Below are 144,179 nucleotides of genomic sequence, written 5' to 3'. Positions count from 1 at the left end.
TTTTGTCATTGAACACATTCAGCTAACGACTGTGTATGCTTTAGTTTTAATAGATGTGTTAAATTAGTTAGATGTGTTTTTACAAAAAAATACCTAAAACATTTGATGTCAATTTCACAGTAACACCAAATTTCAATGACATAAAATCAAATTGGTAGTCCAAAAATAAGTTTCATTAGCACAGCATTGTAGACTTTTTGGAATAATACCATTTTAACTAAAGGTGATATTAATTTGAAAGAATTACTCATAGACCGCAACAATTATGAGAACAAACCTTTTTATTTAATAGTAAACATTGTATGGATAGTTTAAAGATGGAGCTGCCTCTGGACTCACGAAGAGTCATTCTTCAGCACGGAGGAAAGAAAAAACCTTGTTTTATTGAAGGAAATCTCTGGGAAGCCATGGCTCGAAGAACTGCCCCTCCCTCTGGGCACTAAGAGGCTAACTCTGACTAGTACCAAAATGTAAAGAATTTAGCAACAAGAAATACATAGAAACGTTGACAGTCTTCAAATCTGTTGATGGAAACCTGACGCTCTGCGGATCTCTTTGCCGGGGAGCCGACACTCCGCAGATCATTTTGCCAGGTAGCCAGCTGTCTTGAGATGGTCCTTCAAAAGTGTTTGCGCTCTGTGTGTGTGTGGAGAGCCAGCGTAACATATGAGACTTCTAGTATGATGACACAATGATAGCTGGCAGGAGAGGTTCCATTGGTCACAAAGCACGTTGAAGCATATAACTAAATACTACAGCTTTATTTAAAAGAACAAAATGTGCAAGTGTAAATCACAAAGATGCTAATCCATAAATTTTATTGAAAAGATTACATTTTACATTTCCTTTTAAGTGACATTTTAATGTGATATTTGAAACTATGTGGATTTACCTTTTTACTTTTAATTTGAGGCCCCCTGGTGTTGGAGATGTGAGAGGAGACCAAGTGAAATGTGGGAAGGGAGATCTAAACAGATATGCTTGGTGGTTTGGATATGTCTTTCCATGCATATATGTTTCTTTTTAGTAAACCCCATGGAATAACTTTATGAAGTGTACTAAACAGCATTCAATGGAGGGTGGACCCTAAAGGTCAGTTTTGCTTTTTTTTCAAGAGTTATAGAGCATCCCATTCCTTTAGTTTGCTCCTTGTTGGTGTCCCTTCCTGAGCATAATCGCTTGACACAATGCAGTCTATTGAAGGTCAGATTGCACACTGTTCCTGCAACATTTCTACAGGTGGAGCGCTATGATACAATTGTAACAGAATATAACAAAATAGTATTATCACAAAAGTAAAACATGATACTTAAGTAAACTGTTAGATGGTCCTGAAGAGCTTCATTTGAGAATACAATTTATCTTCCTCTTCTTTTTCCTCAAATATCAGGCAATTATAAAATAGAAAAAATCAAACATCGTACACACTGTGTGATACGATTTTAAATACACAATCTCCCCCTCTGTAGTTCCACTCACAGATTAAAATACTGCTCAGTATATCGGCTTGTCTTTTTTTCTTTTCTTTTTTTCAGATCCCAACCTCCAACATATAGCAGATGGCGCAGGCTCATACCGTAGAAAGCACAAGGGAAATACAATATATAGTGTAACACGTTTTTAATCATATATAAATTGAAAAAGATTAAAAAAGGCCTACTCTTAGCTGTGGTGACTACTCTCACGAGAGTCACCACAGCTAAAAAATGACTTTTTCTCACTTTTGCTAAAAATAATGAAAAAAACCTGCTAAATAGATTATACTGTTTGTCTTGAGTTTTGTTTAGAAATACCCAATGTTTTTTTTGTTGTTGCTTTTTTCTGCACATTATTTTTCCCCCATGGTATGAGGGCATAAATTGCATTGGCCTGCTTCAAAGATACCCGAAATAGCACATGGGGCAGAATGAACAGCTTTGGGGAAAAAAATGGTTTCAAAACAGCAAAACGCTTCTTGTTCTTATTGCCCGATAATCCATAAAAACATTGGCTATTTCTAAACTCAGGACAAATAGTAGAATCTATTTAGCAGATTTTTTCATTAGCTTTTTTGGATGAATAAGTGAGAAAAAGTTTTGTTTTTTTTCAATTTTTCATTATATATATATATGTATATATATATATATATTTATATATATATATATATATGTATATATATATTAGGAAATTAGATAATGTGATCAAAAAATGGTATCTGAACAAAGCCTATATAACGTGTGTGGGTACACTAAATGAGTGACATCTAAGCACAAGAACCGAAAAAGTGTTAAAACATCCTCGGTCCCAAAGGGTACAAAAAAGTAAAAGACTGGTCCTTAAGGGGTTAAAAAAATCTCCTCCTTTATCATGCTGATTCCCTTTATGTATTTACATGTTTTTATTCACATACCTTCCCCCCCCAAACCCCTTTCCTTTCGTACAGTCCTAACCTCAACATCACATGTTCTATGCGCTGCCCTTGGGTTTTTATGACCGAAGGGCATTAACTTGCCCTTTGCCACATTAAACACAAGTTGCCACGGCTCTGAGTATTTGTATAGTTTACCTAAATCATTTGGCATTTGACTTATCCCTCCAAGAACATCAATATAGCAAAATAATACACATATAATTAACTTTTTCTGCCTATGTGTTTGATTTCATACACTTGTTAGCAATGGGTGCAGCCGAAACACCTAAACTCAATAGTTAGGAGGGGTGCCCCAATACTTTTGGTCATATAGTGTATCTATATCTATCCATTCATACAAACGCTGCAGCCTGGATTGTGAATGTGTCCCTGCGATGTCCTGTCATCCCCTCTAGATGGCAGTGAAGCCACACTTAACCCGTAGAAGACCATAAAAGAAACTGACATAATATTTTGGAGGGCTTAATGGCATTATTGGGATTTTAAAAGGCAAATGGCAGCGGTGGGAATCGAACCCACGCTCTCATTGAGACTGGAGCCCGCCTCCTCCAGTGCCTTCTACCAGTAGGCCACGCTGCCTTACATCAACTGTCACTTGTGGTTGTCATTTAGTACCTTCCTGTGTCTTGTGTACGATCAGTGCAGACGTGTATATATATATATATATATATATATATATATATATATATATGCACAATGTCTATCCCTCGCATGCTTAAACTCCTTCACTCTATTAACCTCTACCACTTCTGTTGCAAGGCTATTCCATGCATCCACAACCTTTGTAAAGTAATATTTCCTGATTTGCCCCTCTAATTTAAATCTATGTCCTTTTGGTTTTGGTAGTTTCTCTTCTTTTAAATATACTCTCCTCCTTTATCTGGCTGATTCCCTTTATGTATTTACATGTTTTTATTCACATACTGTTACCTCCTCCGTCGGGCTGCCGGCAGGGACGCCGAGACGCAGCCCGCGCAGTCGGCTCCCTGCTGGTGCCGTCACGGTGAGCTGCCGCCAGGTCCGTTCTCCTGCGAGACGCGCGTCCCCGGCGATTTCGAGGGATAATTCCGGGGCGCGCGCCTCTACGTCGTGAGAGCCGTTCGTGCATGCGCGAACGGCTAATCTTATGAATATTCATGTCGCTCTTAAAGCGACATTTATTCTTTTTCCTCCTCCCCCTAATTAGGAGGGTAGGAGGATCCATATTGTTGGAGGGATATTTAAACCCTCATTTGGCACTACACCATTGCCTGTGTTAGTGCCTTTTTGCCTTTCACTAGCGTTTGAATCCTGATTAAGCTTTCTGGAATTGACTCCTGCTTGAACCTGACCTCCGTTATATTGCTGCCTGCCCTGACCTTTGCTTGTGACCCCGACTACTCTTTTGCCTGACCCCTGACTGGTGGCAGTACGTCCTCTCTCCTCCAGAGGGCGCTGATTCTGCAGCGCGGATCCAGAACCTGTACCCCGGTCGTGACACATACCGCCCAAACCCCTTTCCTTTCATACAGTCCCAACCTCAACATCAAATATTTTATGCATTCCCCTTGGTTTTTTATGCCCCAGGGGCTTTATCTTGCACTTATCCACACAAAACACCAGTTGCCACAGCTCCTGAGTGTTTTTATAGTTTACCTAAATCATTTGGCATTTGGCTTAGCCCTCCAGGAACATTAATATAGCAAAAATACACATATAATTAGCTTTATATGCCTGTGTTTTTGATTCCATACACGTGTTAGCAAAGGTGTGCGGCTGAAACACCTAAACTCAATAATTAGGAGGGGTGTCCCAATACCTAGAAGAAGGTAGAAGGTAAGCAGGCATTGCAAGAGTGAGAATCTGACTATACACACCTAGAACCCTGGAGCTCAGACCCTGAATGTTCCAGGTATCGGCGGGATAGGCAGTGGTATTAAGCTATGGGGTTTGCATATAACGACCAATACTAGTACAAAGGGTGATATCCATAATCATTAGTATTAAAAACCATAAGTGTACCTACAGCATTAATATGTTCAGTGAAGCAAGCATGTAGGATCTGAAGACAATTTAGTTTCAAAGATGTATTTTGTTCTGAAACAACTTCAAAGGAACAGTGTGTCTTACAGCACTTTCTTTCTTTGCTTGGCGTTTAAAAAGAGGGTGTGGGTAACTGGGTGATATATTATTTGGGCAAGAGTGAGATCAAGGTTCTTTTTATGAGCTACGAAATCCTAGTACAATAAAGTATGAAGAAAATGGAACTAATCGTCAAAAGAACCAAAGTAAGCAGATGTCTTGTCAAGTTTGTACATAACCATAGTTTATGAACCTCCTAAGAGACTGTAAGCTCACAAGACCAGGGATCTCTTTTCCTTCTTTACCAGATTCCTGAAATACATACATCGCCTACATAGCCGTGGTGACTACTCTCACGAGAGTCACTAACAATGCATAGAGTCCGTCTCTAGCAAAGGTTTGCTCTTTAAAGACAAAATCTTTTTGTTTTGTTTTTTTAAAATCCTCATGAAATGTTGACAACGCTTTATAGAATGTTACTTACATAAAAATACCGTATTTGCTCGATTATAAGAGAAGGTTTTTTTTCAGAGCAAATGCTAGTCTGATGCAGACCTTCCCCGGCTGTCAAAAGATCAGAGTTCCCCGCACCGGTGTGGCACGCAGACAACCCCCGCTGCTAGCCACGCCTCCTTCCGGCTGCAGCGTGAGTCTACACGCTGCCCCAGCTACATGACAGGAGACTCAGAAGTACCGGTAAGTGGGGCGGGGGGGAGTGTTAAATGGGGGGCATAAGGCATTTCTGGAGGCAGGGTGCTTTGTGAAATGCCTTTTAACCCCCTTAATGCCACTCTGCCTCCAGAAATGGCTTTTTAACCCTCTATACGCCACTCTGCCTCCTGAAATGCCTTAAACCTCCCTATATGCCACTCTTCCCCATAATATGCCTTTTAACCCTCTAAGTGCCAGAGTGGCATATAGGGTTAAAAGGCATATCATGGGGCAAAGTGGCATATAGGGTTAAAAGGCATATCATGGGGCACAGTGGCATTTAGAGGGTTAAAAGGCATATCATGGGGCACAGTGGTATATAGGGGGTATAAGGCATTTCTGGGGCAGATGTGCGTTACTGGGGGGCAGGTTGGAAAATAGAAGGAAATAAAACCAAAATATTTTTCTCAGTCATAGCTTTTATTAAAAAAATAGTTTAAATGAATTAACATTTACTGGTAAAACTTTTTTCCTATAGGGTCGTCTTATATTCAGGCTTTTTCTTTTTTTCCTAAATTAATATTAAGATTTGGGGGGTCGTCTTATAATCAGGGTCGTTTTATAATCTAGCAAATACGGTATATGGTTTTTAGTAATTAGCTAAAAGCTTCCAATGTTAAGCTTACCTCTGCTGCCCACTTCTGTAATGTCCTTTGTTTCTCTTGTGGTTGGTCAAACTGGTGACCAGGGGAGGGCTGGCAGCCTAAGGCCTGGGGGGCAAGTCTAGTCAAGTGGCCCATTGCGCCACCAAAGCGGTTGCGAGCGACATTGATAGCAGTCACTCCACCGGCGCCTAATGAAATTAAAGCGGCCGGCGTGCACGCACCGCGCCGCCCAATAGCCGTGCCTCAGCTCTTTATCCCACCTCTTTTAAGACGTGGGACAAAGAGCTGAGGAATGGCCATTGGGTCTGACTGCTGCATGATGCAGGGGCGTACCTAGAGTATTTGGCACCTGTGGCAGATCCTGTATGTGCCCCCCCCCCACACACACACACACACACACTTTAAAACTGCATAGTTTCTATGGTTAGGCAAACATTGACAGGGGTACAGCATAACTGTTATCATTATATACTTAGGGATTACGCTGTACCACTGTCAATGTGTGCCTATACATTGAGCCAGACACTGACAATACTGCAGTACAACCCCTATCACTGTATACTAAGCCAAACATTGATGTGGTGTAGGCCTACCACTTCAGTGACTGGCTTAGTATATAGTAGGGATGCACCGAAATTAAAATTCTGGACCTAAACTGAAAATTCAGCATTCATTTGGCCAAAACCGAAAATAAAAACGTTTCAAATACTTTATTTGTAAGTAACACACCAAAATTAGACAAAAAAAAAATCGATAACAATATTAATATATATATATATATATATATATATATACATATATATATATATAAATATACACATATAATTAACAGCAATCACAATCCTATCATGCCCAAGTTCTAGCATGTACTGGCTGACTTAGCATAAGGATAGGCGTGTGATTGCTGTTTGCAACCATATATATCTATTAATACTGTTATTGAATTATTGGACGAAAAAAAATAAAAAATTGACAACAGCAATTACACTCCTATCATGCCTAGGCAGCCTCCCTATGCCATGCTATCCCCCCACACTTCCATGCAATCTGAAACCCTCATTCACAAACATTCATCATAAACTACAGCATAACACCCATCCCTCTCACACACTTACTAATATTTTCCTACCTTTCCTCTGGCACTGTCACTTTTCCTACTCCTCTTCATTCTTCCTCTTCTTCTCCCTCTTCTGTGTCCTGTCCTTCCGGTGTGCGGAAGACGGTGGGCGTGGCTTCAGTGTTGTGCGCCGGGATTTGACATCAAGTCCTGACGCACAGCCACAGTTGCCGCGCGCTTCGTTTTCGGAGGCGTGCCGGCACCCCTCAGTGAGCGGCACGCCAGGCGGACCACCCCCCACCAGGTACACTACCGGCACGGCGGCCAGTCCCGGTGGCAGCCGCTTAGTTTTTAACTTTGCGGCTGCCATGAATGGTCGTCTGCCGGCCGGCCGCCCGGCCAGCCGTCCGGCCCGGATTCAGGGCGGCCTGGGGGGCAATTGCACGGCGGCCAGTCCCGGTGGCAGCAGCTTAGTTTTTAACAGTGCAGGCACCGGCAGTGCATATACCTGTTTGGATTAACACAGAAAGTGGGTGACAAAGACGGTTTCCTTAGCTTTTGCAGAACTAATCCAGGAGTCCTGGTCAACGGAGCTGATACCAAGGAGAAATATAAGAAGAAGAGAAGAAGTGGAGCTGGCTGAAAGAAGACGCGTTGGGGCCAGCGGACAAGGTAGAGCAACTTTTTTATTATTTAGAAAGAAATATTCATTAACAATGATTATGAGAATAGTCAAAGCTTTTTTTTCTTTATCATTTTAAATATTGGATGAATGGGTGAGGTGGTGGCCACGATGGGGTCCTGCTTGGTGCATAATGTCCTTCTTGTGTAGCAGATTTAGTCGTTTACAAGATAGAAATTATCAGGAAAGACTAAAGTATCTTAATATATATATAGCTTGGAGTAAAGAAGATGATCGGAGATGCAATAGAAGCATTTAAATACTTAAACGGGAATTAACATAGTAGAAAAGGTCATAGTCTAAACAGGTCATAGTCTAAACCTAGAGGGTCTGAGGCTTAGGGGCAATTTAAGTGTCAAGTTAACCCTTTAAGGCTGAAGACTCGTGGGGTTATGTTTGAGTGTGGGAGTAGGGCACTTTTGGATTTCGGGGGAGACTGCTTACCTGCTTGCCCAGTCCCTTGTCTGGGGAGCACAGGGTGTTGGAACCAGACTCCCATGCACTAGCCGGCCATGGGGGGTCTGCAAGCCAGGAAACACTCGATGCGCCTGACCGGGACCTAGCCACAAATTCATGGAACTGTGCGGCAGCTAGGGACCGTGGCGATGCCTGACGACAATTGGAACAGCGTCGTTACGGATGCTCTTTTGAGGGTACATTAAGCTTGTGGTGGGCAATACTTGGTGATGGTTACAGAGAGCGAGCTCGTTTGGGAACCGTGGTTTAATTACCGATTTCTAGGACTGGGGTCTACCCAGCAGCGGCTGTGGTACTCTGCCCGGCTACCGCATGGACTATTCCCGGGGATGTTTCCAATGCTGTCGCTCAGGGTACCAACGTCGGATCACGTCGCTTTTTGGATCATAGAATCTTTGGACGCTGAGCTCTCTAATGGTACCCCGGGATTGACACGGCTCTACCGGGATCACCCTGAAATAGTGACTCTTTGTCGGGTGGGCATAGCTGGCCATAGACCTGTATGGCGGTTCTGGGCTGCCTGGTGGGTGATGGGATTATACCTTTAATCCAATCATGTTTGCTGTAAATATATATATATATATATATATATATGTGTGTGTGTGTGCTTTCCTTAGTAAAGAAAATTCTGTTTTACCCCTACACTAAGTCTCGGCTAGTGCTTGGGGGAATATACAGGTTTAATCACTATAGCAATTAAGCGTTCAGTGGCAAGGATGATCTCTACAGTTCTCATCTGTGGTCAAATTCTGTGTTTCTATCAAGTCATAAAAATGAAATGCATAAAGATTTTGGGTTTAAACGGTCGTTTATTACAGACGCTTGGTTATATTTGGACATTGCGTTAGCTGTTGTAAAAGAAAGCTCTTTATATAAAAAGGCAAAGAAGCTCAGCCGCCCACTTCATGTCTTGGCTCTGTTATGGGGGCTGGAACAGGTACAGAACTGTCACCCGCTCCCGGATTCCTGCTAGACATACCTTGCGTCGGGGTAAGGGGAGAGTGGCAGGCAAGGGATCCTCTCTCACGAGAGCTTCCCCTGCTGGAGGAGCGTGGCTTCAGCCGGTGCAGGATTAAAAAATCCGGAGGTACCAGTCTCTTTACCCTGGCGTGGTCCTTGCTTTGGTATCAAGTTGGTTGCATTTTTGTTCGGCGTGTTCCCGACCCTTGGCGTTCCTGACCTTCCTTTTGCTCAGCGATTCGAATTTGTTTCCGTCCTGTGTATGACCCGGTCCGCCTGACTACGCGCTCTGGAATTTAACCCCTGTTCATCTGACTAGCCATGTAGTGTATGACCTTTGGACGCCTGACGTCCCGCTCTGCTTGTGATTCTGAGCTTGACTACATTTGTTTTTTTGTGGTTTCACTAATTTAGCGAATCGTGCCCCAGACACGATTTTCCCATTCTCTGTGGTATTCAGTTTCAGAAACTTCACCTGGCATACTCAAGAACTATCATTTTAACATATTTATCTACTTATTCTGGAGCCTCCTCACTGTTAGGATCATCGGTACCCTGGTGGACGTTACTTGGGGTTTTTCCACTTGTACTGTTTTGCTGGGAGAAGAACTTTTGCGGCGAGTTCTCCGGCAAACGGTAGACGAGACAAGAACAATAGTACCGGTGCCGGCATTGTCAATACCCGTCTGGATCTGTGTCACACAGAAAGTTGGCGACAAAGGTGTTCTTTTTGCTTTTGTCATTGAACACATTCAGCTAACGACTGTGTATGCTTTAGTTTTAATAGATGTGTTAAATTAGTTAGATGTGTTTTTACAATAAATAACTAAAACATTTGATGTCAATTTCACAGTAACACCAAATTTCAATGACATAAAATCAAATTGGTAGTCCAAAAATAAGTTTCATTAGCACAGCATTGTAGACTTTTTGGAATAATACCATTTTAACTAAAGGTGATATTAATTTGAAAGAATTACTCATAGACCGCAACAATTATGAGAACAAACCTTTTTATTTAATAGTAAACATTGTATGGATAGTTTAAAAATGGAGCTGCCTCTGGACTCACGAAGAGTCATTCTTCAGCACGGAGGAAAGAAAAAACCTTGTTTTATTGAAGGAAATCTCTGGGAAGCCATGGCTCGAAGAACTGCCCCTCCCTCTGGGCACTAAGAGGCTAACTCTGACTAGTACTAAAATGTAAAGAATTTTTTTCTTAAAATGTCATAGCAACAAGAAATACATAGAAACGTTGACAGTCTTCAAATCTGTTGATGGAAACCTGACGCTCTGCGGATCTCTTTGCCGGGGAGCCGACACTCCGCAGATCATTTTGCCAGGTAGCCAGCTGTCTTGAGATGGTCCTTCAAAAGTGTTTGCGCTCTGTGTGTGTGTGTGTGTATGTGTGGAGAGCCAGCGTAACATATGAGACTTCTAGTATGATGACACAATGATAGCTGGCAGGAGAGGTTCCATTGGTCACAAAGCACGTTGAAGCATATAACTAAATACTACAGCTTTATTTAAAAGAACAAAATGTGCAAGTGTAAATCACAAAGATGCTAATCCATACATTTTATTGAAAAGATTACATTTTACATTTCCTTTTAAGTGACATTTTAATGTGATATTTGAAACTATGTGGATTTACCTTTTTACTTTTAATTTGAGGCCCCCTGGTGTTGGAGATGTGAGAGGAGACCAAGTGAAATGTGGGAAGGGAGATCTAAACAGATATGCTTGGTGGTTTGGATATGTCTTTCCATGCATATATGTTTCTTTTTAGTAAACCCCATGGAATAACTTTATGAAGTGTACTAAACAGCATTCAATGGAGGGTGGACCCTAAAGGTCAGAAAGGAGTTGTTTTGCTTTTTTTTTCCAGAGTTATAGAGCATCCCATTCCTTTAGTTTGCTCCTTGTTGGTGTCCCTTCCTGAGCATAATCGCTTGACACAATGCAGTCTATTGAAGGTCAGATTGCACACTGTTCCTGCAACATTTCTACAGGTGGAGCGCTATGATACAATTGTAACAGAATATAACAAAATAGTATTATCACAAAAGTAAAACATGATACTTAAGTAAACTGTTAGATGGTCCTGAAGAGCTTCATTTGAGAATACAATTTATCTTCCTCTTCTTTTTCCTCAAATATCAGGCAATTATAAAATAGAAAAAATCAAACATCGTACACACTGTGTGATACGATTTTAAATACACAATCTCCCCCTCTGTAGTTCCACTCACAGATTAAAATACTGCTCAGTATATCGGCTTGTCTTTTTTTCTTTTCTTTTTTTCAGATCCCAACCTCCAACATATAGCAGATGGCGCAGGCTCATACCGTAGAAAGCACAAGGGAAATACAATATATAGTGTAACACGTTTTTAATCATATATAAATTGAAAAAGATTAAAAAAGGCCTACTCTTAGCTGTGGTGACTACTCTCACGAGAGTCACCACAGCTAAAAAATGACTTTTTCTCACTTTTGCTAAAAATAATGAAAAAAACCTGCTAAATAGATTATACTGTTTGTCTTGAGTTTTGTTTAGAAATACCCAATGTTTTTTTTGTTGTTGCTTTTTTCTGCACATTATTTTTCCCCCATGGTATGAGGGCATAAATTGCATTGGCCTGCTTCAAAGATACCCGAAATAGCACATGGGGCAGAATGAACAGTTTTGGGGAAAAAAATGGTTTCAAAACAGCAAAACGCTTCTTGTTCTTATTGCCCGATAATCCATAAAAACATTGGCTATTTCTAAACTCAGGACAAATAGTAGAATCTATTTAGCAGATTTTTTCATTAGCTTTTTTGGATGAATAAGTGAGAAAAAGTTTTGGTTTTTTTCAATTTTTCATTATATATATATATGTATATATATATATATATTTATATATATATATATATATATCTTAGGAAATTAGATAATGTGATCAAAAAATGGTATCTGAACAAAGCCTATATAACGTGTGTGGGTACACTAAATGAGTGACATCTAAGCACAAGAACCGAAAAAGTGTTAAAACATCCTCGGTCCCAAAGGGTACAAAAAAGTAAAAGACTGGTCCTTAAGGGGTTAAAAAAAATCTCCTCCTTTATCATGCTGATTCCCTTTATGTATTTACATGTTTTTATTCACATACCTTCCCCCCCCCAAACCCCTTTCCTTTCCTACAGTCCTAACCTCAACATCACATGTTCTATGCGCTGCCCTTGGGTTTTTATGACCGAAGGGCATTAACTTGCCCTTTGCCACATTAAACACAAGTTGCCACGGCTCTGAGTATTTGTATAGTTTACCTAAATCATTTGGCATTTGACTTATCCCTCCAAGAACATCAATATAGCAAAATAATACACATATAATTAACTTTTTCTGCCTATGTGTTTGATTTCATACACTTGTTAGCAATGGGTGCAGCCGAAACACCTAAACTCAATAGTTAGGAGGGGTGCCCCAATACTTTTGGTCATATAGTGTATCTATATCTATCCATTCATACAAACGCTGCAGCCTGGATTGTGAATGTGTCCCTGCGATGTCCTGTCATCCCCTCTAGATGGCAGTGAAGCCACACTTAACCCGTAGAAGACCATAAAAGTAACTGACATAATATTTTGGAGGGCTTAATGGCATTATTGGGATTTTAAAAAGCGAATGGCAGCGGTGGGAATCGAACCCACGCTCTCATTGAGACTGGAGCCCGCCTCCTCCAGTGCCTTCTACCAGTAGGCCACGCTGCCTTACATCAACTGTAACTTGTGGTTGTCATTTAGTACCTTCCTTTGTCTTGTGTACGATCAGTGCAGACATGTGTGTATATATATATATATATATATATATATGCACAATGTCTATCCCTCGCATGCTTAAACTCCTTCACTCTATTAACCTCTACCACTTCTGTTGCAAGGCTATTCCATGCATCCACAACCTTTGTAAAGTAATATTTCCTGATTTGCCCCTCTAATTTAAATCTATGTCCTTTTGGTTTTGGTAGTTTCTCTTCTTTTAAATATACTCTCCTCCTTTATCTGGCTGATTCCCTTTATGTATTTACATGTTTTTATTCACATACTGTTACCTCCTCCGTCGGGCTGCCGGCAGGGACGCCGAGACGCAGCCCGCACAGTCGGCTCCCTGCTGGTGCCATCACGGTGAGCTGCCGCCAGGTCCGTTCTCCTGCGAGACGCGCGTCCCCGGCGATTTCGAGGGATAATTCCGGGGCGCGCGCCTCTACGTCGTGAGAGCCGTTCGTGCATGCGCGAACGGCTAATCTTATGAATATTCATGTCGCTCTTAAAGCGACATTTATTCTTTTTCCTCCTCCCCCTAATTAGGAGGGTAGGAGGATCCATATTGTTGGAGGGATATTTAAACCCTCATTTGGCACTACACCATTGCCTGTGTTAGTGCCTTTTTGCCTTTCACTAGCGTTTGAATCCTGATTAAGCTTTCTGGTATTGACTCCTGCTTGAACCTGACCTCCGTTATATTGCTGCCTGCCCTGACCTTTGCTTGTGACCCCGACTACTCTTTTGCCTGACCCCTGACTGGTGGCAGTACGTCCTCTCTCCTCCAGAGGGCGCTGATTCTGCAGCGCGGATCCAGAACCTGTACCCCGGTCGTGACACATACCGCCCAAACCCCTTTCCTTTCATACAGTCCCAACCTCAACATCAAATATTTTATGCATTCCCCTTGGTTTTTTATGCCCCAGGGGCTTTATCTTGCACTTATCCACACAAAACACCAGTTGCCACAGCTCCTGAGTGTTTTTATAGTTTACCTAAATCATTTGGCATTTGGCTTAGCCCTCCAGGAACATTAATATAGCAAAAATACACATATAATTAACTTTATATGCCTGTGTTTTTGATTCCATACACGTGTTAGCAAAGGTGTGCGGCTGAAACACCTAAACTCAATAATTAGGAGGGGTGTCCCAATACCTAGAAGAAGGTAGAAGGTAAGCAGGCATTGCAAGAGTGAGAATCTGACTATACACACCTAGAACCCTGGAGCTCAGACCCTGAATGTTCCAGGTATCGGCGGGATAGGCAGTGGTATTAAGCTATGGGGTTTGCATATAACGACCAATACTAGTACAAAGGGTGATATCCATAATCATTAGTATTAAAAACCATAAGTGTACCTACAGCATTAATATGTTCAGTGAAGCAAGCATGTAGGATCTGAAGACAATTTAGTTTCAAAGATGTATTTTGTTCTGAAACAACTTCAAAGGAACAGTGTGTCTTACAGCACTTTCTTTCTTTGCTTGGCGTTTAAAAAGAGGGTGTGGGTAACTGGGTGATATATTATTTGGGCAAGAGTGAGATCAAGGTTCTTTTTATGAGCTACGAAATCCTAGTACAATAAAGTATGAAGAAAATGGAACTAATCGTCAAAAGAACCAAAGTAAGCAGATGTCTTGTCAAGTTTGTACATAACCATAGTTTATGAACCTCCTAAGAGACTGTAAGCTCACAAGACCAGGGATCTCTTTTCCTTCTTTACCAGATTCCTGAAATACATACATCGCCTACATAGCCGTGGTGACTACTCTCACGAGAGTCACTAACAATGCATAGAGTCCGTCTCTAGCAAAGGTTTGCTCTTTAAAGACAAAATCTTTTTGTTTTGTTTTTTTAAAATCCTCATGAAATGTTGACAACGCTTTATAGAATGTTACTTACATAAAAATACCGTATTTGCTCGATTATAAGAGAAGGTTTTTTTTCAGAGCAAATGCTAGTCTGATGCAGACCTTCCCCGGCTGTCAAAAGATCAGAGTTCCCCGCACCGGTGTGGCACGCAGACAACCCCCGCTGCTAGCCACGCCTCCTTCCGGCTGCAGCGTGAGTCTACACGCTGCCCCAGCTACATGACAGGAGACTCAGAAGTACCGGTAAGTGGGGCGGGGGGGAGTGTTAAATGGGGGGCATAAGGCATTTCTGGAGGCAGGGTGCTTTGTGAAATGCCTTTTAACCCCCTTAATGCCACTCTGCCTCCAGAAATGGCTTTTTAACCCTCTATACGCCACTCTGCCTCCTGAAATGCCTTAAACCTCCCTATATGCCACTCTTCCCCATAATATGCCTTTTAACCCTCTAAGTGCCAGAGTGGCATATAGGGTTAAAAGGCATATCATGGGGCAAAGTGGCATATAGGGTTAAAAGGCATATCAAGGGGCACAGTGGCATTTAGAGGGTTAAAAGGCATATCATGGGGCACAGTGGTATATAGGGGGTATAAGGCATTTCTGGGGCAGATGTGCGTTACTGGGGGGCAGGTTGGAAAATAGAAGGAAATAAAACCAAAATATTTTTCTCAGTCATAGCTTTTATTAAAAAAATAGTTTAAATGAATTAACATTTACTGGTAAAACTTTTTTCCTATAGGGTCGTCTTATATTCAGGCTTTTTCTTTTTTTCCTAAATTAATATTAAGATTTGGGGGGTCGTCTTATAATCAGGGTCGTTTTATAATCTAGCAAATACGGTATATGGTTTTTAGTAATTAGCTAAAAGCTTCCAATGTTAAGCTTACCTCTGCTGCCCACTTCTGTAATGTCCTTTGTTTCTCTTGTGGTTGGTCAAACTGGTGACCAGGGGAGGGCTGGCAGCCTAAGGCCTGGGGAGCAAGTCTAGTCAAGTGGCCCATTGCGCCACCAAAGCGGTTGCGAGCGACATTGATAGCAGTCACTCCACCGGCGCCTAATGAAATTAAAGCGGCCGGCGTGCACGCACCGCGCCGCCCAATAGCCGTGCCTCAGCTCTTTATCCCACCTCTTTTAAGACGTGGGACAAAGAGCTGAGGAATGGCCATTGGGTCTGACTGCTGCATGATGCAGGGGCGTACCTAGAGTATTTGGCACCTGTGGCAGATCCTGTATGTGCCCCCCCCCACACACACACACACACACACACTTTAAAACTGCATAGTTTCTATGGTTAGGCAAACATTGACAGGGGTACAGCATAACTGTTATCATTATATACTTAGGGATTACGCTGTACCACTGTCAATGTGTGCCTATACATTGAGCCAGACACTGACAATACTGCAGTACAACCCCTATCACTGTATACTAAGCCAAACATTGATGTGGTGTAGGCCTACCACTTCAGTGACTGGCTTAGTATATAGTAGGGATGCACCGAAATTAAAATTCTGGACCTAAACTGAAAATTCAGCATTCATTTGGCCAAAACCGAAAATAAAAACGTTTCAAATACTTTATTTGTAAGTAACACACCAAAATTAGACAAAAAAAAAATCGATAACAATATTAATATATATATATATATATATATATATACATATATATATATATAAATATACACATATAATTAACAGCAATCACAATCCTATCATGCCCAAGTTCTAGCATGTACTGGCTGACTTAGCATAAGGATAGGCGTGTGATTGCTGTTTGCAACCATATATATCTATTAATACTGTTATTGAATTATTGGACGAAAAAAAATAAAAAATTGACAACAGCAATTACACTCCTATCATGCCTAGGCAGCCTCCCTATGCCATGCTATCCCCCCACACTTCCATGCAATCTGAAACCCTCATTCACAAACATTCATCATAAACTACAGCATAACACCCATCCCTCTCACACACTTACTAATATTTTCCTACCTTTCCTCTGGCACTGTCACTTTTCCTACTCCTCTTCATTCTTCCTCTTCTTCTCCCTCTTCTGTGTCCTGTCCTTCCGGTGTGCGGAAGACGGTGGGCGTGGCTTCAGTGTTGTGCGCCGGGATTTGACATCAAGTCCTGACGCACAGCCACAGTTGCCGCGCGCTTCGTTTTCGGAGGCGTGCCGGCACCCCTCAGTGAGCGGCACGCCAGGCGGACCACCCCCCACCAGGTACACTACCGGCACGGCGGCCAGTCCCGGTGGCAGCCGCTTAGTTTTTAACTTTGCGGCTGCCATGAATGGTCGTCTGCCGGCCGGCCGCCCGGCCAGCCGTCCGGCCCGGATTCAGGGCGGCCTGGGGGGCAATTGCACGGCGGCCAGTCCCGGTGGCAGCAGCTTAGTTTTTAACAGTGCAGGCACCGGCAGTGCATATACCTGTTTGGATTAACACAGAAAGTGGGTGACAAAGACGGTTTCCTTAGCTTTTGCAGAACTAATCCAGGAGTCCTGGTCAACGGAGCTGATACCAAGGAGAAATATAAGAAGAAGAGAAGAAGTGGAGCTGGCTGAAAGAAGACGCGTTGGGGCCAGCGGACAAGGTAGAGCAACTTTTTTTTTATTTAGAAAGAAATATTCATTAACAATGATTATGAGAATAGTCAAAGCTTTTTTTTCTTTATCATTTTAAATATTGGATGAATGGGTGAGGTGGTGGCCACGATGGGGTCCTGCTTGGTGCATAATGTCCTTCTTGTGTAGCAGATTTAGTCGTTTACAAGATAGAAATTATCAGGAAAGACTAAAGTATCTTAATATATATATAGCTTGGAGTAAAGAAGATGATCGGAGATGCAATAGAAGCATTTAAATACTTAAACGGGAATTAACATAGTAGAAAAGGTCATAGTCTAAACAGGTCATAGTCTAAACCTAGAGGGTCTGAGGCTTAGGGGCAATTTAAGTGTCAAGTTAACCCTTTAAGGCTGAAGACTCGTGGGGTTATGTTTGAGTGTGGGAGTAGGGCACTTTTGGATTTCGGGGGAGACTGCTTACCTGCTTGCCCAGTCCCTTGTCTGGGGAGCACAGGGTGTTGGAACCAGACTCCCATGCACTAGCCGGCCATGGGGGGTCTGCAAGCCAGGAAACACTCGATGCGCCTGACCGGGACCTAGCCACAAATTCATGGAACTGTGCGGCAGCTAGGGACCGTGGCGATGCCTGACGACAATTGGAACAGCGTCGTTACGGATGCTCTTTTGAGGGTACATTAAGCTTGTGGTGGGCAATACTTGGTGATGGTTACAGAGAGCGAGCTCGTTTGGGAACCGTGGTTTAATTACCGATTTCTAGGACTGGGGTCTACCCAGCAGCGGCTGTGGTACTCTGCCCGGCTACCGCATGGACTATTCCCGGGGATGTTTCCAATGCTGTCGCTCAGGGTACCAACGTCGGATCACGTCGCTTTTTGGATCATAGAATCTTTGGACGCTGAGCTCTCTAATGGTACCCCGGGATTGACACGGCTCTACCGGGATCACCCTGAAATAGTGACTCTTTGTCGGGTGGGCATAGCTGGCCATAGACCTGTATGGCGGTTCTGGGCTGCCTGGTGGGTGATGGGATTATACCTTTAATCCAATCATGTTTGCTGTAAATATATATATATATATATATATATATGTGTGTGTGTGTGCTTTCCTTAGTAAAGAAAATTCTGTTTTACCCCTACACTAAGTCTCGGCTAGTGCTTGGGGGAATATACAGGTTTAATCACTATAGCAATTAAGCGTTCAGTGGCAAGGATGATCTCTACAGTTCTCATCTGTGGTCAAATTCTGTGTTTCTATCAAGTCATAAAAATGAAATGCATAAAGATTTTGGGTTTAAACGGTCGTTTATTACAGACGCTTGGTTATATTTGGACATTGCGTTAGCTGTTGTAAAAGAAAGCTCTTTATATAAAAAGGCAAAGAAGCTCAGCCGCCCACTTCATGTCTTGGCTCTGTTATGGGGGCTGGAACAGGTACAGAACTGTCACCCGCTCCCGGATTCCTGCTAGACATACCTTGCGTCGGGGTAAGGGGAGAGTGGCAGGCAAGGGATCCTCTCTCACGAGAGCTTCCCCTGCTGGAGGAGCGTGGCTTCAGCCGGTGCAGGATTAAAAAATCCGGAGGTACCAGTCTCTTTACCCTGGCGTGGTCCTTGCTTTGGTATCAAGTTGGTTGCATTTTTGTTCGGCGTGTTCCCGACCCTTGGCGTTCCTGACCTTCCTTTTGCTCAGCGATTCGAATTTGTTTCCGTCCTGTGTATGACCCGGTCCGCCTGACTACGCGCTCTGGAATTTAACCCCTGTTCATCTGACTAGCCATGTAGTGTATGACCTTTGGACGCCTGACGTCCCGCTCTGCTTGTGATTCTGAGCTTGACTACATTTGTTTTTTTGTGGTTTCACTAATTTAGCGAATCGTGCCCCAGACACGATTTTCCCATTCTCTGTGGTATTCAGTTTCAGAAACTTCACCTGGCATACTCAAGAACTATCATTTTAACATATTTATCTACTTATTCTGGAGCCTCCTCACTGTTAGGATCATCGGTACCCTGGTGGACGTTACTTGGGGTTTTTCCACTTGTACTGTTTTGCTGGGAGAAGAACTTTTGCGGCGAGTTCTCCGGCAAACGGTAGACGAGACAAGAACAATAGTACCGGTGCCGGCATTGTCAATACCCGTCTGGATCTGTGTCACACAGAAAGTTGGCGACAAAGGTGTTCTTTTTGCTTTTGTCATTGAACACATTCAGCTAACGACTGTGTATGCTTTAGTTTTAATAGATGTGTTAAATTAGTTAGATGTGTTTTTACAATAAATAACTAAAACATTTGATGTCAATTTCACAGTAACACCAAATTTCAATGACATAAAATCAAATTGGTAGTCCAAAAATAAGTTTCATTAGCACAGCATTGTAGACTTTTTGGAATAATACCATTTTAACTAAAGGTGATATTAATTTGAAAGAATTACTCATAGACCGCAACAATTATGAGAACAAACCTTTTTATTTAATAGTAAACATTGTATGGATAGTTTAAAGATGGAGCTGCCTCTGGACTCACGAAGAGTCATTCTTCAGCACGGAGGAAAGAAAAAACCTTGTTTTATTGAAGGAAATCTCTGGGAAGCCATGGCTCGAAGACCTGCCCCTCCCTCTGGGCACTAAGAGGCTAACTCTGACTAGTACTAAAATGTAAAGAATTTTTTTCTTAAAATGTCATAGCAACAAGAAATACATAGAAACGTTGACAGTCTTCAAATCTGTTGATGGAAACCTGACGCTCTGTGGATCTCTTTGCCGGGGAGCCGACACTCCGCAGATCATTTTGCCAGGTAGCCAGCTGTCTTGAGATGGTCCTTCAAAAGTGTTTGCGCTCTGTGTGTGTGTGTGTGTATGTGTGGAGAGCCAGCGTAACATATGAGACTTCTAGTATGATGACACAATGATAGCTGGCAGGAGAGGTTCCATTGGTCACAAAGCACGTTGAAGCATATAACTAAATACTACAGCTTTATTTAAAAGAACAAAATGTGCAAGTGTAAATCACAAAGATGCTAATCCATAAATTTTATTGAAAAGATTACATTTTACATTTCCTTTTAAGTGACATTTTAATGTGATATTTGAAACTATGTGGATTTACCTTTTTACTTTTAATTTGAGGCCCCCTGGTGTTGGAGATGTGAGAGGAGACCAAGTGAAATGTGGGAAGGGAGATCTAAACAGATATGCTTGGTGGTTTGGATATGTCTTTCCATGCATATATGTTTCTTTTTAGTAAACCCCATGGAATAACTTTATGAAGTGTACTAAACAGCATTCAATGGAGGGTGGACCCTAAAGGTCAGAAAGGAGTTGTTTTGCTTTTTTTTCAAGAGTTATAGAGCATCCCATTCCTTTAGTTTGCTCCTTGTTGGTGTCCCTTCCTGAGCATAATCGCTTGACACAATGCAGTCTATTGAAGGTCAGATTGCACACTGTTCCTGCAACATTTCTACAGGTGGAGCGCTATGATACAATTGTAACAGAATATAACAAAATAGTATTATCACAAAAGTAAAACATGATACTTAAGTAAACTGTTAGATGGTCCTGAAGAGCTTCATTTGAGAATACAATTTATCTTCCTCTTCTTTTTCCTCAAATATCAGGCAATTTTATTTCAAGACACGGAGGCTCATATTGTGCATTAACCCTTTCTTTACTCCCAACAGCAGCAAAGAAAAAAATACATTTGGTAGAAAAAATAATGAACAATAAAGTACATCATAGCTCCTCCCACAACATCCCCATAGCCATATAAAAGGGATAGCACTGCCCACAAACTTCCTCTTTCTTTGCTGCTCCCATACAGCAGATAAGTACCTTTTTCATTATTCATTAAATACTCATTGATCTTTTGGTTTTTCCTTTTGCTTTATTTGCCGGACCGCGGGGTTACCCCCCCCATCCCCCCCTCCCGCGGTCTGTTCCTCCTGTGTATCTATATTTGTATTTGTTTGTCTTCTTTATGTCATTTTATCCGTATATTTTCTTTTAGGTTCCCCTGGTCTTTCCCGTTTTCTCGCGGCGTTTGCCCTTGTTCTTGTGTCTCTTACCTTACGTGTCCGACGTTCGGTCTTTCCTTGGTGTACCCTTCGTTTTTTCCTCATCGGCGTTCTTCGTCTTTGCTTCTCTCGCGTGTCGCAGGCGTCATTGCCTGCTCGCGCAGCTGCTCGTCTGCCGCGGCTCCTCCCATTCTCGTTCGCGGGCATTCTATTCTTGTCCCGCGTGTGAGATAGGAGCCTCGGAGCGAGCGTGCTTGTTTCTTTGCCGGTGCAGGCGGTTGATCTCTTCGTTTTCAGGTTTTTTCTTCTGCTTTTTGGATATAGTTCGTTTATCTCTCTCCTTAAAGGGGCATATCCCTATATATCTTTAGGTTATTTGCATTATGGCTGGCCATCAATCTCCCTCCAGGGATTTAGCTGCTCAGGATCCCTCTGAGGATCTTAATTCTGATAGCCCTGTTTTCGATCCCATACAGGAATTAAATAATTCAGTCTCCATGGCTATAGCCTCTGCTATGTCTTCAATGACATCAGCTTTATCTGCCTCCTTGACCCAGGCAATTCAGAGGTCATTACCAGGGCCTTCCCAGGCTTCAGATCCCCCCTCTGATTCTGTCTCTAAGACACCTGTGGGTAAGAAGGTCTCTTTTAAACCACACCATACAGGTGTTTCAGCCTCCAGAACCTCTATGAAGGATGATGCTAATTCCATCACTGAGTGCGTTCCTCCTAAACGCAAGCGAGCCCTTACCCGCCGGGCAGAACAGGCGAGGAAGTGGAAATGTGCCAGAGCACACTCGTCCAGTTCGTCCAATTTGGACGCTGATTCCCTTGAGGAGGCTTGGGATTCATCTGTCTCTACCTCTGATATAGAGGAACAGGTGTTTACTGATTCGGGTCACCCCTCTGAGGTTGCCGCGCAGGCTGGGACTTCTCAGACTAACCAGACACCTAAGCCCTCAGACACTGCGGTCCTAGACCAATTTGGTGAGCCCTTTTTCGATCCTGAGGAGCTCCACCACCCCAGGTCGGCTGAGTGGTTACCTTCCGATCATGTGGCCCGTTACTTGCAGGCCAGGGTTCGTAAACCCTTGAGTAAGAACTCGCGCAGCAAGCTCCGCGCAGAATGCCCCCGGCCTATCGTTCCGGGTAAGGTTTGCGAGACCCCGGTGGTTGATCCCAAGATGGTTCAGTTTCTGGCCAAAACAGGCTGGAATCCCCGTAAAGGCCTAGAGTCAGCCCTCAAAGCCACGCAGGATAAGCTGCTCGACATTTTCGGTCCTCTGACCAAAATGTTCCAGATTGTTGAGGACTGGGTGGCATCGGGTTCCCCGCCTGATCCCATTGTCCTGAGGGGATGGATGCAGCGCGCCATCTGTATCGCTGGCAATACCAATACAGCTCTGTCTATAGAACGGCGTAAGGCCATTTTATTCAAAATCGAACCTAAACTGGCCAACCTGGCTCTCACCGAAATGGGTAGTGAAGCCCAGGGATTACTTTTTGGAGATTCCTTTATTAAGGATCTCGGACGCTTCGTGGGGGCCTTTACTGCCTTGGACAAGGCGCAATCCTCTATGAGGAAGGTTTTTAACCCTCGGGTCTCTCCCAGGGTCGGCAGAGGCAGGGGCCGTCTGTCCGGCCGTGCTTTCCAGGGTTCCTCTCGCTCAACCCGAGGCTCCTACTCTCAGTTCCATTTCCAGCGTTCTCCACTCCAGGATGCCTACCCCTCCAGACAGCCTTTCTTCCCTCAACGAGGTCGACCGTGGCGGGCTAGAGGACAGCGGGGTCCCCAGCTTTCTCGCCGGCTTACCGGTAAGTCTTCGTACACCTTACCTTTCTTCCCAGTATCCTGTAGGGGGCAGACTCACCCGTTTTTTACAGGCCTGGCAGTCGATAACATCCGACGCATGGATTCTTCAAACGGTAAGCGGTTATGTCATAGAGCTGGTCTGTTCTCCTCCTCCATCCGTCCTTCCCCCGCCCTTCCATTTTTCACAGCACGACGCAGCTCTGGTGGATGCCGAACTTTCCTCGCTGGCGGAGAAACAGGCGATAGAGCGGGTTCCTCCGGACACTCCGGGTTTCTTCAGCAATATCTTCCTGGTTCGCAAGAAGGGGGGTGGTCTTCGCCCAGTCATCAACCTTCGTCATCTCAACGGCTACATCCGTTACCGCCACTTCAAGATGGAGGGGATTTATCTTTTGCGGGACCTCCTCTTGACCGGCGATTGGATGGTAAAGATCGATTTCAAGGACGCTTACCTCACTGTTCCAGTGGCGTTGGAGTCCAGGAACCTTCTTCATTTCCGATGGCGCAACGTATCCTGGCGCTTCACTTGCCTGCCTTTCGGGCTCTCTTCAGCGCCCTGGTGTTTCACCAAGCTGCTCAAGCCAGTAGTTGCTCTCCTGCGAGCCCGGGGCGTCCGCATGATCATTTATTTAGACGATATGCTTCTCATGGCTCAAGACAAGGACGTATTGCTCCTTCATGCCCAGTGGACGCTGGATCTGGTTCAGCACCTCGGTTTCCTTGTCAACACGGAGAAGTCCCACCTGATTCCATCCAGACGTCTGGAGTTCCTGGGGTTCGTTGTCGACTCCGCAGCGAGTGTCCTTCGCCTTCCGTCTTCCAAGATTCATTCTATCAGGAAGGAGCTACGGAGGGTTCTTCGTCTACGAGTGATCTCGTTGCGTCACCTGGCTCGTATTATCGGCCTTTTGGCTGCCTCCATCCAGGCGATCTTCCCGGCCCCACTTCATTACAGGGCCCTCCAACGCCTCAAGATCCATCATCTTCGCCAGGGAGCCTCCTATGCGGATCTTGTCTCTCTGGACGATCATACCCTGGCGGAGCTCCGTTGGTGGCTGGACAACATGTCAGCATGGAATGGCAGGGCGATCTTCGGTTTGACGCCGGACCTCTGCATAGATTCCGATGCCAGTCTTCACGGTTGGGGTGCGAGGTGTGGCGACGTGTCCACGGGGGGTCCTTGGTCCTTAGCAGAGTCGGGACTTCACATCAATTGCTTAGAGCTTCTGGCGGGGTCCTTTGCCATCAGGAGTTTTTCCAAGGATTGCATCAATTCTTGCATCAGGCTCCGTATGGACAATGTATCTGCGGTGCGTTATGTCAACTGCTTGGGAGGCACTCAGTCGGCGGTGCTGGCGAATCTGGCCAAGGACCTCTGGTCTTTCTGTCTGGAGAACAACATCATGGTGCAGGCAGAATACATTCCCGGTCTCTCCAACACGGTGGCGGACTGGAATTCGCGCTACCTTTCGGATGCCAGCGATTGGACCCTAGCGAGCTGTGTCTTTTCATCTATTATGGATCTGTGGGGTCCGCTCCACATAGATCTATTCGCTTCGCGTTTGAATTCTCGTCTCCCTTTGTTTTACAGCTGGCGTCCGGACCCAGATGCCTTAGCGGTGGACGCTTTTCTTCAGGATTGGTCGGGAGGCCGGCATTATGCTTTCCCTCCGTTTGCGATGATTCCCAGGATGCTTCTTCAGGTCCGCCGGCAACAGGCCTCGGTGGTCCTTGTGGTTCCCTTTTGGACCTCCCAACCGTGGTTTCCCAGCCTCCTCGATCTGTTGGTTGCGATCCCTCGCCTGCTCCACTCTCCGGTCCCGCTCCTTCTGGGTCCCTCCGGGGAACTGCACCCTCTTGTTCAGGATGGCAGCCTTGCGCTCCTGGCGTGTTTAGTTTCCGGGAGTCCGGGGCAGCCTCAGGCCTTTCGGTCTCGGCTCAACGACTCCTGGCGGGAGCATGGGCTCCGGGCACCCACAAGTCTTACCGAGCAGCCTGGCAAGCTTGGGTTTCTTGGTGCGTGGAACGGAACTTGGATTCCTTTTCGGCCCCTCTGACCTCGGTTATCCTTTTCCTCACTCACCTTTTCGAACTGGGTCGCGCTTACCGTACCATCAACCTCTACCGGTCTGCCATTTCGGCAGCCCATCTGGGTTTTGATGGGTTTCCTGTCGGTAAGCATCCGGTCATCTGTCGTCTCCTTAAAGGGATCCGTCTTTCCAGGCCGCCTCGACCTAGATATTCCTCCACTTGGGACGTGTCGGTGGTCCTGAACTTGTTCCTGTCTTGGCCTCCTAATTCTGAGCTCTCGTTGAAGCAGTTGTCGGCTAAATTGGCTATGTTGCTTTGCCTTATTTCTTGCAAACGTGTCTCGGACGTGCGGGCTCTTGATTGGAACGCCAGGTCCTTCGTCCCGGAAGGGGTTCGCTTTGATATCTCCCGGCGTACTAAGACGGCGATTCGGTTCGTTACTTACCCTGCTTTCCCGGATAATGTGGCTTTGTGTCCGGTTGCCTGCCTCCGGGAATATGAGGCTCGTACTTTGGGTTTTCGTTCTGGGGTTTTTCCCCATTTGTTTCTCTCTTTTCGTTCTCCTCATCCTCCTGTGTCCTCTACGACCCTCTCGCGCTGGATCCGTTGGGTTATGTCCCTGGCGGGGCTCGACGTTTCCAGATTCGGGGCTCATTCTGCCAGGGGCGCTGCGGCGTCTAGCACTCTGGCGCTGGGTGGTCGTTTGGAGGATGTTCTCCGCGCTGCGGACTGGTCGCGTGAGTCCACTTTTAGGGAATTTTATTTTAAGCCTATTGAGCATGTATTTTCTCAGGTGGTATCTTAGCTTTAAACTTGCACAATATGAGCCTCCGTGTCTTGAAATAAAATTGTAGGATTTTACTAAAACATGACGTAAAGTCATGATTTTATGAAAGACACGGAGGCGAATATTGTCCCGCCCTTTTACCTTTTTTCCCTCCCGTTTAGGTGGTGTTGTTTTCGTGCTGGTTCTCCTGGGTCTCAGGTTTGGTTGCTTCTTGTCTTTTATTGGTCTCCATGTTTATGTGATATATTTTTTCTTGCGTGTTTTTTGTGGTTTTTTACCTTGTGGTGGCTTCTGTTTTTATGCCGGATCTGATTATGGTGTTTTATTGTCGTTCCGGTTTTACTGGACTAATTCGCTCCACATTCTGTTCTTCCTCTTTTTCAGGTTGATTCCTTTGCCTTTGTTTGGAGCTCTACAGTTATGACGTGGGGATGTTCTCTTCGTCCAGCAGTTTGACGTTTCTCCAGTTGAGTTCCTTGTTTCTTCGTTGGATCCGACTCATTTTTCCGGCTTTGTGAGACTGGTCTTCGTCGCAGCCACGAAAGAGGAAGTTTGTGGGCAGTGCTATCCCTTTTATATGGCTATGGGGATGTTGTGGGAGGAGCTATGATGTACTTTATTGTTCATTATTTTTTCTACCAAATGTATTTTTTTCTTTGCTGCTGTTGGGAGTAAAGAAAGGGTTAATGCACAATATTCGCCTCCGTGTCTTTCATAAAATCATGACTTTACGTCATGTTTTAGTAAAATCCTACAATTATAAAATAGAAAAAATCAAACATCGTACACACTGTGTGATACGATTTTAAATACACAATCTCCCCCTCTGTAGTTCCACTCACAGATTAAAATACTGCTCAGTATATCGGCTTGTCTTTTTTTCTTTTCTTTTTTTCAGATCCCAACCTCCAACATATAGCAGATGGCGCAGGCTCATACCGTAGAAAGCACAAGGGAAATACAATATATAGTGTAACACGTTTTTAATCATATATAAATTGAAAAAGATTAAAAAAGGCCTACTCTTAGCTGTGGTGACTACCCAATGTTTTTTTTGTTGTTGCTTTTTTCTGCACATTATTTTTCCCCCATGGTATGAGGGCATAAATTGCATTGGCCTGCTTCAAAGATACCCGAAATAGCACATGGGGCAGAATGAACAGTTTTGGGGAAAAAAATGGTTTCAAAACAGCAAAACGCTTCTTGTTCTTATTGCCCGATAATCCATAAAAACATTGGCTATTTCTAAACTCAGGACAAATAGTAGAATCTATTTAGCAGATTTTTTCATTAGCTTTTTTGGATGAATAAGTGAGAAAAAGTTTTGGTTTTTTTCAATTTTTCATTATATATATATATGTATATATATATATATTTATATATATATATATATATATATCTTAGGAAATTAGATAATGTGATCAAAAAATGGTATCTGAACAAAGCCTATATAACGTGTGTGGGTACACTAAATGAGTGACATCTAAGCACAAGAACCGAAAAAGTGTTAAAACATCCTCGGTCCCAAAGGGTACAAAAAAGTAAAAGACTGGTCCTTAAGGGGTTAAAAAAAATCTCCTCCTTTATCATGCTGATTCCCTTTATGTATTTACATGTTTTTATTCACATACCTCCCCCCCCCCCAAACCCCTTTCCTTTCCTACAGTCCTAACCTCAACATCACATGTTCTATGCGCTGCCCTTGGGTTTTTATGACCGAAGGGCATTAACTTGCCCTTTGCCACATTAAACACAAGTTGCCACGGCTCTTAGTATTTGTATAGTTTACCTAAATCATTTGGCATTTGACTTATCCCTCCAAGAACATCAATATAGCAAAATAATACACATATAATTAACTTTTTATGCCTATGTGTTTGATTTCATACACTTGTTAGCAATGGGTGCAGCCGAAACACCTAAACTCAATAGTTAGGAGGGGTGCCCCAATACTTTTGGTCATATAGTGTATCTATATCTATCCATTCATACAAACGCTGCAGCCTGGATTGTGAATGTGTCCCTGCGATGTCCTGTCATCCCCTCTAGATGGCAGTGAAGCCACACTTAACCCGTAGAAGACCATAAAAGTAACTGACATAATATTTTGGAGGGCTTAATGGCATTATTGGGATTTTAAAAAGCGAATGGCAGCGGTGGGAATCGAACCCACGCTCTCATTGAGACTGGAGCCCGCCTCCTCCAGTGCCTTCTACCAGTAGGCCACGCTGCCTTACATCAACTGTAACTTGTGGTTGTCATTTAGTACCTTCCTTTGTCTTGTGTACGATCAGTGCAGACATGTGTGTATATATATATATATATATATATATATGCACAATGTCTATCCCTCGCATGCTTAAACTCCTTCACTCTATTAACCTCTACCACTTCTGTTGCAAGGCTATTCCATGCATCCACAACCTTTGTAAAGTAATATTTCCTGATTTGCCCCTCTAATTTAAATCTATGTCCTTTTGGTTTTGGTAGTTTCTCTTCTTTTAAATATACTCTCCTCCTTTATCTGGCTGATTCCCTTTATGTATTTACATGTTTTTATTCACATACTGTTACCTCCTCCGTCGGGCTGCCGGCAGGGACGCCGAGACGCAGCCCGCGCAGTCGGCTCCCTGCTGGTGCCGTCACGGTGAGCTGCCGCCAGGTCCGTTCTCCTGCGAGACGCGCGTCCCCGGCGATTTCGAGGGATAATTCCGGGGCGCGCGCCTCTACGTCGTGAGAGCCGTTCGTGCATGCGCGAACGGCTAATCTTATGAATATTCATGTCGCTCTTAAAGCGACATTTATTCTTTTTCCTCCTCCCCCTAATTAGGAGGGTAGGAGGATCCATATTGTTGGAGGGATATTTAAACCCTCATTTGGCACTACACCATTGCCTGTGTTAGTGCCTTTTTGCCTTTCACTAGCGTTTGAATCCTGATTAAGCTTTCTGGTATTGACTCCTGCTTGAACCTGACCTCCGTTATATTGCTGCCTGCCCTGACCTTTGCTTGTGACCCCGACTACTCTTTTGCCTGACCCCTGACTGGTGGCAGTACGTCCTCTCTCCTCCAGAGGGCGCTGATTCTGCAGCGCGGATCCAGAACCTGTACCCCGGTCGTGACACATACCGCCCAAACCCCTTTCCTTTCATACAGTCCCAACCTCAACATCAAATATTTTATGCATTCCCCTTGGTTTTTTATGCCCCAGGGGCTTTATCTTGCACTTATCCACACAAAACACCAGTTGCCACAGCTCCTGAGTGTTTTTATAGTTTACCTAAATCATTTGGCATTTGGCTTAGCCCTCCAGGAACATTAATATAGCAAAAATACACATATAATTAACTTTATATGCCTGTGTTTTTGATTCCATACACGTGTTAGCAAAGGTGTGCGGCTGAAACACCTAAACTCAATAATTAGGAGGGGTGTCCCAATACCTAGAAGAAGGTAGAAGGTAAGCAGGCATTGCAAGAGTGAGAATCTGACTATACACACCTAGAACCCTGGAGCTCAGACCCTGAATGTTCCAGGTATCGGCGGGATAGGCAGTGGTATTAAGCTATGGGGTTTGCATATAACGACCAATACTAGTACAAAGGGTGATATCCATAATCATTAGTATTAAAAACCATAAGTGTACCTACAGCATTAATATGTTCAGTGAAGCAAGCATGTAGGATCTGAAGACAATTTAGTTTCAAAGATGTATTTTGTTCTGAAACAACTTCAAAGGAACAGTGTGTCTTACAGCACTTTCTTTCTTTGCTTGGCGTTTAAAAAGAGGGTGTGGGTAACTGGGTGATATATTATTTGGGCAAGAGTGAGATCAAGGTTCTTTTTATGAGCTACGAAATCCTAGTACAATAAAGTATGAAGAAAATGGAACTAATCGTCAAAAGAACCAAAGTAAGCAGATGTCTTGTCAAGTTTGTACATAACCATAGTTTATGAACCTCCTAAGAGACTGTAAGCTCACAAGACCAGGGATCTCTTTTCCTTCTTTACCAGATTCCTGAAATACATACATCGCCTACATAGCCGTGGTGACTACTCTCACGAGAGTCACTAACAATGCATAGAGTCCGTCTCTAGCAAAGGTTTGCTCTTTAAAGACAAAATCTTTTTGTTTTGTTTTTTTAAAATCCTCATGAAATGTTGACAACGCTTTATAGAATGTTACTTACATAAAAATACCGTATTTGCTCGATTATAAGAGAAGGTTTTTTTTCAGAGCAAATGCTAGTCTGATGCAGACCTTCCCCGGCTGTCAAAAGATCAGAGTTCCCCGCACCGGTGTGGCACGCAGACAACCCCCGCTGCTAGCCACGCCTCCTTCCGGCTGCAGCGTGAGTCTACACGCTGCCCCAGCTACATGACAGGAGACTCAGAAGTACCGGTAAGTGGGGCGGGGGCAGTGGCGTCGCTACAGGTGGGCAAGGGGGGGCAATTGCCCCCCCTAGGATATTCCTTGCCCCCCCTGTTGCCCCCCCGCCGAATTTGGAGCCACCCAGGACAGTCCCCTTGACTGCTAACAATGGCATGGTGCCATCGCTAGCAGTCCAAGTCGGGTGCTAACGACGGCACCATGCCGTCGCTAGCACTATCTTACCTTGATGGAGGTCTGTGGACCTCCATTACCACCTACCCCGGCGATCTGCCCCTCACACTGAAGGGCATCACCGGGGCCACCCGATCCGGCCGGTGACGGCACGCGCAATGACGCGATGACGTCACCGCGCAACTTTATTAATACCTGACAATTGTCAGTTAAAGCGGTATGGGGGCATGCTGCTTAGATGCCTGTATCTCAGGCATCTAAGCAGCTACAGACCTCCAACATATACCGTTGGAAAGGTAATTATCTCACCTTTCCAACGGTATATAGCTTGTAAAAGAATTTGAAAAAATTACGTTAAAAAAAATGTAAAAAAAATGATTTAAACATAAAGTAGTTATACTTTAAAAAAAATAAAAAAAGTTTAAGTATAAATGCTAAATGATCACTGTGGTAGCCAATGTTACCACAGCGATCATATAGCTATAAAAAGTCACATTCCCTTTTTAACAATTGCCGATACTAATTTTTAATCCCATGATCCCTTTGATCATGGGGTTAAATTTAGCCAACGGTAGAGGGAGGCAATTTTTGAAATCCTGATGAACTGCAAATATTATTAAAATCAGCCATTTAGCCCGTGCGGTACGTGAGTAACCATATCATCCCTGGAGCGCCTTGCATTTTTACTGCAAAACTTATTTTTGCTGTAAAAGTGATTTATTTTTCTCCCTTTACCATCATTTCTTTGGGATTGTAAGGGGAAAGAATGGTGTGTGCTTCTGTGAGTGAATGTGTGGAAACTATGGTGTGTGCTTCTGCGAGTGAATAGAGATATGAAAGGCGTGTGAATGATCAGTAATTAGGGTTGAAGCCTTGACGTGGCATTACTGCTCATGTAGGAAGTTAAATTATGGCACAAAAAGTACACATTTGCAAGAACTACACCCCTTGGCGCATCAAATGAGGGGCTGTATGTGTTTCTAGTACAAACCTGGAGTGTGCTAGACACAAATGAAGATGTCGCTATGGATAGAAAAAACATTTTCTAGCCAAAGCGACATATTCCATGATTATTTGTGCACTCAACTTTTGTCCTAGAAATACATGTAGCCCCTCATTTGAAGCTCCAAGGGGTGTAGTTTCTTAAAATGGATGATTGTCTGACTGAGGGAGAGCATGAGTTAATATGTGGATGAATTGTCTGAATGAGGGAGAGCATTAGTTAATATGTGGATGAATTGTCTGAATGAGGGAGAGCATGAGTTAATATGTGGATGAATTGTCTGAATGACGGAGAGCATGAGTTAATATGTGGATGAATTGTCTGAATGAGGGAGAGCATGAGTTAATGTGTTTGTGTGTATCATAGATGTATAATTGTGGAAGGGCAAAGATGGCACTAGCAGGATGTTTGAGCCTTGGGGACCAAGATGGCACAGGCCGGGTGTATATGGGACAAAGATGGCAAATCGTATGTGTGTTATCTGGGTGCTGGCAAGGTTCTATGTGGACAGTGTGGACGCCAGGGCTGGCTTTGGGGTGTGCAACCTGTGATCTATGCCTGTAATTTAGGGGGTTTTAAATATACCTTTAATGTCGTGTTTTTATGTGAATTCCAATTGATCTGTACCTGCAAAGCTGGGTTTTTGTGTTATTCTGTAGATCCATATGTGCTATGCTATGTTTCCATACATTATTTATGTGTACCTGCAAATACAGGGTTTGTATGTCTGATTCTGTTTATTTGATATATACCTTCAGTGCTGAGATAACAAGTGAATTTAAATTGATCTATACATGCAAAGCTGGGTTTGTGTGTTAATGTGTTGATCTATACCTGCTATCGGCAGCAGAGTCTAATATTTATATATATATATTTATATATATATATATTGTCAGCAGGGACTAATATTAATATACATCGGCAACTGGGGCTAATATTAATATATATGGGCAGCAGGATCTAATATTAGGCCCTGAAATCATTTAGCGCAAAAGTTAAGGTATTGTTTTGTTTAAAGGATTTCAAGGATTAGTCGTACTAAATTGTGGCTTCAGGCTTCCCATGTTGAATGATCAAGTATTGTATTGTTCAATAACAAAAGTATCATTCCATAGCACATTACTTTTGGCAATATATATATATATATATATATATATATATATATGTGTGTTTTCAGTGGTATGATTTAATGGTGGAAATTATTAATGCCCCCCCACCTTGACTGTGGTATCTTGTGTGCCCCCCCTATATATTGTTTCTAGAGTCGCCACTGGGCGGGGGGGAGTGTTAAATGGGGGGCATAAGGCATTTCTGGAGGCAGGGTGCTTTGTGAAATGCCTTTTAACCCCCTTAATGCCACTCTGCCTCCAGAAATGGCTTTTTAACCCTCTATACGCCACTCTGCCTCCTGAAATGCCTTAAACCTCCCTATATGCCACTCTTCCCCATAATATGCCTTTTAACCCTCTAAGTGCCAGAGTGGCATATAGGGTTAAAAGGCATATCATGGGGCAAAGTGGCATATAGGGTTAAAAGGCATATCATGGGGCACAGTGGCATTTAGAGGGTTAAAAGGCATATCATGGGGCACAGTGGTATATAGGGGGTATAAGGCATTTCTGGGGCAGATGTGCGTTACTGGGGGGCAGGTTGGAAAATAGAAGGAAATAAAACCAAAATATTTTTCTCAGTCATAGCTTTTATTAAAAAAATAGTTTAAATGAATTAACATTTACTGGTAAAACTTTTTTCCTATAGGGTCGTCTTATATTCAGGCTTTTTCTTTTTTTCCTAAATTAATATTAAGATTTGGGGGGTTGTCTTATAATCAGGGTCGTTTTATAATCTAGCAAATACGGTATATGGTTTTTAGTAATTAGCTAAAAGCTTCCAATGTTAAGCTTACCTCTGCTGCCCACTTCTGTAATGTCCTTTGTTTCTCTTGTGGTTGGTCAAACTGGTGACCAGGGGAGGGCTGGCAGCCTAAGGCCTGGGGGGCAAGTCTAGTCAAGTGGCCCATTGCGCCACCAAAGCGGTTGCGAGCGACATTGATAGCAGTCACTCCACCGGCGCCTAATGAAATTAAAGCGGCCGGCGTGCACGCACCGCGCCGCCCAATAGCCGTGCCTCAGCTCTTTATCCCACCTCTTTTAAGACGTGGGACAAAGAGCTGAGGAATGGCCATTGGGTCTGACTGCTGCATGATGCAGGGGCGTACCTAGAGTATTTGGCACCTGTGGCAGATCCTGTATGTGCCCCCCCCCCCCACACACACACACACACTTTAAAACTGCATAGTTTCTATGGTTAGGCAAACATTGACAGGGGTACAGCATAACTGTTATCATTATATACTTAGGGATTACGCTGTACCACTGTCAATGTGTGCCTATACATTGAGCCAGACACTGACAATACTGCAGTACAACCCCTATCACTGTATACTAAGCCAAACATTGATGTGGTGTAGGCCTACCACTTCAGTGACTGGCTTAGTATATAGTAGGGATGCACCGAAATTAAAATTCTGGACCTAAACTGAAAATTCAGCATTCATTTGGCCAAAACCGAAAATAAAAACGTTTCAAATACTTTATTTGTAAGTAACACACCAAAATTAGACAAAAAAAAAATCGATAACAATATTAATATATATATATATATATATATATATACATATATATATATAAATATACACATATAATTAACAGCAATCACAATCCTATCATGCCCAAGTTCTAGCATGTACTGGCTGACTTAGCATAAGGATAGGCGTGTGATTGCTGTTTGCAACCATATATATCTATTAATACTGTTATTGAATTATTGGACGAAAAAAAATAAAAAATTGACAACAGCAATTACACTCCTATCATGCCTAGGCAGCCTCCCTATGCCATGCTATCCCCCCACACTTCCATGCAATCTGAAACCCTCATTCACAAACATTCATCATAAACTACAGCATAACACCCATCCCTCTCACACACTTACTAATATTTTCCTACCTTTCCTCTGGCACTGTCACTTTTCCTACTCCTCTTCATTCTTCCTCTTCTTCTCCCTCTTCTGTGTCCTGTCCTTCCGGTGTGCGGAAGACGGTGGGCGTGGCTTCAGTGTTGTGCGCCGGGATTTGACATCAAGTCCTGACGCACAGCCACAGTTGCCGCGCGCTTCGTTTTCGGAGGCGTGCCGGCACCCCTCAGTGAGCGGCACGCCAGGCGGACCACCCCCCACCAGGTACACTACCGGCACGGCGGCCAGTCCCGGTGGCAGCCGCTTAGTTTTTAACTTTGCGGCTGCCATGAATGGTCGTCTGCCGGCCGGCCGCCCGGCCAGCCGTCCGGCCCGGATTCAGGGCGGCCTGGGGGGCAATTGCACGGCGGCCAGTCCCGGTGGCAGCAGCTTAGTTTTTAACAGTGCAGGCACCGGCAGTGCATATACCTGTTTGGATTAACACAGAAAGTGGGTGACAAAGACGGTTTCCTTAGCTTTTGCAGAACTAATCCAGGAGTCCTGGTCAACGGAGCTGATACCAAGGAGAAATATAAGAAGAAGAGAAGAAGTGGAGCTGGCTGAAAGAAGACGCGTTGGGGCCAGCGGACAAGGTAGAGCAACTTTTTTATTATTTAGAAAGAAATATTCATTAACAATGATTATGAGAATAGTCAAAGCTTTTTTTTCTTTATCATTTTAAATATTGGATGAATGGGTGAGGTGGTGGCCACGATGGGGTCCTGCTTGGTGCATAATGTCCTTCTTGTGTAGCAGATTTAGTCGTTTACAAGATAGAAATTATCAGGAAAGACTAAAGTATCTTAATATATATATAGCTTGGAGTAAAGAAGATGATCGGAGATGCAATAGAAGCATTTAAATACTTAAACGGGAATTAACATAGTAGAAAAGGTCATAGTCTAAACAGGTCATAGTCTAAACCTAGAGGGTCTGAGGCTTAGGGGCAATTTAAGTGTCAAGTTAACCCTTTAAGGCTGAAGACTCGTGGGGTTATGTTTGAGTGTGGGAGTAGGGCACTTTTGGATTTCGGGGGAGACTGCTTACCTGCTTGCCCAGTCCCTTGTCTGGGGAGCACAGGGTGTTGGAACCAGACTCCCATGCACTAGCCGGCCATGGGGGGTCTGCAAGCCAGGAAACACTCGATGCGCCTGACCGGGACCTAGCCACAAATTCATGGAACTGTGCGGCAGCTAGGGACCGTGGCGATGCCTGCCGACAATTGGAACAGCGTCGTTACGGATGCTCTTTTGAGGGTACATTAAGCTTGTGGTGGGCAATACTTGGTGATGGTTACAGAGAGCGAGCTCGTTTGGGAACCGTGGTTTAATTACCGATTTCTAGGACTGGGGTCTACCCAGCAGCGGCTGTGGTACTCTGCCCGGCTACCGCATGGACTATTCCCGGGGATGTTTCCAATGCTGTCGCTCAGGGTACCAACGTCGGATCACGTCGCTTTTTGGATCATAGAATCTTTGGACGCTGAGCTCTCTAATGGTACCCCGGGATTGACACGGCTCTACCGGGATCACCCTGAAATAGTGACTCTTTGTCGGGTGGGCATAGCTGGCCATAGACCTGTATGGCGGTTCTGGGCTGCCTGGTGGGTGATGGGATTATACCTTTAATCCAATCATGTTTGCTGTAAATATATATATATATATATATATATATATATATATATATATATATATATGTGTGTGTGTGTGCTTTCCTTAGTAAAGAAAATTCTGTTTTACCCCTACACTAAGTCTCGGCTAGTGCTTGGGGGAATATACAGGTTTAATCACTATAGCAATTAAGCGTTCAGTGGCAAGGATGATCTCTACAGTTCTCATCTGTGGTCAAATTCTGTGTTTCTATCAAGTCATAAAAATGAAATGCATAAAGATTTTGGGTTTAAACGGTCGTTTATTACAGACGCTTGGTTATATTTGGACATTGCGTTAGCTGTTGTAAAAGAAAGCTCTTTATATAAAAAGGCAAAGAAGCTCAGCCGCCCACTTCATGTCTTGGCTCTGTTATGGGGGCTGGAACAGGTACAGAACTGTCACCCGCTCCCGGATTCCTGCTAGACATACCTTGCGTCGGGGTAAGGGGAGAGTGGCAGGCAAGGGATCCTCTCTCACGAGAGCTTCCCCTGCTGGAGGAGCGTGGCTTCAGCCGGTGCAGGATTAAAAAATCCGGAGGTACCAGTCTCTTTACCCTGGCGTGGTCCTTGCTTTGGTATCAAGTTGGTTGCATTTTTGTTCGGCGTGTTCCCGACCCTTGGCGTTCCTGACCTTCCTTTTGCTCAGCGATTCGAATTTGTTTCCGTCCTGTGTATGACCCGGTCCGCCTGACTACGCGCTCTGGAATTTAACCCCTGTTCATCTGACTAGCCATGTAGTGTATGACCTTTGGACGCCTGACGTCCCGCTCTGCTTGTGATTCTGAGCTTGACTACATTTGTTTTTTTGTGGTTTCACTAATTTAGCGAATCGTGCCCCAGACACGATTTTCCCATTCTCTGTGGTATTCAGTTTCAGAAACTTCACCTGGCATACTCAAGAACTATCATTTTAACATATTTATCTACTTATTCTGGAGCCTCCTCACTGTTAGGATCATCGGTACCCTGGTGGACGTTACTTGGGGTTTTTCCACTTGTACTGTTTTGCTGGGAGAAGAACTTTTGCGGCGAGTTCTCCGGCAAACGGTAGACGAGACAAGAACAATAGTACCGGTGCCGGCATTGTCAATACCCGTCTGGATCTGTGTCACACAGAAAGTTGGCGACAAAGGTGTTCTTTTTGCTTTTGTCATTGAACACATTCAGCTAACAACTGTGTATGCTTTAGTTTTAATAGATGTGTTAAATTAGTTAGATGTGTTTTTACAATAAATAACTAAAACATTTGATGTCAATTTCACAGTAACACCAAATTTCAATGACATAAAATCAAATTGGTAGTCCAAAAATAAGTTTCATTAGCACAGCATTGTAGACTTTTTGGAATAATACCATTTTAACTAAAGGTGATATTAATTTGAAAGAATTACTCATAGACCGCAACAATTATGAGAACAAACCTTTTTATTTAATAGTAAACATTGTATGGATAGTTTAAAGATGGAGCTGCCTCTGGACTCACGAAGAGTCATTCTTCAGCACGGAGGAAAGAAAAAACCTTGTTTTATTGAAGGAAATCTCTGGGAAGCCATGGCTCGAAGAACTGCCCCTCCCTCTGGGCACTAAGAGGCTAACTCTGACTAGTACTAAAATGTAAAGAATTTTTTTCTTAAAATGTCATAGCAACAAGAAATACATAGAAACGTTGACAGTCTTCAAATCTGTTGATGGAAACCTGACGCTCTGCGGATCTCTTTGCCGGGGAGCCGACACTCCGCAGATCATTTTGCCAGGTAGCCAGCTGTCTTGAGATGGTCCTTCAAAAGTGTTTGCGCTCTGTGTGTGTGTGTGTGTATGTGTGGAGAGCCAGCGTAACATATGAGACTTCTAGTATGATGACACAATGATAGCTGGCAGGAGAGGTTCCATTGGTCACAAAGCACGTTGAAGCATATAACTAAATACTACAGCTTTATTTAAAAGAACAAAATGTGCAAGTGTAAATCACAAAGATGCTAATCCATACATTTTATTGAAAAGATTACATTTTACATTTCCTTTTAAGTGACATTTTAATGTGATATTTGAAACTATGTGGATTTACCTTTTTACTTTTAATTTGAGGCCCCCTGGTGTTGGAGATGTGAGAGGAGACCAAGTGAAATGTGGGAAGGGAGATCTAAACAGATATGCTTGGTGGTTTGGATATGTCTTTCCATGCATATATGTTTCTTTTTAGTAAACCCCATGGAATAACTTTATGAAGTGTACTAAACAGCATTCAATGGAGGGTGGACCCTAAAGGTCAGAAAGGAGTTGTTTTGCTTTTTTTTCCAGAGTTATAGAGCATCCCATTCCTTTAGTTTGCTCCTTGTTGGTGTCCCTTCCTGAGCATAATCGCTTGACACAATGCAGTCTATTGAAGGTCAGATTGCACACTGTTCCTGCAACATTTCTACAGGTGGAGCGCTATGATACAATTGTAACAGAATATAACAAAATAGTATTATCACAAAAGTAAAACATGATACTTAAGTAAACTGTTAGATGGTCCTGAAGAGCTTCATTTGAGAATACAATTTATCTTCCTCTTCTTTTTCCTCAAATATCAGGCAATTATAAAATAGAAAAAATCAAACATCGTACACACTGTGTGATACGATTTTAAATACACAATCTCCCCCTCTGTAGTTCCACTCACAGATTAAAATACTGCTCAGTATATCGGCTTGTCTTTTTTTCTTTTCTTTTTTTCAGATCCCAACCTCCAACATATAGCAGATGGCGCAGGCTCATACCGTAGAAAGCACAAGGGAAATACAATATAGTGTAACGCGTTTTTAATCATATATAAATTGAAAAAGATTAAAAAAGGCCTACTCTTAGCTGTGGTGACTACTCTCACGAGAGTCACCACAGCTAAAAAATGACTTTTTCTCACTTTTGCTAAAAATAATGAAAAAAACCTGCTAAATAGATTATACTGTTTGTCTTGAGTTTTGTTTAGAAATACCCAATGTTTTTTTTGTTGTTGCTTTTTTCTGCACATTATTTTTCCCCCATGGTATGAGGGCATAAATTGCATTGGCCTGCTTCAAAGATACCCGAAATAGCACATGGGGCAGAATGAACAGTTTTGGGGAAAAAAATGGTTTCAAAACAGCAAAACGCTTCTTGTTCTTATTGCCCGATAATCCATAAAAACATTGGCTATTTCTAAACTCAGGACAAATAGTAGAATCTATTTAGCAGATTTTTTCATTAGCTTTTTTGGATGAATAAGTGAGAAAAAGTTTTGGTTTTTTTCAATTTTTCATTATATATATATATGTATATATATATATATATTTTTATATATATATATATATATCTTAGGAAATTAGATAATGTGATCAAAAAATGGTATCTGAACAAAGCCTATATAACGTGTGTGGGTACACTAAATGAGTGACATCTAAGCACAAGAACCGAAAAAGTGTTAAAACATCCTCGGTCCCAAAGGGTACAAAAAAGTAAAAGACTGGTCCTTAAGGGGTTAAAAAAAATCTCCTCCTTTATCATGCTGATTCCCTTTATGTATTTACATGTTTTTATTCACATACCTTCCCCCCCCCAAACCCCTTTCCTTTCCTACAGTCCTAACCTCAACATCACATGTTCTATGCGCTGCCCTTGGGTTTTTATGACCGAAGGGCATTAACTTGCCCTTTGCCACATTAAACACAAGTTGCCACGGCTCTGAGTATTTGTATAGTTTACCTAAATCATTTGGCATTTGACTTATCCCTCCAAGAACATCAATATAGCAAAATAATACACATATAATTAACTTTTTCTGCCTATGTGTTTGATTTCATACACTTGTTAGCAATGGGTGCAGCCGAAACACCTAAACTCAATAGTTAGGAGGGGTGCCCCAATACTTTTGGTCATATAGTGTATCTATATCTATCCATTCATACAAACGCTGCAGCCTGGATTGTGAATGTGTCCCTGCGATGTCCTGTCATCCCCTCTAGATGGCAGTGAAGCCACACTTAACCCGTAGAAGACCATAAAAGTAACTGACATAATATTTTGGAGGGCTTAATGGCATTATTGGGATTTTAAAAAGCGAATGGCAGCGGTGGGAATCGAACCCACGCTCTCATTGAGACTGGAGCCCGCCTCCTCCAGTGCCTTCTACCAGTAGGCCACGCTGCCTTACATCAACTGTAACTTGTGGTTGTCATTTAGTACCTTCCTTTGTCTTGTGTACGATCAGTGCAGACATGTGTGTATATATATATATATATATATATATGCACAATGTCTATCCCTCGCATGCTTAAACTCCTTCACTCTATTAACCTCTACCACTTCTGTTGCAAGGCTATTCCATGCATCCACAACCTTTGTAAAGTAATATTTCCTGATTTGCCCCTCTAATTTAAATCTATGTCCTTTTGGTTTTGGTAGTTTCTCTTCTTTTAAATATACTCTCCTCCTTTATCTGGCTGATTCCCTTTATGTATTTACATGTTTTTATTCACATACTGTTACCTCCTCCGTCGGGCTGCCGGCAGGGACGCCGAGACGCAGCCCGCACAGTCGGCTCCCTGCTGGTGCCATCACGGTGAGCTGCCGCCAGGTCCGTTCTCCTGCGAGACGCGCGTCCCCGGCGATTTCGAGGGATAATTCCGGGGCGCGCGCCTCTACGTCGTGAGAGCCGTTCGTGAGAGCCGTTCGTGCATGCGCGAACGGCTAATCTTATGAATATTCATGTCGCTCTTAAAGCGACATTTATTCTTTTTCCTCCTCCCCCTAATTAGGAGGGTAGGAGGATCCATATTGTTGGAGGGATATTTAAACCCTCATTTGGCACTACACCATTGCCTGTGTTAGTGCCTTTTTGCCTTTCACTAGCGTTTGAATCCTGATTAAGCTTTCTGGTATTGACTCCTGCTTGAACCTGACCTCCGTTATATTGCTGCCTGCCCTGACCTTTGCTTGTGACCCCGACTACTCTTTTGCCTGACCCCTGACTGGTGGCAGTACGTCCTCTCTCCTCCAGAGGGCGCTGATTCTGCAGCGCGGATCCAGAACCTGTACCCCGGTCGTGACACATACCGCCCAAACCCCTTTCCTTTCATACAGTCCCAACCTCAACATCAAATATTTTATGCATTCCCCTTGGTTTTTTATGCCCCAGGGGCTTTATCTTGCACTTATCCACACAAAACACCAGTTGCCACAGCTCCTGAGTGTTTTTATAGTTTACCTAAATCATTTGGCATTTGGCTTAGCCCTCCAGGAACATTAATATAGCAAAAATACACATATAATTAACTTTATATGCCTGTGTTTTTGATTCCATACACGTGTTAGCAAAGGTGTGCGGCTGAAACACCTAAACTCAATAATTAGGAGGGGTGTCCCAATACCTAGAAGAAGGTAGAAGGTAAGCAGGCATTGCAAGAGTGAGAATCTGACTATACACACCTAGAACCCTGGAGCTCAGACCCTGAATGTTCCAGGTATCGGCGGGATAGGCAGTGGTATTAAGCTATGGGGTTTGCATATAACGACCAATACTAGTACAAAGGGTGATATCCATAATCATTAGTATTAAAAACCATAAGTGTACCTACAGCATTAATATGTTCAGTGAAGCAAGCATGTAGGATCTGAAGACAATTTAGTTTCAAAGATGTATTTTGTTCTGAAACAACTTCAAAGGAACAGTGTGTCTTACAGCACTTTCTTTCTTTGCTTGGCGTTTAAAAAGAGGGTGTGGGTATCTGGGTGATATATTATTTGGGCAAGAGTGAGATCAAGGTTCTTTTTATGAGCTACGAAATCCTAGTACAATAAAGTATGAAGAAAATGGAACTAATCGTCAAAAGAACCAAAGTAAGCAGATGTCTTGTCAAGTTTGTACATAACCATAGTTTATGAACCTCCTAAGAGACTGTAAGCTCACAAGACCAGGGATCTCTTTTCCTTCTTTACCAGATTCCTGAAATACATACATCGCCTACATAGTCGTGGTGACTACTCTCACGAGAGTCACTAACAATGCATAGAGTCCGTCTCTAGCAAAGGTTTGCTCTTTAAAGACAAAATCTTTTTGTTTTGTTTTTTTAAAATCCTCATGAAATGTTGACAACGCTTTATAGAATGTTACTTACATAAAAATACCGTATTTGCTCGATTATAAGAGAAGGTTTTTTTTCAGAGCAAATGCTAGTCTGATGCAGACCTTCCCCGGCTGTCAAAAGATCAGAGTTCCCCGCACCGGTGTGGCACGCAGACAACCCCCGCTGCTAGCCACGCCTCCTTCCGGCTGCAGCGTGAGTCTACACGCTGCCCCAGCTACATGACAGGAGACTCAGAAGTACCGGTAAGTGGGGCGGGGGGGAGTGTTAAATGGGGGGCATAAGGCATTTCTGGAGGCAGGGTGCTTTGTGAAATGCCTTTTAACCCCCTTAATGCCACTCTGCCTCCAGAAATGGCTTTTTAACCCTCTATACGCCACTCTGCCTCCTGAAATGCCTTAAACCTCCCTATATGCCACTCTTCCCCATAATATGCCTTTTAACCCTCTAAGTGCCAGAGTGGCATATAGGGTTAAAAGGCATATCATGGGGCAAAGTGGCATATAGGGTTAAAAGGCATATCAAGGGGCACAGTGGCATTTAGAGGGTTAAAAGGCATATCATGGGGCACAGTGGTATATAGGGGGTATAAGGCATTTCTGGGGCAGATGTGCGTTACTGGGGGGCAGGTTGGAAAATAGAAGGAAATAAAACCAAAATATTTTTCTCAGTCATAGCTTTTATTAAAAAAATAGTTTAAATGAATTAACATTTACTGGTAAAACTTTTTTCCTATAGGGTCGTCTTATATTCAGGCTTTTTCTTTTTTTCCTAAATTAATATTAAGATTTGGGGGGTCGTCTTATAATCAGGGTCGTTTTATAATCTAGCAAATACGGTATATGGTTTTTAGTAATTAGCTAAAAGCTTCCAATGTTAAGCTTACCTCTGCTGCCCACTTCTGTAATGTCCTTTGTTTCTCTTGTGGTTGGTCAAACTGGTGACCAGGGGAGGGCTGGCAGCCTAAGGCCTGGGGGGCAAGTCTAGTCAAGTGGCCCATTGCGCCACCAAAGCGGTTGCGAGCGACATTGATAGCAGTCACTCCACCGGCGCCTAATGAAATTAAAGCGGCCGGCGTGCACGCACCGCGCCGCCCAATAGCCGTGCCTCAGCTCTTTATCCCACCTCTTTTAAGACGTGGGACAAAGAGCTGAGGAATGGCCATTGGGTCTGACTGCTGCATGATGCAGGGGCGTACCTAGAGTATTTGGCACCTGTGGCAGATCCTGTATGTGCCCCCCCCCCACACACACACACACACACACTTTAAAACTGCATAGTTTCTATGGTTAGGCAAACATTGACAGGGGTACAGCATAACTGTTATCATTATATACTTAGGGATTACGCTGTACCACTGTCAATGTGTGCCTATACATTGAGCCAGACACTGACAATACTGCAGTACAACCCCTATCACTGTATACTAAGCCAAACATTGATGTGGTGTAGGCCTACCACTTCAGTGACTGGCTTAGTATATAGTAGGGATGCACCGAAATTAAAATTCTGGACCTAAACTGAAAATTCAGTATTCATTTGGCCAAAACCGAAAATAAAAACGTTTCAAATACTTTATTTGTAAGTAACACACCAAAATTAGACAAAAAAAAAATCGATAACAATATTAATATATATATATATATATATATATACATATATATATATATATATATAAATATACACATATAATTAACAGCAATCACAATCCTATCATGCCCAAGTTCTAGCATGTACTGGCTGACTTAGCATAAGGATAGACGTGTGATTGCTGTTTGCAACCATATATATCTATTAATACTGTTATTGCATTATTGGACGAAAAAAAAAAAAAAATTGACAACAGCAATTACACTCCTATCATGCCTAGGCAGCCTCCCTATGCCATGCTATCCCCCCACACTTCCATGCAATCTGAAACCCTCATTCACAAACATTCATCATAAACTACAGCATAACACCCATCCCTCTCACACACTTACTAATATTTTCCTACCTTTCCTCTGGCACTGTCACTTTTCCTACTCCTCTTCATTCTTCCTCTTCTTCTCCCTCTTCTGTGTCCTGTCCTTCCGGTGTGCGGAAGACGGTGGGCGTGGCTTCAGTGTTGTGCGCCGGGATTTGACATCAAGTCCTGACGCACAGCCACAGTTGCCGCGCGCTTCGTTTTCGGAGGCGTGCCGGCACCCCTCAGTGAGCGGCACGCCAGGCGGACCACCCCCCACCAGGTACACTACCGGCACGGCGGCCAGTCCCGGTGGCAGCCGCTTAGTTTTTAACTTTGCGGCTGCCATGAATGGTCGTCTGCCGGCCGGCCGCCCGGCCAGCCGTCCGGCCCGGATTCAGGGCGGCCTGGGGGGCAATTGCACGGCGGCCAGTCCCGGTGGCAGCAGCTTAGTTTTTAACAGTGCAGGCACCGGCAGTGCATATACCTGTTTGGATTAACACAGAAAGTGGGTGACAAAGACGGTTTCCTTAGCTTTTGCAGAACTAATCCAGGAGTCCTGGTCAACGGAGCTGATACCAAGGAGAAATATAAGAAGAAGAGAAGAAGTGGAGCTGGCTGAAAGAAGACGCGTTGGGGCCAGCGGACAAGGTAGAGCAACTTTTTTATTATTTAGAAAGAAATATTCATTAACAATGATTATGAGAATAGTCAAAGCTTTTTTTTCTTTATCATTTTAAATATTGGATGAATGGGTGAGGTGGTGGCCACGATGGGGTCCTGCTTGGTGCATAATGTCCTTCTTGTGTAGCAGATTTAGTCGTTTACAAGATAGAAATTATCAGGAAAGACTAAAGTATCTTAATATATATATAGCTTGGAGTAAAGAAGATGATCGGAGATGCAATAGAAGCATTTAAATACTTAAACGGGAATTAACATAGTAGAAAAGGTCATAGTCTAAACAGGTCATAGTCTAAACCTAGAGGGTCTGAGGCTTAGGGGCAATTTAAGTGTCAAGTTAACCCTTTAAGGCTGAAGACTCGTGGGGTTATGTTTGAGTGTGGGAGTAGGGCACTTTTGGATTTCTGGGGAGACTGCTTACCTGCTTGCCCAGTCCCTTGTCTGGGGAGCACAGGGTGTTGGAACCAGACTCCCATGCACTAGCCGGCCATGGGGGGTCTGCAAGCCAGGAAACACTCGATGCGCCTGACCGGGACCTAGCCACAAATTCATGGAACTGTGCGGCAGCTAGGGACCGTGGCGATGCCTGACGACAATTGGAACAGCGTCGTTACGGATGCTCTTTTGAGGGTACATTAAGCTTGTGGTGGGCAATACTTGGTGATGGTTACAGAGAGCGAGCTCGTTTGGGAACCGTGGTTTAATTACCGATTTCTAGGACTGGGGTCTACCCAGCAGGGGCTGTGGTACTCTGCCCGGCTACCGCATGGACTATTCCCGGGGATGTTTCCAATGCTGTCGCTCAGGGTACCAACGTCGGATCACGTCGCTTTTTGGATCATAGAATCTTTGGACGCTGAGCTCTCTAATGGTACCCCGGGATTGACACGGCTCTACCGGGATCACCCTGAAATAGTGACTCTTTGTCGGGTGGGCATAGCTGGCCATAGACCTGTATGGCGGTTCTGGGCTGCCTGGTGGGTGATGGGATTATACCTTTAATCCAATCATGTTTGCTGTAAATATATATATATATATATATATATATATATATATGTGTGTGTGTGCTTTCCTTAGTAAAGAAAATTCTGTTTTACCCCTACACTAAGTCTCGGCTAGTGCTTGGGGGAATATACAGGTTTAATCACTATAGCAATTAAGCGTTCAGTGGCAAGGATGATCTCTACAGTTCTCATCTGTGGTCAAATTCTGTGTTTCTATCAAGTCATAAAAATGAAATGCATAAAGATTTTGGGTTTAAACGGTCGTTTATTACAGACGCTTGGTTATATTTGGACATTGCGTTAGCTGTTGTAAAAGAAAGCTCTTTATATAAAAAGGCAAAGAAGCTCAGCCGCCCACTTCATGTCTTGGCTCTGTTATGGGGGCTGGAACAGGTACAGAACTGTCACCCGCTCCCGGATTCCTGCTAGACATACCTTGCGTCGGGGTAAGGGGAGAGTGGCAGGCAAGGGATCCTCTCTCACGAGAGCTTCCCCTGCTGGAGGAGCGTGGCTTCAGCCGGTGCAGGATTAAAAAATCCGGAGGTACCAGTCTCTTTACCCTGGCGTGGTCCTTGCTTTGGTATCAAGTTGGTTGCATTTTTGTTCGGCGTGTTCCCGACCCTTGGCGTTCCTGACCTTCCTTTTGCTCAGCGATTCGAATTTGTTTCCGTCCTGTGTATGACCCGGTCCGCCTGACTACGCGCTCTGGAATTTAACCCCTGTTCATCTGACTAGCCATGTAGTGTATGACCTTTGGACGCCTGACGTCCCGCTCTGCTTGTGATTCTGAGCTTGACTACATTTGTTTTTTTGTGGTTTCACTAATTTAGCGAATCGTGCCCCAGACACGATTTTCCCATTCTCTGTGGTATTCAGTTTCAGAAACTTCACCTGGCATACTCAAGAACTATCATTTTAACATATTTATCTACTTATTCTGGAGCCTCCTCACTGTTAGGATCATCGGTACCCTGGTGGACGTTACTTGGGGTTTTTCCACTTGTACTGTTTTGCTGGGAGAAGAACTTTTGCGGCGAGTTCTCCGGCAAACGGTAGACGAGACAAGAACAATAGTACCGGTGCCGGCATTGTCAATACCCGTCTGGATCTGTGTCACACAGAAAGTTGGCGACAAAGGTGTTCTTTTTGCTTTTGTCATTGAACACATTCAGCTAACGACTGTGTATGCTTTAGTTTTAATAGATGTGTTAAATTAGTTAGATGTGTTTTTACAATAAATAACTAAAACATTTGATGTCAATTTCACAGTAACACCAAATTTCAATGACATAAAATCAAATTGGTAGTCCAAAAATAAGTTTCATTAGCACAGCATTGTAGACTTTTTGGAATAATACCATTTTAACTAAAGGTGATATTAATTTGAAAGAATTACTCATAGACCGCAACAATTATGAGAACAAACCTTTTTATTTAATAGTAAACATTGTATGGATAGTTTAAAGATGGAGCTGCCTCTGGACTCACGAAGAGTCATTCTTCAGCACGGAGGAAAGAAAAAACCTTGTTTTATTGAAGGAAATCTCTGGGAAGCCATGGCTCGAAGAACTGCCCCTCCCTCTGGGCACTAAGAGGCTAACTCTGTCTAGTACTAAAATGTAAAGAATTTTTTTCTTAAAATGTCAGAGCAACAAGAAATACATAGAAACGTTGACAGTCTTCAAATCTGTTGATGGAAACCTGACGCTCTGCGGATCTCTTTGCCGGGGAGCCGACACTCCGCAGATCATTTTGCCAGGTAGCCAGCTGTCTTGAGATGGTCCTTCAAAAGTGTTTGCGCTCTGTGTGTGTGTGTGTGTATGTGTGGAGAGCCAGCGTAACATATGAGACTTCTAGTATGATGACACAATGATAGCTGGCAGGAGAGGTTCCATTGGTCACAAAGCACGTTGAAGCATATAACTAAATACTACAGCTTTATTTAAAAGAACAAAATGTGCAAGTGTAAATCACAAAGATGCTAATCCATAAATTTTATTGAAAAGATTACATTTTACATTTCCTTTTAAGTGACATTTTAATGTGATATTTGAAACTATGTGGATTTACCTTTTTACTTTTAATTTGAGGCCCCCTGGTGTTGGTGTTGGAGATGTGAGAGGAGACCAAGTGAAATGTGGGAAGGGAGATCTAAACAGATATGCTTGGTGGTTTGGATATGTCTTTCCATGCATATATGTTTCTTTTTAGTAAACCCCATGGAATAACTTTATGAAGTGTACTAAACAGCATTCAATGGAGGGTGGACCCTAAAGGTCAGAAAGAGTTATAGAGCATCCCATTCCTTTAGTTTGCTCCTTGTTGGTGTTCCTTCCTGAGCATAATCGCTTGACACAATGCAGTCTATTGAAGGTCAGATTGCACACTGTTCCTGCAACATTTCTACAGGTGGAGCGCTATGATACAATTGTAACAGAATATAACAAAATAGTATTATCACAAAAGTAAAACATGATACTTAAGTAAACTGTTAGATGGTCCTGAAGAGCTTCATTTGAGAATACAATTTATCTTCCTCTTCTTTTTCCTCAAATATCAGGCAATTATAAAATAGAAAAAATCAAACATCGTACACACTGTGTGATACGATTTTAAATACACAATCTCCCCCTCTGTAGTTCCACTCACAGATTAAAATACTGCTCAGTATATCGGCTTGTCTTTTTTTCTTTTCTTTTTTTCAGATCCCAACCTCCAACATATAGCAGATGGCGCAGGCTCATACCGTAGAAAGCACAAGGGAAATACAATATATAGTGTAACACGTTTTTAATCATATATAAATTGAAAAAGATTAAAAAAGGCCTACTCTTAGCTGTGGTGACTACTCTCACGAGAGTCACCACAGCTAAAAAATGACTTTTTCTCACTTTTGCTAAAAATAATGAAAAAAACCTGCTAAATAGATTATACTGTTTGTCTTGAGTTTTGTTTAGAAATACCCAATGTTTTTTTTTGTTGTTGCTTTTTTCTGCACATTATTTTTCCCCATGGTATGAGGGCATAAATTGCATTGGCCTGCTTCAAAGATACCCGAAATAGCACATGGGGCAGAATGAACAGCTTTGGGGAAAAAAATGGTTTCAAAACAGCAAAACGCTTCTTGTTCTTATTGCCCGATAATCCATAAAAACATTGGCTATTTCTAAACTCAGGACAAATAGTAGAATCTATTTAGCAGATTTTTTCATTAGCTTTTTTGGATGAATAAGTGAGAAAAAGTTTTGTTTTTTTTTCAATTTTTCATTATATATATATATGTATATATATATATATATATATATATATATATATATATATCTTAGGAAATTAGATAATGTGATCAAAAAATGGTATCTGAACAAAGCCTATATAACGTGTGTGGGTACACTAAATGAGTGACATCTAAGCACAAGAACCGAAAAAGTGTTAAAACATCCTCGGTCCCAAAGGGTACAAAAAAGTAAAAGACTGGTCCTTAAGGGGTTAAAAAAAATCTCCTCCTTTATCATGCTGATTCCCTTTATGTATTTACATGTTTTTATTCACATACCTTCCCCCCCCCCAAACCCCTTTCCTTTCCTACAGTCCTAACCTCAACATCACATGTTCTATGCGCTGCCCTTGGGTTTTTATGACCGAAGGGCATTAACTTGCCCTTTGCCACATTAAACACAAGTTGCCACGGCTCTGAGTATTTGTATAGTTTACCTAAATCATTTGGCATTTGACTTATCCCTCCAAGAACATCAATATAGCAAAATAATACACATATAATTAACTTTTTCTGCCTATGTGTTTGATTTCATACACTTGTTAGCAATGGGTGCAGCCGAAACACCTAAACTCAATAGTTAGGAGGGGTGCCCCAATACTTTTGGTCATATAGTGTATCTATATCTATCCATTCATACAAACGCTGCAGCCTGGATTGTGAATGTGTCCCTGCAATGTCCTGTCATCCCCTCTAGATGGCAGTGAAGCCACACTTAACCCGTAGAAGACCATAAAAGTAACTGACATAATATTTTGGAGGGCTTAATGGCATTATTGGGATTTTAAAAAGCGAATGGCAGCGGTGGGAATCGAACCCACGCTCTCATTGAGACTGGAGCCCGCCTCCTCCAGTGCCTTCTACCAGTAGGCCACGCTGCCTTACATCAACTGTAACTTGTGGTTGTCATTTAGTACCTTCCTTTGTCTTGTGTACGATCAGTGCAGACATGTGTGTATATATATATATATATATATATATGCACAATGTCTATCCCTCGCATGCTTAAACTCCTTCACTCTATTAACCTCTACCACTTCTGTTGCAAGGCTATTCCATGCATCCACAACCTTTGTAAAGTAATATTTCCTGATTTGCCCCTCTAATTTAAATCTATGTCCTTTTGGTTTTGGTAGTTTCTCTTCTTTTAAATATACTCTCCTCCTTTATCTGGCTGATTCCCTTTATGTATTTACATGTTTTTATTCACATACTGTTACCTCCTCCGTCGGGCTGCCGGCAGGGACGCCGAGACGCAGCCCGCGCAGTCGGCTCCCTGCTGGTGCCGTCACGGTGAGCTGCCGCCAGGTCCGTTCTCCTGCGAGACGCGCGTCCCCGGCGATTTCGAGGGATAATTCCGGGGCGCGCGCCTCTACGTCGTGAGAGCCGTTCGTGCATGCGCGAACGGCTAATCTTATGAATATTCATGTCGCTCTTATGATCCATATTGTTGGAGGGATATTTAAACCCTCATTTGGCACTACACCATTGCCTGTGTTAGTGCCTTTTTGCCTTTCACTAGCGTTTGAATCCTGATTAAGCTTTCTGGTATTGACTCCTGCTTGAACCTGACCTCCGTTATATTGCTGCCTGCCCTGACCTTTGCTTGTGACCCCGACTACTCTTTTGCCTGACCCCTGACTGGTGGCAGTACGTCCTCTCTCCTGCAGCGCGGATCCAGAACCTGTACCCCGGTCGTGACACATACCGCCCAAACCCCTTTCCTTTCATACAGTCCCAACCTCAACATCAAATATTTTATGCATTCCCCTTGGTTTTTTATGCCCCAGGGGCTTTATCTTGCACTTATCCACACAAAACACCAGTTGCCACAGCTCCTGAGTGTTTTTATAGTTTACCTAAATCATTTGGCATTTGGCTTAGCCCTCCAGGAACATTAATATAGCAAAAATACACATATAATTAACTTTATATGCCTGTGTTTTTGATTCCATACACGTGTTAGCAAAGGTGTGCGGCTGAAACACCTAAACTCAATAATTAGGAGGGGTGTCCCAATACCTAGAAGAAGGTAGAAGGTAAGCAGGCATTGCAAGAGTGAGAATCTGACTATACACACCTAGAACCCTGGAGCTCCGACCCTGAATGTTCCAGGTATCGGCGGGATAGGCAGTGGTATTAAGCTATGGGGTTTGCATATAACGACCAATACTAGTACAAAGGGTGATATCCATAATCATTAGTATTAAAAACCATAAGTGTACCTACAGCATTAATATGTTCAGTGAAGCAAGCATGTAGGATCTGAAGACAATTTAGTTTCAAAGATGTATTTTGTTCTGAAACAACTTCAAAGGAACAGTGTGTCTTACAGCACTTTCTTTCTTTGCTTGGCGTTTAAAAAGAGGGTGTGGGTAACTGGGTGATATATTATTTGGGCAAGAGTGAGATCAAGGTTCTTTTTATGAGCTACGAAATCCTAGTACAATAAAGTATGAAGAAAATGGAACTAATCGTCAAAAGAACCAAAGTAAGCAGATGTCTTGTCAAGTTTGTACATAACCATAGTTTATGAACCTCCTAAGAGACTGTAAGCTCACAAGACCAGGGATCTCTTTTCCTTCTTTACCAGATTCCTGAAATACATACATCGCCTACATAGCCGTGGTGACTACTCTCACGAGAGTCACTAACAATGCATAGAGTCCGTCTCTAGCAAAGGTTTGCTCTTTAAAGACAAAATCTTTTTGTTTTGTTTTTTTAAAATCCTCATGAAATGTTGACAACGCTTTATAGAATGTTACTTACATAAAAATACCGTATTTGCTCGATTATAAGAGAAGGTTTTTTTTCAGAGCAAATGCTAGTCTGATGCAGACCTTCCCCGGCTGTCAAAAGATCAGAGTTCCCCGCACCGGTGTGGCACGCAGACAACCCCCGCTGCTAGCCACGCCTCCTTCCGGCTGCAGCGTGAGTCTACACGCTGCCCCAGCTACATGACAGGAGACTCAGAAGTACCGGTAAGTGGGGCGGGGGGGAGTGTTAAATGGGGGGCATAAGGCATTTCTGGAGGCAGGGTGCTTTGTGAAATGCCTTTTAACCCCCTTAATGCCACTCTGCCTCCAGAAATGGCTTTTTAACCCTCTATACGCCACTCTGCCTCCTGAAATGCCTTAAACCTCCCTATATGCCACTCTTCCCCATAATATGCCTTTTAACCCTCTAAGTGCCAGAGTGGCATATAGGGTTAAAAGGCATATCATGGGGCAAAGTGGCATATAGGGTTAAAAGGCATATCAAGGGGCACAGTGGCATTTAGAGGGTTAAAAGGCATATCATGGGGCACAGTGGTATATAGGGGGTATAAGGCATTTCTGGGGCAGATGTGCGTTACTGGGGGGCAGGTTGGAAAATAGAAGGAAATAAAACCAAAATATTTTTCTCAGTCATAGCTTTTATTAAAAAAATAGTTTAAATGAATTAACATTTACTGGTAAAACTTTTTTCCTATAGGTCGTCTTATATTCAGGCTTTTTCTTTTTTTCCTAAATTAATATTAAGATTTGGGGGGTCGTCTTATAATCAGGGTCGTTTTATAATCTAGCAAATACGGTATATGGTTTTTAGTAATTAGCTAAAAGCTTCCAATGTTAAGCTTACCTCTGCTGCCCACTTCTGTAATGTCCTTTGTTTCTCTTGTGGTTGGTCAAACTGGTGACCAGGGGAGGGCTGGCAGCCTAAGGCCTGGGGAGCAAGTCTAGTCAAGTGGCCCATTGCGCCACCAAAGCGGTTGCGAGCGACATTGATAGCAGTCACTCCACCGGCGCCTAATGAAATTAAAGCGGCCGGCGTGCACGCACCGCGCCGCCCAATAGCCGTGCCTCAGCTCTTTATCCCACCTCTTTTAAGACGTGGGACAAAGAGCTGAGGAATGGCCATTGGGTCTGACTGCTGCATGATGCAGGGGCGTACCTAGAGTATTTGGCACCTGTGGCAGATCCTGTATGTGCCCCCCCCCCCCCCACACACACACACACACTTTAAAACTGCATAGTTTCTATGGTTAGGCAAACATTGACAGGGGTACAGCATAACTGTTATCATTATATACTTAGGGATTACGCTGTACCACTGTCAATGTGTGCCTATACATTGAGCCAGACACTGACAATACTGCAGTACAACCCCTATCACTGTATACTAAGCCAAACATTGATGTGGTGTAGGCCTACCACTTCAGTGACTGGCTTAGTATATAGTAGGGATGCACCGAAATTAAAATTCTGGACCTAAACTGAAAATTCAGTATTCATTTGGCCAAAACCGAAAATAAAAACGTTTCAAATACTTTATTTGTAAGTAACACACCAAAATTAGACAAAAAAAAAATCGATAACAATATTAATATATATATATATATATATATATACATATATATATATATATAAATATACACATATAATTAACAGCAATCACAATCCTATCATGCCCAAGTTCTAGCATGTACTGGCTGACTTAGCATAAGGATAGACGTGTGATTGCTGTTTGCAACCATATATATCTATTAATACTGTTATTGCATTATTGGACGAAAAAAAAAAAAAAATTGACAACAGCAATTACACTCCTATCATGCCTAGGCAGCCTCCCTATGCCATGCTATCCCCCCACACTTCCATGCAATCTGAAACCCTCATTCACAAACATTCATCATAAACTACAGCATAACACCCATCCCTCTCACACACTTACTAATATTTTCCTACCTTTCCTCTGGCACTGTCACTTTTCCTACTCCTCTTCATTCTTCCTCTTCTTCTCCCTCTTCTGTGTCCTGTCCTTCCGGTGTGCGGAAGACGGTGGGCGTGGCTTCAGTGTTGTGCGCCGGGATTTGACATCAAGTCCTGACGCACAGCCACAGTTGCCGCGCGCTTCGTTTTCGGAGGCGTGCCGGCACCCCTCAGTGAGCGGCACGCCAGGCGGACCACCCCCCACCAGGTACACTACCGGCACGGCGGCCAGTCCCGGTGGCAGCCGCTTAGTTTTTAACTTTGCGGCTGCCATGAATGGTCGTCTGCCGGCCGGCCGCCCGGCCAGCCGTCCGGCCCGGATTCAGGGCGGCCTGGGGGGCAATTGCACGGCGGCCAGTCCCGGTGGCAGCAGCTTAGTTTTTAACAGTGCAGGCACCGGCAGTGCATATACCTGTTTGGATTAACACAGAAAGTGGGTGACAAAGACGGTTTCCTTAGCTTTTGCAGAACTAATCCAGGAGTCCTGGTCAACGGAGCTGATACCAAGGAGAAATAGAAGAAGAAGAGAAGAAGTGGAGCTGGCTGAAAGAAGACGCGTTGGGGCCAGCGGACAAGGTAGAGCAACTTTTTTATTATTTAGAAAGAAATATTCATTAACAATGATTATGAGAATAGTCAAAGCTTTTTTTTCTTTATCATTTTAAATATTGGATGAATGGGTGAGGTGGTGGCCACGATGGGGTCCTGCTTGGTGCATAATGTCCTTCTTGTGTAGCAGATTTAGTCGTTTACAAGATAGAAATTATCAGGAAAGACTAAAGTATCTTAATATATATATAGCTTGGAGTAAAGAAGATGATCGGAGATGCAATAGAAGCATTTAAATACTTAAACGGGAATTAACATAGTAGAAAAGGTCATAGTCTAAACAGGTCATAGTCTAAACCTAGAGGGTCTGAGGCTTAGGGGCAATTTAAGTGTCAAGTTAACCCTTTAAGGCTGAAGACTCGTGGGGTTATGTTTGAGTGTGGGAGTAGGGCAGTTTTGGATTTCTGGGGAGACTGCTTACCTGCTTGCCCAGTCCCTTGTCTGGGGAGCACAGGGTGTTGGAACCAGACTCCCATGCACTAGCCGGCCATGGGGGGTCTGCAAGCCAGGAAACACTCGATGCGCCTGACCGGGACCTAGCCACAAATTCATGGAACTGTGCGGCAGCTAGGGACCGTGGCGATGCCTGCCGACAATTGGAACAGCGTCGTTACGGATGCTCTTTTGAGGGTACATTAAGCTTGTGGTGGGCAATACTTGGTGATGGTTACAGAGAGCGAGCTCGTTTGGGAACCGTGGTTTAATTACCGATTTCTAGGACTGGGGTCTACCCAGCAGCGGCTGTGGTACTCTGCCCGGCTACCGCATGGACTATTCCCGGGGATGTTTCCAATGCTGTCGCTCAGGGTACCAACGTCGGATCACGTCGCTTTTTGGATCATAGAATCTTTGGACGCTGAGCTCTCTAATGGTACCCCGGGATTGACACCGCTCTACCGGGATCACCCTGAAATAGTGACTCTTTGTCGGGTGGGCATAGCTGGCCATAGACCTGTATGGTGGTTCTGGGCTGCCTGGTGGGTGATGGGATTATACCTTTAATCCAATCATGTTTGCTGTAAATATATATATATATATATATATATATATATGTGTGTGCTTTCCTTAGTAAAGAAAATTCTGTTTTACCCCTACACTAAGTCTCGGCTAGTGCTTGGGGGAATATACAGGTTTAATCACTTTAGCAATTAAGCTTTCAGTGGCAAGGATGATCTCTACAGTTCTCATCTGTGGTCAAATTCTGTGTTTCTATCAAGTCATAAAAATGACATGCATAAAGATTTTGGGTTTAAACGGTCGTTTATTACAGACGCTTGGTTATATTTGGACATTGCGTTAGCTGTTGTAAAAGAAAGCTCTTTATATAAAAAGGCAAAGAAGCTCAGCCGCCCACTTCATGTCTTGGCTCTGTTGTGGGGGCTGGAACAGGTACAGAACTGTGACCCGCTCCCGGATTCCTGCTAGACATACCTTGCGTCGGGGGAAGGGGAGAGTGGCGGGCAAGGGATCCTCTCTCACGAGAGCTTCCCCTGCTGGAGGAGCGTGGCTTCAGCCGGTGCAGGATTAAAAAATCCGGAGGTTCCAGTCTCTTTACCCTGGCGTGGTCCTCGCTTTGATATCAAGTCGGTTGCATTTTTGTTCGGCATGTTCCCGACCCTTGGCGTTCCTGACCTTCCTTTTGCTCAGCGATTCAAATTTGTTTCCGTCCTGTGTATGACCCGGTCCGCCTGACTACGCGCTCTGGAATTTAACCCCTGACTAGCCATCTAGTGTATGACCTTTGGACACCTGACGTCCCGCTCTGGTTGTGATTCTGAGCTTGACTACATTTGTTTTTTTGTGGTTTCACTAATTTAGCGAATCGTGCCCCAGACACGATTTTCCCATTCTCTGTGGTATTCAGTTTCAGAAACTTCACCTGGCATACTCAAGAACTATCATTTTAACATATTTATCTACTTATTCTGGAGCCTCCTCACTGTTAGGATCATCGGTACCCTGGTGGACGTTACTTGGGGTTTTTCCACTTGTACTGTTTTGCTGGGAGAAGAACTTTTGCGGCGAGTTCTCCGGCAAACGGTAGACGAGACAAGAACAATAGTACCGGTGCCGGCATTGTCAATACCCGTCTGGATCTGTGTCACACAGAAAGTTGGCGACAAAGGTGTTCTTTTTGCTTTTGTCATTGAACACATTCAGCTAACGACTGTGTATGCTTTAGTTTTAATAGATGTGTTAAATTAGTTAGATGTGTTTTTACAATAAATAACTAAAACATTTGATGTCAATTTCACAGTAACACCAAATTTCAATGACATAAAATCAAATTGGTAGTCCAAAAATAAGTTTCATTAGCACAGCATTGTAGACTTTTTGGAATAATACCATTTTAACTAAAGGTGATATTAATTTGAAAGAATTATTCATAGACCGCAACAATTATGAGAACAAACCTTTTTATTTAATAGTAAACATTGTATGGATAGTTTAAAGATGGAGCTGCCTCTGGACTCACGAAGAGTCATTCTTCAGCACGGAGGAAAGAAAAAACCTTGTTTTATTGAAGGAAATCTCTGGGAAGCCATGGCTCGAAGAACTGCCCCTCCCTCTGGGCACTAAGAGGCTAACTCTGACTAGTACTAAAATGTAAAGAATTTTTTTCTTAAAATGTCAGAGCAACAAGAAATACATAGAAACGTTGACAGTCTTCAAATCTGTTGATGGAAACCTGACGCTCTGCGGATCTCTTTGCCGGGGAGCCGACACTCCGCAGATCATTTTGCCAGGTAGCCAGCTGTCTTGAGATGGTCCTTCAAAAGTGTTTGCGCTCTTTGTGTGTGTGTGGAGAGCCAGCGTAACATATGAGACTTCTAGTATGATGACACAATGATAGCTGGCAGGAGAGGTTCCATTGGTCACAAAGCACGTTGAAGCATATAACTAAATACTACAGCTTTATTTAAAAGAACAAAATGTGCAAGTGTAAATCACAAAGATGCTAATCCATAAATTTTATTGAAAAGATTAAATTTTACATTTCCTTTTAAGTAACATTTTAATGTGATATTTAAAACTATGAGGATTTACCTTTTTACTTTTAATTTGAGGCCCCCTGGTGTTGGAGATGTGAGAGGAGACCAAGTGAAATGTGGGAAGGGAGATCTAAACAGATTGCTTGGTGGTTTGGATATGTCTTTCCATGCATATATGTTTCTTTTTAGTAAACCCCATGGAATAACTTTATGAAGTGTACTAAACAGCATTCAATGGAGGGTGGACCCTAAAGGTCAGAAAGGAGTTGTTTTGCTTTTTTTTCAAGAGTTATAGAGCATCCCATTCCTTTAGTTTGCTCCTTGTTGGTGTCCCTTCCTGAGCATAATCGCTTGACACAATGCAGTCTATTGAAGGTCAGATTGTACACTGTTCCTGCAACATTTCTACAGGTGGAGCGCTATGATACAATTGTAACAGAATATAACAAAATAGTATTATCACAAAAGTAAAACATGATACTTAAGTAAACTGTTAGATGGTCCTGAAGAGCTTTATTTGAGAATACAATTTATCTTCCTCTTCTTTTTCCTCAAATATCAGGCTATTATAAAATAGAAAAAATCAAACATCGTACACACTGTGTGATACGATTTTAAATACACAATCTCCCCCTCTGTAGTTCCACTCACAGATTAAAATACTGCTCAGTATATCGGCTTGTCTTTTTTTCTTTTCTTTTTTTCAGATCCCAACCTCCAACATATAGCAGATGGCGCAGGCTCATACCGTAGAAAGCACAAGGGAAATACAATATAGTGTAACGCGTTTTTAATCATATATAAATTGAAAAAGATTAAAAAAGGCCTACTCTTAGCTGTGGTGACTACTCTCACGAGAGTCACCACAGCTAAAAAATGACCTTTTTCTCACTTTTGCTAAAAATAATGAAAAAAACCTGCTAAATAGATTATACTGTTTGTCTTGAGTTTTGTTTAGAAATACCCAATGTTTTTTTTGTTGTTGCTTTTTTCTGCACATTATTTTCCCCCCATGGTATGAGGGCATAAATTGCATTGGCCTGCTTCAAAGATACCCGAAATAGCACATGGGCCAGAATGAACAGCTTTGGGGAAAAAAATGGTTTCAAAACAGCAAAACGCTTCTTGTTCTTATTGCCCGATAACCCATAAAAACATTGGCTATTTCTAAACTCAGGACAAATAGTAGAATCTATTTAGCAGATTTTTTCATTAGCTTTTTTGGATGAATGAGTGAGAAAAAGTTTTGTTTTTTTTCAATTTTTCATTATATATATATATGTATATATATTTATATATATATATATATATATATATATATATTAGGAAATTAGATAATGTGATCAAAAAATGGTATCTGAACAAAGCCTATATAACGTGTGTGGGTACACTAAATGAGTGACATCTAAGCACAAGAACCGAAAAAGTGTTAAAACATCCTCGGTCCCAAAGGGTACAAAAAAGTAAAAGACTGGTCCTTAAGGGGTTAAAAAAAATCTCCTCCTTTATCATGCTGATTCCCTTTATGTATTTACATGTTTTTATTCACATACCTTCCCCCCCCAAAACCCTTTCCTTTCGTACAGTCCTAACCTCAACATCACATGTTCTATGCGCTGCCCTTGGGTTTTTATGACCGAAGGGCATTAACTTGCCCTTTGCCACATTAAACACAAGTTGCCACGGCTCTGAGTATTTGTATAGTTTACCTAAATAATTTGGCATTTGACTTATCCTTCCAAGAACATCAATATAGCAAAATAATACACATATAATTAACTTTTTCTGCCTATGTGTTTGATTTCATACACTTGTTAGCAATGGGTGCAGCCGAAACACCTAAACTCAATAGTTAGGAGGGGTGCCCCAATACTTTTGGTCATATAGTGTATCTATATCTATCCATTCATACAAACGCTGCAGCCTGGATTGTGAATGTGTCCCTGCGATGTCCTGTCATCCCCTCTAGATGGCAGTGAAGGCACACTTAACCCGTAGAAGACCATAAAAGAAACTGACATAATATTTTGGAGGGCTTAATGGCATTATTGGGATTTTAAAAAGCGAATGGCAGCGGTGGGAATCGAACCCACGCTCTCATTGAGACTGGAGCCCGCCTCCTCCAGTGCCTTCTACCAGTAGGCCACGCTGCCTTACATCAACTGTCACTTGTGGTTGTCATTTAGTACCTTCTTGTGTCTTGTGAACGATCAGTGCAGACATGTGTGTATGTATATATATATATATGCACAATGTCTATCCCTCGCATGCTTAAACTCCTTCACTCTATTAACCTCTACCACTTCTGTTGCAAGGCTATTCCATGCATCCACAACCTTTGTAAAGTAATATTTCCTGATTTGCCCCTCTAATTTAAATCTATGTCCTTTTGGTTTTGGTAGTTTCTCTTCTTTTAAATATACTCTCCTCCTTTATCTGGCTGATTCCCTTTATGTATTTACATGTTTTTATTCACATACTGTTACCTCCTCCGTCGGGCTGCCGGCAGGGACGCCGAGACGCAGCCCGCGCAGTCGGCTCCCTGCTGTTGCCGCCACGGTGAGCTGCCGCCAGGTCCGTTCTCCTGCGAGACGCGCGTCCCCGGCGATTTCGAGGGATAATTCCGGGGCGCGCGCCTCTACGTCGTGAGAGCCGTTCGCGCATGCTTATGAATATTCATGTCGCTCTTAAAGCGACATTTATTCTTTTTCCTCCTCCCCCTAATTAGGAGGGTAGGAGGATCCATATTGTTGGAGGGATATTTAAACCCTCATTTGGCACTACACCATTGCCTGTGTTAGTGCCTTTTTGCCTTTCACTAGCGTTTGAATCCTGATTAAGCTTTCTGGTATTGACTCCTGCTTGAACCTGACCTCCGTTATATTGCTGCCTGCCCTGACCTTTGCTTGTGACCCCGGCTACTCTTTTGCCTGACCCCTCGGATACCGTTATTGTTATTTATTTATTTTTTGTTCCTGAGTTCCACCTTTCATTACTCTTGGTGGTGTACGATCTGTCTCCTGTGCCTGGTGGCAGTACGTCCTCTCTCCTCCAGAGGGCGCTGATTCTGCAGCGCGGATCTAGAACCTGTACCCCGGTCGTGACACATACCGCCCAAACCCCTTTCCTTTCATACAGTCCCAACCTCAACATCAAATATTTTATGCATTCCCCTTGGTTTTTTATGCCCCAGGGGCTTTATCTTGCACTTATCCACACAAAACACCAGTTGCCACGGCTCCTGAGTGTTTTTATAGTTTACCTAAATCATTTGGCATTTGGCTTAGCCCTCCAGGAACATTAATATAGCAAAAATACACATATAATTAACTTTATATGCCTGTGTTTTTCATTCCATACACGTGTTAGCAAAGGTGTGGAAGGGGCTGAAACACCTAAACTCAATAATTAGGAGGGGTGTCCCAATACCTAGAAGAAGGTAGAAGGTAAGCAGGCATTGCAAGAGTGAGAATCTGACTATACACACCTAGAACCCTGGAGCTCAGACCCTGAGTGTTCCAGGTATCGGCGGGATAGGCAGTGGTATTAAGCTATGGGGTTTGCATATAACGACCAATACTAGTACAAAGGGTGATATCCATAATCATTAGTATTAAAAACCATAAGTGTACCTACAGCATTAATATGTTCAGTGAAGCAAGCATGTAGGATCTGAAGACAATTTAGTTTCAAAGATGTATTTTGTTCTGAAACAACTTCAAAGGAACAGTGTGTCTTACAGCACTTTCTTTCTTTGCTTGGCGTTTAAAAAGAGGGTGTGGGTAACTGGGTGATATATTATTTGGGCAAGAGTGAGATCAAGGTTCTTTTTATGAGCTAAGAAATCCTAGTACAATAAAGTATGAAGAAAATGGAACTAATCGTCAAAAGAACCAAAGTAAGCAGATGTCTTGTCAAGTTTGTACATAACCATAGTTTATGAACCTCCTAAGAGACTGTAAGCTCACAAGACCAGGGATCTCTTTTCCTTCTTTACCAGATTTCTGAAATACATACATCGCCTACATAGCCGTGGTGACTACTCTCACGAGAGTCACTAACAATGCATAGAGTCCGTCTCTAGCAAAGGTTTGCTCTTTAAAGACAAAATCTTTTTGTTTTGTTTTTTTAAAATCCTCATGAAATGTTGACAACGCTTTATAGAATGTTACTTACATAAAAATACCATACTTGCTCGATTATAAGAGAAGGTTTTTTTTCAGAGCAAATGCTAGTCTGATGCAGACCTTCCCCGGCTGTCAAAAGATCAGAGTTCCCCGCACCGGTGTGGCACGCAGACAACCCCCGCTGCTAGCCACGCCTCCTTCCGGCTGCAGCGTGAGTCTACACGCTGCCCCAGCTACATGACAGGAGACTCAGAAGTGCCGGTAAGTGGGGCGGGGGGGAGTGTTAAATGGGGGGCATAAGGCATTTCTGGAGGCAGGGTGCTTTGTGAAATGCCTTTTAACCCCCTTAATGCCACTCTGCCTCCAGAAATGACTTTTTAACCCTCTATACGCCACTCTGCCTCCTGAAATGCCTTAAACCTCCCTATATGCCACTCTTCCCCATAATATGCCTTTTAACCCTCTAAGTGCCAGAGTGGCATATAGGGTTAAAAGGCATATCATGGGGCACAGTGGCATATAGGGTTAAAAGGCATATCATGGGGCACAGTGGCATTTAGAGGGTTAAAAGGCATATCATGGGGCACAGTGGCATATAGGGGGTATAAGGCATTTCTGGGGCAGATGTGCGTTACTGGGGGGCAGGTTGGAAAATAGAAGGAAATAAAACAAAATATTTTTCTCAGTCATAGCTTTTATTAAAAAAATAGTTTAAATGAATTAACATTTACGGGTAAAACTTTTTTCCTATAGGGTCGTCTTATATTCAGGCTTTTTCTTTTTTTTCCTAAATTAATATTAAGATTTGGGGGGTCGTCTTATAATCAGGGTCGTTTTATAATCTAGCAAATACGGTATATGGTTTTTAGTAATTAGCTAAAAGCTTCCAATGTTAAGCTTACCTCTGCTGCCCACTTCTGTAATGTCCTTTGTTTCTCTTGTGGTTGGTCAAACTGGTGACCAGGGGAGGGCTGGCAGCCTAAGGCCTGGGGGGCAAGTCTAGTCAAGTGGCCCATTGCGCCACCAAAGCGGGTGCGAGCGACATTGATAGCAGTCACTCCACCGGCGCCTAATGAAATTAAAGCGGCCGGCGTGCACGCACCGCGCCGCCCAATAGCCGTGCCTCAGCTCTTTATCCCACCTCTTTTAAGACGTGGGACAAAGAGCTGAGGAATGGCCATTGGGTCTGACTGCTGCATGATGCAGGGGCGTACCTAGAGTATTTGGCACCTGTGGCAGATCCTGTATGTGCCCCCCCCCCCCACACACACACTTTAAAACTGCATAGTTTCTATGGTTAGGCAAACATTGACAGGGGTACAGCATAACTGTTATCATTATATACTTAGGGATTACGCTGTACCACTGTCAATGTGTGCCTATACATTGAGCCAGACACTGACAATACTGCAGTACAACCCCTATCACTGTATACTAAGCCAAACATTGATGTGGTGTAGGCCTACCACTTCAGTGACTGGCTTAGTATATAGTAGAGATGCACCGAAATTAAAATTTTATTGCAAGACAGGAGGCTCATATTTGCTTGACTTTCTTTACTGTCACCCTAGCAGCAAAGTAAAAATAGAACATTGGTAACCAATCATAAAAAAGTCCAACAGTATAAGCTTGGATGCAGCCCCTCCTACTTCCTCTTTCTTTGCTGCTCACCATGAAGTCAGGTCAGCCCTATTACATTGTAATTTCTGTGTTATGCGGATATATTGCATAATTATATATATTCCGTGTTTATTGCACTCTAATTGATATATATAGTTTTTTGTCTGTATATATTATTGTGTTTGGTCCTTTTGTACCCATTTTCTCATATTTTGTGAGGTACTTATATTTGTATATTTCCGTTATTTCTCCTTCGTTTTTTCTTTTCTTATTTGCCCCTCTCCGGTTCTTATTTACCTTTTTACTTAGCTGGGAGCTTGCCCTGGCTCCTCTGCATTGTGTTTTTTTCCTCGTGCGTCTGCGTCTTTACCTTTTTTCTTCCGTTATTCCGTTTTGCCGTCTTCCTTATTGCGGCCGCCATCTTCTTCATCTCGTTCTCGCGAGACTTCGGGCGCCATTTTGTTTTTTCTCCGATACTCTGCAACGTTGCCGCGCAGTTGTGATTTAGTCTTCTAACAAGCAGGTTCTTCTACCTCGTGTCCAGTGCTTGAATTAAGCTCCTGCTCCTCGTTTCAGTTACCGGAGGAGTTATTTTCCCTCCGGACATCGCCTAGAGGCTACCATCTACAAAAAAAAAAAAAAAAAACAAAAAAAACAAAAAAAAAAAAAACCGCTACTTTTAAAGAAATCTATATTTACTACGGTGAGCCATTGTTTTCTGTGCCTGGATCTACTGCAGTGTATCCCCTAATATATGGACATTGCTGGCAGACTCATCCTGTAACCCTTTCATTGCTCCTTTTTTATTTATCATAAAATATGTCTGAGGATCCTAGTCCTTCTCAGGACTTTATTTTATCCTGGTTGGAAGCTAAGTTCTCTTCCTCCATGGAATCTATCATGGCTAAAATGGCACATACGGTTCCTGCTCCTGCTCCACTAGATCCCTCTCTACCGCAGGAAATATCTGATGGTGATTCAGAAAAATCTGAAGTATCCCATACATCAAAACGTCCCTGGAAAGGGAATAGTATAACTGCCGGCAAAGGCAAAGGTCCTGCAAAACGCCCCAAGTTGCTTCAGGACAGATCTCAATCATTAGAGCTCGAGGACGTTAATTCCGGGGGTGTTCTTCAACTCCTCGATGAATGGAAAGCGACATCTTCGGATGACTCGCAGCACTCAGATTTTCTGGCTACGTCCAGAGATCGTCACTCACAATATATACGTGAGTCGACTGTGGGTGAGCCCCAGCAGAAGTCTACTAATGAGACGTCTTTATTATGCCAAACCGCTTCTGCTGATACTCCAGTGCATGACCCTGCAGGGGTTCTTTTATTTGAGCCATCCAACATGCGCCATCCTAAGGCTACAGAATGGGCACCTCCAGAACACCTGAGTTTATACCTACAACGATGGCTACGCAAACCATTAGATAAGGAGGTGCGTAACAAATTAAGAGCAGAATGTCCTCGCCCGATCATTCCGGGAAAAGTAACGGTCACTCCTGAATTTGACCAGAATGTGGTTTCTCTCCTCTCCCAGAGAGGTCGTGACCCACGCAAAGGATTGGAACAAGGCCTGAAATCCACGCAGGATAAACTGTTGGATATAGTGGGTCCCATTACTCAAATTTTATCTTTGGCGGACCGTGCCCTTCTTCAAGATTCTATCCTAGATCCTCGACTTATCAGAGATTGGGCCCTCAGGGTCGTTTGCCTGCTAGGCAATGCAAATGTGGCTATTTCCACTGAACGAAGAAAGGCGGCACTGCTCAGAATGGATCCTCGCCTAGCGGAACTGGGCTCCAAAGAGTTGGGCTCTTCTGCCAATGGACTCTTATTTGGCGATACTTTCGTGAAAGAATTAAACAGATATGTTTCTGTCATGACATCATGGACAAAAGCCAAGTCTTCCATGCGCAAGGTCTTCAACCCAGACACCCGTTTTTCCGCCAGGGCTGGACGACAGAGGGGCCGTGTCTCCAGCCGCTTCACGCCCACAGGCTCCAGGAATTTCCAGCAACAAAATACCTCTTTCTACAGAGGATCATACCGTCCACGTGCTTCCTACACCCGTGGTGGCTACAGAGGGAGAGGTTCTACACCATCTTCCAGAGGCCGCTTCAATTCCGGTAAGTACTGTGTCTCATCATCATCATGCTTCCCTTCCACAGGTAGCAGGCAGAATATCCCGTTCCTACCATTATTGGCAGGAGATCACATCGGATCCTTGGGTTCTTCATACGGTAAGGGGTTATCTAATAGATTTTGTTTCTCCTCCCCTACAAGATCAGCCTCCTGCTCCGGTTTTCAGACCCACTTCTGCTTCCGACCTCATAGACAACGAGTTATCGTTGCTGCTAGACAAAGGGGCCATAGAACGAGTCTTCGGTCCTCCCGTTTTTGTCAGCTCAATTTTTCTGGTCAAGAAACGCACAGGCGATCTCCGCCCGGTTATCAACTTACGGGCTCTCAACAAGTTCGTGGCCTACCATCATTTCAAGATGGAGGGCATTCATCTATTGAGAGACCTCATGAAAAAAGACGACTGGTTCACTCGTCTCGATCTGAAGGATGCATATCTGTCGGTCCCCATTCATCCTCATCACCGCCAATTCCTTCAGTTCCATTGGAATCATCAATTATGGCAATTCAATTGCCTTCCTTTCGGCCTCAGTTCAGCCCCTTGGTGCTTTACCAAGCTCCTCAAGCCAGTAATGGCTTTCTTCAGATCCAGGGGCATAAGGTCCATAATCTATTTAGACGATATCCTCCTGTTTTCCCATCATCCAGGACTTCTCCATTCCCAAACCTCATTTGTCATAGAGACTCTTCATCTCTTGGGTTTCCTGGTCAACATGCAGAAATCAGAGTTGATTCCGACTCAAAAAATTTGTTTCCTAGGATTCGACATCGATTCTGTGTCCGCTCTTCTTTGCCTTCCAAAATCCAAGATCGCCAACATCAAGAAGGAGATTCGCGCTCTTTTGCGCATCGATTTTTGCCCCTTACGGAGACTTTCTCGTATGGTGGGCCTCCTCTCTTCTTCGATCCAAGCGATCTTCCCAGGTCCTTTGTACTACAGAGCGCTCCAACGACTGAAAGCATCCTACCTCAGACGGATACCATCTTACGACCAACCGGTTCATCTCACTACAGAGGTACGTCAAGAACTCCAGTGGTGGCTGCTCCACATGCAAGCCTGGAACGGCCGGGCGATTTTCGGCGCTCAACCGGATTTCGTTCTAGAATCCGACGCCAGCATGCTAGGTTGGGGAGCGAGATCATTCACGGAGGCCACGGGAGGTCGATGGTCTCGAGAGGAGAGTACTTTACACATAAATCATCTAGAACTGATCGCAGGATCCTTCGCCATTCGCAGTCTGGCAAAAGACCGCTCGGACTGCTGTCTTCTCTTACGTATGGACAATTTTTCAGCAGTCCGCTACATAAATCGTTTGGGAGGAACTCGTTCCAAAGGTCTGACGGAGATTACGAAACAAATTTATCAATTTTGTTTCGAAAGAAACATATCCCTGTTGGCAGAATATGTTCCGGGAGTGGAGAACCAAACCGCGGATTGGTTTTCCAGGAATTGGCGAGATGCCAGCGATTGGATGCTCCACAGAAGTGTCTTTCGTTCCCTCGATTCCCTCCGAGGTCCTCTTACGCTGGATCTATTTGCATCCCGCATAAACCATCAGACTCCAAATTTTTTCAGTTGGCTTCCAGATCCGGAGGCTCTAGCTACGGATGCTTTCTTACAAATTTGGCCACCATCGGGAGCTTATGCTTTCCCTCCTTTTTCTCTCATTCCCAGAGTCATCCAACACCTCCTCAGGACGCGAATATCTCTCGTCCTAGTGACTCCATTGTGGCGCTCCCAGCCTTGGTTTCCAGCTCTTCTGGAAATGTCGATCCAGGATCCTCTAGCTCTCCCTCTTTTCCCATCTCTTCTCAGGGGACCAGAAGGTCAATCCCATCCTCTGATTATCGAAGGCCGTCTCTCCTTGGTTGCTTGGACGATTTCCGGGGATTTCACCCTGTCCAGGGATTATCGCAGGACGCTAGAGACTTGCTCAGAGACTCTTGGGCTCCGGGTACACACCAGGCTTATAGAGCCGCATGGAAGTCCTGGTCTGCTTGGTGTGTGGGACGACAGACTGATCCCCATTCTGCCACTGTAGCTTTCGTATTAAATTTTTTGGCAGACATGTTTTCTTCTGGTAAATCTTATAGTTCTATTAATTTGTCCCGTTCGGCCATTTCCAGTGGTCATGTCGGATCCAAGGAAGGGCCCATTGGAAAGGATCCTTTAGTTTGTCGTCTTCTCAGAGGTATTCGGTTACGACGACCTCCGACTGCTAAATACGATTCCTTCTGGGATGTTTCCATTCTCCTTGATTTTTTGCGTCAATGGCCCGATAATGATTCTTTGACTTTACGTCAATTATCGGCAAAACTTACCTTGTTACTTTGTTTACTCTCTTTTCGTCGTGTGTCAGATGTTAGGGCTTTGGAGGTTGGAGCAATTTCCTTTTCTCCTGAAGGAGTCATTTTTTCTATTCATAGACGTACGAAAACTTCTTCGACTTCTATTTCTTATCCTTACCTCTCCGAGGATCCCAAACTTTGTATCGCTAGATGTCTTCAGACTTACCTTGCTGTTACTCGTCCTCTGCGTCCAGTTTCAGCTTCTCAACTTTTAATTTCTTATTCTAATCCTTTTCTTCCGGTTTCTTCTCCTACTTTGGCGAGATGGATTCGTTGGCTTCTCACGCTAGCGGGTATTGATCTTCATTTTGGGGCTCATTCTGTCCGAGGTGCAGCGGCCTCGGGTGCTTTCTTCGCTGGAGCTTCTCTCTCCGACATTCTCCACACAGCTGATTGGTCACGCGCATCCACTTTTCGGTCCTTTTATTTTCGGCCCTTATCTTCGGCTGTATTGCCTTTATTGACCCGACGTTAAAAAAGCAAATATGAGCCTCCTGTCTTGCAATAAAATTACACAATTATTCTAGACTCGATGACCGAATAATTGGAATTTTAATAAAGACAGGAGGCGAATATTTCCCTCCCTCCCACCCTTTTTCTTATATATATTTTGCCTGTATTATTGCCTTTTGGTGAAAGGTTTCTACCTTCGCTATATCTATATATATATACATATATATTTTATTTTTCTTGGTATATTGATTATTTGATGCTTATGGCATTCAGATGCTGTCACGTGTCTCTCTTCTTTTTCAGTCTAAACATTTCTGTGGGATCTCCTGGTTCCAGTTTTACCTGATGTCCAGGGCTTCAATTTGATGCTCCGATCAAGTTTCTTCAGAGGTTTCTTAACTGTTTCGTCTTCCGTTCCATGGTTCGCAGATTGCAGAAAGAGGAAGTAGGAGGGGCTGCATCCAAGCTTATACTGTTGGACTTTTTTATGATTGGTTACCAATGTTCTATTTTTACTTTGCTGCTAGGGTGACAGTAAAGAAAGTCAAGCAAATATTCGCCTCCTGTCTTTATTAAAATTCCAATTATTCGGTCATCGAGTCTAGAATAATTGTGTAATTCTGGACCTAAACTGAAAATTCAGCATTCATTTGGCCAAAACCGAAAATAAAAACGTTTCAAATACTTTATTTGTAAGTAACACACCAAAATTAGACAAAAAAAAAATCGATAACAATATTTATATATATATATATATATATATATACATATATATATATATATAAATATACACATATAATTAACAGCAATCACAATCCTATCATGCCCAAGTTCTAGCATGTACTGGCTGACTTAGCATAAGGATAGGCGTGTGATTGCTGTTTGCAACCATATATATCTATTAATACTGTTATTGAATTATTGGACGAAAAAAATAAAAAATTGACAACAGCAATTACACTCCTATCATGCCTAGGCAGCCTCCCTATGCCATGCTATCCCCCCACACTTCCATGCAATCTGAAACCCTCATTCACAAACATTCATCATAAACTACAGCATAACACCCATCCCTCTCACACACTTACTAATATTTTCCTACCTTTCCTCTGGCACTGTCACTTTTCCTACTCCTCTTCATTCTTCCTCTTCTTCTCCCTCTTCTGTGTCCTGTCCTTCCGGTGTGCGGAAGACGGTGGGCGTGGCTTCAGTGTTGTGCGCCGGGATTTGACATCAAGTCCTGACGCACAGCCACAGTTGCCGCGCGCTTCGTTTTCGGAGGCGTGCCGGCACCCCTCAGTGAGCGGCACGCCAGGCGGACCACCCCCCACCAGGTACACTACCGGCACGGCGGCCAGTCCCGGTGGCAGCCGCTTAGTTTTTAACTTTGCGGCTGCCATGAATGGTCGTCTGCCGGCCGGCCGCCCGGCCAGCCGTCCGGCCCGGATTCAGGGCGGCCTGGGGGGCAATTGCACGGCGGCCAGTCCCGGTGGCAGCAGCTTAGTTTTTAACAGTGCAGGCACCGGCAGTGCATATACCTGTTTGGATTAACACAGAAAGTGGGTGACAAAGACGGTTTCCTTAGCTTTTGCAGAACTAATCCAGGAGTCCTGGTCAACGGAGCTGATACCAAGGAGAAATATAAGAAGAAGAGAAGAAGTGGAGCTGGCTGAAAGAAGACGCGTTGGGGCCAGCGGACAAGGTAGAGCAACTTTTTTATTATTTAGAAAGAAATATTCATTAACAATGATTATGAGAATAGTCAAAGCTTTTTTTTCTTTATCATTTTAAATATTGGATGAATGGGTGAGGTGGTGGCCACGATGGGGTCCTGCTTGGTGCATAATGTCCTTCTTGTGTAGCAGATTTAGTCGTTTACAAGATAGAAATTATCAGGAAAGACTAAAGTATCTTAATATATATATAGCTTGGAGTAAAGAAGATGATCGGAGATGCAATAGAAGCATTTAAATACTTAAACGGGAATTAACATAGTAGAAAAGGTCATAGTCTAAACAGGTCATAGTCTAAACCTAGAGGGTCTGAGGCTTAGGGGCAATTTAAGTGTCAAGTTAACCCTTTAAGGCTGAAGACTCGTGGGGTTATGTTTGAGTGTGGGAGTAGGGCACTTTTGGATTTCTGGGGAGACTGCTTACCTGCTTGCCCAGTCCCTTGTCTGGGGAGCACAGGGTGTTGGAACCAGACTCCCATGCACTAGCCGGCCATGGGGGGTCTGCAAGCCAGGAAACACTCGATGCGCCTGACCGGGACCTAGCCACAAATTCATGGAACTGTGCGGCAGCTAGGGACCGTGGCGATGCCTGCCGACAATTGGAACAGCGTCGTTACGGATGCTCTTTTGAGGGTACATTAAGCTTGTGGTGGGCAATACTTGGTGATGGTTACAGAGAGCGAGCTCGTTTGGGAACCGTGGTTTAATTACCGATTTCTAGGACTGGGGTCTACCCAGCAGCGGCTGTGGTACTCTGCCCGGCTACCGCATGGACTATTCCCGGGGATGTTTCCAATGCTGTCGCTCAGGGTACCAACGTCGGATCACGTCGCTTTTTGGATCATAGAATCTTTGGACGCTGAGCTCTCTAATGGTACCCCGGGATTGACACGGCTCTACCGGGATCACCCTGAAATAGTGACTCTTTGTCGGGTGGGCATAGCTGGCCATAGACCTGTATGGCGGTTCTGGGCTGCCTGGTGGGTGATGGGATTATACCTTTAATCCAATCATGTGTGCTGTAAATATATATATATATATATATATATATATATATATATATGTGTGTGTGTGTGCTTTCCTTAGTAAAGAAAATTCTGTTTTACCCCTACACTAAGTCTCGGCTAGTGCTTGGGGGAATATACAGGTTTAATCACTATAGCAATTAAGCGTTCAGTGGCAAGGATGATCTCTACAGTTCTCATCTGTGGTCAAATTCTGTGTTTCTATCAAGTCATAAAAATGAAATGCATAAAGATTTTGGGTTTAAACGGTCGTTTATTACAGACGCTTGGTTATATTTGGACATTGCGTTAGCTGTTGTAAAAGAAAGCTCTTTATATAAAAAGGCAAAGAAGCTCAGCCGCCCACTTCATGTCTTGGCTCTGTTATGGGGGCTGGAACAGGTACAGAACTGTCACCCGCTCCCGGATTCCTGCTAGACATACCTTGCGTCGGGGTAAGGGGAGAGTGGCAGGCAAGGGATCCTCTCTCACGAGAGCTTCCCCTGCTGGAGGAGCGTGGCTTCAGCCGGTGCAAGATTAAAAAATCCGGAGGTACCAGTCTCTTTACCCTGGCGTGGTCCTTGCTTTGGTATCAAGTTGGTTGCATTTTTGTTCGGCGTGTTCCCGACCCTTGGCGTTCCTGACCTTCCTTTTGCTCAGCGATTCGAATTTGTTTCCGTCCTGTGTATGACCCGGTCCGCCTGACTACGCGCTCTGGAATTTAACCCCTGTTCATCTGACTAGCCATCTAGTGTATGACCTTTGGACGCCTGACGTCCCGCTCTGCTTGTGATTCTGAGCTTGACTACATTTGTTTTTTTGTGGTTTCACTAATTTAGCGAATCGTGCCCCAGACACGATTTTCCCATTCTCTGTGGTATTCAGTTTCAGAAACTTCACCTGGCATACTCAAGAACTATCATTTTAACATATTTATCTACTTATTCTGGAGCCTCCTCACTGTTAGGATCATCGGTACCCTGGTGGACGTTACTTGGGGTTTTTCCACTTGTACTGTTTTGCTGGGAGAAGAACTTTTGCGGCGAGTTCTCCGGCAAACGGTAGACGAGACAAGAACAATAGTACCGGTGCCGGCATTGTCAATACCCATCTGGATCTGTGTCACACAGAAAGTTGGCGACAAAGGTGTTCTTTTTGCTTTTGTCATTGAACACATTCAGCTAACGACTGTGTATGCTTTAGTTTTAATAGATGTGTTAAATTAGTTAGATGTGTTTTTACAATAAATAACTAAAACATTTGATGTCAATTTCACAGTAACACCAAATTTCAATGACATAAAATCAAATTGGTAGTCCAAAAATAAGTTTCATTAGCACAGCATTGTAGACTTTTTGGAATAATACCATTTTAACTAAAGGTGATATTAATTTGAAAGAATTACTCATAGACCGCAACAATTATGAGAACAAACCTTTTTATTTAATAGTAAACATTGTATGGATAGTTTAAAGATGGAGCTGCCTCTGGACTCACGAAGAGTCATTCTTCAGCACGGAGGAAAGAAAAAACCTTGTTTTATTGAAGGAAATCTCTGGGAAGCCATGGCTCGAAGAACTGCCCCTCCCTCTGGGCACTAAGAGGCTAACTCTGACTAGTACTAAAATGTAAAGAATTTTTTTCTTAAAATGTCAGAGCAACAAGAAATACATAGAAACGTTGACAGTCTTCAAATCTGTTGATGGAAACCTGACGCTCTGCGGATCTCTTTGCCGGGGAGCCGACACTCCGCAGATCATTTTGCCAGGTAGCCAGCTGTCTTGAGATGGTCCTTCAAAAGTGTTTGCGCTCTGTGTGTGTGTGTGTGTATGTGTGGAGAGCCAGCGTAACATATGAGACTTCTAGTATGATGACACAATGATAGCTGGCAGGAGAGGTTCCATTGGTCACAAAGCACGTTGAAGCATATAACTAAATACTACAGCTTTATTTAAAAGAACAAAATGTGCAAGTGTAAATCACAAAGATGCTAATCCATAAATTTTATTGAAAAGATTACATTTTACATTTCCTTTTAAGTGACATTTTAATGTGATATTTGAAACTATGTGGATTTACCTTTTTACTTTTAATTTGAGGCCCCCTGGTGTTGGAGATGTGAGAGGAGACCAAGTGAAATGTGGGAAGGGAGATCTAAACAGATATGCTTGGTGGTTTGGATATGTCTTTCCATGCATATATGTTTCTTTTTAGTAAACCCCATGGAATAACTTTATGAAGTGTACTAAACAGCATTCAATGGAGGGTGGACCCTAAAGGTCAGAAAGGAGTTGTTTTGCTTTTTTTTCCAGAGTTATAGAGCATCCCATTCCTTTAGTTTGCTCCTTGTTGGTGTCCCTTCCTGAGCATAATCGCTTGACACAATGCAGTCTATTGAAGGTCAGATTGCACACTGTTCCTGCAACATTTCTACAGGTGGAGCGCTATGATACAATTGTAACAGAATATAACAAAATAGTATTATCACAAAAGTAAAACATGATACTTAAGTAAACTGTTAGATGGTCCTGAAGAGCTTCATTTGAGAATACAATTTATCTTCCTCTTCTTTTTCCTCAAATATCAGGCAATTATAAAATAGAAAAAATCAAACATCGTACACACTGTGTGATACGATTTTAAATACACAATCTCCCCCTCTGTAGTTCCACTCACAGATTAAAATACTGCTCAGTATATCGGCTTGTCTTTTTTTCTTTTCTTTTTTTCAGATCCCAACCTCCAACATATAGCAGATGGCGCAGGCTCATACCGTAGAAAGCACAAGGGAAATACAATATATAGTGTAACACGTTTTTAATCATATATAAATTGAAAAAGATTAAAAAAGGCCTACTCTTAGCTGTGGTGACTACTCTCACGAGAGTCACCACAGCTAAAAAATGACTTTTTCTCACTTTTGCTAAAAATAATGAAAAAAACCTGCTAAATAGATTATACTGTTTGTCTTGAGTTTTGTTTAGAAATACCCAATGTTTTTTTTGTTGTTGCTTTTTTCTGCACATTATTTTTCCCCCATGGTATGAGGGCATAAATTGCATTGGCCTGCTTCAAAGATACCCGAAATAGCACATGGGGCAGAATGAACAGCTTTGGGGAAAAAAATGGTTTCAAAACAGCAAAACGCTTCTTGTTCTTATTGCCCGATAATCCATAAAAACATTGGCTATTTCTAAACTCAGGACAAATAGTAGAATCTATTTAGCAGATTTTTTCATTAGCTTTTTTGGATGAATAAGTGAGAAAAAGTTTTGGTTTTTTTCAATTTTTCATTATATATATATATGTATATATATATATGTATATATATATATATATTTATATATATATATATATATATATATATATCTTAGGAAATTAGATAATGTGATCAAAAAATGGTATCTGAACAAAGCCTATATAACGTGTGTGGGTACACTAAATGAGTGACATCTAAGCACAAGAACCGAAAAAGTGTTAAAACATCCTCGGTCCCAAAGGGTACAAAAAAGTAAAAGACTGGTCCTTAAGGGGTTAAAAAAAAATCTCCTCCTTTATCATGCTGATTCCCTTTATGTATTTACATGTTTTTATTCACATACCTTCCCCCCCCCAAACCCCTTTCCTTTCCTACAGTCCTAACCTCAACATCACATGTTCTATGCGCTGCCCTTGGGTTTTTATGACCGAAGGGCATTAACTTGCCCTTTGCCACATTAAACACAAGTTGCCACGGCTCTGAGTATTTGTATAGTTTACCTAAATCATTTGGCATTTGACTTATCCCTCCAAGAACATCAATATAGCAAAATAATACACATATAATTAACTTTTTCTGCCTATGTGTTTGATTTCATACACTTGTTAGCAATGGGTGCAGCCGAAACACCTAAACTCAATAGTTAGGAGGGGTGCCCCAATACTTTTGGTCATATAGTGTATCTATATCTATCCATTCATACAAACGCTGCAGCCTGGATTGTGAATGTGTCCCTGCGATGTCCTGTCATCCCCTCTAGATGGCAGTGAAGCCACACTTAACCCGTAGAAGACCATAAAAGTAACTGACATAATATTTTGGAGGGCTTAATGGCATTATTGGGATTTTAAAAAGCGAATGGCAGCGGTGGGAATCGAACCCACGCTCTCATTGAGACTGGAGCCCGCCTCCTCCAGTGCCTTCTACCAGTAGGCCACGCTGCCTTACATCAACTGTAACTTGTGGTTGTCATTTAGTACCTTCCTTTGTCTTGTGTACGATCAGTGCAGACATGTGTGTATATATATATATATCCACAACCTTTGTAAAGTAATATTTCCTGATTTGCCCCTCTAATTTAAATCTATGTCCTTTTGGTTTTGGTAGTTTCTCTTCTTTTAAATATACTCTCCTCCTTTATCTGGCTGATTCCCTTTATGTATTTACATGTTTTTATTCACATACTGTTACCTCCTCCGTCGGGCTGCCGGCAGGGACGCCGAGACGCAGCCCGCGCAGTCGGCTCCCTGCTGGTGCCGTCACGGTGAGCTGCCGCCAGGTCCGTTCTCCTGCGAGACGCGCGTCCCCGGCGATTTCGAGGGATAATTCCGGGGCGCGCGCCTCTACGTCGTGAGAGCAGTTCGTGCATGCGCGAACGGCTAATCTTATGAATATTCATGTCGCTCTTAAAGCGAAATTTATTCTTTTTCCTCCTCCCCCTAATTAGGAGGGTAGGAGGATCCATATTGTTGGAGGGATATTTAAACCCTCATTTGGCACTACACCATTGCCTGTGTTAGTGCCTTTTTGCCTTTCACTAGCGTTTGAATCCTGATTAAGCTTTCTGGTATTGACTCCTGCTTGAACCTGACCTCCGTTATATTGCTGCCTGCCCTGACCTTTGCTTGTGACCCCGACTACTCTTTTGCCTGACCCCTGACTGGTGGCAGTAGGTCCTCTCTCCTCCAGAGGGCGCTGATTCTGCAGCGCGGATCCAGAACCTGTACCCCGGTCGTGACACATACCGCCCAAACCCCTTTCCTTTCATACAGTCCCAACCTCAACATCAAATATTTTATGCATTCCCCTTGGTTTTTTATGCCCCAGGGGCTTTATCTTGCACTTATCCACACAAAACACCAGTTGCCACAGCTCCTGAGTGTTTTTATAGTTTACCTAAATCATTTGGCATTTGGCTTAGCCCTCCAGGAACATTAATATAGCAAAAATACACATATAATTAACTTTATATGCCTGTGTTTTTGATTCCATACACGTGTTAGCAAAGGTGTGCGGCTGAAACACCTAAACTCAATAATTAGGAGGGGTGTCCCAATACCTAGAAGAAGGTAGAAGGTAAGCAGGCATTGCAAGAGTGAGAATCTGACTATACACACCTAGAACCCTGGAGCTCAGACCCTGAATGTTCCAGGTATCGGCGGGATAGGCAGTGGTATTAAGCTATGGGGTTTGCATATAACGACCAATACTAGTACAAAGGGTGATATCCATAATCATTAGTATTAAAAACCATAAGTGTACCTACAGCATTAATATGTTCAGTGAAGCAAGCATGTAGGATCTGAAGACAATTTAGTTTCAAAGATGTATTTTGTTCTGAAACAACTTCAAAGGAACAGTGTGTCTTACAGCACTTTCTTTCTTTGCTTGGCGTTTAAAAAGAGGGTGTGGGTAACTGGGTGATATATTATTTGGGCAAGAGTGAGATCAAGGTTCTTTTTATGAGCTACGAAATCCTAGTACAATAAAGTATGAAGAAAATGGAACTAATCGTCAAAAGAACCAAAGTAAGCAGATGTCTTGTCAAGTTTGTACATAACCATAGTTTATGAACCTCCTAAGAGACTGTAAGCTCACAAGACCAGGGATCTCTTTTCCTTCTTTACCAGATTCCTGAAATACATACATCGCCTACATAGCCGTGGTGACTACTCTCACGAGAGTCACTAACAATGCATAGAGTCCGTCTCTAGCAAAGGTTTGCTCTTTAAAGACAAAATCTTTTTGTTTTGTTTTTTTAAAATCCTCATGAAATGTTGACAACGCTTTATAGAATGTTACTTACATAAAAATACCGTATTTGCTCGATTATAAGAGAAGGTTTTTTTTCAGAGCAAATGCTAGTCTGATGCAGACCTTCCCCGGCTGTCAAAAGATCAGAGTTCCCCGCACCGGTGTGGCACGCAGACAACCCCCGCTGCTAGCCACGCCTCCTTCCGGCTGCAGCGTGAGCCTACACGCTGCCCCAGCTACATGACAGGAGACTCAGAAGTACCGGTAAGTGGGGCGGGGGGGAGTGTTAAATGGGGGGCATAAGGCATTTCTGGAGGCAGGGTGCTTTGTGAAATGCCTTTTAACCCCCTTAATGCCACTCTGCCTCCAGAAATGGCTTTTTAACCCTCTATACGCCACTCTGCCTCCTGAAATGCCTTAAACCTCCCTATATGCCACTCTTCCCCATAATATGCCTTTTAACCCTCTAAGTGCCAGAGTGGCATATAGGGTTAAAAGACATATCATGGGGCACAGTGGCATATAGGGTTAAAAGGCATATCATGGGGCACAGTGGCATTTAGAGGGTTAAAAGGCATATCATGGGGCACAGTGGCATATAGGGGGTATAAGGCATTTCTGGGGCAGATGTGCGTTACTGGGGGGCAGGTTGGAAAATAGAAGGAAATAAAACCAAAATATTTTTCTCAGTCATAGCTTTTATTAAAAAAATAGTTTAAATGAATTAACATTTACGGGTAAAACTTTTTTCCTATAGGGTCGTCTTATATTCAGGCTTTTTCTTTTTTTCCTAAATTAATATTAAGATTTGGGGGGTCGTCTTATAATCAGGGTCGTTTTATAATCTAGCAAATACGGTATATGGTTTTTAGTAATTAGCTAAAAGCTTCCAATGTTAAGCTTACCTCTGCTGCCCACTTCTGTAATGTCCTTTGTTTCTCTTGTGGTTGGTCAAACTGGTGACCAGGGGAGGGCTGGCAGCCTAAGGCCTGGGGGGCAAGTCTAGTCAAGTGGCCCATTGCGCCACCAAAGCGGTTGCGAGCGACATTGATAGCAGTCACTCCACCGGCGCCTAATGAAATTAAAGCGGCCGGCGTGCACGCACCGCGCCGCCCAATAGCCGTGCCTCAGCTCTTTATCCCACCTCTTTTAAGACGTGGGACAAAGAGCTGAGGAATGGCCATTGGGTCTGACTGCTGCATGATGCAGGGGCGTACCTAGAGTATTTGGCACCTGTGGCAGATCCTGTATGTGCCCCCCCCCACACACACACACACACACTTTAAAACTGCATAGTTTCTATGGTTAGGCAAACATTGACAGGGGTACAGCATAACTGTTATCATTATATACTTAGGGATTACGCTGTACCACTGTCAATGTGTGCCTATACATTGAGCCAGACACTGACAATACTGCAGTACAACCCCTATCACTGTATACTAAGCCAAACATTGATGTGGTGTAGGCCTACCACTTCAGTGACTGGCTTAGTATATAGTAGGGATGCACCGAAATTAAAATTCTGGACCTAAACTGAAAATTCAGCATTCATTTGGCCAAAACCGAAAAATAAAAACGTTTCAAATACTTTATTTGTAAGTAACACACCAAAATTAGACAAAAAAAAAATCGATAACAATATTAATATATATATATATACATATATATATATATATAAATATACACATATAATTAACAGCAATCACAATCCTATCATGCCCAAGTTCTAGCATGTACTGGCTGACTTAGCATAAGGATAGGCGTGTGATTGCTGTTTGCAACCATATATATCTATTAATACTGTTATTGAATTATTGGACGAAAAAAAATAAAAAATTGACAACAGCAATTACACTCCTATCATGCCTAGGCAGCCTCCCTATGCCATGCTATCCCCCCACACTTCCATGCAATCTGAAACCCTCATTCACAAACATTCATCATAAACTACAGCATAACACCCATCCCTCTCACACACTTACTAATATTTTCCTACCTTTCCTCTGGCACTGTCACTTTTCCTACTCCTCTTCATTCTTCCTCTTCTTCTCCCTCTTCTGTGTCCTGTCCTTCCGGTGTGCGGAAGACGGTGGGCGTGGCTTCAGTGTTGTGCGCCGGGATTTGACATCAAGTCCTGACGCACAGCCACAGTTGCCGCGCGCTTCGTTTTCGGAGGCGTGCCGGCACCCCTCAGTGAGCGGCACGCCAGGCGGACCACCCCCCACCAGGTACACTACCGGCACGGCGGCCAGTCCCGGTGGCAGCCGCTTAGTTTTTAACTTTGCGGCTGCCATGAATGGTCGTCTGCCGGCCGGCCGCCCGGCCAGCCGTCCGGCCCGGATTCAGGGCGGCCTGGGGGGCAATTGCACGGCGGCCAGTCCCGGTGGCAGCAGCTTAGTTTTTAACAGTGCAGGCACCGGCAGTGCATATACCTGTTTGGATTAACACAGAAAGTGGGTGACAAAGACGGTTTCCTTAGCTTTTGCAGAACTAATCCAGGAGTCCTGGTCAATGGAGCTGATACCAAGGAGAAATATAAGAAGAAGAGAAGAAGTGGAGCTGGCTGAAAGAAGACGCGTTGGGGCCAGCGGACAAGGTAGAGCAACTTTTTTATTATTTAGAAAGAAATATTCATTAACAATGATTATGAGAATAGTCAAAGCTTTTTTTTCTTTATCATTTTAAATATTGGATGAATGGGTGAGGTGGTGGCCACGATGGGGTCCTGCTTGGTGCATAATGTCCTTCTTGTGTAGCAGATTTAGTCGTTTACAAGATAGAAATTATCAGGAAAGACTAAAGTATCTTAATATATATATAGCTTGGAGTAAAGAAGATGATCGGAGATGCAATAGAAGCATTTAAATACTTAAACGGGAATTAACATAGTAGAAAAGGTCATAGTCTAAACAGGTCATAGTCTAAACCTAGAGGGTCTGAGGCTTAGGGGCAATTTAAGTGTCAAGTTAACCCTTTAAGGCTGAAGACTCGTGGGGTTATGTTTGAGTGTGGGAGTAGGGCACTTTTGGATTTCTGGGGAGACTGCTTACCTGCTTGCCCAGTCCCTTGTCTGGGGAGCACAGGGTGTTGGAACCAGACTCCCATGCACTAGCCGGCCATGGGGGGTCTGCAAGCCAGGAAACACTCGATGCGCCTGACCGGGACCTAGCCACAAATTCATGGAACTGTGCGGCAGCTAGGGACCGTGGCGATGCCTGACGACAATTGGAACAGCGTCGTTACGGATGCTCTTTTGAGGGTACATTAAGCTTGTGGTGGGCAATACTTGGTGATGGTTACAGAGAGCGAGCTCGTTTGGGAACCGTGGTTTAATTACCGATTTCTAGGACTGGGGTCTACCCAGCAGCGGCTGTGGTACTCTGCCCGGCTACCGCATGGACTATTCCCGGGGATGTTTCCAATGCTGTCGCTCAGGGTACCAACGTCGGATCACGTCGCTTTTTGGATCATAGAATCTTTGGACGCTGAGCTCTCTAATGGTACCCCGGGATTGACACGGCTCTACCGGGATCACCCTGAAATAGTGACTCTTTGTCGGGTGGGCATAGCTGGCCATAGACCTGTATGGCGGTTCTGGGCTGCCTGGTGGGTGATGGGATTATACCTTTAATCCAATCATGTTTGCTGTAAATATATATATATATATATATATATATATATATATATATATGTGTGTGTGTGTGTGCTTTCCTTAGTAAAGAAAATTCTGTTTTACCCCTACACTAAGTCTCGGCTAGTGCTTGGGGGAATATACAGGTTTAATCACTATAGCAATTAAGCGTTCAGTGGCAAGGATGATCTCTACAGTTCTCATCTGTGGTCAAATTCTGTGTTTCTATCAAGTCATAAAAATGAAATGCATAAAGATTTTGGGTTTAAACGGTCGTTTATTACAGACGCTTGGTTATATTTGGACATTGCGTTAGCTGTTGTAAAAGAAAGCTCTTTATATAAAAAGGCAAAGAAGCTCAGCCGCCCACTTCATGTCTTGGCTCTGTTATGGGGGCTGGAACAGGTACAGAACTGTCACCCGCTCCCGGATTCCTGCTAGACATACCTTGCGTCGGGGTAAGGGGAGAGTGGCAGGCAAGGGATCCTCTCTCACGAGAGCTTCCCCTGCTGGAGGAGCGTGGCTTCAGCCGGTGCAGGATTAAAAAATCCGGAGGTACCAGTCTCTTTACCCTGGCGTGGTCCTTGCTTTGGTATCAAGTTGGTTGCATTTTTGTTCGGCGTGTTCCCGACCCTTGGCGTTCCTGACCTTCCTTTTGCTCAGCGATTCGAATTTGTTTCCGTCCTGTGTATGACCCGGTCCGCCTGACTACGCGCTCTGGAATTTAACCCCTGTTCATCTGACTAGCCATCTAGTGTATGACCTTTGGACGCCTGACGTCCCGCTCTGCTTGTGATTCTGAGCTTGACTACATTTGTTTTTTTGTGGTTTCACTAATTTAGCGAATCGTGCCCCAGACACGATTTTCCCATTCTCTGTGGTATTCAGTTTCAGAAACTTCACCTGGCATACTCAAGAACTATCATTTTAACATATTTATCTACTTATTCTGGAGCCTCCTCACTGTTAGGATCATCGGTACCCTGGTGGACGTTACTTGGGGTTTTTCCACTTGTACTGTTTTGCTGGGAGAAGAACTTTTGCGGCGAGTTCTCCGGCAAACGGTAGACGAGACAAGAACAATAGTACCGGTGCCGGCATTGTCAATACCCGTCTGGATCTGTGTCACACAGAAAGTTGGCGACAAAGGTGTTCTTTTTGCTTTTGTCATTGAACACATTCAGCTAACGACTGTGTATGCTTTAGTTTTAATAGATGTGTTAAATTAGTTAGATGTGTTTTTACAATAAATAACTAAAACATTTGATGTCAATTTCACAGTAACACCAAATTTCAATGACATAAAATCAAATTGGTAGTCCAAAAATAAGTTTCATTAGCACAGCATTGTAGACTTTTTGGAATAATACCATTTTAACTAAAGGTGATATTAATTTGAAAGAATTACTCATAGACCGCAACAATTATGAGAACAAACCTTTTTATTTAATAGTAAACATTGTATGGATAGTTTAAAGATGGAGCTGCCTCTGGACTCACGAAGAGTCATTCTTCAGCACGGAGGAAAGAAAAAACCTTGTTTTATTGAAGGAAATCTCTGGGAAGCCATGGCTCGAAGAACTGCCCCTCCCTCTGGGCACTAAGAGGCTAACTCTGACTAGTACTAAAATGTAAAGAATTTTTTTCTTAAAATGTCATAGCAACAAGAAATACATAGAAACGTTGACAGTCTTCAAATCTGTTGATGGAAACCTGACGCTCTGCGGATCTCTTTGCCGGGGAGCCGACACTCCGCAGATCATTTTGCCAGGTAGCCAGCTGTCTTGAGATGGTCCTTCAAAAGTGTTTGCGCTCTTTGTGTGTGTGTGTGGAGAGCCAGCGTAACATATGAGACTTCTAGTATGATGACACAATGATAGCTGGCAGGAGAGGTTCCATTGGTCACAAAGCACGTTGAAGCATATAACTAAATACTACAGCTTTATTTAAAAGAACAAAATGTGCAAGTGTAAATCACTAAGATGCTAATCCATAAATGTTATTGAAAAGATTACATTTTACATTTCCTTTTAAGTGACATTTTAATGTGATATTTGAAACTATGTGGATTTACCTTTTTACTTTTAATTTGAGGCCCCCTGGTGTTGGAGATGTGAGAGGAGACCAAGTGAAATGTGGGAAGGGAGATCTAAACAGATATGCTTGGTGGTTTGGATATGTCTTTCCATGCATATATGTTTCTTTTTGGTAAACCCCATGGAATAACTTTATGAAGTGTACTAAACAGCATTCAATGGAGGGTGGACCCTAAAGGTCAGAAAGGAGTTGTTTTGCTTTTTTTTCAAGAGTTATAGAGCATCCCATTCCTTTAGTTTGCTCCTTGTTGGTGTTCCTTCCTGAGCATAATCGCTTGACACAATGCAGTCTATTGAAGGTCAGATTGCACACTGTTCCTGCAACATTTCTACAGGTGGAGCGCTATGATACAATTGTAACAGAATATAACAAAATAGTATTATCACAAAAGTAAAACATGATACTTAAGTAAACTGTTAGATGGTCCTGAAGAGCTTCATTTGAGAATACAATTTATCTTCCTCTTCTTTTTCCTCAAATATCAGGCTATTATAAAATAGAAAAAATCAAACATCGTACACACTGTGTGATACGATTTTAAATACACAATCTCCCCCTCTGTAGTTCCACTCACAGATTAAAATACTGCTCAGTATATCGGCTTGTCTTTTTTTCTTTTCTTTTTTTCAGATCCCAACCTCCAACATATAGCAGATGGCGCAGGCTCATACCGTAGAAAGCACAAGGGAAATACAATATATAGTGTAACACGTTTTTAATCATATATAAATTGAAAAAGATTAAAAAAGGCCTACTCTTAGCTGTGGTGACTACTCTCACGAGAGTCACCACAGCTAAAAAATGACTTTTTCTCACTTTTGCTAAAAATAATGAAAAAAACCTGCTAAATAGATTATACTGTTTGTCTTGAGTTTTGTTTAGAAATACCCAATGTTTTTTTTGTTGTTGCTTTTTTCTGCACATTATTTTTCCCCCATGGTATGAGGGCATAAATTGCATTGGCCTGCTTCAAAGATACCCGAAATAGCACATGGGGCAGAATGAACAGCTTTGGGGAAAAAAATGGTTTCAAAACAGCAAAACGCTTCTTGTTCTTATTGCCCGATAATCCATAAAAACATTGGCTATTTCTAAACTCAGGACAAATAGTAGAATCTATTTAGCAGATTTTTTCATTAGCTTTTTTGGATGAATAAGTGAGAAAAAGTTTTGTTTTTTTCAATTTTTCATTATATATATATATGTATATATATATATATATATATATATATATATATATATATATATATATATATTAGGAAATTAGATAATGTGATCAAAAAATGGTATCTGAACAAAGCCTATATAACGTGTGTGGGTACACTAAATGAGTGACATCTAAGCACAAGAACCGAAAAAGTGTTAAAACATCCTCGGTCCCAAAGGGTACAAAAAAGTAAAAGACTGGTCCTTAAGGGGTTAAAAAAATCTCCTCCTTTATCATGCTGATTCCCTTCATGTATTTACATGTTTTTATTCACATACCTTCCCCCCCCAAACCCCTTTCCTTTCGTACAGTCCTAACCTCAACATCACATGTTCTATGCGCTGCCCTTGGGTTTTTATGACCGAAGGGCATTAACTTGCCCTTTGCCACATTAAACACAAGTTGCCACGGCTCTGAGTATTTGTATAGTTTACCTAAATCATTTGGCATTTGACTTATCCCTCCAAGAACATCAATATAGCAAAATAATACACATATAATTAACTTTTTCTGCCTATGTGTTTGATTTCATACACTTGTTAGCAATGGGTGCAGCCGAAACACCTAAACTCAATAGTTAGGAGGGGTGCCCCAATACTTTTGGTCATATAGTGTATCTATATCTATCCATTCATACAAACGCTGCAGCCTGGATTGTGAATGTGTCCCTGCGATGTCCTGTCATCCCCTCTAGATGGCAGTGAAGGCACACTTAACCCGTAGAAGACCATAAAAGAAACTGACATAATATTTTGGAGGGCTTAATGGCATTATTGGGATTTGAAAAAGCGAATGGCAGCGGTGGGAATCGAACCCACGCTCTCATTGAGACTGGAGCCCGCCTCCTCCAGTGCCTTCTACCAGTAGGCCACGCTGCCTTACATCAACTGTCACTTGTGGTTGTCATTTAGTACCTTCTTGTGTCTTGTGAACGATCAGTGCAGACATGTGTGTATGTATATATATATATATATGCACAATGTCTATCCCTCGCATGCTTAAACTCCTTCACTCTATTAACCTCTACCACTTCTGTTGCAAGGCTATTCCATGCATCCACAACCTTTGTAAAGTAATATTTCCTGATTTGCCCCTCTAATTTAAATCTATGTCCTTTTGGTTTTGGTAGTTTCTCTTCTTTTAAATATACTCTCTTCCTTTATCTGGCTGATTCCCTTTATGTATTTACATGTTTTTATTCACATACTGTTACCTCCTCCGTCGGGCTGCCGGCAGGGACGCCGAGACGCAGCCCGCGCAGTCGGCTCCCTGCTGGTGCCGTCACGGTGAGCTGCCGCCAGGTCCGTTCTCCTGCGAGACGCGCGTCCCCGGCGATTTCGAGGGATAATTCCGGGGCGCGCGCCTCTACGTCGTGAGAGCCGTTCGTGCATGCGCGAACGGCTAATCTTATGAATATTCATGTCGCTCTTAAAGCGACATTTATTCTTTTTCCTCCTCCCCCTAATTAGGAGGGTAGGAGGATCCATATTGTTGGAGGGATATTTAAACCCTCATTTGGCACTACACCATTGACTGTGTTAGTGCCTTTTTGCCTTTCACTAGCGTTTGAATCCTGATTAAGCTTTCTGGTATTGACTCCTGCTTGAACCTGACCTCCGTTATATTGCTGCCTGCCCTGACCTTTGCTTGTGACCCCGGCTACTCTTTTGCCTGACCCCTCGGATACCGTTATTATTATTTATTTATTTTTTGTTCCTGAGTTCCACCTTTCATTATTCTTGGTGGTGTACGATCTGTCTCCTGTGCCTGGTGGCAGTACGTCCTCTCTCCTCCAGAGGGCGCTGATTCTGCAGCGCGGATCCAGAACCTGTACCCCGGTCGTGACACATACCGCCCAAACCCCTTTCCTTTCATACAGTCCCAACCTCAACATCAAATATTTTATGCATTCCCCTTGGTTTTTTATGCCCCAGGGGCTTTATCTTGCACTTATCCACACAAAACACCAGTTGCCACGGCTCCTGAGTGTTTTTATAGTTTACCTAAATCATTTGGCATTTGGCTTAGCCCTCCAGGAACATTAATATAGCAAAAATACACATATAATTAACTTTATATGCCTGTGTTTTTGATTCCATACACGTGTTAGCAAAGGTGTGGAAGGGGCTGAAACACCTAAACTCAATAATTAGGAGGGGTGTCCCAATACCTAGAAGAAGGTAGAAGGTAAGCAGGCATTGCAAAAGTGAGAATCTGACTATACACACCTAGAACCCTGGAGCTCAGACCCTGAGTGTTCCAGGTATCGGCGGGATAGGCAGTGGTATTAAGCTATGGGGTTTGCATATAACGACCAATACTAGTACAAAGGGTGATATCCATAATCATTAGTATTAAAAACCATAAGTGTACCTACAGCATTAATATGTTCAGTGAAGCAAGCATGTAGGATCTGAAGACAATTTAGTTTCAAAAATGTATTTTGTTCTGAAACAACTTCAAAGGAACAGTGTGTCTTACAGCACTTTCTTTCTTTGCTTGGCGTTTAAAAAGAGGGTGTGGGTAACTGGGTGATATATTATTTGGGCAAGAGTGAGATCAAGGTTCTTTTTATGAGCTAAGAAATCCTAGTACAATAAAGTATGAAGAAAATGGAACTAATCGTCAAAAGAACCAAAGTAAGCAGATGTCTTGTCAAGTTTGTACATAACCATAGTTTATGAACCTCCTAAGAGACTGTAAGCTCACAAGACCAGGGATCTCTTTTCCTTCTTTACCAGATTCCTGAAATACATACATCGCCTACATAGCCGTGGTGACTACTCTCACGAGAGTCACTAACAATGCATAGAGTCCGTCTCTAGCAAAGGTTTGCTCTTTAAAGACAAAATCTTTTTGTTTTGTTTTTTTTAAATCCTCATGAAATGTTGACAACGCTTTATAGAATGTTACTTACATAAAAATACCGTATTTGCTCGATTATAAGAGAAGGTTTTTTTCCAGAGCAAATGCTAGTCTGATGCAGACCTTCCCCGGCTGTCAAAAGATCAGAGTTCCCCGCACCGGTGTGGCACGCAGACAACCCCCGCTGCTAGCCACGCCTCCTTCCGGCTGCAGCGTGAGTCTACACGCTGCCCCAGCTACATGACAGGAGACTCAGAAGTACCGGTAAGTGGGGCGGGGGGGAGTGTTAAATGGGGGGCATAAGGCATGTCTTTTTAACCCTCTATACGCCACTCTGCCTCCTGAAATGCCTTAAACCTCCCTATATGCCACTCTTCCCCATAATATGCCTTTTAACCCTCTAAGTGCCAGAGTGGCATATAGTGTTAAAAGACATATCATGGGGCACAGTGGCATATAGGGTTAAAAGGCATATCATGGGGCACAGTGGCATTTAGAGGGTTAAAAGGCATATCATGGGGCACAGTGGCATATAGGGGGTATAAGGCATTTCTGGGGCAGATGTGCGTTACTGGGGGGCAGGTTGGAAAATAGAAGGAAATAAAACCAAAATATTTTTCTCAGTCATAGCTTTTATTAAAAAAATAGTTTAAATGAATTAACATTTACGGGTAAAACTTTTTTCCTATAGGGTCGTCTTATATTCAGGCTTTTTCTTTTTTTCCTAAATTAATATTAAGATTTGGGGGGTCGTCTTATAATCAGGGTCGTTTTATAATCTAGCAAATACGGTATATGGTTTTTAGTAATTAGCTAAAAGCTTCCAATGTTAAGCTTACCTCTGCTGCCCACTTCTGTAATGTCCTTTGTTTCTCTTGTGGTTGGTCAAACTGGTGACCAGGGGAGGGCTGGCAGCCTAAGGCCTGGGGGGCAAGTCTAGTCAAGTGGCCCATTGCGCCACCAAAGCGGTTGCGAGCGACATTGATAGCAGTCACTCCACCGGCGCCTAATGAAATTAAAGCGGCCGGCGTGCACGCACCGCGCCGCCCAATAGCCGTGCCTCAGCTCTTTATCCCACCTCTTTTAAGACGTGGGACAAAGAGCTGAGGAATGGCCATTGGGTCTGACTGCTGCATGATGCAGGGGCATACCTAGAGTATTTGGCACCTGTGGCAGATCCTGTATGTGCCCCCCCACACACACACACACACACACACTTTAAAACTGCATAGTTTCTATGGTTAGGCAAACATTGACAGGGGTACAGCATAACTGTTATCATTATATACTTAGGGATTACGCTGTACCACTGTCAATGTGTGCCTATACATTGAGCCAGACACTGACAATACTGCAGTACAACCCCTATCACTGTATACTAAGCCAAACATTGATGTGGTGTAGGCCTACCACTTCAGTGACTGGCTTAGTATATAGTAGGGATGCACCGAAATTAAAATTCTGGACCTAAACTGAAAATTCAGCATTCATTTGGCCAAAATCGAAAATAAAAACGTTTCAAATACTTTATTTGTAAGTAACACACCAAAATTAGACAAAAAAAAAATCGATAACAATATTAATATATATATACATATATATATATAAATATACACATATAATTAACAGCAATCACAATCCTATCATGCCCAAGTTCTAGCATGTACTGGCTGACTTAGCATAAGGATAGGCGTGTGATTGCTGTTTGCAACCATATATATCTATTAATACTGTTATTGAATTATTGGACGAAAAAAAATAAAAAATTGACAACAGCAATTACACTCCTATCATGCCTAGACAGCCTCCCTATGCCATGCTATCCCCCCACACTTCCATGCAATCTGAAACCCTCATTCACAAACATTCATCATAAACTACAGCATAACACCCATCCCTCTCACACACTTACTAATATTTTCCTACCTTTCCTCTGGCACTGTCACTTTTCCTACTCCTCTTCATTCTTCCTCTTCTTCTCCCTCTTCTGTGTCCTGTCCTTCCGGTGTGCGGAAGACGGTGGGCGTGGCTTCAGTGTTGTGCGCCGGGATTTGACATCAAGTCCTGACGCACAGCCACAGTTGCCGCGCGCTTCTTTTTCGGAGGCGTGCCGGCACCCCTCAGTGAGCGGCACGCCAGGCGGACCGCCCCCCACCAGGTACACTACCGGCACGGCGGCCAGTCCCGATCACGTCGCTTTTTGGATCATAGAATCTTTGGACGCTGAGCTCTCTAATGGTACCCCGGGATTGACACCGCTCTACCGGGATCACCCTGAAATAGTGACTCTTTTTCGGGTGGGCATAGCTGGCCATAGACCTGTATGGTGGTTCTGGGCTGCCTGGTGGGTGATGGGATTATACCTTTAATCCAATCATGTTTGCTGTAAATATATATATATATATATATATATATATATATATATGTGTGTGTGTGCTTTCCTTAGTAAAGAAAATTCTGTTTTACCCCTACACTAAGTCTCGGCTAGTGCTTGGGGGAATATACAGGTTTAATCACTTTAGCAATTAAGCTTTCAGTGGCAAGGATGATCTCTACAGTTCTCATCTGTGGTCAAATTCTGTGTTTCTATCAAGTCATAAAAATGACATGCATAAAGATTTTGGGTTTAAACGGTCGTTTATTACAGACGCTTGGTTATATTTGGACATTGCGTTAGCTGTTGTAAAAGAAAGCTCTTTATATAAAAAGGCAAAGAAGCTCAGCCGCCCACTTCATGTCTTGGCTCTGTTGTGGGGGCTGGAACAGGTACAGAACTGTGACCCGCTCCCGGATTCCTGCTAGACATACCTTGCGTCGGGGTAAGGGGAGAGTGGCGGGCAAGGGATCCTCTCTCACGAGAGCTTCCCCTGCTGGAGGAGCGTGGCTTCAGCCGGTGCAGGATTAAAAAATCCGGAGGTTCCAGTCTCTTTACCCTGGCGTGGTCCTCGCTTTGATATCAAGTCGGTTGCATTTTTGTTCGGCATGTTCCGGACCCTTGGCGTTCCTGACCTTCCTTTTGCTCAGCGATTCGAATTTGTTTCCGTCCTGTGTATGACCCGGCCCGCCTGACTACGCGCTCTGGAATTTAACCCCTGACTAGCCATCTAGTGTATGACCTTTGGACGCCTGACGTCCCGCTCTGGTTGTGATTCTGAGCTTGACTACATTTGTTTTTTTGTGGTTTCACTAATTTAGCGAATCGTGCCCCAGACACGATTTTCCCATTCTCTGTGGTATTCAGTTTCAGAAACTTCACCTGGCATACTCAAGAACTATCATTTTAACATATTTATCTACTTATTCTGGAGCCTCCTCACTGTTAGGATCATCGGTACCCTGGTGGACGTTACTTGGGGTTTTTCCACTTGTACTGTTTTGCTGGGAGAAGAACTTTTGCGGCGAGTTCTCCGGCAAACGGTAGACGAGACAAGAACAATAGTACCGGTGCCGGCATTGTCAATACCCGTCTGGATCTGTGTCACACAGAAAGTTGGCGACAAAGGTGTTCTTTTTGCTTTCGTCATTGAACACATTCAGCTAACGACTGTGTATGCTTTAGTTTTAATAGATGTGTTAAATTAGTTAGATGTGTTTTTACAATAAATAACTAAAACATTTGATGTCAATTTCACAGTAACACCAAATTTCAATGACATAAAATCAAATTGGTAGTCCAAAAATAAGTTTCATTAGCACAGCATTGTAGACTTTTTGGAATAATACCATTTTAACTAAAGGTGATATTAATTTGAAAGAATTACTCATAGACCGCAACAATTATGAGAACAAACCTTTTTATTTAATAGTAAACATTGTATGGATAGTTTAAAGATGGAGCTGCCTCTGGACTCACGAAGAGTCATTCTTCAGCACGGAGGAAAGAAAAAACCTTGTTTTATTGAAGGAAATCTCTGGGAAGCCATGGCTCGAAGAACTGCCCCTCCCTCTGGGCACTAAGAGGCTAACTCTGACTAGTACTAAAATGTAAAGAATTTTTTTCTTAAAATGTCATAGCAACAAGAAATACATAGAAACGTTGACAGTCTTCAAATCTGTTGATGGAAACCTGACGCTCTGCGGATCTCTTTGCCGGGGAGCCGACACTCCGCAGATCATTTTGCCAGGTAGCCAGCTGTCTTGAGATGGTCCTTCAAAAGTGTTTGCGCTCTGTGTGTGTGTGTGTGTATGTGTGGAGAGCCAGCGTAACATATGAGACTTCTAGTATGATGACACAATGATAGCTGGCAGGAGAGGTTCCATTGGTCACAAAGCACATTGAAGCATATAACTAAATACTACAGCTTTATTTAAAAGAACAAAATGTGCAAGTGTAAATCACTAAGATGCTAATCCATAAATTTTATTGAAAAGATTACATTTTACATTTCCTTTTAAGTGACATTTTAATGTGATATTTGAAACTATGTGGATTTACCTTTTTACTTTTAATTTGAGGCCCCCTGGTGTTGGAGATGTGAGAGGAGACCAAGTGAAATGTGGGAAGGGAGATCTAAACAGATATGCTTGGTGGTTTGGATATGTCTTTCCATGCATATATGTTTCTTTTTGGTAAACCCCATGGAATAACTTTATGAAGTGTACTAAACAGCATTCAATGGAGGGTGGACCCTAAAGGTCAGAAAGGAGTTGTTTTGCTTTTTTTTCAAGAGTTATAGAGCATCCCATTCCTTTAGTTTGCTCCTTGTTGGTGTTCCTTCCTGAGCATAATCGCTTGACACAATGCAGTCTATTGAAGGTCAGATTGCACACTGTTCCTGCAACATTTCTACAGGTGGAGCGCTATGATACAATTGTAACAGAATATAACAAAATAGTATTATCACAAAAGTAAAACATGATACTTAAGTAAACTGTTAGATGGTCCTGAAGAGCTTCATTTGAGAATACAATTTATCTTCCTCTTCTTTTTCCTCAAATATCAGGCTATTATAAAATAGAAAAAATCAAACATCGTACACACTGTGTGATACGATTTTAAATACACAATCTCCCCCTCTGTAGTTCCACTCACAGATTAAAATACTGCTCAGTATATCGGCTTGTCTTTTTTTCTTTTCTTTTTTTCAGATCCCAACCTCCAACATATAGCAGATGGCGCAGGCTCATACCGTAGAAAGCACAAGGGAAATACAATATATAGTGTAACACGTTTTTAATCATATATAAATTGAAAAAGATTAAAAAAGGCCTACTCTTAGCTGTGGTGACTACTCTCACGAGAGTCACCACAGCTAAAAAATGACCTTTTTCTCACTTTTGCTAAAAATAATGAAAAAAACCTGCTAAATAGATTATACTGTTTGTCTTGAGTTTTGTTTAGAAATACCCAATGTTTTTTTTGTTGTTGCTTTTTTCTGCACATTATTTTTCCCCCATGGTATGAGGGCATAAATTGCATTGGCCTGCTTCAAAGATACCCGAAATAGCACATGGGGCAGAATGAACAGCTTTGGGGAAAAAAATGGTTTCAAAACAGCAAAACGCTTCTTGTTCTTATTGCCCGATAACCCATAAAAACATTGGCTATTTCTAAACTCAGGACAAATAGTAGAATCTATTTAGCAGATTTTTTCATTAGCTTTTTTGGATGAATAAGTGAGAAAAAGTTTTGTTTTTTTTCAATTTTTCATTATATATATATATATGTATATATATATATATATATTTATCAAAAAATGGTATCTGAACAAAGCCTATATAACGTGTGTGGGTACACTAAATGAGTGACATCTAAGCACAAGAACCGAAAAAGTGTTAAAACATCCTCGGTCCCAAAGGGTACAAAAAAGTAAAAGACTGGTCCTTAAGGGGTTAAAAAAAATCTCCTCCTTTATCATGCTGATTCCCTTTATGTATTTACATGTTTTTATTCACATACCTTCCCCCCCCAAACCCCTTTCCTTTCGTACAGTCCTAACCTCAACATCACATGTTCTATGCGCTGCCCTTGGGTTTTTATGACCGAAGGGCATTAACTTGCCCTTTGCCACATTAAACACAAGTTGCCACGGCTCTGAGTATTTGTATAGTTTACCTAAATCATTTGGCATTTGACTTATCCTTCCAAGAACATCAATATAGCAAAATAATACACATATAATTAACTTTTTCTGCCTATGTGTTTGATTTCATACACTTGTTAGCAATGGGTGCAGCCGAAACACCTAAACTCAATAGTTAGGAGGGGTGCCCCAATACTTTTGGTCATATAGTGTATCTATATCTATCCATTCATACAAACGCTGCAGCCTGGATTGTGAATGTGTCCCTGCGATGTCCTGTCATCCCCTCTAGATGGCAGTGAAGGCACACTTAACCCGTAGAAGACCATAAAAGAAACTGACATAATATTTTGGAGGGCTTAATGGCATTATTGGGATTTTAAAAAGCGAATGGCAGCGGTGGGAATCGAACCCACGCTCTCATTGAGACTGGAGCCCGCCTCCTCCAGTGCCTTCTACCAGTAGGCCACGCTGCCTTACATCAACTGTCACTTGTGGTTGTCATTTAGTACCTTCTTGTGTCTTGTGAACGATCAGTGCAGACATGTGTGTATGTATATATATATATATATGCACAATGTCTATCCCTCGCATGCTTAAACTCCTTCACTCTATTAACCTCTACCACTTCTGTTGCAAGGCTATTCCATGCATCCACAACCTTTGTAAAGTAATATTTCCTGATTTGCCCCTCTAATTTAAATCTATGTCCTTTTGGTTTTGGTAGTTTCTCTTCTTTTAAATATACTCTCCTCCTTTATCTGGCTGATTCCCTTTATGTATTTACATGTTTTTATTCACATACTGTTACCTCCTCCGTCGGGCTGCCGGCAGGGACGCCGAGACGCAGCCCGCGCAGTCGGCTCCCTGCTGGTGCCGTCACGGTGAGCTGCCGCCAGGTCCGTTCTCCTGCGAGACGCGCGTCCCCGGCGATTTCGAGGGATAATTCCGGGGCGCGCGCCTCTACGTCGTGAGAGCCGTTCGTGCATGCGCGAACGGCTAATCTTATGAATATTCATGTCGCTCTTAAAGCGACATTTATTCTTTTTCCTCCTCCCCCTAATTAGGAGGGTAGGAGGATCCATATTGTTGGAGGGATATTTAAACCCTCATTTGGCACTACACCATTGCCTGTGTTAGTGCCTTTTTGCCTTTCACTAGCGTTTGAATCCTGATTAAGCTTTCTGGTATTGACTCCTGCTTGAACCTGACCTCCGTTATATTGCTGCCTGCCCTGACCTTTGCTTGTGACCCCGACTACTCTTTTGCCTGACCCCTGACTGGTGGCAGTACGTCCTCTCTCCTCCAGAGGGCGCTGATTCTGCAGCGCGGATCCAGAACCTGTACCCCGGTCGTGACACATACCGCCCAAACCCCTTTCCTTTCATACAGTCCCAACCTCAACATCAAATATTTTATGCATTCCCCTTGGTTTTTTATGCCCCAGGGGCTTTATCTTGCACTTATCCACACAAAACACCAGTTGCCACAGCTCCTGAGTGTTTTTATAGTTTACCTAAATCATTTGGCATTTGGCTTAGCCCTCCAGGAACATTAATATAGCAAAAATACACATATAATTAGCTTTATATGCCTGTGTTTTTGATTCCATACACGTGTTAGCAAAGGTGTGCGGCTGAAACACCTAAACTCAATAATTAGGAGGGGTGTCCCAATACCTAGAAGAAGGTAGAAGGTAAGCAGGCATTGCAAGAGTGAGAATCTGACTATACACACCTAGAACCCTGGAGCTCAGACCCTGAGTGTTCCAGGTATCGGCGGGATAGGCAGTGGTATTAAGCTATGGGGTTTGCATATAACGACCAATACTAGTACAAAGGGTGATATCCATAATCATTAGTATTAAAAACCATAAGTGTACCTACAGCATTAATATGTTCAGTGAAGCAAGCATGTAGGATCTGAAGACAATTTAGTTTCAAAGATGTATTTTGTTCTGAAACAACTTCAAAGGAACAGTGTGTCTTACAGCACTTTCTTTCTTTGCTTGGCGTTTAAAAAGAGGGTGTGGGTAACTGGGTGATATATTATTTGGGCAAGAGTGAGATCAAGGTTCTTTTTATGAGCTACGAAATCCTAGTACAATAAAGTATAAAGAAAATGGAACTAATCGTCAAAAGAACCAAAGTAAGCAGATGTCTTGTCAAGTTTGTACATAACCATAGTTTATGAACCTCCTAAGAGACTGTAAGCTCACAAGACCAGGGATCTCTTTTCCTTCTTTACCAGATTCCTGAAATACATACATCGCCTACATAGCCGTGGTGACTACTCTCACGAGAGTCACTAACAATGCATAGAGTCCGTCTCTAGCAAAGGTTTGCTCTTTAAAGACAAAATCTTTTTGTTTTGTTTTTTTAAAATCCTCATGAAATGTTGACAACGCTTTATAGAATGTTACTTACATAAAAATACCGTATTTGCTCGATTATAAGAGAAGGTTTTTTTTCAGAGCAAATGCTAGTCTGATGCAGACCTTCCCCGGCTGTCAAAAGATCAGAGTTCCCCGCACCGGTGTGGCACGCAGACAACCCCCGCTGCTAGCCACGCCTCCTTCCGGCTGCAGCGTGAGTCTACACGCTGCCCCAGCTACATGACAGGAGACTCAGAAGTACTGGTAAGTGGGGCGGGGGGGAGTGTTAAATGGGGGGCATAAGGCATTTCTGGAGGCAGGGTGCTTTGTGAAATGCCTTTTAACCCCCTTAATGCCACTCTGCCTCCAGAAATGGCTTTTTAACCCTCTATACGCCACTCTGCCTCCTGAAATGCCTTAAACCTCCCTATATGCCACTCTTCCCCATAATATGCCTTTTAACCCTCTAAGTGCCAGAGTGGCATATAGGGTTAAAAGGCATATCATGGGGCAAAGTGGCATATAGGGTTAAAAGGCATATCATGGGGCACAGTGGCATTTAGAGGGTTAAAAGGCATATCATGGGGCACAGTGGTATATAGGGGGTATAAGGCATTTCTGGGGCAGATGTGCGTTACTGGGGGGCAGGTTGGAAAATAGAAGGAAATAAAACCAAAATATTTTTCTCAGTCATAGCTTTTATTAAAAAAATAGTTTAAATGAATTAACATTTACTGGTAAAACTTTTTTCCTATAGGGTCGTCTTATATTCAGGCTTTTTCTTTTTTTCCTAAATTAATATTAAGATTTGGGGGGTCGTCTTATAATCAGGGTCGTTTTATAATCTAGCAAATACGGTATATGGTTTTTAGTAATTAGCTAAAAGCTTCCAATGTTAAGCTTACCTCTGCTGCCCACTTCTGTAATGTCCTTTGTTTCTCTTGTGGTTGGTCAAACTGGTGACCAGGGGAGGGTTGGCAGCCTAAGGCCTGGGGGGCAAGTCTAGTCAAGTGGCCCATTGCGCCACCAAAGCGGTTGCGAGCGACATTGATAGCAGTCACTCCACCGGCGCCTAATGAAATTAAAGCGGCCGGCGTGCACGCACCGCGCCGCCCAATAGCCGTGCCTCAGCTCTTTATCCCACCTCTTTTAAGACGTGGGACAAAGAGCTGAGGAATGGCCATTGGGTCTGACTGCTGCATGATGCAGGGGCGTACCTAGAGTATTTGGCACCTGTGGCAGATCCTGTATGTGCCCCCCCCACACACACACACACACACTTTAAAACTGCATAGTTTCTATGGTTAGGCAAACATTGACAGGGGTACAGCATAACTGTTATCATTATATACTTAGGGATTACGCTGTACCACTGTCAATGTGTGCCTATACATTGAGCCAGACACTGACAATACTGCAGTACAACCCCTATCACTGTATACTAAGCCAAACATTGATGTGGTGTAGGCCTACCACTTCAGTGACTGGCTTAGTATATAGTAGGGATGCACCGAAATTAAAATTCTGGACCTAAACTGAAAATTCAGCATTCATTTGGCCAAAACCGAAAATAAAAACGTTTCAAATACTTTATTTGTAAGTAACACACCAAAATTAGACAAAAAAAAAATCGATAACAATATTAATATATATATATATATATATATATATATACACATATAATTAACAGCAATCACAATCCTATCATGCCCAAGTTCTAGCATGTACTGGCTGACTTAGCATAAGGATAGGCGTGTGATTGCTGTTTGCAAGCATATATATATATTAATACTGTTATTGAATTATTGGACGAAAAAAAATAAAAAATTGATAACAGCAATCACACTCCTATCATTCCTAGACAGCCTCCCTATGCAATGCTATCCCCCCACACTTCCATGCAATCTGAAACCCTCATTCACAAACATTCATCATAAACTACAGCATAACACCCATCCCTCTCACACACTTACTAATATTTTCCTACCTTTCCTCTGGCACTGTCACTTTTCCTACTCCTCTTCATTCTTCCTCTTCTTCTCCCTCTTCTGTGTCCTGTCCTTCCGGTGTGCGGAAGACGGTGGGCGTGGCTTCAGTGTTGTGCGCCGGGATTTGACATCAAGTCCTGACGCACAGCCACAGTTGCCGCGCGCTTCGTTTTCGGAGGCGTGCCGGCACCCCTCAGTGAGCGGCACGCCAGGCGGACCACCCCCCACCAGGTACACTACCGGCACGGCGGCCAGTCCCGGTGGCAGCCGCTTAGTTTTTAACTTTGCGGCTGCCATGAATGGTCGTCTGCCGGCCGGCCGCCCGGCCAGCCGTCCGGCCCGGATTCAGGGCGGCCTGGGGGGCAATTGCACGGCGGCCAGTCGCGGTGGCAGCAGCTTAGTTTTTAACAGTGCAGGCACCGGCAGTGCATATACCTGTTTGGATTAACACAGAAAGTGGGTGACAAAGACGGTTTCCTTAGCTTTTGCAGAACTAATCCAGGAGTCCTGGTCAACGGAGCTGATACCAAGGAGAAATATAAGAAGAAGAGAAGAAGTGGAGCTGGCTGAAAGAAGACGCGTTGGGGCCAGCGGACAAGGTAGAGCAACTTTTTTATTATTTAGAAAGAAATATTCATTAACAATGATTATGAGAATAGTCAAAGCTTTTTTTTCTTTATCATTTTAAATATTGGATGAATGGGTGAGGTGGTGGCCACGATGGGGTCCTGCCTGGTGCATAATGTCCTTCTTGTGTAGCAGATTTAGTCGTTTACAAGATAGAAATTATCAGGAAAGACTAAAGTATCTTAATATATATATAGCTTGGAGTAAAGAAGATGATCGGAGATGCAATAGAAGCATTTAAATACTTAAACGGGAATTAACATAGTAGAAAAGGTCATAGTCTAAACAGGTCATAGTCTAAACCTAGAGGGTCTGAGGCTTAGGGGCAATTTAAGTGTCAAGTTAACCCTTTAAGGCTGAAGACTCGTGGGGTTATGTTTGAGTGTGGGAGTAGGGCACTTTTGGATTTCTGGGGAGACTGCTTACCTGCTTGCCCAGTCCCTTGTCTGGGGAGCACAGGGTGTTGGAACCAGACTCCCATGCACTAGCCGGCCATGGGGGGTCTGCAAGCCAGGAAACACTCGATGCGCCTGACCGGGACCTAGCCACAAATTCATGGAACTGTGCGGCAGCTAGGGACCGTGGCGATGCCTGCCGACAATTGGAACAGCGTCGTTACGGATGCTCTTTTGAGGGTACATTAAGCTTGTGGTGGGCAATACTTGGTGATGGTTACAGAGAGCGAGCTCGTTTGGGAACCGTGGTTTAATTACCGATTTCTAGGACTGGGGTCTACCCAGCAGCGGCTGTGGTACTCTGCCCGGCTACCGCATGGACTATTCCCGGGGATGTTTCCAATGCTGCCGCTCAGGGTACCAACGTCGGATCACGTCGCTTTTTGGATCATAGAATCTTTGGACGCTGAGCTCTCTAATGGTACCCCGGGATTGACACCGCTCTACCGGGATCACCCTGAAATAGTGACTCTTTGTCGGGTGGGCATAGCTGGCCATAGACCTGTATGGTGGTTCTGGGCTGCCTGGTGGGTGATGGGATTATACCTTTAATCCAATCATGTTTGCTGTAAATATATATATATATATATATATATATATATATATATATATGTGTGTGTGCTTTCCTTAGTAAAGAAAATTCTGTTTTACCCCTACACTAAGTCTCGGCTTGGGGGAATATACAGGTTTAATCACTTTAGCAATTAAGCTTTCAGTGGCAAGGATGATCTCTACAGTTCTCATCTGTGGTCAAATTCTGTGTTTCTATCAAGTCATAAAAATGACATGCATAAAGATTTTGGGTTTAAACGGTCGTTTATTACAGAAGCTTGGTTATATTTGGACATTGCGTTAGCTGTTGTAAAAGAAAGCTCTTTATATAAAAAGGCAAAGAAGCTCAGCCGCCCACTTCATGTCTTGGCTCTGTTGTGGGGGCTGGAACAGGTACAGAACTGTGACCCGCTCCCGGATTCCTGCTAGACATACCTTGCGTCGGGGTAAGGGGAGAGTGGCGGGCAAGGGATCCTCTCTCACGAGAGCTTCCCCTGCTGGAGGAGCGTGGCTTCAGCCGGTGCAGGATTAAAAAATCCGGAGGTTCCAGTCTCTTTACCCTGGCGTGGTCCTCGCTTTGATATCAAGTCGGTTGCATTTTTGTTCGGCATGTTCCCGACCCTTGGCGTTCCTGACCTTCCTTTTGCTCAGCGATTCGAATTTGTTTCCGTCCTGTGTATGACCCGGTCCGCCTGACTACGCGCTCTGGAATTTAACCCCTGACTAGCCATCTAGTGTATGACCTTTGGACGCCTGACGTCCCGCTCTGGTTGTGATTCTGAGCTTGACTACATTTGTTTTTTGTGGTTTCACTAATTTAGCGAATCGTGCCCCAGACACGATTTTCCCATTCTCTGTGGTATTCAGTTTCAGAAACTTCACCTGGCATACTCAAGAACTATCATTTTAACATATTTATCTACTTATTCTGGAGCCTCCTCACTGTTAGGATCATCGGTACCCTGGTGGACGTTACTTGGGGTTTTTCCACTTGTACTGTTTTGCTGGGAGAAGAACTTTTGCGGCGAGTTCTCCGGCAAACGGTAGACGAGACAAGAACAATAGTACCGGTGCCGGCATTGTCAATACCCGTCTGGATCTGTGTCACACAGAAAGTTGGCGACAAAGGTGTTCTTTTTGCTTTCGTCATTGAACACATTCAGCTAACGACTGTGTATGCTTTAGTTTTAATAGATGTGTTAAATTAGTTAGATGTGTTTTTACAATAAATAACTAAAACATTTGATGTCAATTTCACAGTAACACCAAATTTCAATGACATAAAATCAAATTGGTAGTCCAAAAATAAGTTTCATTAGCACAGCATTGTAGACTTTTTGGAATAATACCATTTTAACTAAAGGTGATATTAATTTGAAAGAATTACTCATAGACCGCAACAATTATGAGAACAAACCTTTTTATTTAATAGTAAACATTGTATGGATAGTTTAAAGATGGAGCTGCCTCTGGACTCACGAAGAGTCATTCTTCAGCACGGAGGAAAGAAAAAACCTTGTTTTATTGAAGGAAATCTCTGGGAAGCCATGGCTCGAAGAACTGCCCCTCCCTCTGGGCACTAAGAGGCTAACTCTGACTAGTACTAAAATGTAAAGAATTTTTTTCTTAAAATGTCATAGCAACAAGAAATACATAGAAACGTTGACAGTCTTCAAATCTGTTGATGGAAACCTGACGCTCTGCGGATCTCTTTGCCGGGGAGCCGACACTCCGCAGATCATTTTGCCAGGTAGCCAGCTGTCTTGAGATGGTCCTTCAAAAGTGTTTGCGCTCTGTGTGTGTGTGTGGAGAGCCAGCGTAACATATGAGACTTCTAGTATGATGGCACAATGATAGCTGGCAGGAGAGGTTCCATTGGTCACAAAGCACGTTGAAGCATATAACTAAATACTACAGCTTTATTTAAAAGAACAAAATGTGCAAGTGTAAATCACAAAGATGCTAATCCATAAATTTTATTGAAAAGATTACATTTTACATTTCCTTTTAAGTTACATTTTAATGTGATATTTGAAACTATGTGGATTTACCTTTTTACTTTTAATTTGAGGCCCCCTGGTGTTGGAGATGTGAGAGGAGACCAAGTGAAATGTGGGAAGGGAGATCTAAACAGATATGCTTGGTGGTTTGGATATGTCTTTCCATGCATATATGTTTCTTTTTAGTAAACCCCATGGAATAACTTTATGAAGTGTACTAAACAGCATTCAATGGAGGGTGGACCCTAAAGGTCAGAAAGGAGTTGTTTTGCTTTTTTTTCAAGAGTTATAGAGCATCCCATTCCTTTAGTTTGCTCCTTGTTGGTGTCCCTTCCTGAGCATAATCGCTTGACACAATGCAGTCTATTGAAGGTCAGATTGCACACTGTTCCTGCAACATTTCTACAGGTGGAGCGCTATGATACAATTGTAACAGAATATAACAAAATAGTATTATCACAAAAGTAAAACATGATACTTAAGTAAACTGTTAGATGGTCCTGAAGAGCTTCATTTGAGAATACAATTTATCTTCCTCTTCTTTTTCCTCAAATATCAGGCAATTATAAAATAGAAAAAATCAAACATCGTACACACTGTGTGATACGATTTTAAATACACAATCTCCCCCTCTGTAGTTCCACTCACAGATTAAAATACTGCTCAGTATATCGGCTTGTCTTTTTTTCTTTTCTTTTTTTCAGATCCCAACCTCCAACATATAGCAGATGGCGCAGGCTCATACCGTAGAAAGCACAAGGGAAATACAATATATAGTGTAACACGTTTTTAATCATATATAAATTGAAAAAGATTAAAAAAGGCCTACTCTTAGCTGTGGTGACTACTCTCACGAGAGTCACCACAGCTAAAAAATGACTTTTTCTCACTTTTGCTAAAAATAATGAAAAAAACCTGCTAAATAGATTATACTGTTTGTCTTGAGTTTTGTTTAGAAATACCCAATGTTTTTTTTGTTGTTGCTTTTTTCTGCACATTATTTTTCCCCCATGGTATGAGGGCATAAATTGCATTGGCCTGCTTCAAAGATACCCGAAATAGCACATGGGGCAGAATGAACAGCTTTGGGGAAAAAAATGGTTTCAAAACAGCAAAACGCTTCTTGTTCTTATTGCCCGATAATCCATAAAAACATTGGCTATTTCTAAACTCAGGACAAATAGTAGAATCTATTTAGCAGATTTTTTCATTAGCTTTTTTGGATGAATAAGTGAGAAAAAGTTTTGTTTTTTTTCAATTTTTCATTATATATATATATATGTATATATATATATGTATATATATATATATATTTATATATATATATATATATATATATATCTTAGGAAATTAGATAATGTGATCAAAAAATGGTATCTGAACAAAGCCTATATAACGTGTGTGGGTACACTAAATGAGTGACATCTAAGCACAAGAACCGAAAAAGTGTTAAAACATCCTCGGTCCCAAAGGGTACAAAAAAGTAAAAGACTGGTCCTTAAGGGGTTAAAAAAAAATCTCCTCCTTTATCATGCTGATTCCCTTTATGTATTTACATGTTTTTATTCACATACCTTCCCCCCCCCAAACCCCTTTCCTTTCCTACAGTCCTAACCTCAACATCACATGTTCTATGCGCTGCCCTTGGGTTTTTATGACCGAAGGGCATTAACTTGCCCTTTGCCACATTAAACACAAGTTGCCACGGCTCTGAGTATTTGTATAGTTTACCTAAATCATTTGGCATTTGACTTATCCCTCCAAGAACATCAATATAGCAAAATAATACACATATAATTAACTTTTTCTGCCTATGTGTTTGATTTCATACACTTGTTAGCAATGGGTGCAGCCGAAACACCTAAACTCAATAGTTAGGAGGGGTGCCCCAATACTTTTGGTCATATAGTGTATCTATATCTATCCATTCATACAAACGCTGCAGCCTGGATTGTGAATGTGTCCCTGCGATGTCCTGTCATCCCCTCTAGATGGCAGTGAAGCCACACTTAACCCGTAGAAGACCATAAAAGTAACTGACATAATATTTTGGAGGGCTTAATGGCATTATTGGGATTTTAAAAAGCGAATGGCAGCGGTGGGAATCGAACCCACGCTCTCATTGAGACTGGAGCCCGCCTCCTCCAGTGCCTTCTACCAGTAGGCCACGCTGCCTTACATCAACTGTAACTTGTGGTTGTCATTTAGTACCTTCCTTTGTCTTGTGTACGATCAGTGCAGACATGTGTGTATATATATATCTATCCACAACCTTTGTAAAGTAATATTTCCTGATTTGCCCCTCTAATTTAAATCTATGTCCTTTTCGTTTTGGTAGTTTCTCTTCTTTTAAATATACTCTCCTCCTTTATCTGGCTGATTCCCTTTATGTATTTACATGTTTTTATTCACATACTGTTACCTCCTCCGTCGGGCTGCCGGCAGGGACGCCGAGACGCAGCCCGCGCAGTCGGCTCCCTGCTGGTGCCGTCACGGTGAGCTGCCGCCAGGTCCGTTCTCCTGCGAGACGCGTGTCCCCGGCGATTTCGAGGGATAATTCCGGGGCGCGCGCCTCTACGTCGTGAGAGCCGTTCGTGCATGCGCGAACGGCTAATCTTATGAATATTCATGTCGCTCTTAAAGCGACATTTATTCTTTTTCCTCCTCCCCCTAATTAGGAGGGTAGGAGGATCCATATTGTTGGAGGGATATTTAAACCCTCATTTGGCACTACACCATTGCCTGTGTTAGTGCCTTTTTGCCTTTCACTAGCGTTTGAATCCTGATTAAGCTTTCTGGTATTGACTCCTGCTTGAACCTGACCTCCGTTATATTGCTGCCTGCCCTGACCTTTGCTTGTGACCCCGACTACTCTTTTGCCTGACCCCTGACTGGTGGCAGTACGTCCTCTCTCCTCCAGAGGGCGCTGATTCTGCAGCGCGGATCCAGAACCTGTACCCCGGTCGTGACACATACCGCCCAAACCCCTTTCCTTTCATACAGTCCCAACCTCAACATCAAATATTTTATGCATTCCCCTTGGTTTTTTATGCCCCAGGGGCTTTATCTTGCACTTATCCACACAAAACACCAGTTGCCACAGCTCCTGAGTGTTTTTATAGTTTACCTAAATCATTTGGCATTTGGCTTAGCCCTCCAGGAACATTAATATAGCAAAAATACACATATAATTAGCTTTATATGCCTGTGTTTTTGATTCCATACACGTGTTAGCAAAGGTGTGCGGCTGAAACACCTAAACTCAATAATTAGGAGGGGTGTCCCAATACCTAGAAGAAGGTAGAAGGTAAGCAGGCATTGCAAGAGTGAGAATCTGACTATACACACCTAGAACCCTGGAGCTCAGACCCTGAATGTTCCAGGTATCGGCGGGATAGGCAGTGGTATTAAGCTATGGGGTTTGCATATAACGACCAATACTAGTACAAAGGGTGATATCCATAATCATTAGTATTAAAAACCATAAGTGTACCTACAGCATTAATATGTTCAGTGAAGCAAGCATGTAGGATCTGAAGACAATTTAGTTTCAAAGATGTATTTTGTTCTGAAACAACTTCAAAGGAACAGTGTGTCTTACAGCACTTTCTTTCTTTGCTTGGCGTTTAAAAAGAGGGTGTGGGTAACTGGGTGATATATTATTTGGGCAAGAGTGAGATCAAGGTTCTTTTTATGAGCTACGAAATCCTAGTACAATAAAGTATGAAGAAAATGGAACTAATCGTCAAAAGAACCAAAGTAAGCAGATGTCTTGTCAAGTTTGTACATAACCATAGTTTATGAACCTCCTAAGAGACTGTAAGCTCACAAGACCAGGGATCTCTTTTCCTTCTTTACCAGATTCCTGAAATACATACATCGCCTACATAGCCGTGGTGACTACTCTCACGAGAGTCACTAACAATGCATAGAGTCCGTCTCTAGCAAAGGTTTGCTCTTTAAAGACAAAATCTTTTTGTTTTGTTTTTTTAAAATCCTCATGAAATGTTGACAACGCTTTATAGAATGTTACTTACATAAAAATACCGTATTTGCTCGATTATAAGAGAAGGTTTTTTTTCAGAGCAAATGCTAGTCTGATGCAGACCTTCCCCGGCTGTCAAAAGATCAGAGTTCCCCGCACCGGTGTGGCACGCAGACAACCCCCGCTGCTAGCCACGCCTCCTTCCGGCTGCAGCGTGAGTCTACACGCTGCCCCAGCTACATGACAGGAGACTCAGAAGTACCGGTAAGTGGGGCGGGGGGGAGTGTTAAATGGGGGGCATAAGGCATTTCTGGAGGCAGGGTGCTTTGTGAAATGCCTTTTAACCCCCTTAATGCCACTCTGCCTCCAGAAATGGCTTTTTAACCCTCTATACGCCACTCTGCCTCCTGAAATGCCTTAAACCTCCCTATATGCCACTCTTCCCCATAATATGCCTTTTAACCCTCTAAGTGCCAGAGTGGCATATAGGGTTAAAAGGCATATCATGGGGCAAAGTGGCATATAGGGTTAAAAGGCATATCATGGGGCACAGTGGCATTTAGAGGGTTAAAAGGCATATCATGGGGCACAGTGGTATATAGGGGGTATAAGGCATTTCTGGGGCAGATGTGCGTTACTGGGGGGCAGGTTGGAAAATAGAAGGAAATAAAACCAAAATATTTTTCTCAGTCATAGCTTTTATTAAAAAAATAGTTTAAATGAATTAACATTTACTGGTAAAACTTTTTTCCTATAGGGTCGTCTTATATTCAGGCTTTTTCTTTTTTTCCTAAATTAATATTAAGATTTGGGGGGTCGTCTTATAATCAGGGTCGTTTTATAATCTAGCAAATACGGTATATGGTTTTTAGTAATTAGCTAAAAGCTTCCAATGTTAAGCTTACCTCTGCTGCCCACTTCTGTAATGTCCTTTGTTTCTCTTGTGGTTGGTCAAACTGGTGACCAGGGGAGGGCTGGCAGCCTAAGGCCTGGGGGGCAAGTCTAGTCAAGTGGCCCATTGCGCCACCAAAGCGGTTGCGAGCGACATTGATAGCAGTCACTCCACCGGCGCCTAATGAAATTAAAGCGGCCGGCGTGCACGCACCGCGCCGCCCAATAGCCGTGCCTCAGCTCTTTATCCCACCTCTTTTAAGACGTGGGACAAAGAGCTGAGGAATGGCCATTGGGTCTGACTGCTGCATGATGCAGGGGCGTACCTAGAGTATTTGGCACCTGTGGCAGATCCTGTATGTGCCCCCCCCACACACACACACACACACACTTTAAAACTGCATAGTTTCTATGGTTAGGCAAACATTGACAGGGGTACAGCATAACTGTTATCATTATATACTTAGGGATTACGCTGTACCACTGTCAATGTGTGCCTATACATTGAGCCAGACACTGACAATACTGCAGTACAACCCCTATCACTGTATACTAAGCCAAACATTGATGTGGTGTAGGCCTACCACTTCAGTGACTGGCTTAGTATATAGTAGGGATGCACCGAAATTAAAATTCTGGACCTAAACTGAAAATTCAGCATTCATTTGGCCAAAACCGAAAATAAAAACGTTTCAAATACTTTATTTGTAAGTAACACACCAAAATTAGACAAAAAAAAAATCGATAACAATATTAATATATATATATATATATATATATATATATACACATATAATTAACAGCAATCACAATCCTATCATGCCCAAGTTCTAGCATGTACTGGCTGACTTAGCATAAGGATAGGCGTGTGATTGCTGTTTGCAAGCATATATATATATTAATACTGTTATTGAATTATTGGACGAAAAAAAATAAAAAATTGATAACAGCAATCACACTCCTATCATTCCTAGACAGCCTCCCTATGCAATGCTATCCCCCCACACTTCCATGCAATCTGAAACCCTCATTCACAAACATTCATCATAAACTACAGCATAACACCCATCCCTCTCACACACTTACTAATATTTTCCTACCTTTCCTCTGGCACTGTCACTTTTCCTACTCCTCTTCATTCTTCCTCTTCTTCTCCCTCTTCTGTGTCCTGTCCTTCCGGTGTGCGGAAGACGGTGGGCGTGGCTTCAGTGTTGTGCGCCGGGATTTGACATCAAGTCCTGACGCACAGCCACAGTTGCCGCGCGCTTCGTTTTCGGAGGCGTGCCGGCACCCCTCAGTGAGCGGCACGCCAGGCGGACCACCCCCCACCAGGTACACTACCGGCACGGCGGCCAGTCCCGGTGGCAGCCGCTTAGTTTTTAACTTTGCGGCTGCCATGAATGGTCGTCTGCCGGCCGGCCGCCCGGCCAGCCGTCCGGCCCGGATTCAGGGCGGCCTGGGGGGCAATTGCACGGCGGCCAGTCGCGGTGGCAGCAGCTTAGTTTTTAACAGTGCAGGCACCGGCAGTGCATATACCTGTTTGGATTAACACAGAAAGTGGGTGACAAAGACGGTTTCCTTAGCTTTTGCAGAACTAATCCAGGAGTCCTGGTCAACGGAGCTGATACCAAGGAGAAATATAAGAAGAAGAGAAGAAGTGGAGCTGGCTGAAAGAAGACGCGTTGGGGCCAGCGGACAAGGTAGAGCAACTTTTTTATTATTTAGAAAGAAATATTCATTAACAATGATTATGAGAATAGTCAAAGCTTTTTTTTCTTTATCATTTTAAATATTGGATGAATGGGTGAGGTGGTGGCCACGATGGGGTCCTGCTTGGTGCATAATGTCCTTCTTGTGTAGCAGATTTAGTCGTTTACAAGATAGAAATTATCAGGAAAGACTAAAGTATCTTAATATATATATAGCTTGGAGTAAAGAAGATGATCGGAGATGCAATAGAAGCATTTAAATACTTAAACGGGAATTAACATAGTAGAAAAGGTCATAGTCTAAACAGGTCATAGTCTAAACCTAGAGGGTCTGAGGCTTAGGGGCAATTTAAGTGTCAAGTTAACCCTTTAAGGCTGAAGACTCGTGGGGTTATGTTTGAGTGTGGGAGTAGGGCACTTTTGGATTTCTGGGGAGACTGCTTACCTGCTTGCCCAGTCCCTTGTCTGGGGAGCACAGGGTGTTGGAACCAGACTCCCATGCACTAGCCGGCCATGGGGGGTCTGCAAGCCAGGAAACACTCGATGCGCCTGACCGGGACCTAGCCACAAATTCATGGAACTGTGCGGCAGCTAGGGACCGTGGCGATGCCTGCCGACAATTGGAACAGCGTCGTTACGGATGCTCTTTTGAGGGTACATTAAGCTTGTGGTGGGCAATACTTGGTGATGGTTACAGAGAGCGAGCTCGTTTGGGAACCGTGGTTTAATTACCGATTTCTAGGACTGGGGTCTACCCAGCAGCGGCTGTGGTACTCTGCCCGGCTACCGCATGGACTATTCCCGGGGATGTTTCCAATGCTGCCGCTCAGGGTACCAACGTCGGATCACGTCGCTTTTTGGATCATAGAATCTTTGGACGCTGAGCTCTCTAATGGTACCCCGGGATTGACACCGCTCTACCGGGATCACCCTGAAATAGTGACTCTTTGTCGGGTGGGCATAGCTGGCCATAGACCTGTATGGTGGTTCTGGGCTGCCTGGTGGGTGATGGGATTATACCTTTAATCCAATCATGTTTGCTGTAAATATATATATATATATATATATATATATATATATATATGTGTGTGTGCTTTCCTTAGTAAAGAAAATTCTGTTTTACCCCTACACTAAGTCTCGGCTTGGGGGAATATACAGGTTTAATCACTTTAGCAATTAAGCTTTCAGTGGCAAGGATGATCTCTACAGTTCTCATCTGTGGTCAAATTCTGTGTTTCTATCAAGTCATAAAAATGACATGCATAAAGATTTTGGGTTTAAACGGTCGTTTATTACAGACGCTTGGTTATATTTGGACATTGCGTTAGCTGTTGTAAAAGAAAGCTCTTTATATAAAAAGGCAAAGAAGCTCAGCCGCCCACTTCATGTCTTGGCTCTGTTGTGGGGGCTGGAACAGGTACAGAACTGTGACCCGCTCCCGGATTCCTGCTAGACATACCTTGCGTCGGGGTAAGGGGAGAGTGGCGGGCAAGGGATCCTCTCTCACGAGAGCTTCCCCTGCTGGAGGAGCGTGGCTTCAGCCGGTGCAGGATTAAAAAATCCGGAGGTTCCAGTCTCTTTACCCTGGCGTGGTCCTCGCTTTGATATCAAGTCGGTTGCATTTTTGTTCGGCATGTTCCCGACCCTTGGCGTTCCTGACCTTCCTTTTGCTCAGCGATTCGAATTTGTTTCCGTCCTGTGTATGACCCGGTCCGCCTGACTACGCGCTCTGGAATTTAACCCCTGACTAGCCATCTAGTGTATGACCTTTGGACGCCTGACGTCCCGCTCTGGTTGTGATTCTGAGCTTGACTACATTTGTTTTTTGTGGTTTCACTAATTTAGCGAATCGTGCCCCAGACACGATTTTCCCATTCTCTGTGGTATTCAGTTTCAGAAACTTCACCTGGCATACTCAAGAACTATCATTTTAACATATTTATCTACTTATTCTGGAGCCTCCTCACTGTTAGGATCATCGGTACCCTGGTGGACGTTACTTGGGGTTTTTCCACTTGTACTGTTTTGCTGGGAGAAGAACTTTTGCGGCGAGTTCTCCGGCAAACGGTAGACGAGACAAGAACAATAGTACCGGTGCCGGCATTGTCAATACCCGTCTGGATCTGTGTCACACAGAAAGTTGGCGACAAAGGTGTTCTTTTTGCTTTCGTCATTGAACACATTCAGCTAACGACTGTGTATGCTTTAGTTTTAATAGATGTGTTAAATTAGTTAGATGTGTTTTTACAATAAATAACTAAAACATTTGATGTCAATTTCACAGTAACACCAAATTTCAATGACATAAAATCAAATTGGTAGTCCAAAAATAAGTTTCATTAGCACAGCATTGTAGACTTTTTGGAATAATACCATTTTAACTAAAGGTGATATTAATTTGAAAGAATTACTCATAGACCGCAACAATTATGAGAACAAACCTTTTTATTTAATAGTAAACATTGTATGGATAGTTTAAAGATGGAGCTGCCTCTGGACTCACGAAGAGTCATTCTTCAGCACGGAGGAAAGAAAAAACCTTGTTTTATTGAAGGAAATCTCTGGGAAGCCATGGCTCGAAGAACTGCCCCTCCCTCTGGGCACTAAGAGGCTAACTCTGACTAGTACTAAAATGTAAAGAATTTTTTTCTTAAAATGTCATAGCAACAAGAAATACATAGAAACGTTGACAGTCTTCAAATCTGTTGATGGAAACCTGACGCTCTGCGGATCTCTTTGCCGGGGAGCCGACACTCCGCAGATCATTTTGCCAGGTAGCCAGCTGTCTTGAGATGGTCCTTCAAAAGTGTTTGCGCTCTGTGTGTGTGTGTGGAGAGCCAGCGTAACATATGAGACTTCTAGTATGATGGCACAATGATAGCTGGCAGGAGAGGTTCCATTGGTCACAAAGCACGTTGAAGCATATAACTAAATACTACAGCTTTATTTAAAAGAACAAAATGTGCAAGTGTAAATCACTAAGATGCTAATCCATAAATTTTATTGAAAAGATTACATTTTACATTTCCTTTTAAGTGACATTTTAATGTGATATTTGAAACTATGTGGATTTACCTTTTTACTTTTAATTTGAGGCCCCCTGGTGTTGGAGATGTGAGAGGAGACCAAGTGAAATGTGGGAAGGGAGATCTAAACAGATATGCTTGGTGGTTTGGATATGTCTTTCCATGCATATATGTTTCTTTTTAGTAAACCCCATGGAATAACTTTATGAAGTGTACTAAACAGCATTCAATGGAGGGTGGACCCTAAAGGTCAGAAAGGAGTTGTTTTGCTTTTTTTTCCAGAGTTATAGAGCATCCCATTCCTTTAGTTTGCTCCTTGTTGGTGTTCCTTCCTGAGCATAATCGCTTGACACAATGCAGTCTATTGAAGGTCAGATTGCACACTGTTCCTGCAACATTTCTACAGGTGGAGCGCTATGATACAATTGTAACAGAATATAACAAAATAGTATTATCACAAAAGTAAAACATGATACTTAAGTAAACTGTTAGATGGTCCTGAAGAGCTTCATTTGAGAATACAATTTATCTTCCTCTTCTTTTTCCTCAAATATCAGGCTATTATAAAATAAAAAAATCAAACATCGTACACACTGTGTGATACGATTTTAAATACACAATCTCCCCCTCTGTAGTTCCACTCACAGATTAAAATACTGCTCAGTATATCGGCTTGTCTTTTTTTATTTTCTTTTTTTCAGATCCCAACCTCCATCATATAGCAGATGGCGCAGGCTCATACCGTAGAAAGCACAAGGGAAATACAATATATAGTGTAACACGTTTTTAATCATATATAAATTGAAAAGATTAAAAAAGGCCTACTCTTAGCTGTGGTGACTACTCTCACGAGAGTCACCACAGCTAAAAAATGACTTTTTCTCACTTTTGCTAAAAATAATGAAAAAAACCTGCTAAATAGATTATACTGTTTGTCTTGAGTTTTGTTTAGAAATACCCAATGTTTTTTTTGTTGTTGCTTTTTTCTGCACATTATTTTCCCCCCATGGTATGAGGGCATAAATTGCATTGGCCTGCTTCAAAGATACCCGAAATAGCACATGGGGCAGAATGAACAGCTTTGGGGAAAAAAATGGTTTCAAAACAGCAAAACGCTTCTTGTTCTTATTGCCCGATAATCCATAAAAACATTGGCTATTTCTAAACTCAGGACAAATAGTAGAATCTATTTAGCAGATTTTTTCATTAGCTTTTTTGGATGAATAAGTGAGAAAAAGTTTTGTTTTTTTTCAATTTTTCATTATATATATATATGTATATATATATATGTATATATATATATATATTTATATATATATATATGTATATATATATATATATATATATATATATATATCTTAGGAAATTAGATAATGTGATCAAAAAATGGTATCTGAACAAAGCCTATATAACGTGTGTGGGTACACTAAATGAGTGACATCTAAGCACAAGAACCGAAAAAGTGTTAAAACATCCTCGGTCCCAAAGGGTACAAAAAAGTAAAAGACTGGTCCTTAAGGGGTTAAAAAAAAATCTCCTCCTTTATCATGCTGATTCCCTTTATGTATTTACATGTTTTTATTCACATACCTTCCCCCCCCCCAAACCCCTTTCCTTTCCTACAGTCCTAACCTCAACATCACATGTTCTATGCGCTGCCCTTGGGTTTTTATGACCGAAGGGCATTAACTTGCCCTTTGCCACATTAAACACAAGTTGCCACGGCTCTGAGTATTTGTATAGTTTACCTAAATCATTTGGCATTTGACTTATCCCTCCAAGAACATCAATATAGCAAAATAATACACATATAATTAACTTTTTCTGCCTATGTGTTTGATTTCATACACTTGTTAGCAATGGGTGCAGCCGAAACACCTAAACTCAATAGTTAGGAGGGGTGCCCCAATACTTTTGGTCATATAGTGTATCTATATCTATCCATTCATACAAACGCTGCAGCCTGGATTGTGAATGTGTCCCTGCGATGTCCTGTCCTCCCCTCTAGATGGCAGTGAAGCCACACTTAACCCGTAGAAGACCATAAAAGTAACTGACATAATATTTTGGAGGGCTTAATGGCATTATTGGGATTTTAAAAAGCGAATGGCAGCGGTGGGAATCGAACCCACGCTCTCATTGAGACTGGAGCCCGCCTCCTCCAGTGCCTTCTACCAGTAGGCCACGCTGCCTTACATCAACTGTAACTTGTGGTTGTCATTTAGTACCTTCCTTTGTCTTGTGTACGATCAGTGCAGACATGTGTCTATATATATATATATATCCACAACCTTTGTAAAGTAATATTTCCTGATTTGCCCCTCTAATTTAAATCTATGTCCTTTTGGTTTTGGTAGTTTCTCTTCTTTTAAATATACTCTCCTCCTTTATCTGGCTGATTCCCTTTATGTATTTACATGTTTTTATTCACATACTGTTACCTCCTCCGTCGGGCTGCCGGCAGGGACGCCGAGACGCAGCCCGCGCAGTCGGCTCCCTGCTGGTGCCGTCACGGTGAGCTGCCGCCAGGTCCGTTCTCCTGCGAGACGCGCGTCCCCGGCGATTTCGAGGGATAATTCCGGGGCGCGCGCCTCTACGTCGTGAGAGCCGTTCGTGCATGCGCGAACGGCTAATCTTATGAATATTCATGTCGCTCTTAAAGCGACATTTATTCTTTTTCCTCCTCCCCCTAATTAGGAGGGTAGGAGGATCCATATTGTTGGAGGGATATTTAAACCCTCATTTGGCACTACACCATTGCCTGTGTTAGTGCCTTTTTGCCTTTCACTAGCGTTTGAATCCTGATTAAGCTTTCTGGTATTGACTCCTGCTTGAACCTGACCTCCGTTATATTGCTGCCTGCCCTGACCTTTGCTTGTGACCCCGACTACTCTTTTGCCTGACCCCTGACTGGTGGCAGTACGTCCTCTCTCCTCCAGAGGGCGCTGATTCTGCAGCGCGGATCCAGAACCTGTACCCCGGTCGTGACACATACCGCCCAAACCCCTTTCCTTTCATACAGTCCCAACCTCAACATCAAATATTTTATGCATTCCCCTTGGTTTTTTATGCCCCAGGGGCTTTATCTTGCACTTATCCACACAAAACACCAGTTGCCACAGCTCCTGAGTGTTTTTATAGTTTACCTAAATCATTTGGCATTTGGCTTAGCCCTCCAGGAACATTAATATAGCAAAAATACACATATAATTAGCTTTATATGCCTGTGTTTTTGATTCCATACACGTGTTAGCAAAGGTGTGCGGCTGAAACACCTAAACTCAATAATTAGGAGGGGTGTCCCAATACCTAGAAGAAGGTAGAAGGTAAGCAGGCATTGCAAGAGTGAGAATCTGACTATACACACCTAGAACCCTGGAGCTCAGACCCTGAATGTTCCAGGTATCGGCGGGATAGGCAGTGGTATTAAGCTATGGGGTTTGCATATAACGACCAATACTAGTACAAAGGGTGATATCCATAATCATTAGTATTAAAAACCATAAGTGTACCTACAGCATTAATATGTTCAGTGAAGCAAGCATGTAGGATCTGAAGACAATTTAGTTTCAAAGATGTATTTTGTTCTGAAACAACTTCAAAGGAACAGTGTGTCTTACAGCACTTTCTTTCTTTGCTTGGCGTTTAAAAAGAGGGTGTGGGTAACTGGGTGATATATTATTTGGGCAAGAGTGAGATCAAGGTTCTTTTTATGAGCTACGAAATCCTAGTACAATAAAGTATGAAGAAAATGGAACTAATCGTCAAAAGAACCAAAGTAAGCAGATGTCTTGTCAAGTTTGTACATAACCATAGTTTATGAACCTCCTAAGAGACTGTAAGCTCACAAGACCAGGGATCTCTTTTCCTTCTTTACCAGATTCCTGAAATACATACATCGCCTACATAGCCGTGGTGACTACTCTCACGAGAGTCACTAACAATGCATAGAGTCCGTCTCTAGCAAAGGTTTGCTCTTTAAAGACAAAATCTTTTTGTTTTGTTTTTTTAAAATCCTCATGAAATGTTGACAACGCTTTATAGAATGTTACTTACATAAAAATACCGTATTTGCTCGATTATAAGAGAAGGTTTTTTTTCAGAGCAAATGCTAGTCTGATGCAGACCTTCCCCGGCTGTCAAAAGATCAGAGTTCCCCGCACCGGTGTGGCACGCAGACAACCCCCGCTGCTAGCCACGCCTCCTTCCGGCTGCAGCGTGAGTCTACACGCTGCCCCAGCTACATGACAGGAGACTCAGAAGTACCGGTAAGTGGGGCGGGGGGGAGTGTTAAATGGGGGGCATAAGGCATTTCTGGAGGCAGGGTGCTTTGTGAAATGCCTTTTAACCCCCTTAATGCCACTCTGCCTCCAGAAATGGCTTTTTAACCCTCTATACGCCACTCTGCCTCCTGAAATGCCTTAAACCTCCCTATATGCCACTCTTCCCCATAATATGCCTTTTAACCCTCTAAGTGCCAGAGTGGCATATAGGGTTAAAAGGCATATCATGGGGCAAAGTGGCATATAGGGTTAAAAGGCATATCATGGGGCACAGTGGCATTTAGAGGGTTAAAAGGCATATCATGGGGCACAGTGGTATATAGGGGGTATAAGGCATTTCTGGGGCAGATGTGCGTTACTGGGGGGCAGGTTGGAAAATAGAAGGAAATAAAACCAAAATATTTTTCTCAGTCATAGCTTTTATTAAAAAAATAGTTTAAATGAATTAACATTTACTGGTAAAACTTTTTTCCTATAGGGTCGTCTTATATTCAGGCTTTTTCTTTTTTTCCTAAATTAATATTAAGATTTGGGGGGTCGTCTTATAATCAGGGTCGTTTTATAATCTAGCAAATACGGTATATGGTTTTTAGTAATTAGCTAAAAGCTTCCAATGTTAAGCTTACCTCTGCTGCCCACTTCTGTAATGTCCTTTGTTTCTCTTGTGGTTGGTCAAACTGGTGACCAGGGGAGGGCTGGCAGCCTAAGGCCTGGGGGGCAAGTCTAGTCAAGTGGCCCATTGCGCCACCAAAGCGGTTGCGAGCGACATTGATAGCAGTCACTCCACCGGCGCCTAATGAAATTAAAGCGGCCGGCGTGCACGCACCGCGCCGCCCAATAGCCGTGCCTCAGCTCTTTATCCCACCTCTTTTAAGACGTGGGACAAAGAGCTGAGGAATGGCCATTGGGTCTGACTGCTGCATGATGCAGGGGCGTACCTAGAGTATTTGGCACCTGTGGCAGATCCTGTATGTGCCCCCCCCACACACACACACACACACACTTTAAAACTGCATAGTTTCTATGGTTAGGCAAACATTGACAGGGGTACAGCATAACTGTTATCATTATATACTTAGGGATTACGCTGTACCACTGTCAATGTGTGCCTATACATTGAGCCAGACACTGACAATACTGCAGTACAACCCCTATCACTGTATACTAAGCCAAACATTGATGTGGTGTAGGCCTACCACTTCAGTGACTGGCTTAGTATATAGTAGGGATGCACCGAAATTAAAATTCTGGACCTAAACTGAAAATTCAGCATTCATTTGGCCAAAACCGAAAATAAAAACGTTTCAAATACTTTATTTGTAAGTAACACACCAAAATTAGACAAAAAAAAAATCGATAACAATATTAATATATATATATATATATATATATATATATACACATATAATTAACAGCAATCACAATCCTATCATGCCCAAGTTCTAGCATGTACTGGCTGACTTAGCATAAGGATAGGCGTGTGATTGCTGTTTGCAAGCATATATATATATTAATACTGTTATTGAATTATTGGACGAAAAAAAATAAAAAATTGATAACAGCAATCACACTCCTATCATTCCTAGACAGCCTCCCTATGCAATGCTATCCCCCCACACTTCCATGCAATCTGAAACCCTCATTCACAAACATTCATCATAAACTACAGCATAACACCCATCCCTCTCACACACTTACTAATATTTTCCTACCTTTCCTCTGGCACTGTCACTTTTCCTACTCCTCTTCATTCTTCCTCTTCTTCTCCCTCTTCTGTGTCCTGTCCTTCCGGTGTGCGGAAGACGGTGGGCGTGGCTTCAGTGTTGTGCGCCGGGATTTGACATCAAGTCCTGACGCACAGCCACAGTTGCCGCGCGCTTCGTTTTCGGAGGCGTGCCGGCACCCCTCAGTGAGCGGCACGCCAGGCGGACCACCCCCCACCAGGTACACTACCGGCACGGCGGCCAGTCCCGGTGGCAGCCGCTTAGTTTTTAACTTTGCGGCTGCCATGAATGGTCGTCTGCCGGCCGGCCGCCCGGCCAGCCGTCCGGCCCGGATTCAGGGCGGCCTGGGGGGCAATTGCACGGCGGCCAGTCGCGGTGGCAGCAGCTTAGTTTTTAACAGTGCAGGCACCGGCAGTGCATATACCTGTTTGGATTAACACAGAAAGTGGGTGACAAAGACGGTTTCCTTAGCTTTTGCAGAACTAATCCAGGAGTCCTGGTCAACGGAGCTGATACCAAGGAGAAATATAAGAAGAAGAGAAGAAGTGGAGCTGGCTGAAAGAAGACGCGTTGGGGCCAGCGGACAAGGTAGAGCAACTTTTTTATTATTTAGAAAGAAATATTCATTAACAATGATTATGAGAATAGTCAAAGCTTTTTTTTCTTTATCATTTTAAATATTGGATGAATGGGTGAGGTGGTGGCCACGATGGGGTCCTGCTTGGTGCATAATGTCCTTCTTGTGTAGCAGATTTAGTCGTTTACAAGATAGAAATTATCAGGAAAGACTAAAGTATCTTAATATATATATAGCTTGGAGTAAAGAAGATGATCGGAGATGCAATAGAAGCATTTAAATACTTAAACGGGAATTAACATAGTAGAAAAGGTCATAGTCTAAACAGGTCATAGTCTAAACCTAGAGGGTCTGAGGCTTAGGGGCAATTTAAGTGTCAAGTTAACCCTTTAAGGCTGAAGACTCGTGGGGTTATGTTTGAGTGTGGGAGTAGGGCACTTTTGGATTTCTGGGGAGACTGCTTACCTGCTTGCCCAGTCCCTTGTCTGGGGAGCACAGGGTGTTGGAACCAGACTCCCATGCACTAGCCGGCCATGGGGGGTCTGCAAGCCAGGAAACACTCGATGCGCCTGACCGGGACCTAGCCACAAATTCATGGAACTGTGCGGCAGCTAGGGACCGTGGCGATGCCTGCCGACAATTGGAACAGCGTCGTTACGGATGCTCTTTTGAGGGTACATTAAGCTTGTGGTGGGCAATACTTGGTGATGGTTACAGAGAGCGAGCTCGTTTGGGAACCGTGGTTTAATTACCGATTTCTAGGACTGGGGTCTACCCAGCAGCGGCTGTGGTACTCTGCCCGGCTACCGCATGGACTATTCCCGGGGATGTTTCCAATGCTGCCGCTCAGGGTACCAACGTCGGATCACGTCGCTTTTTGGATCATAGAATCTTTGGACGCTGAGCTCTCTAATGGTACCCCGGGATTGACACCGCTCTACCGGGATCACCCTGAAATAGTGACTCTTTGTCGGGTGGGCATAGCTGGCCATAGACCTGTATGGTGGTTCTGGGCTGCCTGGTGGGTGATGGGATTATACCTTTAATCCAATCATGTTTGCTGTAAATATATATATATATATATATATATATATATATATATATATATGTGTGTGTGCTTTCCTTAGTAAAGAAAATTCTGTTTTACCCCTACACTAAGTCTCGGCTTGGGGGAATATACAGGTTTAATCACTTTAGCAATTAAGCTTTCAGTGGCAAGGATGATCTCTACAGTTCTCATCTGTGGTCAAATTCTGTGTTTCTATCAAGTCATAAAAATGACATGCATAAAGATTTTGGGTTTAAACGGTCGTTTATTACAGACGCTTGGTTATATTTGGACATTGCGTTAGCTGTTGTAAAAGAAAGCTCTTTATATAAAAAGGCAAAGAAGCTCAGCCGCCCACTTCATGTCTTGGCTCTGTTGTGGGGGCTGGAACAGGTACAGAACTGTGACCCGCTCCCGGATTCCTGCTAGACATACCTTGCGTCGGGGTAAGGGGAGAGTGGCGGGCAAGGGATCCTCTCTCACGAGAGCTTCCCCTGCTGGAGGAGCGTGGCTTCAGCCGGTGCAGGATTAAAAAATCCGGAGGTTCCAGTCTCTTTACCCTGGCGTGGTCCTCGCTTTGATATCAAGTCGGTTGCATTTTTGTTCGGCATGTTCCCGACCCTTGGCGTTCCTGACCTTCCTTTTGCTCAGCGATTCGAATTTGTTTCCGTCCTGTGTATGACCCGGTCCGCCTGACTACGCGCTCTGGAATTTAACCCCTGACTAGCCATCTAGTGTATGACCTTTGGACGCCTGACGTCCCGCTCTGGTTGTGATTCTGAGCTTGACTACATTTGTTTTTTGTGGTTTCACTAATTTAGCGAATCGTGCCCCAGACACGATTTTCCCATTCTCTGTGGTATTCAGTTTCAGAAACTTCACCTGGCATACTCAAGAACTATCATTTTAACATATTTATCTACTTATTCTGGAGCCTCCTCACTGTTAGGATCATCGGTACCCTGGTGGACGTTACTTGGGGTTTTTCCACTTGTACTGTTTTGCTGGGAGAAGAACTTTTGCGGCGAGTTCTCCGGCAAACGGTAGACGAGACAAGAACAATAGTACCGGTGCCGGCATTGTCAATACCCGTCTGGATCTGTGTCACACAGAAAGTTGGCGACAAAGGTGTTCTTTTTGCTTTCGTCATTGAACACATTCAGCTAACGACTGTGTATGCTTTAGTTTTAATAGATGTGTTAAATTAGTTAGATGTGTTTTTACAATAAATAACTAAAACATTTGATGTCAATTTCACAGTAACACCAAATTTCAATGACATAAAATCAAATTGGTAGTCCAAAAATAAGTTTCATTAGCACAGCATTGTAGACTTTTTGGAATAATACCATTTTAACTAAAGGTGATATTAATTTGAAAGAATTACTCATAGACCGCAACAATTATGAGAACAAACCTTTTTATTTAATAGTAAACATTGTATGGATAGTTTAAAGATGGAGCTGCCTCTGGACTCACGAAGAGTCATTCTTCAGCACGGAGGAAAGAAAAAACCTTGTTTTATTGAAGGAAATCTCTGGGAAGCCATGGCTCGAAGAACTGCCCCTCCCTCTGGGCACTAAGAGGCTAACTCTGACTAGTACTAAAATGTAAAGAATTTTTTTCTTAAAATGTCATAGCAACAAGAAATACATAGAAACGTTGACAGTCTTCAAATCTGTTGATGGAAACCTGACGCTCTGCGGATCTCTTTGCCGGGGAGCCGACACTCCGCAGATCATTTTGCCAGGTAGCCAGCTGTCTTGAGATGGTCCTTCAAAAGTGTTTGCGCTCTGTGTGTGTGTGTGGAGAGCCAGCGTAACATATGAGACTTCTAGTATGATGGCACAATGATAGCTGGCAGGAGAGGTTCCATTGGTCACAAAGCACGTTGAAGCATATAACTAAATACTACAGCTTTATTTAAAAGAACAAAATGTGCAAGTGTAAATCACTAAGATGCTAATCCATAAATTTTATTGAAAAGATTACATTTTACATTTCCTTTTAAGTGACATTTTAATGTGATATTTGAAACTATGTGGATTTACCTTTTTACTTTTAATTTGAGGCCCCCTGGTGTTGGAGATGTGAGAGGAGACCAAGTGAAATGTGGGAAGGGAGATCTAAACAGATATGCTTGGTGGTTTGGATATGTCTTTCCATGCATATATGTTTCTTTTTAGTAAACCCCATGGAATAACTTTATGAAGTGTACTAAACAGCATTCAATGGAGGGTGGACCCTAAAGGTCAGAAAGGAGTTGTTTTGCTTTTTTTTCCAGAGTTATAGAGCATCCCATTCCTTTAGTTTGCTCCTTGTTGGTGTTCCTTCCTGAGCATAATCGCTTGACACAATGCAGTCTATTGAAGGTCAGATTGCACACTGTTCCTGCAACATTTCTACAGGTGGAGCGCTATGATACAATTGTAACAGAATATAACAAAATAGTATTATCACAAAAGTAAAACATGATACTTAAGTAAACTGTTAGATGGTCCTGAAGAGCTTCATTTGAGAATACAATTTATCTTCCTCTTCTTTTTCCTCAAATATCAGGCTATTATAAAATAAAAAAATCAAACATCGTACACACTGTGTGATACGATTTTAAATACACAATCTCCCCCTCTGTAGTTCCACTCACAGATTAAAATACTGCTCAGTATATCGGCTTGTCTTTTTTTATTTTCTTTTTTTCAGATCCCAACCTCCATCATATAGCAGATGGCGCAGGCTCATACCGTAGAAAGCACAAGGGAAATACAATATATAGTGTAACACGTTTTTAATCATATATAAATTGAAAAGATTAAAAAAGGCCTACTCTTAGCTGTGGTGACTACTCTCACGAGAGTCACCACAGCTAAAAAATGACTTTTTCTCACTTTTGCTAAAAATAATGAAAAAAACCTGCTAAATAGATTATACTGTTTGTCTTGAGTTTTGTTTAGAAATACCCAATGTTTTTTTTGTTGTTGCTTTTTTCTGCACATTATTTTTCCCCCATGGTATGAGGGCATAAATTGCATTGGCCTGCTTCAAAGATACCCGAAATAGCACATGGGGCAGAATGAACAGCTTTGGGGAAAAAAATGGTTTCAAAACAGCAAAACGCTTCTTGTTCTTATTGCCCGATAATCCATAAAAACATTGGCTATTTCTAAACTCAGGACAAATAGTAGAATCTATTTAGCAGATTTTTTCATTAGCTTTTTTGGATGAATAAGTGAGAAAAAGTTTTGTTTTTTTTCAATTTTTCATTATATATATATATGTATATATATATATGTATATATATATATATATTTATATATATATATATGTATATATATATATATATATATATATATATATATATCTTAGGAAATTAGATAATGTGATCAAAAAATGGTATCTGAACAAAGCCTATATAACGTGTGTGGGTACACTAAATGAGTGACATCTAAGCACAAGAACCGAAAAAGTGTTAAAACATCCTCGGTCCCAAAGGGTACAAAAAAGTAAAAGACTGGTCCTTAAGGGGTTAAAAAAAAATCTCCTCCTTTATCATGCTGATTCCCTTTATGTATTTACATGTTTTTATTCACATACCTTCCCCCCCCCCAAACCCCTTTCCTTTCCTACAGTCCTAACCTCAACATCACATGTTCTATGCGCTGCCCTTGGGTTTTTATGACCGAAGGGCATTAACTTGCCCTTTGCCACATTAAACACAAGTTGCCACGGCTCTGAGTATTTGTATAGTTTACCTAAATCATTTGGCATTTGACTTATCCCTCCAAGAACATCAATATAGCAAAATAATACACATATAATTAACTTTTTCTGCCTATGTGTTTGATTTCATACACTTGTTAGCAATGGGTGCAGCCGAAACACCTAAACTCAATAGTTAGGAGGGGTGCCCCAATACTTTTGGTCATATAGTGTATCTATATCTATCCATTCATACAAACGCTGCAGCCTGGATTGTGAATGTGTCCCTGCGATGTCCTGTCCTCCCCTCTAGATGGCAGTGAAGCCACACTTAACCCGTAGAAGACCATAAAAGTAACTGACATAATATTTTGGAGGGCTTAATGGCATTATTGGGATTTTAAAAAGCGAATGGCAGCGGTGGGAATCGAACCCACGCTCTCATTGAGACTGGAGCCCGCCTCCTCCAGTGCCTTCTACCAGTAGGCCACGCTGCCTTACATCAACTGTAACTTGTGGTTGTCATTTAGTACCTTCCTTTGTCTTGTGTACGATCAGTGCAGACATGTGTCTATATATATATATATATCCACAACCTTTGTAAAGTAATATTTCCTGATTTGCCCCTCTAATTTAAATCTATGTCCTTTTGGTTTTGGTAGTTTCTCTTCTTTTAAATATACTCTCCTCCTTTATCTGGCTGATTCCCTTTATGTATTTACATGTTTTTATTCACATACTGTTACCTCCTCCGTCGGGCTGCCGGCAGGGACGCCGAGACGCAGCCCGCGCAGTCGGCTCCCTGCTGGTGCCGTCACGGTGAGCTGCCGCCAGGTCCGTTCTCCTGCGAGACGCGCGTCCCCGGCGATTTCGAGGGATAATTCCGGGGCGCGCGCCTCTACGTCGTGAGAGCCGTTCGTGCATGCGCGAACGGCTAATCTTATGAATATTCATGTCGCTCTTAAAGCGACATTTATTCTTTTTCCTCCTCCCCCTAATTAGGAGGGTAGGAGGATCCATATTGTTGGAGGGATATTTAAACCCTCATTTGGCACTACACCATTGCCTGTGTTAGTGCCTTTTTGCCTTTCACTAGCGTTTGAATCCTGATTAAGCTTTCTGGTATTGACTCCTGCTTGAACCTGACCTCCGTTATATTGCTGCCTGCCCTGACCTTTGCTTGTGACCCCGACTACTCTTTTGCCTGACCCCTGACTGGTGGCAGTACGTCCTCTCTCCTCCAGAGGGCGCTGATTCTGCAGCGCGGATCCAGAACCTGTACCCCGGTCGTGACACATACCGCCCAAACCCCTTTCCTTTCATACAGTCCCAACCTCAACATCAAATATTTTATGCATTCCCCTTGGTTTTTTATGCCCCAGGGGCTTTATCTTGCACTTATCCACACAAAACACCAGTTGCCACAGCTCCTGAGTGTTTTTATAGTTTACCTAAATCATTTGGCATTTGGCTTAGCCCTCCAGGAACATTAATATAGCAAAAATACACATATAATTAGCTTTATATGCCTGTGTTTTTGATTCCATACACGTGTTAGCAAAGGTGTGCGGCTGAAACACCTAAACTCAATAATTAGGAGGGGTGTCCCAATACCTAGAAGAAGGTAGAAGGTAAGCAGGCATTGCAAGAGTGAGAATCTGACTATACACACCTAGAACCCTGGAGCTCAGACCCTGAATGTTCCAGGTATCGGCGGGATAGGCAGTGGTATTAAGCTATGGGGTTTGCATATAACGACCAATACTAGTACAAAGGGTGATATCCATAATCATTAGTATTAAAAACCATAAGTGTACCTACAGCATTAATATGTTCAGTGAAGCAAGCATGTAGGATCTGAAGACAATTTAGTTTCAAAGATGTATTTTGTTCTGAAACAACTTCAAAGGAACAGTGTGTCTTACAGCACTTTCTTTCTTTGCTTGGCGTTTAAAAAGAGGGTGTGGGTAACTGGGTGATATATTATTTGGGCAAGAGTGAGATCAAGGTTCTTTTTATGAGCTACGAAATCCTAGTACAATAAAGTATGAAGAAAATGGAACTAATCGTCAAAAGAACCAAAGTAAGCAGATGTCTTGTCAAGTTTGTACATAACCATAGTTTATGAACCTCCTAAGAGACTGTAAGCTCACAAGACCAGGGATCTCTTTTCCTTCTTTACCAGATTCCTGAAATACATACATCGCCTACATAGCCGTGGTGACTACTCTCACGAGAGTCACTAACAATGCATAGAGTCCGTCTCTAGCAAAGGTTTGCTCTTTAAAGACAAAATCTTTTTGTTTTGTTTTTTTAAAATCCTCATGAAATGTTGACAACGCTTTATAGAATGTTACTTACATAAAAATACCGTATTTGCTCGATTATAAGAGAAGGTTTTTTTTCAGAGCAAATGCTAGTCTGATGCAGACCTTCCCCGGCTGTCAAAAGATCAGAGTTCCCCGCACCGGTGTGGCACGCAGACAACCCCCGCTGCTAGCCACGCCTCCTTCCGGCTGCAGCGTGAGTCTACACGCTGCCCCAGCTACATGACAGGAGACTCAGAAGTACCGGTAAGTGGGGCGGGGGGGAGTGTTAAATGGGGGGCATAAGGCATTTCTGGAGGCAGGGTGCTTTGTGAAATGCCTTTTAACCCCCTTAATGCCACTCTGCCTCCAGAAATGGCTTTTTAACCCTCTATACGCCACTCTGCCTCCTGAAATGCCTTAAACCTCCCTATATGCCACTCTTCCCCATAATATGCCTTTTAACCCTCTAAGTGCCAGAGTGGCATATAGGGTTAAAAGGCATATCATGGGGCAAAGTGGCATATAGGGTTAAAAGGCATATCATGGGGCACAGTGGCATTTAGAGGGTTAAAAGGCATATCATGGGGCACAGTGGTATATAGGGGGTATAAGGCATTTCTGGGGCAGATGTGCGTTACTGGGGGGCAGGTTGGAAAATAGAAGGAAATAAAACCAAAATATTTTTCTCAGTCATAGCTTTTATTAAAAAAATAGTTTAAATGAATTAACATTTACTGGTAAAACTTTTTTTCCTATAGGGTCGTCTTATATTCAGGCTTTTTCTTTTTTTCCTAAATTAATATTAAGATTTGGGGGGTCGTCTTATAATCAGGGTCGTTTTATAATCTAGCAAATACGGTATATGGTTTTTAGTAATTAGCTAAAAGCTTCCAATGTTAAGCTTACCTCTGCTGCCCACTTCTGTAATGTCCTTTGTTTCTCTTGTGGTTGGTCAAACTGGTGACCAGGGGAGGGCTGGCAGCCTAAGGCCTGGGGGGCAAGTCTAGTCAAGTGGCCCATTGCGCCACCAAAGCGGTTGCGAGCGACATTGATAGCAGTCACTCCACCGGCGCCTAATGAAATTAAAGCGGCCGGCGTGCACGCACCGCGCCGCCCAATAGCCGTGCCTCAGCTCTTTATCCCACCTCTTTTAAGACGTGGGACAAAGAGCTGAGGAATGGCCATTGGGTCTGACTGCTGCATGATGCAGGGGCGTACCTAGAGTATTTGGCACCTGTGGCAGATCCTGTATGTGCCCCCCCCCCCACACACACACACACACTTTAAAACTGCATAGTTTCTATGGTTAGGCAAACATTGACAGGGGTACAGCATAACTGTTATCATTATATACTTAGGGATTACGCTGTACCACTGTCAATGTGTGCCTATACATTGAGCCAGACACTGACAATACTGCAGTACAACCCCTATCACTGTATACTAAGCCAAACATTGATGTGGTGTAGGCCTACCACTTCAGTGACTGGCTTAGTATATAGTAGGGATGCACCGAAATTAAAATTCTGGACCTAAACTGAAAATTCAGCATTCATTTGGCCAAAACCGAAAATAAAAACGTTTCAAATACTTTATTTGTAAGTAACACACCAAAATTAGACAAAAAAAAAATCGATAACAATATTAATATATATATATATATATATATATATATATATACACATATAATTAACAGCAATCACAATCCTATCATGCCCAAGTTCTAGCATGTACTGGCTGACTTAGCATAAGGATAGGCGTGTGATTGCTGTTTGCAAGCATATATATATATTAATACTGTTATTGAATTATTGGACGAAAAAAAATAAAAAATTGATAACAGCAATCACACTCCTATCATTCCTAGACAGCCTCCCTATGCAATGCTATCCCCCCACACTTCCATGCAATCTGAAACCCTCATTCACAAACATTCATCATAAACTACAGCATAACACCCATCCCTCTCACACACTTACTAATATTTTCCTACCTTTCCTCTGGCACTGTCACTTTTCCTACTCCTCTTCATTCTTCCTCTTCTTCTCCCTCTTCTGTGTCCTGTCCTTCCGGTGTGCGGAAGACGGTGGGCGTGGCTTCAGTGTTGTGCGCCGGGATTTGACATCAAGTCCTGACGCACAGCCACAGTTGCCGCGCGCTTCGTTTTCGGAGGCGTGCCGGCACCCCTCAGTGAGCGGCACGCCAGGCGGACCACCCCCCACCAGGTACACTACCGGCACGGCGGCCAGTCCCGGTGGCAGCCGCTTAGTTTTTAACTTTGCGGCTGCCATGAATGGTCGTCTGCCGGCCGGCCGCCCGGCCAGCCGTCCGGCCCGGATTCAGGGCGGCCTGGGGGGCAATTGCACGGCGGCCAGTCGCGGTGGCAGCAGCTTAGTTTTTAACAGTGCAGGCACCGGCAGTGCATATACCTGTTTGGATTAACACAGAAAGTGGGTGACAAAGACGGTTTCCTTAGCTTTTGCAGAACTAATCCAGGAGTCCTGGTCAACGGAGCTGATACCAAGGAGAAATATAAGAAGAAGAGAAGAAGTGGAGCTGGCTGAAAGAAGACGCGTTGGGGCCAGCGGACAAGGTAGAGCAACTTTTTTATTATTTAGAAAGAAATATTCATTAACAATGATTATGAGAATAGTCAAAGCTTTTTTTTCTTTATCATTTTAAATATTGGATGAATGGGTGAGGTGGTGGCCACGATGGGGTCCTGCTTGGTGCATAATGTCCTTCTTGTGTAGCAGATTTAGTCGTTTACAAGATAGAAATTATCAGGAAAGACTAAAGTATCTTAATATATATATAGCTTGGAGTAAAGAAGATGATCGGAGATGCAATAGAAGCATTTAAATACTTAAACGGGAATTAACATAGTAGAAAAGGTCATAGTCTAAACAGGTCATAGTCTAAACCTAGAGGGTCTGAGGCTTAGGGGCAATTTAAGTGTCAAGTTAACCCTTTAAGGCTGAAGACTCGTGGGGTTATGTTTGAGTGTGGGAGTAGGGCACTTTTGGATTTCTGGGGAGACTGCTTACCTGCTTGCCCAGTCCCTTGTCTGGGGAGCACAGGGTGTTGGAACCAGACTCCCATGCACTAGCCGGCCATGGGGGGTCTGCAAGCCAGGAAACACTCGATGCGCCTGACCGGGACCTAGCCACAAATTCATGGAACTGTGCGGCAGCTAGGGACCGTGGCGATGCCTGCCGACAATTGGAACAGCGTCGTTACGGATGCTCTTTTGAGGGTACATTAAGCTTGTGGTGGGCAATACTTGGTGATGGTTACAGAGAGCGAGCTCGTTTGGGAACCGTGGTTTAATTACCGATTTCTAGGACTGGGGTCTACCCAGCAGCGGCTGTGGTACTCTGCCCGGCTACCGCATGGACTATTCCCGGGGATGTTTCCAATGCTGCCGCTCAGGGTACCAACGTCGGATCACGTCGCTTTTTGGATCATAGAATCTTTGGACGCTGAGCTCTCTAATGGTACCCCGGGATTGACACCGCTCTACCGGGATCACCCTGAAATAGTGACTCTTTGTCGGGTGGGCATAGCTGGCCATAGACCTGTATGGTGGTTCTGGGCTGCCTGGTGGGTGATGGGATTATACCTTTAATCCAATCATGTTTGCTGTAAATATATATATATATATATATATATATATATATATATATATATATGTGTGTGTGCTTTCCTTAGTAAAGAAAATTCTGTTTTACCCCTACACTAAGTCTCGGCTTGGGGGAATATACAGGTTTAATCACTTTAGCAATTAAGCTTTCAGTGGCAAGGATGATCTCTACAGTTCTCATCTGTGGTCAAATTCTGTGTTTCTATCAAGTCATAAAAATGACATGCATAAAGATTTTGGGTTTAAACGGTCGTTTATTACAGACGCTTGGTTATATTTGGACATTGCGTTAGCTGTTGTAAAAGAAAGCTCTTTATATAAAAAGGCAAAGAAGCTCAGCCGCCCACTTCATGTCTTGGCTCTGTTGTGGGGGCTGGAACAGGTACAGAACTGTGACCCGCTCCCGGATTCCTGCTAGACATACCTTGCGTCGGGGTAAGGGGAGAGTGGCGGGCAAGGGATCCTCTCTCACGAGAGCTTCCCCTGCTGGAGGAGCGTGGCTTCAGCCGGTGCAGGATTAAAAAATCCGGAGGTTCCAGTCTCTTTACCCTGGCGTGGTCCTCGCTTTGATATCAAGTCGGTTGCATTTTTGTTCGGCATGTTCCCGACCCTTGGCGTTCCTGACCTTCCTTTTGCTCAGCGATTCGAATTTGTTTCCGTCCTGTGTATGACCCGGTCCGCCTGACTACGCGCTCTGGAATTTAACCCCTGACTAGCCATCTAGTGTATGACCTTTGGACGCCTGACGTCCCGCTCTGGTTGTGATTCTGAGCTTGACTACATTTGTTTTTTGTGGTTTCACTAATTTAGCGAATCGTGCCCCAGACACGATTTTCCCATTCTCTGTGGTATTCAGTTTCAGAAACTTCACCTGGCATACTCAAGAACTATCATTTTAACATATTTATCTACTTATTCTGGAGCCTCCTCACTGTTAGGATCATCGGTACCCTGGTGGACGTTACTTGGGGTTTTTCCACTTGTACTGTTTTGCTGGGAGAAGAACTTTTGCGGCGAGTTCTCCGGCAAACGGTAGACGAGACAAGAACAATAGTACCGGTGCCGGCATTGTCAATACCCGTCTGGATCTGTGTCACACAGAAAGTTGGCGACAAAGGTGTTCTTTTTGCTTTCGTCATTGAACACATTCAGCTAACGACTGTGTATGCTTTAGTTTTAATAGATGTGTTAAATTAGTTAGATGTGTTTTTACAATAAATAACTAAAACATTTGATGTCAATTTCACAGTAACACCAAATTTCAATGACATAAAATCAAATTGGTAGTCCAAAAATAAGTTTCATTAGCACAGCATTGTAGACTTTTTGGAATAATACCATTTTAACTAAAGGTGATATTAATTTGAAAGAATTACTCATAGACCGCAACAATTATGAGAACAAACCTTTTTATTTAATAGTAAACATTGTATGGATAGTTTAAAGATGGAGCTGCCTCTGGACTCACGAAGAGTCATTCTTCAGCACGGAGGAAAGAAAAAACCTTGTTTTATTGAAGGAAATCTCTGGGAAGCCATGGCTCGAAGAACTGCCCCTCCCTCTGGGCACTAAGAGGCTAACTCTGACTAGTACTAAAATGTAAAGAATTTTTTTCTTAAAATGTCATAGCAACAAGAAATACATAGAAACGTTGACAGTCTTCAAATCTGTTGATGGAAACCTGACGCTCTGCGGATCTCTTTGCCGGGGAGCCGACACTCCGCAGATCATTTTGCCAGGTAGCCAGCTGTCTTGAGATGGTCCTTCAAAAGTGTTTGCGCTCTGTGTGTGTGTGTGGAGAGCCAGCGTAACATATGAGACTTCTAGTATGATGGCACAATGATAGCTGGCAGGAGAGGTTCCATTGGTCACAAAGCACGTTGAAGCATATAACTAAATACTACAGCTTTATTTAAAAGAACAAAATGTGCAAGTGTAAATCACTAAGATGCTAATCCATAAATTTTATTGAAAAGATTACATTTTACATTTCCTTTTAAGTGACATTTTAATGTGATATTTGAAACTATGTGGATTTACCTTTTCACTTTTAATTTGAGGCCCCCTGGTGTTGGAGATGTGAGAGGAGACCAAGTGAAATGTGGGAAGGGAGATCTAAACAGATATGCTTGGTGGTTTGGATATGTCTTTCCATGCATATATGTTTCTTTTTAGTAAACCCCATGGAATAACTTTATGAAGTGTACTAAACAGCATTCAATGGAGGGTGGACCCTAAAGGTCAGAAAGGAGTTGTTTTGCTTTTTTTTCCAGAGTTATAGAGCATCCCATTCCTTTAGTTTGCTCCTTGTTGGTGTTCCTTCCTGAGCATAATCGCTTGACACAATGCAGTCTATTGAAGGTCAGATTGCACACTGTTCCTGCAACATTTCTACAGGTGGAGCGCTATGATACAATTGTAACAGAATATAACAAAATAGTATTATCACAAAAGTAAAACATGATACTTAAGTAAACTGTTAGATGGTCCTGAAGAGCTTCATTTGAGAATACAATTTATCTTCCTCTTCTTTTTCCTCAAATATCAGGCTATTATAAAATAAAAAAATCAAACATCGTACACACTGTGTGATACGATTTTAAATACACAATCTCCCCCTCTGTAGTTCCACTCACAGATTAAAATACTGCTCAGTATATCGGCTTGTCTTTTTTTATTTTCTTTTTTTCAGATCCCAACCTCCATCATATAGCAGATGGCGCAGGCTCATACCGTAGAAAGCACAAGGGAAATACAATATATAGTGTAACACGTTTTTAATCATATATAAATTGAAAAGATTAAAAAAGGCCTACTCTTAGCTGTGGTGACTACTCTCACGAGAGTCACCACAGCTAAAAAATGACTTTTTCTCACTTTTGCTAAAAATAATGAAAAAAACCTGCTAAATAGATTATACTGTTTGTCTTGAGTTTTGTTTAGAAATACCCAATGTTTTTTTTGTTGTTGCTTTTTTCTGCACATTATTTTTCCCCCATGGTATGAGGGCATAAATTGCATTGGCCTGCTTCAAAGATACCCGAAATAGCACATGGGGCAGAATGAACAGCTTTGGGGAAAAAAATGGTTTCAAAACAGCAAAACGCTTCTTGTTCTTATTGCCCGATAATCCATAAAAACATTGGCTATTTCTAAACTCAGGACAAATAGTAGAATCTATTTAGCAGATTTTTTCATTAGCTTTTTTGGATGAATAAGTGAGAAAAAGTTTTGTTTTTTTTCAATTTTTCATTATATATATATATGTATATATATATATGTATATATATATATATATTTATATATATATATATGTATATATATATATATATATATATATATATATATCTTAGGAAATTAGATAATGTGATCAAAAAATGGTATCTGAACAAAGCCTATATAACGTGTGTGGGTACACTAAATGAGTGACATCTAAGCACAAGAACCGAAAAAGTGTTAAAACATCCTCGGTCCCAAAGGGTACAAAAAAGTAAAAGACTGGTCCTTAAGGGGTTAAAAAAAAATCTCCTCCTTTATCATGCTGATTCCCTTTATGTATTTACATGTTTTTATTCACATACCTTCCCCCCCCCCAAACCCCTTTCCTTTCCTACAGTCCTAACCTCAACATCACATGTTCTATGCGCTGCCCTTGGGTTTTTATGACCGAAGGGCATTAACTTGCCCTTTGCCACATTAAACACAAGTTGCCACGGCTCTGAGTATTTGTATAGTTTACCTAAATCATTTGGCATTTGACTTATCCCTCCAAGAACATCAATATAGCAAAATAATACACATATAATTAACTTTTTCTGCCTATGTGTTTGATTTCATACACTTGTTAGCAATGGGTGCAGCCGAAACACCTAAACTCAATAGTTAGGAGGGGTGCCCCAATACTTTTGGTCATATAGTGTATCTATATCTATCCATTCATACAAACGCTGCAGCCTGGATTGTGAATGTGTCCCTGCGATGTCCTGTCCTCCCCTCTAGATGGCAGTGAAGCCACACTTAACCCGTAGAAGACCATAAAAGTAACTGACATAATATTTTGGAGGGCTTAATGGCATTATTGGGATTTTAAAAAGCGAATGGCAGCGGTGGGAATCGAACCCACGCTCTCATTGAGACTGGAGCCCGCCTCCTCCAGTGCCTTCTACCAGTAGGCCACGCTGCCTTACATCAACTGTAACTTGTGGTTGTCATTTAGTACCTTCCTTTGTCTTGTGTACGATCAGTGCAGACATGTGTCTATATATATATATATATCCACAACCTTTGTAAAGTAATATTTCCTGATTTGCCCCTCTAATTTAAATCTATGTCCTTTTGGTTTTGGTAGTTTCTCTTCTTTTAAATATACTCTCCTCCTTTATCTGGCTGATTCCCTTTATGTATTTACATGTTTTTATTCACATACTGTTACCTCCTCCGTCGGGCTGCCGGCAGGGACGCCGAGACGCAGCCCGCGCAGTCGGCTCCCTGCTGGTGCCGTCACGGTGAGCTGCCGCCAGGTCCGTTCTCCTGCGAGACGCGCGTCCCCGGCGATTTCGAGGGATAATTCCGGGGCGCGCGCCTCTACGTCGTGAGAGCCGTTCGTGCATGCGCGAACGGCTAATCTTATGAATATTCATGTCGCTCTTAAAGCGACATTTATTCTTTTTCCTCCTCCCCCTAATTAGGAGGGTAGGAGGATCCATATTGTTGGAGGGATATTTAAACCCTCATTTGGCACTACACCATTGCCTGTGTTAGTGCCTTTTTGCCTTTCACTAGCGTTTGAATCCTGATTAAGCTTTCTGGTATTGACTCCTGCTTGAACCTGACCTCCGTTATATTGCTGCCTGCCCTGACCTTTGCTTGTGACCCCGACTACTCTTTTGCCTGACCCCTGACTGGTGGCAGTACGTCCTCTCTCCTCCAGAGGGCGCTGATTCTGCAGCGCGGATCCAGAACCTGTACCCCGGTCGTGACACATACCGCCCAAACCCCTTTCCTTTCATACAGTCCCAACCTCAACATCAAATATTTTATGCATTCCCCTTGGTTTTTTATGCCCCAGGGGCTTTATCTTGCACTTATCCACACAAAACACCAGTTGCCACAGCTCCTGAGTGTTTTTATAGTTTACCTAAATCATTTGGCATTTGGCTTAGCCCTCCAGGAACATTAATATAGCAAAAATACACATATAATTAGCTTTATATGCCTGTGTTTTTGATTCCATACACGTGTTAGCAAAGGTGTGCGGCTGAAACACCTAAACTCAATAATTAGGAGGGGTGTCCCAATACCTAGAAGAAGGTAGAAGGTAAGCAGGCATTGCAAGAGTGAGAATCTGACTATACACACCTAGAACCCTGGAGCTCAGACCCTGAATGTTCCAGGTATCGGCGGGATAGGCAGTGGTATTAAGCTATGGGGTTTGCATATAACGACCAATACTAGTACAAAGGGTGATATCCATAATCATTAGTATTAAAAACCATAAGTGTACCTACAGCATTAATATGTTCAGTGAAGCAAGCATGTAGGATCTGAAGACAATTTAGTTTCAAAGATGTATTTTGTTCTGAAACAACTTCAAAGGAACAGTGTGTCTTACAGCACTTTCTTTCTTTGCTTGGCGTTTAAAAAGAGGGTGTGGGTAACTGGGTGATATATTATTTGGGCAAGAGTGAGATCAAGGTTCTTTTTATGAGCTACGAAATCCTAGTACAATAAAGTATGAAGAAAATGGAACTAATCGTCAAAAGAACCAAAGTAAGCAGATGTCTTGTCAAGTTTGTACATAACCATAGTTTATGAACCTCCTAAGAGACTGTAAGCTCACAAGACCAGGGATCTCTTTTCCTTCTTTACCAGATTCCTGAAATACATACATCGCCTACATAGCCGTGGTGACTACTCTCACGAGAGTCACTAACAATGCATAGAGTCCGTCTCTAGCAAAGGTTTGCTCTTTAAAGACAAAATCTTTTTGTTTTGTTTTTTTAAAATCCTCATGAAATGTTGACAACGCTTTATAGAATGTTACTTACATAAAAATACCGTATTTGCTCGATTATAAGAGAAGGTTTTTTTTCAGAGCAAATGCTAGTCTGATGCAGACCTTCCCCGGCTGTCAAAAGATCAGAGTTCCCCGCACCGGTGTGGCACGCAGACAACCCCCGCTGCTAGCCACGCCTCCTTCCGGCTGCAGCGTGAGTCTACACGCTGCCCCAGCTACATGACAGGAGACTCAGAAGTACCGGTAAGTGGGGCGGGGGGGAGTGTTAAATGGGGGGCATAAGGCATTTCTGGAGGCAGGGTGCTTTGTGAAATGCCTTTTAACCCCCTTAATGCCACTCTGCCTCCAGAAATGGCTTTTTAACCCTCTATACGCCACTCTGCCTCCTGAAATGCCTTAAACCTCCCTATATGCCACTCTTCCCCATAATATGCCTTTTAACCCTCTAAGTGCCAGAGTGGCATATAGGGTTAAAAGGCATATCATGGGGCAAAGTGGCATATAGGGTTAAAAGGCATATCATGGGGCACAGTGGCATTTAGAGGGTTAAAAGGCATATCATGGGGCACAGTGGTATATAGGGGGTATAAGGCATTTCTGGGGCAGATGTGCGTTACTGGGGGGCAGGTTGGAAAATAGAAGGAAATAAAACCAAAATATTTTTCTCAGTCATAGCTTTTATTAAAAAAATAGTTTAAATGAATTAACATTTACTGGTAAAACTTTTTTTCCTATAGGGTCGTCTTATATTCAGGCTTTTTCTTTTTTTCCTAAATTAATATTAAGATTTGGGGGGTCGTCTTATAATCAGGGTCGTTTTATAATCTAGCAAATACGGTATATGGTTTTTAGTAATTAGCTAAAAGCTTCCAATGTTAAGCTTACCTCTGCTGCCCACTTCTGTAATGTCCTTTGTTTCTCTTGTGGTTGGTCAAACTGGTGACCAGGGGAGGGCTGGCAGCCTAAGGCCTGGGGGGCAAGTCTAGTCAAGTGGCCCATTGCGCCACCAAAGCGGTTGCGAGCGACATTGATAGCAGTCACTCCACCGGCGCCTAATGAAATTAAAGCGGCCGGCGTGCACGCACCGCGCCGCCCAATAGCCGTGCCTCAGCTCTTTATCCCACCTCTTTTAAGACGTGGGACAAAGAGCTGAGGAATGGCCATTGGGTCTGACTGCTGCATGATGCAGGGGCGTACCTAGAGTATTTGGCACCTGTGGCAGATCCTGTATGTGCCCCCCCACACACACACACACACACACTTTAAAACTGCATAGTTTCTATGGTTAGGCAAACATTGACAGGGGTACAGCATAACTGTTATCATTATATACTTAGGGATTACGCTGTACCACTGTCAATGTGTGCCTATACATTGAGCCAGACACTGACAATACTGCAGTACAACCCCTATCACTGTATACTAAGCCAAACATTGATGTGGTGTAGGCCTACCACTTCAGTGACTGGCTTAGTATATAGTAGGGATGCACCGAAATTAAAATTCTGGACCTAAACTGAAAATTCAGCATTCATTTGGCCAAAACCGAAAATAAAAACGTTTCAAATACTTTATTTGTAAGTAACACACCAAAATTAGACAAAAAAAAAATCGATAACAATATTAATATATATATATATATATATATATATATATATACACATATAATTAACAGCAATCACAATCCTATCATGCCCAAGTTCTAGCATGTACTGGCTGACTTAGCATAAGGATAGGCGTGTGATTGCTGTTTGCAAGCATATATATATATTAATACTGTTATTGAATTATTGGACGAAAAAAAATAAAAAATTGATAACAGCAATCACACTCCTATCATTCCTAGACAGCCTCCCTATGCAATGCTATCCCCCCACACTTCCATGCAATCTGAAACCCTCATTCACAAACATTCATCATAAACTACAGCATAACACCCATCCCTCTCACACACTTACTAATATTTTCCTACCTTTCCTCTGGCACTGTCACTTTTCCTACTCCTCTTCATTCTTCCTCTTCTTCTCCCTCTTCTGTGTCCTGTCCTTCCGGTGTGCGGAAGACGGTGGGCGTGGCTTCAGTGTTGTGCGCCGGGATTTGACATCAAGTCCTGACGCACAGCCACAGTTGCCGCGCGCTTCGTTTTCGGAGGCGTGCCGGCACCCCTCAGTGAGCGGCACGCCAGGCGGACCACCCCCCACCAGGTACACTACCGGCACGGCGGCCAGTCCCGGTGGCAGCCGCTTAGTTTTTAACTTTGCGGCTGCCATGAATGGTCGTCTGCCGGCCGGCCGCCCGGCCAGCCGTCCGGCCCGGATTCAGGGCGGCCTGGGGGGCAATTGCACGGCGGCCAGTCGCGGTGGCAGCAGCTTAGTTTTTAACAGTGCAGGCACCGGCAGTGCATATACCTGTTTGGATTAACACAGAAAGTGGGTGACAAAGACGGTTTCCTTAGCTTTTGCAGAACTAATCCAGGAGTCCTGGTCAACGGAGCTGATACCAAGGAGAAATATAAGAAGAAGAGAAGAAGTGGAGCTGGCTGAAAGAAGACGCGTTGGGGCCAGCGGACAAGGTAGAGCAACTTTTTTATTATTTAGAAAGAAATATTCATTAACAATGATTATGAGAATAGTCAAAGCTTTTTTTTTTTTATCATTTTAAATATTGGATGAATGGGTGAGGTGGTGGCCACGATGGGGTCCTGCTTGGTGCATAATGTCCTTCTTGTGTAGCAGATTTAGTCGTTTACAAGATAGAAATTATCAGGAAAGACTAAAGTATCTTAATATATATATAGCTTGGAGTAAAGAAGATGATTGGAGATGCAATAGAAGCATTTAAATACTTAAACGGGAATTAACATAGTAGAAAAGGTCATAGTCTAAACAGGTCATAGTCTAAACCTAGAGGGTCTGAGGCTTAGGGGCAATTTAAGTGTCAAGTTAACCCTTTAAGGCTGAAGACTCGTGGGGTTATGTTTGAGTGTGGGAGTAGGGCACTTTTGGATTTCTGGGGAGACTGCTTACCTGCTTGCCCAGTCCCTTGTCTGGGGAGCACAGGGTGTTGGAACCAGACTCCCATGCACTAGCCGGCCATGGGGGGTCTGCAAGCCAGGAAACACTCGATGCGCCTGACCGGGACCTAGCCACAAATTCATGGAACTGTGCGGCAGCTAGGGACCGTGGCGATGCCTGCCGACAATTGGAACAGCGTCGTTACGGATGCTCTTTTGAGGGTACATTAAGCTTGTGGTGGGCAATACTTGGTGATGGTTACAGAGAGCGAGCTCGTTTGGGAACCGTGGTTTAATTACCGATTTCTAGGACTGGGGTCTACCCAGCAGCGGCTGTGGTACTCTGCCCGGCTACCGCATGGACTATTCCCGGGGATGTTTCCAATGCTGCCGCTCAGGGTACCAACGTCGGATCACGTCGCTTTTTGGATCATAGAATCTTTGGACGCTGAGCTCTCTAATGGTACCCCGGGATTGACACCGCTCTACCGGGATCACCCTGAAATAGTGACTCTTTGTCGGGTGGGCATAGCTGGCCATAGACCTGTATGGTGGTTCTGGGCTGCCTGGTGGGTGATGGGATTATACCTTTAATCCAATCATGTTTGCTGTAAATATATATATATATATATATATATATATATATATGTGTGTGTGCTTTCCTTAGTAAAGAAAATTCTGTTTTACCCCTACACTAAGTCTCGGCTTGGGGGAATATACAGGTTTAATCACTTTAGCAATTAAGCTTTCAGTGGCAAGGATGATCTCTACAGTTCTCATCTGTGGTCAAATTCTGTGTTTCTATCAAGTCATAAAAATGACATGCATAAAGATTTTGGGTTTAAACGGTCGTTTATTATAGACGCTTGGTTATATTTGGACATTGCGTTAGCTGTTGTAAAAGAAAGCTCTTTATATAAAAAGGCAAAGAAGCTCAGCCGCCCACTTCATGTCTTGGCTCTGTTGTGGGGGCTGGAACAGGTACAGAACTGTGACCTGCTCCCGGATTCCTGCTAGACATACCTTGCGTCGGGGTAAGGGGAGAGTGGCGGGCAAGGGATCCTCTCTCACGAGAGCTTCCCCTGCTGGAGGAGCGTGGCTTCAGCCGGTGCAGGATTAAAAAATCCGGAGGTTCCAGTCTCTTTACCCTGGCGTGGTCCTCGCTTTGATATCAAGTCGGTTGCATTTTTGTTCGGCATGTTCCCGACCCTTGGCGTTCCTGACCTTCCTTTTGCTCAGCGATTCGAATTTGTTTCCGTCCTGTGTATAACCCGGTCCGCCTGACTACGCGCTGTGGAATTTAACCCCTGACTAGCCATCTAGTGTATGACCTTTGGACGCCTGACGTCCCGCTCTGGTTGTGATTCTGAGCTTGACTACATTTGTTTTTTGTGGTTTCACTAATTTAGCGAATCGTGCCCCAGACACGATTTTCCCATTCTCTGTGGTATTCAGTTTCAGAAACTTCACCTGGCATACTCAAGAACTATCATTTTAACATATTTATCTACTTATTCTGGAGCCTCCTCACTGTTAGGATCATCGGTACCCTGGTGGACGTTACTTGGGGTTTTTCCACTTGTACTGTTTTGCTGGGAGAAGAACTTTTGCGGCGAGTTCTCCGGCAAACGGTAGACGAGACAAGAACAATAGTACCGGTGCCGGCATTGTCAATACCCGTCTGGATCTGTGTCACACAGAAAGTTGGCGACAAAGGTGTTCTTTTTGCTTTCGTCATTGAACACATTCAGCTAACGACTGTGTATGCTTTAGTTTTAATAGATGTGTTAAATTAGTTAGATGTGTTTTTACAATAAATAACTAAAACATTTGATGTCAATTTCACAGTAACACCAAATTTCAATGACATAAAATCAAATTGGTAGTCCAAAAATAAGTTTCATTAGCACAGCATTGTAGACTTTTTGGAATAATACCATTTTAACTAAAGGTGATATTAATTTGAAAGAATTACTCATAGACCGCAACAATTATGAGAACAAACCTTTTTATTTAATAGTAAACATTGTATGGATAGTTTAAAGATGGAGCTGCCTCTGGACTCACGAAGAGTCATTCTTCAGCACGGAGGAAAGAAAAAACCTTGTTTTATTGAAGGAAATCTCTGGGAAGCCATGGCTCGAAGAACTGCCCCTCCCTCTGGGCACTAAGAGGCTAACTCTGACTAGTACTAAAATGTAAAGAATTTTTTTCTTAAAATGTCATAGCAACAAGAAATACATAGAAACGTTGACAGTCTTCAAATCTGTTGATGGAAACCTGACGCTCTGCGGATCTCTTTGCCGGGGAGCCGACACTCCGCAGATCATTTTGCCAGGTAGCCAGCTGTCTTGAGATGGTCCTTCAAAAGTGTTTGCGCTCTGTGTGTGTGTGTGGAGAGCCAGCGTAACATATGAGACTTCTAGTATGATGGCACAATGATAGCTGGCAGGAGAGGTTCCATTGGTCACAAAGCACGTTGAAGCATATAACTAAATACTACAGCTTTATTTAAAAGAACAAAATGTGCAAGTGTAAATCACTAAGATGCTAATCCATAAATTTTATTGAAAAGATTACATTTTACATTTCCTTTTAAGTGACATTTTAATGTGATATTTGAAACTATGTGGATTTACCTTTTTACTTTTAATTTGAGGCCCCCTGGTGTTGGAGATGTGAGAGGAGACCAAGTGAAATGTGGGAAGGGAGATCTAAACAGATATGCTTGGTGGTTTGGATATGTCTTTCCATGCATATATGTTTCTTTTTAGTAAACCCCATGGAATAACTTTATGAAGTGTACTAAACAGCATTCAATGGAGGGTGGACCCTAAAGGTCAGAAAGGAGTTGTTTTGCTTTTTTTTCCAGAGTTATAGAGCATCCCATTCCTTTAGTTTGCTCCTTGTTGGTGTTCCTTCCTGAGCATAATCGCTTGACACAATGCAGTCTATTGAAGGTCAGATTGCACACTGTTCCTGCAACATTTCTACAGGTGGAGCGCTATGATACAATTGTAACAGAATATAACAAAATAGTATTATCACAAAAGTAAAACATGATACTTAAGTAAACTGTTAGATGGTCCTGAAGAGCTTCATTTGAGAATACAATTTATCTTCCTCTTCTTTTTCCTCAAATATCAGGCTATTATAAAATAAAAAAATCAAACATCGTACACACTGTGTGATACGATTTTAAATACACAATCTCCCCCTCTGTAGTTCCACTCACAGATTAAAATACTGCTCAGTATATCGGCTTGTCTTTTTTTATTTTCTTTTTTTCAGATCCCAACCTCCATCATATAGCAGATGGCGCAGGCTCATACCGTAGAAAGCACAAGGGAAATACAATATATAGTGTAACACGTTTTTAATCATATATAAATTGAAAAGATTAAAAAAGGCCTACTCTTAGCTGTGGTGACTACTCTCACGAGAGTCACCACAGCTAAAAAATGACTTTTTCTCACTTTTGCTAAAAATAATGAAAAAAACCTGCTAAATAGATTATACTGTTTGTCCTGAGTTTTGTTTAGAAATACCCAATGTTTTTTTTGTTGTTGCTTTTTTCTGCACATTATTTTTCCCCCATGGTATGAGGGCATAAATTGCATTGGCCTGCTTCAAAGATACCCGAAATAGCACATGGGGCAGAATGAACAGCTTTGGGGAAAAAAATGGTTTCAAAACAGCAAAACGCTTCTTGTTCTTATTGCCCGATAATCCATAAAAACATTGGCTATTTCTAAACTCAGGACAAATAGTAGAATCTATTTAGCAGATTTTTTCATTAGCTTTTTTGGATGAATAAGTGAGAAAAAGTTTTGTTTTTTTTCAATTTTTCATTATATATATATATGTATATATATATATGTATATATATATATATATTTATATATATATATATGTATATATATATATATATATATATATATATATATATATATATATCTTAGGAAATTAGATAATGTGATCAAAAAATGGTATCTGAACAAAGCCTATATAACGTGTGTGGGTACACTAAATGAGTGACATCTAAGCACAAGAACCGAAAAAGTGTTAAAACATCCTCGGTCCCAAAGGGTACAAAAAAGTAAAAGACTGGTCCTTAAGGGGTTAAAAAAAAATCTCCTCCTTTATCATGCTGATTCCCTTTATGTATTTACATGTTTTTATTCACATACCTTCCCCCCCCCCAAACCCCTTTCCTTTCCTACAGTCCTAACCTCAACATCACATGTTCTATGCGCTGCCCTTGGGTTTTTATGACCGAAGGGCATTAACTTGCCCTTTGCCACATTAAACACAAGTTGCCACGGCTCTGAGTATTTGTATAGTTTACCTAAATCATTTGGCATTTGACTTATCCCTCCAAGAACATCAATATAGCAAAATAATACACATATAATTAACTTTTTCTGCCTATGTGTTTGATTTCATACACTTGTTAGCAATGGGTGCAGCCGAAACACCTAAACTCAATAGTTAGGAGGGGTGCCCCAATACTTTTGGTCATATAGTGTATCTATATCTATCCATTCATACAAACGCTGCAGCCTGGATTGTGAATGTGTCCCTGCGATGTCCTGTCCTCCCCTCTAGATGGCAGTGAAGCCACACTTAACCCGTAGAAGACCATAAAAGTAACTGACATAATATTTTGGAGGGCTTAATGGCATTATTGGGATTTTAAAAAGCGAATGGCAGCGGTGGGAATCGAACCCACGCTCTCATTGAGACTGGAGCCCGCCTCCTCCAGTGCCTTCTACCAGTAGGCCACGCTGCCTTACATCAACTGTAACTTGTGGTTGTCATTTAGTACCTTCCTTTGTCTTGTGTACGATCAGTGCAGACATGTGTCTATATATATATATATATCCACAACCTTTGTAAAGTAATATTTCCTGATTTGCCCCTCTAATTTAAATCTATGTCCTTTTGGTTTTGGTAGTTTCTCTTCTTTTAAATATACTCTCCTCCTTTATCTGGCTGATTCCCTTTATGTATTTACATGTTTTTATTCACATACTGTTACCTCCTCCGTCGGGCTGCCGGCAGGGACGCCGAGACGCAGCCCGCGCAGTCGGCTCCCTGCTGGTGCCGTCACGGTGAGCTGCCGCCAGGTCCGTTCTCCTGCGAGACGCGCGTCCCCGGCGATTTCGAGGGATAATTCCGGGGCGCGCGCCTCTACGTCGTGAGAGCCGTTCGTGCATGCGCGAACGGCTAATCTTATGAATATTCATGTCGCTCTTAAAGCGACATTTATTCTTTTTCCTCCTCCCCCTAATTAGGAGGGTAGGAGGATCCATATTGTTGGAGGGATATTTAAACCCTCATTTGGCACTACACCATTGCCTGTGTTAGTGCCTTTTTGCCTTTCACTAGCGTTTGAATCCTGATTAAGCTTTCTGGTATTGACTCCTGCTTGAACCTGACCTCCGTTATATTGCTGCCTGCCCTGACCTTTGCTTGTGACCCCGACTACTCTTTTGCCTGACCCCTGACTGGTGGCAGTACGTCCTCTCTCCTCCAGAGGGCGCTGATTCTGCAGCGCGGATCCAGAACCTGTACCCCGGTCGTGACACATACCGCCCAAACCCCTTTCCTTTCATACAGTCCCAACCTCAACATCAAATATTTTATGCATTCCCCTTGGTTTTTTATGCCCCAGGGGCTTTATCTTGCACTTATCCACACAAAACACCAGTTGCCACAGCTCCTGAGTGTTTTTATAGTTTACCTAAATCATTTGGCATTTGGCTTAGCCCTCCAGGAACATTAATATAGCAAAAATACACATATAATTAGCTTTATATGCCTGTGTTTTTGATTCCATACACGTGTTAGCAAAGGTGTGCGGCTGAAACACCTAAACTCAATAATTAGGAGGGGTGTCCCAATACCTAGAAGAAGGTAGAAGGTAAGCAGGCATTGCAAGAGTGAGAATCTGACTATACACACCTAGAACCCTGGAGCTCAGACCCTGAATGTTCCAGGTATCGGCGGGATAGGCAGTGGTATTAAGCTATGGGGTTTGCATATAACGACCAATACTAGTACAAAGGGTGATATCCATAATCATTAGTATTAAAAACCATAAGTGTACCTACAGCATTAATATGTTCAGTGAAGCAAGCATGTAGGATCTGAAGACAATTTAGTTTCAAAGATGTATTTTGTTCTGAAACAACTTCAAAGGAACAGTGTGTCTTACAGCACTTTCTTTCTTTGCTTGGCGTTTAAAAAGAGGGTGTGGGTAACTGGGTGATATATTATTTGGGCAAGAGTGAGATCAAGGTTCTTTTTATGAGCTACGAAATCCTAGTACAATAAAGTATGAAGAAAATGGAACTAATCGTCAAAAGAACCAAAGTAAGCAGATGTCTTGTCAAGTTTGTACATAACCATAGTTTATGAACCTCCTAAGAGACTGTAAGCTCACAAGACCAGGGATCTCTTTTCCTTCTTTACCAGATTCCTGAAATACATACATCGCCTACATAGCCGTGGTGACTACTCTCACGAGAGTCACTAACAATGCATAGAGTCCGTCTCTAGCAAAGGTTTGCTCTTTAAAGACAAAATCTTTTTGTTTTGTTTTTTTAAAATCCTCATGAAATGTTGACAACGCTTTATAGAATGTTACTTACATAAAAATACCGTATTTGCTCGATTATAAGAGAAGGTTTTTTTTCAGAGCAAATGCTAGTCTGATGCAGACCTTCCCCGGCTGTCAAAAGATCAGAGTTCCCCGCACCGGTGTGGCACGCAGACAACCCCCGCTGCTAGCCACGCCTCCTTCCGGCTGCAGCGTGAGTCTACACGCTGCCCCAGCTACATGACAGGAGACTCAGAAGTACCGGTAAGTGGGGCGGGGGGGAGTGTTAAATGGGGGGCATAAGGCATTTCTGGAGGCAGGGTGCTTTGTGAAATGCCTTTTAACCCCCTTAATGCCACTCTGCCTCCAGAAATGGCTTTTTAACCCTCTATACGCCACTCTGCCTCCTGAAATGCCTTAAACCTCCCTATATGCCACTCTTCCCCATAATATGCCTTTTAACCCTCTAAGTGCCAGAGTGGCATATAGGGTTAAAAGGCATATCATGGGGCAAAGTGGCATATAGGGTTAAAAGGCATATCATGGGGCACAGTGGCATTTAGAGGGTTAAAAGGCATATCATGGGGCACAGTGGTATATAGGGGGTATAAGGCATTTCTGGGGCAGATGTGCGTTACTGGGGGGCAGGTTGGAAAATAGAAGGAAATAAAACCAAAATATTTTTCTCAGTCATAGCTTTTATTAAAAAAATAGTTTAAATGAATTAACATTTACTGGTAAAACTTTTTTTCCTATAGGGTCGTCTTATATTCAGGCTTTTTCTTTTTTTCCTAAATTAATATTAAGATTTGGGGGGTCGTCTTATAATCAGGGTCGTTTTATAATCTAGCAAATACGGTATATGGTTTTTAGTAATTAGCTAAAAGCTTCCAATGTTAAGCTTACCTCTGCTGCCCACTTCTG

The sequence above is a fragment of the Sceloporus occidentalis genome, unplaced genomic scaffold (genome assembly GCF_023333645.1).
Source record: "Sceloporus occidentalis isolate IW3139 unplaced genomic scaffold, rSceOcc1.0.p SCAF_185, whole genome shotgun sequence".
NCBI lineage: Eukaryota > Metazoa > Chordata > Lepidosauria > Squamata > Phrynosomatidae > Sceloporus > Sceloporus occidentalis.
This window is presented reverse-complemented; position numbering follows the sequence as displayed.